At 42.4% G+C, this 120755-nt stretch overlaps 2 protein-coding genes across 2 annotated transcripts; both read right to left on the bottom strand.

Moving 5' to 3' along the window:
* Positions 1-4063: 4063 nt before the first annotated feature.
* TNNI3K (TNNI3 interacting kinase) lies at positions 4064-101922 on the bottom strand. The gene is made up of 25 exons (XM_050901015.1): positions 101883-101922; positions 101136-101244; positions 95318-95403; positions 93664-93761; positions 89988-90098; positions 79172-79270; positions 77535-77673; positions 69576-69720; positions 69380-69484; positions 68624-68718; positions 67250-67399; positions 65996-66082; positions 64707-64763; positions 63571-63663; positions 63428-63485; positions 63117-63311; positions 62652-62756; positions 42409-42461; positions 40958-41010; positions 39611-39743; positions 33815-33924; positions 18949-19008; positions 17144-17313; positions 9401-9480; positions 4064-4770 (listed from the first exon to the last, which is right to left on the bottom strand). The coding sequence occupies exons 1-25, from the start codon at positions 101920-101922 to the stop codon at positions 4694-4696; spliced, it is 2508 nt and encodes an 835-aa protein (XP_050756972.1). The 3' UTR covers positions 4064-4693.
* A 10798-nt stretch (positions 101923-112720) lies between these two features.
* Positions 112721-117713, bottom strand: FPGT (fucose-1-phosphate guanylyltransferase). Its single transcript, XM_050901016.1, has 4 exons — positions 117638-117713; positions 117290-117457; positions 115519-115611; positions 112721-114651 (listed from the first exon to the last, which is right to left on the bottom strand). The coding sequence occupies exons 1-4, from the start codon at positions 117711-117713 to the stop codon at positions 113201-113203; spliced, it is 1788 nt and encodes a 595-aa protein (XP_050756973.1). The 3' UTR covers positions 112721-113200.
* Between the last annotated feature and the right edge of the window lie 3042 nt (positions 117714-120755).

Below are 120755 nucleotides of genomic sequence, written 5' to 3'. Positions count from 1 at the left end.
ATGCGAGCTGGTGATCTTCACAGCCGTTGCCTGGAGAGTTCGCAGTGGGGAGCGCCTTGCAGGTGGTGCATGCATCTGTCTTCAACACGCGCTCGTGCTACAGGGTGGGTTTCTCTGGCTGGGAATTTTCTGTAGCGTTTTGCGGGCTCAGCCGTACAAATCAAGAGCGACCGAGCCCTCTGCCTGCCTGGTGGGGCTGTGCCAGCCCAGGCTCCGAGGTGGCCCCGCCGTGCCGTGGGCTCGCTGAAGCTGCCCGGGGCCACCCTGCAGGAAAACGCCTCCGGCCCCGTGGGCTGCCCCCGGGCCGGGTCTCTGCTGCCGAGACGCCGGACTCACTCCTGGTTGCGGCGCAAGCACTTGTTTGGTTGGACACCAGTGTATTTTAATCTAGATCATCTATAACTGGTATGTTAAGAAATTCAAAATATTGCTACAGCTACCAGGCACTGCCTGGTCTTAAAAGCAGGGTAAGAATCCTTGGAACATTTCATTCTTTATAAATATTTCAGTGTGCTGGTCTCCTCGGGCTTCTCTGGGAATGGCACAAACTAATTTCATTCCCAAAACAACTTTAGAGCATGTTCTATTCAGTAATTTACATTTTTCGGAGTTTTCGTTTGTATTAATAACTGATCGCTCCTATGAAACACGCTTTCCCCCTAAGCCTGATGTTTCTTCTATAGAGACCAATTAACTAAGACATCGTTTTCTTCAAGGAGCCAGTAATTTTAATTACTAGTAAAATTATTTGCAAGCACTTGGCCTTGTAAAGAGCTTTCTAAACTACAAGAGTTTTGCCTTCAAAAGCTTTCTGATTTTTTTTTTTGTTGTTTCCGCATGTCCACTTCTGACACTTTCCAAGGAGTTGCTCAGCGATCATACCAAGCAGCTCAGGTATCAGTGAGTACACAGAGGTATTAATGCAAATGAAGTCTGCTTTCCTTGCTCTATTTTCTGTTCTCTAATCTAGTTTAGTTTCTGGTTTTCAGGTACAGTTGCTGTATTAATGAAGAGTCATTGCATGATTGTTCTAAGCAAGGGAAACAGACATCGTGCAGAGATACTCGTAAGAAAAAATTCCTGTTGAAAAGGAAACTTAAATGCTGGAACTGATTTTTCAGATATGACAGTTGATCCTTTCTGCCCTGTTAGTGTCTCATACACTGGCCAGTGCAAAAACCAAGCAATGAGATCTAATCTCTGTCCACTCCTCCCTTCTTCAGCTTATTCCCTACCTGTGCTTCCGTAGCTCTACCATAGGAAACATCTGGCCAGTTAGATAGTCAGGTAGGGAATTTTCATCAGCATCCCAAATGCACATTCTCGTGTCTGCTCTGCACGTCTTTCCTCAAAGCCTGCCCATTTCCAGTGCTGCTTTTACTTCTGTCGTGGTTTAACCCCAGCCGGCAACCAAGCACCACGCAGCCGCTCGCTCACTCCCCCACCCAGTGGGATGGGGGAAAGGATCGGAACCCCCCCCCAAAACCTCGTGGGTTGAGATAAAGACAGTTTAATAGGACAGAAAAGGAAGAAAATAATAATAATGGTAGTAATAATAATAAAAATGCTAATAATAATACTGAAAGAATTAGAATATACAAAACAAGTGATGCACAATGCAATTGCTTACCACTCACTGACCGATGCCCAACCAGTTCCCAAGCAGCGGCCCCTGACCAGCTTTCCCCCCAGTTTATATACTGGGCATGACATCTTATGGTATGGAACAGCCCTTTGGCCAGTTTGGGTCAGCTGTCCTGGCGGTGTCCCCTCCCAGCTTCTTGTGCCCCTCCAGCCTTCTTGCTGGCTGGGCATGAGAAGCTGAAAAATCCTTGACTTAGTATAAACACTACTTAGCAACAACTAAAAACATCAGTGTGTTATCATCAACAGTATTCTCGCACTAAATCCAAAACACAGCACTATACCAGCTACTAGGAAGAAAATTAACTCTATCCCAGCCGAAACCAGGACAACTTCTAGAAAGAATACGACATATTTCCTCCAGTTGCAAACAAATCTGGATGTTGTTTTTTTGCGGTTTGCAATGCAGACATTGGATTGTTACAGTGGAAGGACAACAGAATGGCTGAGTTCCGTGTGTGTTGGTAACGTCGTGTTTGACCTGGAGGCTGTTAGCACCAAGGTCAGAACTGTTTGTTAGCAATGAACTGGAGTTTGCTCAGGGGACACATCCTTTTTTTTCCCCTGGTGATTTATCCGAGTGGGCAGAATACTAATTTCAGTGTGTTTTACACTCTTTTTCTGCTTTCAGGAACCAAAAATTGGAAATGATCAGGGAGGATGTTTTTAATCTGAACAAATTCTGGCTGTTTGCATTTTGTCATGCAGATGTGCCTGCCCCTCTGCTCGGACGCTGCGGGGTTAGTGGAATCCTTGTGCAGGGGTATCTCCTGTCTTATTGCTAATGCTGTTTCAAGCCATAAGCTCCACAAATTCCATAGCCATGATGGGAAATATTCCTGCCAGACAAGGCATTTGCAAAATAATAAAGTTAATCATTGGTTTGAAAAGTTACCGTGATGATTGATGATCTCCTTTGATCCATGGGAAACACTGAAGCTTCCTCTTGCTCATTTTTATTAATGGTCTTAGTGGTTTGACATAGCATTGCCCATGTCGTGACACTGACTTATTGCTAAAGCTTTGCAAAGATGGGGTGGAGAGTTCTCTGTCGGTTTTTCCAGAGGCATGTCAATGAATGACATGCATGTGTCCTGGTTTCGGCTGGGACAGAGTTAACTTTCTTTTTAGTAGCTGGTACAGTGCTGTGTTTTGGATTTAGTGTGAGAATAGTGTTGATAACACTCTGATGTTTTAGTTGTTGCTAAGTAGCGCTTATCTTCAGCCAAGGACTTTTCAGTTTCCCATGCTCTGCCAGCAAGCAGGTGTGCAAGGAGCTGGGAGGGAGCAGAGCCGGGGCAGCTGACTTGAACTAGCCAAAGGGGTATTCCATACCATGGAACGTCATGCCCAGTATATAAACAGGGGGAGCTGCCCGGAAGGCGCGGATCGCGGTTCGGGAACTAACTGAGCATCGGTCAGCGGGTGGTGAGCAATTGCATTGTGCATCACTGGGTTTTTTTTCCTTCCCCCCCCCCCTTCTTTTGTTGCATTCCTTTTCATTACTATTATTATTATATTTCATTATTACTATTGTTAGTATTATATTTTACTTTAGTTATTAAACTGTTCTTATCTCAACCCACGAGTTTTACTTTTTTTTTTCCTTTGCTTTCCTCCTCCTCACCCCACTGGGAGGGGGAGGGGGAAGCGGCTGCGTGGTGCTGAGTTGCTGACTGGGGTTAAACCACGACAGCATGGAAGATGTGAGTCGGTAGAGCCTACTACGCATTTATAGTTCGTGTGTGTCACACTGCACGATGCCTCATCACAGACCTTGGTTCAGGGATCATAGTCGTAAGAAGCCAACATCCTGAATAATACCCACAGAGCAACACACAGCAATTGTGAACACTGATTTCTACTCAGCCAACAAGACAGTTGTGTCTTTGAATCCAATTAAGGAATAGTATTACGGCAGGATCGTGTGCAGCTAAATTTTGCTAATTTGAAAAAAGACCCCAGAAAGTAACAGCATAATTAACTCTGTAATTGCTTCTAGAAGAAGAGTTAAAGTCTCCTGCCTTACCTCTTTTATTTTTTTTCCCCTTCAATTGCCAATGATCAGTGTTGCTGTTGCAAAGCCCGCTCATGGCACTCACCTAGCTCAGCACGCGCTAGATGGCACTCTGCTGCAGTTTTGCTTCGAGTCAAAAAATGCAACTTTGCACTCTGTTAAGATTGTCATATTTGTGACACAATTTTGTATATTTTCCTTCTGGTTTAAAGTTTGTTTTGGAGTACCTGTGTTGCTTTTTGTAAGCAAATGTCTGAACAAAAGCTTACACTCTTTGGGAAAAACAATCACTCAAACTAAAATAAGAAAGTAGATAAGAAAACACAAACGTCTGGAAGAGTACAATTAAGATGGCCACCCAAATATCTCTTTATTCTCAGCAAGCAGGAAAGCATCCAAAGATCAGGGGTCTGAAGAGCTGCAGCCATGGCGCTGCTGTGCTGGGGACCTGCGTGAGCCCATGGTGCTGAAAATGAGACACGGCACGTGTCTGGGACTGCGGGGAACTCAAAAAAGAAACTAGATCTGGTTCAGAAGCTGGGAGCAGGAACAACTTTGCCTCCACGGTGGCCTGGATGGTGGTGGGGAGCGACAGGCTGCTGCTCCTCTTGATGGGGACTGGGCTGGCAGCTCCCTGGCACCTCCCGGTCAGGGAGGGGCTGATACCCCATGCCTTAGTGCAGTCCAAGCTAAGAACATCTTGCCTTGGAGCTCTGAAACTCTAACAGACGCGTTTTTACTTTCATCTCTTGAAATTATTAATGCTCAAGATGAAAGTGCAGCATTCCTTGTGGACATTCACTTCGTTAAAGAATAGATGCACACCACCAAAAAACCTCAACCCTCAAGCAGGTCAGCAGAGAAAGGTGCTAGAGCAGAACTTATGACAGGGACATTCGCCATCAACAAACGAAGCTGTTCAGTTTAGGGATCTTCAGGGTAACACACGATGCCTGGGAGTTCGGCTGATACGGTGAGAACTGTTGCTGCTGGTTGACGGCGAGCCTCCCTGCAGGCGGACGGTTCATGCTGTCAGCTGCTTTCTTCAAAGCTGCCGCTGCCGCTGCAGGAATGAAACCTCATGGTACTCATGGGATCCGACACGTAGCCTGCAAGATGCAGAGAGGAGTTCACGTGTGGCTCAACATAGCAGCGATTCTCCCCCACCTTTCCCTGCAGTGACAATGTCAACAAAATAACGTGCATATCATTTTGAGATAGATAGGCACAGATCATGCTGATATACCTTTTTGCTGGCTGCAGATCTCCATGCAACATCATCTGCTGAGGAAAAATTTAAGCAGGAAGTAAAGAGACCCTGTCATTCATGCAATGAATTCACAATAATTGAGCACAAAGAATCCTTGGTCACTGACATAAGAACATGAATCTCAATGTTTTGAAAACACAGTGGAAGTTTGCCATTAAAAAAAATACCTTTTGCCCTTTCAACTAGAGCTTCGGAGGGCTCAAAATAAGCATTCTGATGTTTTTAAAATATTTTAATTCTTGACACTACAAAACAGAAAGCAACTGCTCTTGCCAGCACTGTATTTCCAACGAGCTGCTCCAACAATGCCAAAGAAACCGTTTCTCCCTTTCCACAGTGTCATTGGTCAGCTGCTCCCACGCTTCTTGTTTTACTGTACTAACATTAAAAATCCAGTGGAGCCAACCGAAATTTCTTGATAACTAGGCATTGTACAGAGATACTCAGATGCTTGGGAAACGAGAGAGCAGAGAAACCAGAACATGAAGACCTTCTGGGGCGCAGGGTGGGGTGGGAGAAGGGTCAGAGAACATTGCTAAGGCTCCTGCATGCCAAATTCCCATTGCCAAACATAAAAGACACACAGCTGCACAAAACTAAGACTCTGGTAGTTACAACAGTACTGACCGCAGCATCCCTAAGCTGTGATCCATAAGCAACCCTGGTTTATCTCCTAATCATGACACACTATGCTTTGAAAGCTGGCAGCAAAGCTTTTCCTTAAGGGAATCTCACTCGTGTCCTAAATATGCTGGGCCTTAACGCTGCGACTGTTCTTGCGCATGCTGGATGTGCCGTGAACGTCGGGAGGTGAAGGCAGCACGTGTCATCGCTGAAGCCAAAGCCACGGTGCGTCACTGTGTATGTGAGGAACGACAGTCTGCGACAGGGCACGTTACAGCGCAGGACGTGCTTCTGAGGACCTCTCCAGCCATGGTGACAATACTTTGTACTGTGCCGCGGTGCGCTGATCACGCTGGGTGGGAGGCTGTCCGTTGCTCCACCATCACTTCCATTTGCCTTACTGCTGCCACACAGTGGGGAACCTTTGCTTCAATAAAAGCTTTCACATTTCCAACCCCCTCGACCATATCCTATGGGTTTTTTTCCCTTGTAGTGCCTGTGAGTTTCATATCAGTCAGGATCAAGATCACGAGGCTGCTTGGCTTGGTTCACTCCCAGGGGTCCCTTCTTGCCTGCCAGGGATGCATCTCTTCTCGGTTGGACGCTGCCCTTTCCAAGTGCCAAGAGGGATGATGCTACACTACGCCACAGCCCGGGCTTGCGCTGTCGTGTAACTGCTCAGTGAGTGCATGCACTTCCGTGTGTTGCGGGACAGCTTCTGTGCTGCAAGCCTTGGCAGGGCCTTCTCTGCAGTGGGGGAGCTTTGGTGACTGTTGCGGCAGCATCATGAGCTTGTCTGCCAGCGTCTGAGAGCTGCAGTGAGCAAGGAGAAGCCAAAGCCAAAGTTAAACTCCGTGTTTACACCAGTCTTAAATTTTGGAGGATATACAGTTTTCTTTGGGCAGTGTGCATCTGCCTCGTGTGATTTCACTGCTTTCAAGGTGCTGTTTAACTCACAATTTGTGAAACTTCCCGTGAAGAGCAGGTGCTTTGCTTTCACTGAAGAAGTCAGGGCTGTGTTTACTTGTAGAATTTCTATTTTCAAATACACTCAATGAAGAAAACGGTTCACTATCACAAAGGCTCTTGCAGGAATGGGAGCAGGGTGCTTTTGGGGCTTTTATTGAGAAAGGAAAAGAGTGAATGTATTCTCTATTGTTTACAGACTGCAAGCGCAAGTGGGGATAATGGAAAACATTAGGCAAAAAGCAAACAGAAAGAAAAAAGATCAAAATGGACATGAATGGGGAGAGACAGCAGTGAAATTGGTTTATGTGGCATAAATAAAGAGTGCCAATGTTTGCAATCATTAGACCAAGCACTCTAATAAAAAAGGGCTCAGGGCTTTCTGTCTTCCGGTGTGCTGCTATGCATTGCAAGGGCTTCATCGCTCTACCAGGATCTTGAAGCCTGGGATGCAGTCAGAGCAAGTGGTGGCTGGGCTGCGGAGTGCTACGGTGGGGCTCCAGAGCAGCTGGGTTTGGTGCTCTGCAACAAGGGACGGTGATTCTGCTGTTCCATGGGATACGTACCCTGGTGACACAGCAGGACTCAACTTGGAGCTGCGTAAGCCTGCTGAAATGAAGTATGTGGCAAGGAGTAGCTTTTCCAGTCCTGTTGTGTCTAGCAGGGAGGATCTTCGCTTTCCTCTGGACCACCCTGGCTTTGTCCATGGTTACCTGCGTTAGCCAAGGCTCAGCTCGGCCAGCTCGTGGCTGTGATCGGGCTGTGCTGCACCACGGCCCTGGTATCCTGACCGGCAATGTGGAGGTCTGGCTGGGGCCACCTCCCTTCCTGCTCGCATGCTCGGGTTCCCTTCTGTGGAAACTATGATTCAACGAACAAGTATATTTGAGAATATATCTTGAGGTCTCTTGAGTGGAGTCTGAAATCACTCCTTAATCCCACAGCTTAAATGCAGCCATGGAGAGTCTCTTCTCTACCAGCCCTTCACTCTCTTTTTTCCCTTTTTAATACATACTCGAGAAACCCTCTCCAGTCTTGCCTGGATGGTTTGACTCTAGGAGTTCACTAAACATTTCCATTTCATTCTTGTTTTCTTCCTCCTCGAGTTCCAGTTGCCAGGTACCCTATGAAAGCCGTGCCCCGAGGAACTGCTCTCTGCAGCTATGGAATCCACACACAGCAAGTAATAACAAAGTTTTTGTTCTTTTTTCAGTTTCAAAGGTCATTACCTCACTACTCGTTGTGACAGCAACACTGCTGTTTGTTAGTGTTGTACTCAGTAAATATTTATACGACCAGGTTTTCTCTTTTTCTCACCCAGTGTGCTCAGTTCAGGGGAGGGGAGGGAGTGCAAGAGTCATGCTGAGGCCCGAGAAAAACAAAGATGACGAGGTTCTGGTACGTGCTTCGGGCAGAACAAAACACTGAATTCTCCTGGTGACAAAACAGGTTGGAAAATGGCAGAAAAGGGAACAGATGCCAGGAGAGGAGTGAGAAGGCCCCAGGGCAGAGGACAGCAGCAAATTCTGAATGAGGACGGCCACACTGAGAAGTCAATGGATCCACTCAACACAGTTGCCATTTGAACATACAGAAAAATGTATGTAAGCATAGAGCATACAGAAAAACGTAAGTTTTCCTTGTACGTACTCATACAGAAAAACGTAAGTTTTCCTTGTATGTACTCAGCAGGTGTGCCTCAGAGAAACAGAGACTTTAGCAGCACAGAACACCTCTGCTCGCAGCAAACAGAGGGACCGTCCTGCTGGGCACTCCTGGGTGGCAGCGGCCGTGCCATACGTGTCTCCTTAGAAGTCCATGTTGTCCGTCAAAGCCCAGCCCCGCTCCTTGGTGCTGAAGATGTTGCTGTCATTCTCTGCCATGTCAGCCTCACGGCTCCTGCCGTTTCTGTTTTCCTCCCTTGCCCGTCACATCCCAAAGCCTGGTATGAGTATTTATGAAAAAATCCTCTACCCAGCTTTCAGAACAGACGTGGCTGGCACAGGCAGTGCCACAGCCTCCTTTTCTGCCTGCTTTTTGGCGCTTTTGTAAAAGTGTATCAGAGTCTGGTTTTGCATCTGGTATCGCCGGGTGTGCCGCGGTGCTCTGGTGTGGTGATCCCTCTGGCAATGGTTTCAGAAGATGCCTTCCTGCACCGCTCTGTCTCCAGGGCTCCCTGGACTTTCACACTTCTCCAGGGGGTGATGAGATCCAGAATATCTGCGTGGCTCCGGGCAGATGGTGGAAGCAAGGTCTGTGGTGCTGTCGTCGGGCAAAGGTAACCACGGATGCTGTGCTGAGGTTGGCTCAGCAAACACAGCAGGCACGGCGGATGGGCCCTGGCCGTCTGTCGGCGCTGAAACGGGGAAGTGACGTCCCGCTGACATGGCCCTGGAGCCGCTTAGGACGTTCAGGCAAACGGAGCAGCTGGTGCTGGTGGAAGGAGCAGCGCGTGGGACAGCAGCCGGAGGCTTTCCAAGATCCCACTCTCAGTAGGTGTCATCCCCCTTCAGCATTGCTGCACAGAAGGTTACTGAGCTGGGACGTGCTGCTGTTTCACACCGGAGCATAAAGCCCACTTTTTGCAGTAGCAGCCTTGAGGATACGGTGCCACATCTTCTCCTCATTGACAGATCCACGCACGTAGACAGAAAGGACCACCTCAGCTCCGAAGTGCTTGGGCACACAAGCAGTGAAAGCAGCCATGAGCTGCAGGGAGCACAGGGGGAGAGCTCGCCAGCGCTGGCTGACCGTATCCAGCAGCCTGCACGGAACGTTAGTTTTCTCATGGCACTTCTTGGTACCTCAGGAGACTGTAGCTCTGCCCTGGTTAAAGACACCAAGATGCTCAGAGGAGTATTCTGCATTAACTAACTCACCGTTTTTGTCAATTGGTGGGTACTGGAAGTTTCTTCTCATGTCATCCAAAGACAGACCCTGAGAAGGGTGTTGCCCAGTGCTGCAAATTAAATAGGAGGTGTCAGTTTAGATAAGACTGATAAAGTCACATCTCCAGACCATAAGCACTTTTTCTACAGAGTTGGAAGGAAAAGACAGTAACATGAAATACATCAGCCTGATGCCCAGCCACTGGCATCTGCAGTAAACAGAAAGCAAGAAAAAGTTACAAAGCACGAACATGAACCACATGCATGCTCGCATTTCATCCATTCTCACAGTAACTTCCCTCAAATATACTGTTTGGAGCTTCACAATTGTTTGTACGTTGCTGTTTTAGAAACAATTCTAGGCATCAATCCAGGATCACTGTAATGCATTTTATGCGTCACTGCTAACAGATTCCTGCAAATAAGTTTCTCTGGCAAGGAAGACTGCTGAATTATCTTCCAGTCATTGACCAAAACCACTGTCCTGCCAACAGGTTGTTTACCCCTGATCCTAAGGAGCTACCACGTACAGGACTGTCCTCTACCAGCTCTTCTCAGATTACAGGCAGACAGAAACCAAGCGCACAGAAAAACAAGCAGCCCGAACTGTTCCCATTTAGCCCTTAGTTCCTTTATTTCCAAGGAGCTGTCAAAAGAATAAAGCAAGGGATGATGGTTACAGTGATGCAGCCGACGGCACAGGGAAGCAGTGCAACACACAGAGGGCACGGAGGTGCTTCAGAACAGTTCAGATATGATGGAGAGCCCCCGTCTATCAGACGTATCTCATACTTGGTTGGGGGACTAAAGAAAACCTGATGGATTTAAGCGCTCCATGAAAATAACACCTTAGTGTTGTGCTTTAAAAAGAGGCTCTTTCATTCGGCCTGCCTTCACTGACTATGCTTACATAAACCTTGAGAAGCCTTTTAATTGAAAATACCATTAGCCACAGTTCTTGGGCTTTGACACTTCTCATGGTTCAGGTAGAAGGCACAGTACTAAACAGAACTTTATATCAATTTAATTAGACGCTGTGGATATTATCTATGTCACAATACATAAAAAACCAAAGATCTGTCACCACTAGACTATCTAAACTTAACAGGTGTACTCATGGCTTCTGGCTTCTATTGAGGGGTCACTAAGATACTCTTTTTCGTCGTCTTTCTGTGCACTTTTGAGAGGATAATAGGATTAGGTTTACTGAATTCCACTAACTGCAAAGTAACATGCCATCAGTTTCACTTACTCTTCAAGTATTTTCTCTGGCAAAACTGATCAACCTAGCTTTTTCTTTTTTTTTCCTAAAAGGTGAAGTCATGAAATGGAAAGGGCAGCTCAGCGAACCGGCCAAGCGGCAGAACATGAAACCCTGACACCAGCTGGCCTCGGCAGGACCCAGGCTGGCTGCTTCAGGTTTCCTTGGGGCATGTCTGCTTTTCCGCCCCGAACACAACCCTCACTCTACCACTGATGCAAGTGCTGGGAGGCTCAGGACAAGTCCTGCGGCTCTGGCTTTCCCAGCTTCTTTAAGACACATCTTTAAGAAGGACGGACGGATGCAGGTTCCCTATAATGCCACTGCTTGTCGATGCCCCGCGGGAGGAGGCCAGGCAGCTGCCTGGCAGGCTGGAGGTAGTTCAATGAGGACCAGGAGTACCCTGAAGGAGCAGGCAAAGCTCGCTCCAGCTCAGCTGCTACCTCTGGAATATTGTTCCTACCCACTTTTCACCGTCCCGTCCTCCTCCGCACTGCTCCTGGCTTCCCTCTCGCTGGACCATTCACCTCCTTCCCCGCTCTGCTCCCTGCCGTCCCAGAGAGCTGTCCCTCCTCTGCGCCGCACAGCTCCTCCACCACCCGCCGCCTGCCCTGCTGCCCGCACAGCTGCCTGCCCTGCTGCCCGCACAGCCGCCTGCCCTGCTGCCCGCACAGCTGCCTGCCCTGGTGCCCGCACAGCCGCTTGCCCTGCTGCCTGCACGGCCGCCCTCTCCCCCGGCCCCTCGCCTGCCTGCCTGCGCACGGAAAGCCCTTTGAGGGCTGACCCGCAATGGTATGGAACACGTATACGTTTACCGTACCACTTGCATTATGGAAGCTTGTCCATAATTAAGGACAAGAAGCCCGTCTTCAGGTGGAGGAAAACAAGGAGGTCTGTTTTGGGAAAACACTGCCCAGTCAGAGGCTGAAGCAAAAAACCAGTGAATGGCTGGCGGGCAAATCTGCATCTGAAAGGACTGCAGAGAGCTATCGCAGCATCCGCAGGCTGTGGGAAGAGCTGGGATGTCTCCAGGGGAAGAAATAAAACTTACACTTTGCTTGAATTCTTAGCGCAGCATTGATGGGGTAACTCCTGACGTGTTAGCCAAGAGAGACGGGCCTGAGGCCAGCCACGCTGCCGAACAGGAGGCTGGCAGCGCCGGCTGTGCCAGGGACGCCGGCCTGGAGCTACAGAGGAACCACAAGGACACTGGTCTGTCCCACACGAGGATTTCCTCAGAAAGGAGGAACTCTTAAGCAAGTTATTTGACCTCTTTGCCTTTGGAGCAGCTCAGAGCAAAACCAGCAGACAGGAATCCTCTGTTTTTGTAAACATGAAAAAAAAGACGGAGAGAATTGCTGCTAATGAACAGCTGTTGGGGGGAGAACTATAATACAAATCTGTGATAAAGAACACACCCCGCTCTGCCATGACCCTGACTTTAGGAGAAGGCAGAAAATCCTGAAATCTGATGATTCTCAGAACAGCTAACTGAACCCCATTCACTCAGTCACTTTGCTATATGTTTTTTCTTTAAATTTCCTGTCAGTTGGGTGAGGGTTTACGTTAACTAACCAGAAGAGCTGAAACCATCTTCAGTAAATTGTTGAGCAGCCTCTCTAGGCATTAAGTCTGGAAGGGGAAGAAATTGCTGCTTGGAAAGAACCTGAAAAAAGCTTGGAAAGAGTGACCTTTCCCTTGACAACAAATTTAAAACTTTTATCTAAGGGATAACTCAGCTTTGCTCTTCTTGTCCTCTGTTCTGTGAGAAAAGGTGGTTTGTAAGGGACCAGGCACTTGCCATCAGTCCAAGAGGACAGCTGCCCGGCAGAAAGTACACTAGCATGAAAGGTGGAGAGAAACCACACAGGTGATAGTGCCTGCTGCGAGTGTCTGCGGGACTGTTGTTTAGCCTGGAGAAAGGGAGGTGTTAGCAGGGGAGAAGAAAAGGACGTCTTTCTGCTAGAGGAAATAAACCCATCAAAATGCCTTGATTTTCTGCGGCTGCTTCCTGAACAGACCAAGTTTCCCTTGCAAATCTGCGCTAAGGCATTAAAAGCAGGATGCTGCATCCCGTGATCCCACCCATGCATGTACGCACGTCAGTGAAAACTGATCCACGCGTGACACACAAGCTTCTTGGTTCAGCAATGGCAGTGCTGCTTTCGTAGGCTTTGCACCTAAGCCCCAGAGCCCGAGCACAGCAGAGTTCTGCAGCCCTGCCTGTCGCTAATTACAGACCAGCATCTAGCGACAGAGATCTGAGAGTGTCACTCTCTGCAGGACGAGACCCAACACGGGAGTGATCCGAGGCTGGAACCGTCTCTCCTGCTGGCCTGGAGGGATGGTGCCCAGCTCAGGACGGTGCCTTTCCAGGGCAGACCTGCGGCACTGCTCGCGGTTCCAGGCTGAGCTGTGAAATCCCACCCAGCTGCCTGCAGCTTCACAGCCCCTGCCTCAGCCCCGGGGCCCTCCCCCACGCGTGGGTGCTGCTGCCCCGGTCTGCAACCTGCTCGTGGAGAGCGGGAGAAGATGCTGGGTGGCACTGCACCGGGGACTGTCCCCCCGAGGGTCTGCCTGCAAAGAGCCACGGACAGACAGGCTGCCAGCCCGCAGGACGGACGGGCACGCTCCCCGCTCCTCCCTCCTTCGCCGCTCACCCGGGACAGGAGCTGGTGCGCACCGGAGGAAGGGGACCTGAGCTGTCTGCGCGGCGGCGGTCCGTGCAGTGCCGCCAAGCCAGGGCACCTACAGCAAGTGCTGCTCAGCAAGACGTTACTTCTGTGCGCAGGACCGGCGTGCACAGAGCTCCTGAGGTATGTCCAGCTGATGAGCGAGGCTCTGCCTGCACGCACCCAACAACTGTTTTGTGGCAGACACGGCAACGTTTGCTGCATGATTCCTCTGTTCTGCACGGACAAGGAATTCTTTCAGAATATTACAACATACCACATCATGCAGACATATATTTGCTGTTTGAGGCAGCCTGTAGCACAGGCTACAGAGCAGCCCCTGCCAGGCCCATCAGACGTGTTAATATCACTGTGCAAAGATGCAAAGAAAGGACACCCCAAGTATTTCTGACTTGGGTTAATTGGGAGCTACTTAAACAAGAACAGACTATTCTTTTGCAGATGTTGTCCTTGGACTCTGTGGGAAATGCTAAAGGTGTAAAGAAGTAGAAAATCAACAGTTAAAGCTTCTATATGGTGATGAGTTGACATGTTAAGCTGTCCTGTCAGACAATTAAAATGCACTGCTATTGCATCCAATTCATTACGAGACTCCTGCATCCCGCCATGACGGAGAGCGATCCGCTAAACAGACGCTGAAGTTACAGGGCAAGAAACAAACCAATAACTCCAGTGCCATGGCTGTTTAACTCCATGCATGGTACATGGAGATTTCATCGGACGAATTGTTTCTGCCATGGTGTGGGGTTGCACACTGCGGTGTTTCATAGGACATGAAGTCGTCAGAGCAGATGGAAACAGGAGGCAGCCCAGGAAATACAGTCCAGCTGGGGAAAAAACCAACATGACCCCTTCCCTCTGAAAATGCCTATGCTCACAAAAATGAAACCCTAAGAAACAGTTGTCATTAGGAAGTGAAGTCATTAATCATCTCAGTGTGTTGTATAATTGAAAACTACTGAAACTGTGGAAACCATTCCCTTTTTGTCGAGTGTTGTGCCTCTGGGTGAATCTTTCTGGGTGCTATTTATAGATTTGAATGTTGTTAGTTTGTATGGCAGAGCATTTGATAAAAGAATGCACCTTTAAATAACCGCTGGGGTTATAGAGGAGCCCATTTTGGTGGGCTAACGAGCCTCAGTGCTGCACTGGGAACACTGAATTACAGGACAAGAGGGGCACTTGCAAGTGCCCCTTCTCTCTCTCTCTCATGTCTACACTAACCTAGATATGTCACTTTCTGATTCTTTTCATGCAAATTATTACATTCAACAGCAAAATCTGGCCCTTTACGGAAAATAAAAGTCTAGCTCACATTGCCTTCATCCTGACCTCAGTGCCCACCTCCATGTCCTGCTCCAGCAGCATATGACAAAAGCAAAGCCATTTCTAGGATATCGCATTTTGCCAAATGAACGTTTTGGGTCTGATCTATATTTTCATGTAAAAGATTTCAGTGTCTGTCTGCAGGTGTTTGCCTTCTGCCTCTCCATCTGAGCCCCTGAACAGGCAAAGGATTGATTTATTTTGCTCCTCTATTCCAGCTCCCCATTTTAGCTGATTGTATTTCTGAACTCTCCACATCCCGGTTAAGAGGAACGTATCGCGAGGGCATGGCTTGCTCTGCTGTTACGTTTCTGACTGCTAAGTGGTGCTAAAGGGTAAAGTTTAGACTAAGTGCACTGCTCTTCTGGCAGAGATTAAGAGCACCATTTCATTTTCACAGTACTCTCGCTCCCCATGGGATAGAGATGGGAGATTGCTAAATTTGCCCTCAAAACCAGGTCTCCCAAGTGGCAGGGTAAACTGCCTCAGATATTAACTTAATGGTACAATAATATAGAGAACCCACGTGTGACTTTGCCTTAAAAAATATTGGGAGGTCTTCTTATCTGTCTATGGTCGTAAATGGAATGTACATGCAATTTTTAGGATGTACTCCAGTAGGAACAGCCCCAGCAATGCTGACTCCCACAACTCTCTGTCAGGCTGAGATCCTTTTCCTCTTCCTTAAGAAAAAGGGACCTGGCATTTGTACCTCCTGCCTCTGTACCTGCTGGGACAGTCTGGTTTGTGTCTGTCTGTCCCTGCCCTTCTCGGCACGGACACCTTCACGTGCCGCCCTCCCCAGACAGCAGCCTGGGATCTGTGATGAGCGCGGGTGGCAGCCCCAGTCTGGCGGAGCTCTCTCCTGGTACTGCAACACCGTCTTCCCGTGGCACAGCCCACTTCATTCGTTTAATCATATCACAATTTGAGATCAAGATGAAAAAAACGAAAACTAAACCCCAGACCTGAGAAACACAACATCAAAAGATGGCACCTCTTCAATTACTTTGCTTTTCTACCACAGCCGCTCTCTGGGATCACTAGTCTCTCCCCATGTTTTATCTTCATCACAGGCTCTTATGGTCAGGGAGCTGGGTGTTCTTCCTGTCCATAAACCTCCCTCTCATTAAATAAACTCCACTAATACTAAGAATCTAATAGAGGTGAGGGCATGTTAGAAATCAGTTGTCAGACACTTGGTCAGACACAAGCTATGCACTCCCTAAAGGGGACGTATACATACAAATGTAACAGGAAACAAACTTTCTCGTACATAATAATCATAATGGCATTTCAGTGTGACCTTTCTTCCCAAATTTGCTTATTTCTAGGATTTTCAGCTGGGTTTTCCCAAGTGTGCCCTATTCCTCCTAATCAGAAGGACATGTCTGCCGTGTATTTTGGCAGAGATAACAAGCCATGCTTGTGATATGAGTCAGCAAATATACTTATCACATTTCTGCAGGGCTTGGATTTCTGCTGAGAGAGGTGAGCTCACCGGATAGCTCTGGCCCCTTGCGAGGACTAGCGAATCCTGCCCTCCTGTTTTGATGCGGCACACGAACACAGCCTCCTCTATTTTTCAGACAACACGTAGAGGTTATACTGCCTCCAGTACAACAAACTGGTCTGTCAACCACAAAAAATCTCCGGCAGGAGTCAGCTCCCCTAAATGGCACGACTTCGCAGAAGTAACTATATGAGCAGCTCTCCGAAACGTGAACAGTGCCCGCACCGTGCAGGAGGCTTGTCAGGCTCCCTGCCACAGTGCCGCCTGGTGCCTCCAGCCACGTCATTTGGTACTGAAATGCTGTCTAACCTGGGTTTTCCATCTTGTCACTGATGCCACACGCTGGAGTATTTTTTTCTTTATTTTTTTCCAAAGAAAAATGTGTCTTTTAGCTTTTCTTTGGTGAAATTTTTCAAATTGAAGACACATTGTGATGTAAACACTGGCCTTCCCAGACCTGCTGGCAGGTAGTGAAGGTGCATCCATCTAATGACCGCTCGTCTCTGTCCCCTTGGATGGGCAGTCATCGGTCTTTTGTTTCATGTGATAAAGCAGTGGTACTGTGTGTAGAGCCCGTACACGGCAGGACTTGATTTTCTACTATTTTTGTGTTACTCATAGCGAAAAACGCAAATGCTTAGCTGTTGTCTTGGCAGCAGGATGGCTTCCACAGCATTCAGATAACCCAAACACCCTGTGCTACAGCAGTTACAGAAGACAAGACAGCAGAAGTGCTTTCCCCAGCTGGCCCTGGCAGTGGATCAGCCCCGGGGTGTGTTTCTACCGCTGGCTTCCCACGCAGCCGCATCCCCTAGCTGGGCACAATCCCTGCTGCGGGCAACTCCCGTTTTAGGGACGTGAGCCACGCACTCTTGGGGAGGATGCTTTCTGTCCCTTTCAGAGTAAGCGCTCTCCTCAGCCCTGCGGTGACTGGTACGTACCTCTGTGACCAGACAGCGTAAGCTCGTGCATTCAAGGCATATTCCAATTCAAACCGACTACGTAGCGCTGCAACGTGGCTACGGCCAGGACCTCCTCGTGCAACGAGACAGTCCGAAGATGAGGAGGGAGACAGAGAACCGCTGCTGTTGCTGGAGGCTGGAGACATTAACTGGATTTAAAAAAAAAAAAAAGGCGGCACTGTTATTACATATTTACAAGTCTTCCCTCAGCTCTTTCTCATAAGTTGTGTGTCCCGCATTTCCTTTATAGTTTGGATGAAAAAAGCAGTGCCTCCTGACTCTGATCAGCTGAGGAGAACTGGATGCTGCCTGCCAAATAAAGCGGTGAATTCATCATCGCCTGGGGTTTTCAAGCTGGGCTTGGATGGCTTTCCAGAAGACATGCTTTAGTTCAGCCATGAGTTATGTGGCTTGCGAGCATCCTCTGTGCAGCTGGGAGACGTCACTGCCGGCCCGGCGGGAGCCACCGGCTGAGACTCTTCCATCTGCACCAGAACGGTGGCAGTGCTGCCTGATCACAGCGGTCCCGTCCGAGTGTCCCAGGACAGGAATTCAGACTGACGGGGCAATGTAAACGCAGGGCTAGCACATCAATGTATGTGTTTATACATATGGACCAACCATACAACACAGGTACCTGCAGCAGCAGGGACCCAGACTTGCTGGCACAAAAGGTCCCTGCCACTCCGGGTTTCAGAGATACTTAAAAGGAGCACAAATGATTTGCTGAGAGAGGAGAAGAAAAAAGAGATGAAATAGAGGGAGATGGAGAGAGAAAACTCTCCACCTTCATCCTTCATTGGCTGCAGTACTTAACTTACTAGAGATCTTGTTCCTTAAAACTCCTCTCAAACAAGGCTTTGCCCTGGACACAGTGGGGCTTAGGTCTAACTCCCCAGCTAAATAATGCTTTCTTTTTTTTTTTTTTTTTTTTTGTATGTGAGCTCTTGCCCCAGATTTCTTCCTGCAGGCACTGCTGCCTATGTATCATAGAAGTCAGGTCTCCTATGAGATGACACAGTTTCTTGTGATCTAGTGCTTCACTTTTTTTTTACACTTAAAAGCTTCCACCTACGCATAGAGCAACCAGCTGCAGTCAGAGCATGAAGAAATGTAAAAGATTATGGGTGTCTTTTCTGACCCTTAAGCTCAAGAGCAGCGATCCATTTTAAAAGGAAGTTTTTTGTTTTTTTTTTTTTTTTAAACTCTTACATGCATACACACACAAACACAGAAAATAGAATATCAGGAATTGCAGCCCTGAATCATTTACTTTCTGTTTGACCACTTATCTTACAGCAGGCTGAAGGCAGATACATCCATCTGTGTCATAGCCCCAGCCCAAAGCAGGAGTTGCCTTTGCATTTATCCTTCTTATATTTTCTCTTTTTACCTTTCTCCCAAGGGTCTTGGCCAGTTTGTCTTTTTAAACCAAGCAGTCTTGAATGGGATGAATGGGAGTAAAAAATTCTGCCCATGACTACTGTGAAGTGCATCCCCACAGCACTGGTCACGCTCTCTCTTCAGCGTACCTCTCCGAGTAGCTCCTGACACTCACAGCAGTATCTGGTCCCTGCCTCCTCCTCCTGGCACCCTTATAAACCACTGCTGACAATGATGTGCCTCAAAAATACAGTGTGTTGGCTAGCAATAGGACGAAGCAGCTCAAGCAGCTTGCAGGCTCCGAGGCCACCACTTTCCTCAGCTGCTGCTGCTCTCCCCACTTGTACTCCCGACCATGCAGCACACGCACAGACACTCCCCAGTGGAAATAAGGTCCTTACCTCAATATTGCACAGGCATTCTTCTAATTTTGTGACTACTTCTGAAAACTCTGGTCTCCCCTGTGAACACAATAGAAAAAGCAGAGCTGTGTTAAAAATGGAAGGGGGGCACATCTTCCGTGATTAAACTGACTCATAGATACATGATGAATCACAGCTCCCCTCCATTTCCCTTTCTCTGAATTTCATGGCATTGCTTTCAGTCTGCTTGGGAATCTGATGGGAACTGCAAGTTCAGTACTAAGCTACGAAACTAAGAGGTGTGTGTATAACAACTTTAACTGCATTATTCTTCTCTTTTTCTGTAACAATTAGATTTGAGCTAGATCATAAGATTACAAAAATACTAACGATAAATTCTTGGCTCTGCTTGTATATTGGGTATGCTTCCTCTTTGCCCGTAAACAAGACTTGGAAGAGAGCAACAGCTGTGAATAGCAGCGGACAAGCTCCTGACCAATACTGCACTTACGGCCACCCTCTTCCTTCCCTTGTTGGTGTGTTTGCATTGCTCCATGTGCACCATCTCCGCAGCCGCTCCCCACCGCCTGCCCGACCCGCTCCCGGACACGTGTCTCCACCTCTGCGTGCTTTATGTGGCACAAGACTTTGTGGAGGCCGTGCTAGGGACAGGATCAGGCAACTGAGGGGAACGACAAACATACCTCCTTCTTGTTATTGCTGATCAATACCCTGTTCCAGGTTACAGCACAGTCTTCCCAGGGAAGTTCAGGCTTCACTAAAGCATTGCATACAATGGTGTTTGACAGAGGAGGACTGGGAATACCTTAAGTAACTGTTAAACAAGCTCCTCATTCCCATCCACACATCTTCCTCAACAAAATTGCCTGCATAATTTAAGAGCTTTAGGACAAAGTCCTGCAGCCCTCACATCTATGACCGATAGCAGAGGGATAATACACACAAATAAGACTTCAGGTTTTAGCCCTTTGTGAGAAAGTATAGTAACAAAATGGGTGTTAAATGCTTTTCTTTCTCAAAAGGCTAAGAAAGAAAATTACCAGTCCATTTTAAGTTCCATAGACTTGTCCTTGTCTGCAGTTACATAGGAAAGGGAGGGAGAAAAGCGTGTGTATTGGTGTCCACAGCAGTGTCCTGGCTGATATGTGTTCCTTGTGCTAGTGGCTTAAGGCAGCGAGACAGCCCACATCCTTCTCCTGCCTCTGGCCACCAGCCCTCCCCCGGAGCGTGCTGCCTGACGAAGAGGAGCTGTGATGGAGGTCTGCGGAGAGCCGGGGGGCAGACCTCGGCCGATTTCTCCTGACTTCTCCTGCCAGCCTTTCTACGAGGGTGACAAGCTGTGGCAGAGACAGGATTTCTCCACTGACATTTGACAGTGCCCTGGGTGCTTCCTTCCTCAGCCAGTCTTTAAAGCCTTCTGCTCTTCTGACTACTTCGATCGTTCTGCCACATGATGCCAACCACCGCACTGAGATACTCCACTTGAAAAAACACTTTGGAAAGACACTGTTCCCACAGTGAGCCAGATTCTCAGGCTCCAGTAAGCACTGCCGTGAGTAACTCATGCCTAGGAAGGTGTTGGGGAAAACTACCATGGCAAAAACTACCCTCTGAACACAGAGTCCTTCACAGGGACAAGGAGTCCTCGGAGCTGGCTCTTCTTTAGCTGGGTGAAGGCTGGTGGGAAGAAGGGAGATCCCATCCAATGACTGGACAGATTTCAGTGCTTCCTTTTATAAAGGATTCTGTTATAAAGCAGTATATGACAACACTAGAGTATCCCTGAGCTCTAGTCTACAAAGTGTTCAAGAAATACTGCATTTATTGCATGTGATAAGCTCTATCACCTTCAATGGAACTTGATCGGAGCCCATTGGAGCCCATCAGAGCCCATGGAAGAACTGACTGTAGCATTAGAGTTGTACTTAACAAAACTAAAACAATGCTTATTTTCTTTACGGAACTAAGCCTCAGGTACTATGGCAAATACTTTGACTCTAATTAAAGCTTACAAATTAAAATAGCTAATGAAAAATGCTGCTTAAGAGACACTGTCTAATTTTCTAGTCATCGGTTTGCCTTTGGAAACAACTACTGTCAAAAGTTTCCGGAAAACAGATGTTCAAGTACCTGATAAATAGTAACAGTGACATGACACATGGGAACTAGTTTTCAGTTGGGATGAACCTTGAATGAAATTAAAGACAAATAAAAGGATAAATTTTCAAATTTGGAGGCATTTCATAGACATCCAGCAAAATTCATACAGATATACTCAATTTTCTGCCTCTTTTTTTTTTTTTTTTTTTTAAACTGAGCAAACCTCTTGGACGATTCTGACCTGTGAACACATGTTGAGCCCCAAAATTCGCCATTTTCCCCTAATAAAGAACCTCTCTTTTAAGTAAATGTCTTTGTTTATGTGTCTACAGTGAGATGCTGTAAAATGGATATCGATATGGTGATGCTTTTTATCTTTTAGGTATATTGCTCATTCTGTTTGTTATGGTGTTTCACTAATAGCATTCACTCCCTCCTCTTGAGTGGTATGCTCAGCAGACATCACTGTGCCAAGGATTATTATACGTGCTAGATAACTAAGTGAGACACCTTGAAAGGATTGCTTGTTAATCTCTGCAGTGAATCTACAGCAGTATTGTAGACTTGTATTGACTGTTTTAGGGTAGGCTGTTGACTGCACAGCAAACCTTGCAAATGCTAACAAGAGGGTGATAACACTGCTTTATTTTTCTCTGGCCAGTGGCCCCCCTGAATCTATTCCAAGGCCCTCAGAAGTAACTCAAAACCTTTGTTACTGGGAATGGTAGCAAAACACCTTTAATAAAGCTCATTTTAATAAGTTTTTGCCCACATCTTGTGCAAAGTTCAAGCCATCCACTGGCTGATTGAACTATCAATTGCCTTATAATTCTATCACGCAGCTCTCAAACATTAGCAAGATTAAGTGATGTTGGAGTGATACTGGTGAGTAACAAAGTGCATTAGGATGCTGAAAAGATGGTTTCTTTTTATTGGGGCTAAATGAGCTGTGGAAATGCTAACAAGATACAGTGACTATATCCATTACATAGTGCTTGCTTAAGTCAACAATTTAATATGACATCTTATTAATAAATTTAAACAGAATGTGAGTTACATGCTGATGATCATTAGCAGCTACTTTATAGTTACATGGAAAGCAAACCAAATCACCCCCCCCCCCCCCGCCCTAATGTTAGCTCATAAAGTGCAAAGACAAGAGCATATTCAAGAATCCAGGAAACACTAATAACAATAAATAAACTAGTGATGAGCTAAACTAGCTATGCCCTGCACTGCAAATACATTTTATCCGCAATTCTCACACCGATATATTACGCACATAACCAGTAAGGATTACGGTAAGGGGGCAAAGCTCACTGCAGTCAATCGGTTGCCCAAAGTCACACAAACCTCCCTCTTCCCCTGTCTTGGCAGATCACTTCAGCATGTGGTTTAGTTCACTAAACCAGGTAAGAAAACTCTCAAGTATCCAGGACAAGGACAGGTTTAGGCACATGATAACCTGACTTTCTAAGCTAGGCTAACTAGAAAAGGGACTCCAGGGCACAAATCCAGGACTCTGTTTCCAGTAGGAAATTCGAAGTCACAGTATCTGGTTCAGCAATAAGATGCTGTAACATGAAACAAGGTCTCCTGTAACACCAGAAAATTACACAGGTTCCAAAATCCGCTCCCAGTCATCAGAAATGAAACTTCCACGTTGTACAATGAAGACCTCGAATGCCAGAATAGCACCAGAAAACCAACCAACCAACCAACCAACCAACCAAAGTTTCCAAACCCAAAGCCTACCCCTGCAATGTGTTTCCTAAAGCAGCTAACCCACTTTGTGGAACGTTTTCTAAGCAAACTGAATTTCCAGTCTCTGGAGTATATTTCTTGACTTTTCAGACAGTTTAGAGCCATGTGCGAAACTACCCGTGCAATTGCTGCAGCGGCATATGCAAAGATGGCATTATAGTGCACACAAGGTCCCTTGCCTGGCTGGCACACAGAGGCATATAAAGGACCTACCCATCTCCATAGTCCTCTGTGTGAGAAATGCTTCATAGAGGTGACATTCACCTGGCTGCTTTCTGTTTTCCATCACCAAAGAACACTGTCAAAGCCCAGAAGTTGTGAACAAACCCATCATTCTTACGCTCTACAAATGCCGGAACAGTAACACTGTCAGGAAGACAGCCCTGGCTCATCTGAGCCAGCGCAGGTGCCCGCACTCCAATATCTGCATCTGCATTTTCATGTGCAAATACACAGATCTGTGTACAATCCATCCAGTCAGGAAATACAGCTGGGACGTGGCATCAGAAAAGTGCTGGTTATCAACCCCACTTGGGAAGATTTGACCCTCAATATAAGGACAGAGACATAAAGACTAGTTAGGGGAGGGTCACTGGTGTCCCTCTACCATGGATGGTCTCAAGCACCATTAAATCCTGCTCTGGCCCTAAGGGCTAGCAGTTTGAGGATAATGGTGTTTCTGCAGTCTTGCTTTAGTTAGCTGATGTTCCCTTTAGTGCAGAAATAGCAACAGACTGCAAAAGCCAACATAAACCATCTTTCTTTAACCACCATTTTATAATCTCAGAAGGGAACACTTGTGTATTTTATTTTCTTTAATGCTGCTGCTATTGAGTTAACTGGGATAGTCAGACGGACTTCTCCAATCATTAAAAACCAGTCACAATTGCAGCATGTGAGAAAGGTGCCGTAGCAACCACATTACTGCAATAACTCCTTGTGAAATCAGACTCCTATCTTGCAGACGTTGCTGGGCTCCAAAAGACAGTAATTACAGCAGATGCAACACACATTTTTGAAATTCACAGTACGGTTACTTTCTATCCTAAAGAAGAGTTTATTAATTGTAACACATATCTGAGGTTTGTCTCTATCAGCATTAATCAGAGTCCCACATGAAAATTCCCAGGGTATCAGCCGGGGAAAAAATTTTCATTGTGTTTACTATTTTAAGCCTCTGAAAATTAAATTCCATATCATACAGGGGGAAAATTGAAATAATAGGAAGACCCATAAAGAGTTTAGACAGCTGGAATAGGAGAGGCCCGGTTTAGGATTAGCAGTGGTGTAGCTGATGAGAATGAGCCACTCCGGGCGAGCAGTGCGTGTGAAATGCATACATCGTTGGCTTGTACCCTGCCTGGCTCTAAGCGCTGTTGCTTTCTCACTTCCCTGAGCAATGAAGAATGCATCCCAAAACAACAGCAATGATAATGATAAGCAATGTAGGCATTTCGAAATATAATAGAAGAGATGGCTTTCAGTTTTTCAAACAAATATGTCATGTCATGGCGTAGCAAAAAAAAAAAAAAATCTAACCGTTAGATACACAGGAGAATTACACAATGCTTCTGATAAATGATTGAGTGCCTGGATGAAGCGGAAGGCTGGAGGAGGGCTGGGTCCCTCCAATTCAGTCCAGGCAAGACGGAGAATATGGCAGTGAGCTGGGCGATGCAGCTGGACAGACTGACAGAACTGGGCACGGACGGAGAGATTGCAGCTCAGCATGAGGAGAGGGAGCCACTGGGGAACAGGATTAGCTCCTGCATTGCTCCCCCAGCGCCTGTGGTGAACAGCGTTTTCGCCATCTGAGGCTGGCAAAGAAGCATGTGTGTGAACATTGTCACCGCTACTCCTTCTCACCTTCCCACGCTGCAGTGTCCTCTCCACGGCACTGCCCTTACCATTGCTTGGAGTCTTGCCCTGTATTCCTGAAGTCTCAACCTGGGAGCAGGCTACCCCGTTATCAATCACAGCTATCGGTAGGTTTTGGGGGGGGGGAAATGCGAGGAGTTGGTGTAAGCTCTGGAGCTGTTAATGCTTTGACACGTGCTTGTCCGAGAGACCCTCCACATGCTCGTGCGCTGATGTCCCCCGTGCTCCAGGCCACAGCTGAAACGGCCCGGCTACGGAGACGGGTCCTGTAAGTGACCCCTCGTCTGTCCCAGCAGACACTGAACCAGAGAGCACCAGACTGGGACTTCTGCAAGGCACAGCTGTCCCCAGGCCTTTGGGAAAGATTTACAGCTGACTGTATTTGTTCTCTTTTAGTACCCCAAATATATTTGCCACTGGATGTCAACATAGTATGAGTACTCCTTGAATAAAGCAGTGTTAATTAAAGGAACAGACACCTTCCTGGGATTTCAGAAATTAAAAAGCAATGAGTAAATTTTTTTCCCCCCAATAATCCAAAAGAACCACTTTCTTTGCATTGGAACAAGTGAAAAACATGGTTTGCCAGCTCCAAAGATCATAAATATGATCTTTTTAGGATTAAAGCTACAATAGGAAACAGAGATCAAGAACCAGAATATTTCTACAACTTGTAAATCATGTTCCTGTTTCTCTTTTACAGCTGCTCCTGTAAAAACTAACAACGCCTTAAGCATCCCTTATGGGATGCTTACAACAAGTCAAAGGTGTTTCGAGGACGTTTTGTGCCCCAGACAAAAGGAGCAATTCCAGGAAATGGGAGGACCCCGCAGGATGAAGAAAAAGGGCTGGAGTCCTGCAGAGGTGGTTTCCCTGCATGGAGCTCGGTGCGACTGCCCGGTCAGTGCATTGGCCATCTGAGCCACTGGTGAATGTTCAGCGCTGGTTTTGAATGTGACACCCCAGGCAGTGTGCGTAGCTGTCACTGTCACACCTTTTAGCTGCTTGAGGTGGCTGCAGTGTTTTCTCTCCTCAAATCCCATATAACACTTCACACTTGTCACCTACATGTCCCTCTCCCGCTGAAGTGTGGGAACACTTGTTCCTGTGTGCTGACCCTCATTTCTGTACCGCTGCCAAAAGCCATCCTTGAACATACTCTCTTTCACCTTATAGCTTAAAATTTTGCCTGCAGCCATACCACTGCCTGCAGTCAAATCACCTAAGGCTGAAATCTCATGTGAGCTCTCAGGCTCAGAAAGGTTAGCCATAGTCCGTACTTGGACAAAGACTGCTGGGAAGCAAAACAAAACATGACAGCCCATCTTGGAGCCCAATGGGTTTTCTTAGCTTCTTTTAAGTCTTTCTATTGCTTGGGCTAATCATGGCTTTGCATTTGTTCTTGCTGCTCATGCAGCCTTTGACCCCTGAGGCTTGCTCCCTCTCTCCCTACAGACTGCAGGACCTGTTCTGAGTTTCCAAAAGGCACGGTATTTTATCTTTTATCTTCTACACTCATCATGTGTTTCGAGTGAGCTCTGTCTTCTGTAGATGTGGCTTCCCTGTCTTTGGCTAGACCAGTTCTACTAAGCCCTGTGTCAGTAATCAAAACTATCATCTTTCTTTACAAGATAGTGAAGAAATTTTCTGGTGGAGCGATTCTTCAAAACAGCAGGGCAATTCTGGTCCACTGTTATGGCGTCTACATGCTCACAGCCTGGCCGGGAGGCAGAGATGCATTAGTGATAAACTCAGCTCAGCGTAAGCGTGAAGCCTGGTAAAGTCTACATGGCCTGAATTACATGTGAACAGACTTGTTCTCACATGCAGTTACTCAGAATGCATCACCATCTGGAGAAAGTCTGAGGGGTCATCATCAGGTGATTAACTGCAGGGACTAACGGGATCTCTGCACTGCTGCCAAATATGCCTGCAGAGCTGCCACTACTCTGCATCTAACAGGCTGCTCTGCCAAATCTTATCCAGTGTTGCAAGGTATGTATGCATTGTACTACCTGTGAGACGATGTGGCAGAAGACTTTAATTGATCTTATTATTCTCCCTCAATTTCCAACCACTGTAGAGTGCAAGAAAACTACCACAGTATTTTCAAATTTATATTTTCCTAACAATGTGCTTATGTATGCAATTTTGTCTTTTAAATTTGTTATTTGTTACAGGAGTTGTTGGTCTCTCTTGTCTAGTCTTGGCCTTCTTTACCTGGAGACTTGAACAAGGTAGAGCAAATGAACATGCATCAGAAAACTCCAGATGCATCCCAGTGTGAACGTGAGCCAAGAAATTGTCTCACTATGGGATCCTGTAACCACTGCTTAGCTCAGGAAAATGAAATAATAGCCATGTCTATTGTTGGGTCTGACAAAGAAATGTGCCACTTCCTACCTGAAAATAGGCCTCATGCAATGCTAAAGGCAAATAAAATGTCCATATGCCTACAGACATCACTTAGGAGCATGCAGAGGGACACTGATCACAGGAGGAGTGGCTCATTCTCGTGCCCCAAGTGCAGGTTGATGGAGTTGTGCTCTCAAGAGCTTTACAGAAACGAGCCTGTGAATGATGAAGCAGAGGCCCTGAAAGAGGATTTCTGCGGAGCTGTTACTAACCCGAGCAGTCCGGGCCAGTGGGAAGATTTACAGACTACAGCACTGCATGGCCTTTCAAAGATTGGTAAAGGTGGATTTTCTTTTAGAAGAGGACAGAGAAGACTGTAAGGTGAGATCAGAATGAAATTCAAAAACCAGAAGGAATAACAGAGTTTGATTTTCCATCATCATGCATTTAATGAGGACATGTCTGAGTAAATCAGTGGCCATAAGCAAAATTCAGGGACACGTTATACTTCCTGTACACTGGTATACATGGCTGTAAAAAAAACAAAGTAGTGATGAACAGGTCCAAGTAGGAGATTGGCATGGTTTCCTAACCTTGCAGTCAGGTTAAAAGTAAAACCTGTAGAAGATAATATTGGACTAATATGAGGTAGGGACAGGCAAGTAGTATGTTTGGTTTGACTGAAAAGCAGAGGAACAATACAGAACTCCAGATTTTCCTACTCTATCCTTCAGAAAGCTGATGAATATTTTTAATCAGCAACAAAGTTATCTTTAAAAAACCCCTCACACTCACTCAAATTACTTACACATGCACAGTACTCCCGAGTAACAGAATGCCATTGAGGACAGTGGCATTTGAATAACTTTAACACTAGAGGGGTTATCTTTAGAATAATACAATACTATCACAGCATTCTGCAATACTCTCTGTGGAAGGGATCATGAAGGGGATCCTCTACCTTCTTAAGAACAAACGCAAGACAAGTGCCCTGGGTTTGTAACTGGGATGATGGAGTAGATTGGAAACTTCTGCCAGAGAGATGCAATATTTTTTTTTAAAGTGTTTTTAAAAGGAACCCAGATAATACACTGAACACTTTGAATTTGATGGCAGTTTAAAAATCAAGGTTTTATGTTAGTGAAAACTATTTCTGCTAGAGAAAAGAATCTGGTTTGCATCACCATCTCGGAGGCAGGACTGTCTTCCATTCCACATCCCTCTTCCTGTGGTCCTCCTTAGTTCTTCTCTCCTGCTCCCCAGACAGGGTCTGCCTTTTCTGAACAAATCCCCCCTGAAAGTTCCCTTCTCAAGAAAATCGTACTGATGTTAAACCATTCTTAAAAGTTTGTATCTTTCCACCACAGAAAAAGAAGAGCGCTAGACAGACTGTTCTTGCAGCCTTTTCACTGCATTGCACATTTTTTCTGAGTGCCATATAAAGCTGACTGTCATCTGTTATCCTGCAGCACTCCCAGGTTATCCGTTCTGGTTTCACAGAGCAGCACAACAGCATCCAGCCCACGACTGTGACTTCCTCAGCAGCAGCAGCAGCAGCACCACCACCACCACCACCACCACCACCACCACCACCAGCTCTTTCCTCTTGGCACTCCAGTCCGCGCGTAGGCCAGAGGAGGAGGACGGGGCGTCCCTCCCTCCCGGAACTACATCGGCAGAGGGAGAGGGGAAACGTGCCCAGCACTATGTTCTGCCTGAGTCACCAGTGGCCACTCATCTGCCATGAGAGCTGCACTTCCAAAAGCACTTATGCGGCAATATCTTGTCAAAAAGGTCCTTAACATTTACAATGAGGTTTTTAAAAAAGAATGTAAATGCCTTGCTCCATCCTGCTGCAGACTAGAGGTCTTTTACAAATCTGGTGATTATAAGCCCAAGTCCTTTCAATCAGATTATGCTCCCAAATCTTTTTTTTTAATGGTGAGACACAGCCCTTTCTGAAAATGTTGCCCTTGATGTCATTCCCTTTCTTTCCAAAGACCATACCAGGTTGGTCCAATCCATCACCCCAAGACTGTGGGCTGCTGCAAGTAGGAAAAAGTTACAGAGAAAAAACCACAACCCAACCCCCCCAAACCCCCAAAGACAGATGCCAAAGGAGCTATATGGAAGATAGAAGAGCACCTGCTCTGACATAGCTTATCTGTCCTCCATTCAGTCCATCTCATGGATCAAACATTATTATTTGATTTAAATAACTACATAAAGCAAAGATTTAGCCAAAGCTCTCTCATGAGCTTGAATCTTCATAGGTTTCCCTATGCACTACCTTTGGCCAGGACTGTTGGAGAATGCCTAATATTCTCACAGTCACAGCGAGAGCCATTATGAGCCAGCAGAACCACGATGCCTCCTTAGGCAGTCCTCTACGCACTGGGCAGCAATGGGGTTAACATGCTGCATTCCTGTTCCCACCTCACCCCCAGTCCTGGCTCCTGGTGATGTTGATGTCTCTGTATTGCAGGAAAGGCCTTAGAATTCAATCAGTTAATTATATTGGGCATTATAAAATGTGGCCGTAACATGAGAGTGTTGTCTTCATAGTGCTCTAAGGTGATAACTTCTTATCCTTCCTGCATTAAGAGGTTAGCTAAATGGTTGATGTTATGCTGCAACTAGAAAGGCTGTTTTACACTACCTAGATAAGCATCCCAAACAGCTATTTAATTGGTATAGTAGTAGTAGTGGTAGTAATAATAATAATGATAATAATAATAATGCTCCTTGTGCTAAATTCCATTTTATTGTTTAGCAGACATTGGGAATGACACATTTAGCAGAACATGTGAAATCCTGGCAAAGGAGATGATACTTCAAAAGTGTTTAACAACTGAAGCATGGCAGTCTCCATCAAAACCAGAAGACAACTTAAAACTTCACAGGCAGAAGCATTTCATTGCAAGCCACCACCAGTGTCTCTGGTGCAACGGAATCAAAGGAATGTGGTGTGTAAAAGACATTACCAGTTTGCAGACCACAATGTGGCAATCAATGTGGACTGCCAGAAAAAGGCAAAAATGTTTCTTTGCTACTAGGAAACAGTCTTACCGGCAAACACAGGAACCGTGATAAGTTCCAGAGTTATTCTACAGGAAAAAACCGTAAAGGTGGAGAAAGACAAGAACAAAAATCCGTAGCAGAATAACAGAAGAGTACTTAATGATGAAGAGCTACCCTTATCAGCTGGAGTCAAGAGAAGATGAATCCCCCAAAATGGCAGCTTTTATGTACCTAAACTAGCAAAGGGGATGGGTGTCACAACTGGCCCCTATGAGACAGGATCACAGGAAAAGCAACTGCAAAACATTGGCATCAAACCCAAAATGATTCCTTGTGAAACTAGAAGACACAGGAGTTCAGAAACAATAAATGGGAAAGGTAAACGGTCTCCATTCAGGATCTTCCTGGAAATCAAAACTGGGTGAGAGAAGATGAAGCCAAATGGAAAAGTAAAATGAAAATAAGGGGACACGACTTGTTGACTATAAAATTTAATTTGCATCCAAGATGAGAATCCAGCCAGGTGGATTGTCCTGTAGTGAACAGCTGGAATAGAAAATCAGTCACCGGCGCAAGGAATTGCTGAATGAAATCCTGAGAAAGCTGACAGTGGCTTTGAAAATATAACTGATGAAAGCAGAAAGAAAAATAAAGCAGGTATCTTGTGCAATCACCAATAAGCACACTAATGCTCATGAAGAAAAGAGATTTACTCCAAAAGCATTGCTCTGCATGTTGTGACAAGCAGCCATCACCTGGGAGCAAAACCACAGGAAGCGCAGTTATCACCACAAATAGCATTAGATGCTAGAAAATTGTCAGAAGTCTGCAGTGTCTCGGTGGTGGATGTTTATCATCCTTCCCACAATATTGCCGACATAAGGAGGAGGAAGGGTCTGAAGGCAGAAGTCCTAAAGAACAAAACCACCTTACCTCTGTCCTCATCCCCCGAGACTGTAAGAAGTCTCTCTCCTATTTTCAATCCTGAATTGCGGAATTTATTTCCCCCAGAGGGAAATGAAGGTGATGTGATGGAGGCCACAGGATTACATGTGCAGAGACATTTAAAAAAGGAAAGAAATGCCAATTCTTCTTCAGGTCTCACTAATGAGACAGGAGTGGTAAAGAACTCGGAAGAAAAAATCCTAGCATTGAACTGGGTAGAGAGCGGGGATAGTTTTTGAAAATACAGCACAATGCTTCAGCCAAAGCCAGGAATGCAACATCCAGAGAAAAGATGTAACTATAGCAGAAATGTCAAGGATTTGGGAAGCACATGAAAACATTCACAAGGGGGCCTGCCTGTTCTAAATCCGGTAATTCAGCTGCTGTGGCCCAGGTTTCTGCAAAGAATGGTACAATTTCCACACAAATGAACACTGTTCCCTGTTAGAGTTGCCAAGTTTATACTTGAGTATTCTGGTTAACTGGCAGTTAACTAGAAGTAAAAAGGAGACATTGGTATTGCAGACAACCTGAACAGGACTGGTAACACTGGAGAAGATGGAACAAAACTAGAGAAAAGAGGAAATACAATGCCAATTAAGGAATTGAAGTTGAAAACATTATTTTTCAGACACACAAATAATCTCAGATACCAAAACAGAACATATGCAACAAATTTTGGATAATATGAAGAGCAAAACATACTGACACTACAAAAAAAGTGCCAAGTTACACCTAGTACAGCCAGTATCCTCAGTCCTACAGAAAATGGAAATATATTACTGGGCAGTGGTACCAGTCTTCAAATTAACAGTGCTGTGCATACAGAAGACATGCAGGATTTGCAAGACTTTAAAAACAATATCAACCTTATCAAGACAACAATGAACTCGAAGAAGCTGAAATGCCACTGGAAGAACATGAAGAGGCTCTGTTACCAGAATTAGGAGACGGTAGTTTTGGGGCAGAAAATGAGGTGCCTTTGATTCCTTGCAGAATAAATGAAGCTGAAAACTCCACTACAAAAGCTATATTGTACCCACCATCTGTGGAATATGCTAATGCATCACCTTTGGAGGCAAAAGAAAGTGAGGAAAACACCCATCATGCCAGTGCTTTTTTCTTTCTTCAAATCTACAAACTGCCCCAGCTTTCCTCAAAGTTATTAGCATCATTGTGGTGGGAAATTTCAACAAGTCCAAAAACATAAAATAGTTTTTGATTAAAGTATAGGAAAAAATTGAAGGTAATTCAGCTCACATAATTTTACTCAATTAACTGAATAGTGGCTTTGGTAATGGGAAGAATCAGACAGGAACAACATCTGGTTGTGTCAGAGACAAACAGAACAACATAGAATATAAGCGAGAGGAAGATAAACCAGGAAAAGTTCACTGACCGGAGCAGCCAGTGGTGTTTATGACCTGGAACATATAGCATGAATTTAATTTAATGTAAAAATTTACTTTTACAGTTCTCAAAACCATGTGTGCTCTCTGTAATGTACAAGTTGCAGTACTTAAAACATTTCTGTGCTTGGCTTCTTACTGTTTGCTTGATGGAAGGTACAAAAACTTTTTTCATATCTGCATCTATGAAATTCTATCTTAAATTCACATTGCTCGCTAAGTTTTCTGGTCTTCTTTCCCTCATAAAGCACAGGTACCTGCTAAGTTCCTAGTAGTAGGGACTGACGTTTGGCTCTCTCCAGGACAGATGCCCTTCCATTCACAGCCTGGTAGACCGCTTTTAAGATCCCTGGGTGGCAATGCCATAACCAGTCACTGCATGCTCTCCAAACAGTTCGCTAGAGCTGCTGCTCGGAAACCGAATTTTGACACAGAATGAGTTCTGGGCAGAACCAAAATATTCTTAACTCTTGATTTCCTTAACTTCCAAACCTGTGGGTCTGAAAATCTATCACTAAAAGATCACCTTATGAGGACTAGTCTCTTGGACCAGGCAATGTGTCCTCATTGGTCTTATCTACTCTGCGTTTCAGAGGAGGAAAATATATTGCTTTAAAAGCAAGAAACACAGTGATAAGTAAATATATATAAGTGTTTTTTCATGGAACGCAAATATAGAAGATCAGTATGCAGAGTTTAACTTATAGCACCGTAAGAAAAAACCCACAAAACAGTGAGAAGTTTTGGGTATCATGAACTGAGAGCAGCTGCCACGAAGAAGAAAGAGGCCCCAGATTGATCCCTATTTCTCTCAGAAACAGGATTTCTCATAACTTCTGACTGTGTGTCCTGTCTCCAACTGTTCCCAGAACAGGGACTGCAGCATCGTGCCAGAAATGCCAGGGAGAGGACTTCTGATTGTCTTCAGGTCATTCTGTCTTCTACACACCTCCTGTGCTTGTATCCTGTTAGTGGATCAGGGAATAGCCTCAGGACACGGTATAAAAGTAGTCAGAAGTTTATACACTTCCAGGGTAACTTGGCTCCTCTTTGTGATGGTACGGATTTTATTTTTCACATGGAAAAAATCAAGAATTCGTAGAAAATACCTACAAAAGTCTGAGAGTATTTTTCTACTCACTCAATAACTCAAGTCATAATCAAAGTTACATAATTACTTAAAGTTTTGTTGAATGGCTAAATGTTAATTCACCTTCCTCCTCAATTCACCAACTCTTCTGTATTTCTTGACATACACCATTATCTGTCTCAGGGCTTTCTGCAACGGCACTTGCCTCGGAAACTGGGGCTTTTGGGGAAGCCATGTGAAGTCAGACAGCTGGTTGGCCAAAGCAGAAATAAATACCCGTTTTCCTGCTGCCTTTCCGGCTGCACGAGGCGGGGGCACTCACCTCGGGACAGGCGTTCCAGCCCCTCATCAGCAGGGCGGAGATGGGCTTGGGGATGGAGTACCCGATGGGCGGGCGGATGTGGTGGTACGCCATGTCCGCCGCCGCCGCCGCTGCAAGCGAACAGCCCGACAGAAACCCGTTAGCACCCAGGAGTCACACACGTTCCCAGGAAAACACAACCTATTTACTACTGAAATACACCCCGGCAGGTACAGAAATGCTGAACCGTCAAGCCTGTAGATAAAGACTTGTAGCTTACAGAGGCTTTCCAATCCGTACTGTTTGTAAAGACAGCTAAGGCAGTCCATAACCCTGAACGGAAACACATTGCGGTTACGACTGAGCATGGGTGAAGACAACCAAATGTGGCTTAAAGCCTAAAAAAAAAAAAAGGCCTTTGGGGGAAAAAATGAGTTAACCTTCAACTCACTTTTTAAAAAATTTATTGTCTTCACTATTAAGACAGGGTGACAGGTATACTCCAGTTGCAGATAAATTGGTAACAGACTCAGATCCCTTAAAATAACCCATGGCTAGTTCTGTTACAGTCTAAGACAAAAATTAATTCTAAATGTTTCTTTGGTAAAAATCTGGTGAGTGCCTTTTTATAAGTGCAAGCCACTACTGACTGAGACAAAATTGCCAAAATGTTTTCCTAATTGGGTTTACACGTTCAGTGAATCCAAATACACAGTTAATTCCTGTCATTCCTTTTGAGCAAAATTTTTTCAAGTCAAAACAAATGTCTTCTGAACTCATATCAAAAGCTAAGTAAAATCCTTTGTTTGCCCGACACTTTAAAATGATGTGATCAGAGTGCATGGGATATGCAGGGAACTGTAGGATTGCAACCATGAGATTGTAACAAGAATGGTCTAATTTTTTTTAACTGTATCCCATTCTCATCACAGTATTCATCATAATAGATTAATTTCAGTCATTGTCTGTCCTCATTGCAGCTTTTGTCTGCATAATGATGTTTCAGAATGTTAATATCAGATAAATCCTGTGATATTGTAACTACGTGTAGACAGGAGGGGCAAACACAGTTTGCCTAATTTTGATTCCACTCTAACAAGATTTTGAAGGCATGGCTCAGATAATACCGGATTAATCTTTTGCCTGGCAGACACTATGAAAAGAGGGTAAATGCAAATCAGATTAAGATAGCAACGAAAAATGCTCCATTTTTTTCTGCCAAAGGTGAATACAAAGTGATACATTACCTGTTGGCAAAATCTCGTCTTACCAAAGCTAATAGGATTTATTCCATCAGTTTAATGGGGTCAGGATTAGAAAAAGAGAGGGAGAAACACACTGCGTGCCTCTGTATACTTCTGTAATACTCTACAAAGTTTGTTCGTGTCACTATTGTTTGGGCTCTCCTTTCACTGTCAGTGGGCTTTTTCTTCAGCTAAAACCAAATATCTGTTAAAAAGTACTTTAGAATGGCTGAATTAAATGACAAGAATCCATTCTTCTCAAAAATGAGCAAAACAAAAAAGAGTTTGAGTGGTCCCCAAAACGCTGAACTTAGTGATGTTTCCAGCTCTACTATGTGATATCCTTGAGCCTCTTGAGTATTTTCTCGTTTGACTGGTTGGTCAGAGCCTGCCTTTCTTCTGGGTCAGAGCAACTATAAGCCATGACAGGAATCAACGACAACCTACCTACAAAAATGTTATTTCAATTTGTTCTTGTTTATGGATCAGGGGAACAACTGTAGTAGCTGCAGAATGTTAATCAACATCTCCTACATTGGATACCTGTGTGTTTATAATCATAACATGCTGTTTCCTTGTGCAAGTGTCTTCTTTGCATTATTTTTTCTATGTGGGATGCAATGGTTCAGTTCCTGAATCTAGTTTCACACCTATAATTTCCAGACATCTATATCCCTGTGTTTCCCCACAAAACTCTACCCAAAGCTTACATGCTGACAGTTTTAGAGGTGTGAATTGAATGCCATCTATGGAAAACAGCCAAGGAAGAGGATCTTCAGATATCAGAGGGTGTCCTCTTGCCCCCTAGGCCTTCCAAAAAGTCTTTTAGATGGAAGATTGTACACGAGGTAACTGCCAGCATCTAATTCCGCATGCAGACTGTGCCTAGAGCACAGAAGGATGCCTTTGCAGCCATGCCTTGTGCAAGCATACGAGACGTACATAACGCACAAATAGAGAACTGAGCCACCGTTCTCAGGAAAACAGGATGGGATCGGCCTGGGAACCACTGATGGGTTTCTAACTCGATGGCAGACCCAGTCATCTCAACTACAGCTCAAGCAAGTGGGCAACAAACACATCAGCGCATCTGCTGAAGAGCCTGCATCCCAGCCACACAATCCCCAAAAGAAAACAGTGACAAGAAAAACAAAGACCAAACACATCGCCCACCTGCGCTGACCTGCAAACCCACTCTCTGTTTGCTTACGCAAGCACGACCCTGCTGAGGTGATGCAGTGTTTGTGAAATGCAGCTCTTGTGCCTTCTGCGCACTTATGCGCACGTATATCTGTGCTCCGTGCTCACACAGTCTCAGCCCGCTTGTGAGTCCCTACTGTTTTCTAAACTGGCTGCAAAGCTGAACGGCACTCGCAGAGTAGCCTGGGCCTTAGTAATATAATGATCTCATAATGACACAACTAATTATCAACTGGCTGCCTAATTGCTATATTTGAAGTATATGCAAACTCTCAGACTGTAAAAACCTCAGCAAAGAAGTAATCTCTATATTTAATAAATATGGTTTGCATTCTCCTGTTACTTCTCAGAACCATCATTCTTTATGTTTTTTCACCTTGTCTATTTTACAGGTGATTGTTGAGCACATTCAGTAGGTTTCCTTAATAACCAGCAGACATGCTGCAGGCTTGGGTTCCATGGGACTGCATGATGCGGACCTCAACAAGCATTATGTTTGACTTAATGATGAAGTGATTTAATTTGGGAACGCGCCTGTTTTTTGTTCTGTTTGATAAATTAAGTAGTGAATTTGATTCAATACCTATAAAAATGCTTATTCATATTCATCAAATAGAAATCTGATGAATGGATATCTTATTCAGTATAGAGCGTAGCCTTATGTAACTGGATACAGTACTAGATTCAGTAGAGAACAAGGAATTGCTTTTAATGGGGTGACTACTTTTATTTCAATGGGTGACATCTAGTTTTCATTATAATCGAATTTTATAATTGTATATTCTTTTCAACACCTAATTATTTCAATGAACTTCACCCGAATGGCTTCCTGGACGTCTAAGCCTGCACAAAGGTAACTATAAACCAGAAAAAAAGTGAGTGATGCATAATTAGAGTTAGTGTCCTGCAGATAACATACAAAATTTTCATAAAGAAAATCCCTCACCTTGAAATACATGCTTTGAGAAAAATATGGGATTTGTATTTAACTGAATAGTCATTATCTGAACATATATCTTAAATGTGGGACTTTTATATAGACTATAAAACATACAATACCCTCAAAGCTGCTTTTTGCAAAATATATATATAAATCAGATGTGCACCTTCAATATCTTTTTTTGTGCGCAAATATATCTTTCACAAGCAGAACAGTTTGAGGTACCACAGAGGCTAGGAACTAGTTGTAAACCATGACTGTTGCATCTGAAAAATCACCTGCTTTGTGACCTTGTACAAAGTCAGTTGCCTTATCCATGGGAGGGGGAAAATTACACTTAGGCCACTGAGAGGACCAAAATTAGGTGCTAGGTGGGCTCACTTTAAGAGGAACGGACCTGGATCAAACCTGAGTGTTTTGGAAAACTGCATCCCCACGTTTGTGGGCACCAACACGGTCTTTGGAAAATGTGTTTTATAATAGGATTCAAACAAACTGATGGTGGTCTGGAGATAAGGAAGGACTCATCACTACAGTGGAGGACAAGGAAAGAGCCCTTCCCTAGGCAGGGTGTCTCAGCAAAGAAAGAAGGGACAGAAAATGCTTCTCTCTAAAGCTGCAGAAACAAAAACCCAGCAAGCCCATGGAAGTCAGGATAAAGGGACCTCATCATTCAGGAGATGTAATACATTTTTAAAAAAAAGGGGGGGGAGGGGGTGAGAGAAACAGTACTCCTATACCTTTTTTGATGCCTTTTATTTCATTTATGATGCTCCCAGTGAGCTTTAACTCCTCTCGAGTCTTCTAGTCCTATCTAGACCATAATTTGAACAGAGTAAAATGGTTAATTCAGAATTAACTGAGATTAGTGTTAGAAATGGTAACCTTATTGAAGGCTTTGATAATATGGATGATGGTGTACTAGAACTGCACCCAGGAAGGTACGATTTGATCTTCAGTTAAATGGTCGTGAAACAAGGACCAGTGGAAAAGGAACACAAACACGAAAATGATTCTGAACTGAAACTCAGGTTCACAGCTAAAGGTATTTTATTTCTAGAACCTGAAGTGGAATTGAGTCAGATGTTTGGCTTCTGCATCACTTTAGCAGTTAGAAATAAAGAGATATGAAAACCAGCTAATGCAGTGTAGAAGGTCATATACAAAGCTGGCACAATAATTGCCAATGATATTCATGACAGCTGCCTTTTGCGTATGAGAGGCTGACCTTCTGAACATCTCAAAGGCATCCAAAGGAGTTTAAAGGAGGCATAATCTCAAAATAGCAGAAAAGTGAATCTTTATTTAATGATTCCCCCAACAGAAACAAAAAAACAAACCAAGGAAGGAATCAGTAAGTAAAACTTTGCATGTATCAAAAATGACTTTGAAAAGGTAAGAGCAATGCCCTAATGAGAAAAATATATTAGATTTCATTTAGTATTTGAGTAATTTATAAAGCAATTGACCTAATAAGGGAATAGCATATTGATAGGCACCCAGGAACCAGAATTAGACATACAGGTATACACAGACACATACATGTATGAGGACCAACGGACTATACACGGTTATTGATGTTTATGTTTTGCTTGGGCATAACCATTTGTATGAACTAAGAGAAAGTCACCTTTTTCAAGGTCAAGATGCTGCCATAGGCCATGCTTTCTCCAAACATCGGAAAATCTATTTGAAATCCATCTGGCAAAATTTGCACATCTCTTCCCCCCAGCAACGGTTCTCTTTGTACCCCAAAGCCAGTTAAAACACAACAGAAGATCCCCCATGTTTCACAGCCGTTTCAGCTGCCGGAGTGAGATGTCTCAGTGAGGTTCCTGCAGGCCGTCTCTCCTCTGTGCGGAGAGAGCTGCACAACAGCACGGCCACAGATCCACCTCCGACCACAGGAGGACAGGCTGCGGTGGGTGGTGCTGATGGCACGGGGGGTCCACAACCTCTCTCATTACCCATGCTGGCTCTTGCCACAGCCTGCGGCACTCGCAACCTCTAACAATTCCTGGCAGACACCAAGGGGTCAACACCTCAGGGGGTGCAAAGCGGAGTCCTGGAAACGTTGATTTGCTGTTGCTACCCCACCACTGTTTGCAGGGGCTTTCTTTAAGCTACACGAGAATACGCTCAAGGAGGGGAAGTATCAAGGAACGGCTTTACAATCCCAACGCCGATGTGAGACAAAAGGCCTACAATTAGAGTGACTTGTTCATAATCCTAGAACTGGATAAGGAATTTTAAGTTATGTAGATCTGTAGCGAGTAATATATGTGATTATAGTGGGATAGTTCTATGCTTTTCACTGACTGCATAATTTTAGCACTTAATAACAAACCTCAGTAAAGTATTGGTTAATATTATACAGTGTAGCTACTTCTGTAGTTCAGAGAAATTTAAATATGAATTCATTGAGCATCTTACCTGGTTTCAGGTGAGCAAATGGAATTTCACCTGTTAACAGCTCCCAGAGGCACAAAGCATAGCTGAAAACATCGGCTTTTATGGTGTACCTTGTACACTGGGTGAACACCTCAGGGGCCATCCAGCGCAGGTTCTGGGCATCAGGAAACACCAATAATACATTAACAGTGTTTACTTCCTCATATATGCATCTTTTCCTGTATTTGGATGTTTGTTTTCCTTTCCTTTCTTATTTCCTTGCCTCCATTGCTCCATAAAATAACTGGTAAATTTGCCAGGAAAAATTTTCACCTAGCTTGCAAAATCTAGGCAGCGTATTATTGCACATTATATGTGACAGCATTAGTATGGTAGCTGTCTCAAACCCATAAAGCCAGACTGATCAGGCTTTAAACATGAGAGTAGTGCTAGAATAAAAGCAGTACACCCAGCCTCAAAGTCTGGAGACCACATCGTAAGGTCCGAGCATGCCATGCAATACCAATTAACTACTACTCCAGCTGGCAGATGGCAAAACTGACAACAACTGCATTGGGTTGGTGCCTTCTCCCTCGGGACCTCACTGCTTTCTGCAGAAGCCCAATCCTGAGGCTGCTTCACAAGCAGCCAGCCCCTCACTGGAGCGATGAGTTCAGGGTGGTTTTGCAGATTCCTTGCACCTCCGTAACTTAATCTACATTCTTTACAAGCCAGCCCTTCCCAGTGAGACGTCATCAAACCCTGGCAGGACCCGGTCTGCAGCAGCAGTCCTCACTCCGCACACAGTGAGTGCGTATTATGATTTGTTAAAACGATGATTGCCAAACCCTGGTTTTAGCGTCACTCCTCCTATTCCACAGTTAGTCATTAAGATGATGCAAACTTTCATGACCATGGAGTGACACACCGAATGTGTCTGGACTAAAACTTATGAAAACAACAATACTGTCTTGTAAAGCTGACTCTCTGTGAGCAATAGGCTTGTAATGGAGAAAAGAACTCTGAAAGAAAATCAGTGTCGAATAACCAATTCCCTATTAGAAGTAGGAACCACCTGCCAGCAATGTGTGTATGCGAGTGGGGAAGGGTGGATTAGAAAAGCGATGCTTTATTAAGGATTTTGGGGGCAATAGAGCTCCAAAGACAACCTTATAAAGCATTATTTCTCTTGCAGATATTATATATTCACTCATCTCTGCTATCAAAGAGGCTTAAAGGAAAAAAAAACCCACAAAGAAACATTAAGAGAGATAAAATACTACATCAGTTAATCTTTTCCAACAAAACGATTTCTAATGTCATTTTCTCCTAAACTGAGTTTGCCTGTATGTTTTATACTAATTATGTGGAACAAAACAAGACACAAACCCCAGGTTGTTTTGTCATATTGTCTTCATCCAGGGATTGCAAAAATCTAGATTCTGAAACACACAGAACAAAAAAAAATTACTGTCAAGCGAGTACAGATACCTACCTTATTATACAAAAGTCTTAGCAAAAAGTGGTTTTTTTTTAAAAATAACTCTGGGGTTTTGAGAGTCCAGGAGAACTGTGATATAGCTGTTTTTCAACAAGGATGCATACAGACAATGAGGCTTCTGAAACCTGCATGCCAAATTCAGCACTGGCATAAATCTACAAAGCTCCATCGACATTAATAGCAGTTTACAGCAGCTGAGGATCCAGCTCAGAATTTGTGACCTCATGGTTATTTGTACTGGTTAATATAACTGTATCTAGATTTACAACAAACAGTCACTGAGCCCGGCATTAAAATGCAGTCCCACAGAAGCTTGTCAGTCTTATTTAATGTCAGAAAAGCAGCCCACCTAAAAATGACCGGATCTTCCATGAATATAGAGAAGGTGGTATGTGCTACATTTTGTGATACATAAATAAGTCCCCAAGCAGGACTCAGATGCCTTTGACATATCAGAAAAATACACTTAAGCGTGCATCTGTATGAATAAAAGTATTGTGAGCAACGCCCCAGACAAGCAGCTGCTCCCATGTGGTCCAAGCCTTCTGCTATCTCCTTGCTTCAGCAGGCTGGAGAAGAGCAGGTCTGGGTCAGCACTGGGTCCCTCACAGGTATGGTCATGCTGCCACCAGCCTCCTCCGATGCTAAGCTGACGTTCATGCATCTCTGCTGATCACATCTGTGGTGATATTGCACAGTGACAACAGCCATGTCTTAAGTCAAGTAGTTCCTGAGGAGTTAGGGCAAACCCAGCTCCCTAAGCTCCACCCTTGCACCAACAAGAATGCATTCCCATGGAGCTTGACTGATAAACACCAGGCAATGCACGAAATACGGATGCATAAAGTATAGCCTAGTCTAATTTTGAACACAAAGTTACTAAGGTCCATAACCGACATAACGAGCTACATTCTGCTCTTTTCACTAAAATGAAAGAAACCTGTCCTATTGCCATGAGGCTTGGCTGCCAACAGGCAGACTTGAGCAGTAACACCACCCTCAGATCCTGAGCACTTGCCCTGAAAGAGGAGGGCACGTCTTCTATTACAGGCATTTTCACTCAACTTCGTCCTCTCACCTACCGCTAGAACTTACTCAAACGGAGATGCATCCATCTCACTATCATCTGGGCTTCCTTCTCAGATACACAGAGGGGTACTCCACAGCACCTGCTAACTTAGATGAGACACAAAGCAGGGGTATTCTCATCCCTAAAAGCCTTTTCTGTCTTCTCATCGTAACAAAATGAAGAGCAACCTCCTCAGCATTTTCTTAGTCAGCACGTTTAGTTTTAGAGAATTTGAGGTTAATTTATAAACGTTTCATAAAAACTCCTTACCTCCAAAATCAGCCACAACTGCATGACCATCCTCATACAGGAGAATATTGTGACTGGGGAAAAAAAATATTATTATAGGTAATTATTTAATAGTGTCTTAAAGATGGTGAAAATTTTACAGTTTTTGGTTCATAGCTAAACTCTTGAGGAGTTCAAATCACCTGCTTAAGTAGATAAATGTCTATAGATAAACCACTTTTAGCTACATCTTGTATTTATTGTTATAAAGTACACATTATCTCTGAGAAGGCAAACCCAATAGCTTCATAAATGAGAACGTCAGTTTCTAATCAATACTAGAGCAAAACAATTTCTGTAATTAGTTATAGATCAAGTATAACAGCTTTATTCAATATGTGCACTGAATATCAGTGATGAAGTGAAAAAGATGATACTTGAATATAAACACAGTGATGGCCTTTAAATAAAATTACATGGACCGATTCTTTTCTCTTTTAAGGCTTACATAAGTGTAAATTCATAGTGGTAATTCCTAATTTATGCCAATGTATAGCAGGGAAGGAACAGATCTGAAGAGTCCATATAGAATGGATCCCTAGAAGCCATAAGAAATCCATTAAGCTGGGGGGAAAAAAAAAAAAGATGACACAATGGTAAGTCCTATTCAATTTAATAACCACACTTAATAATGCAGATGTTACTTTCATGAGGCGAAGGTAGTTTATTTCTTAAAATACCTCCGTTTGTTTATGAAAAGAAGACACGTCATTCATCCTGCAGCTTATCTCAGCGTCTAGGATGAAAGCTCCTCCCTGCTCACACTAACGGAGATTTGTCAGTCGCCAGAGGTAAGATTTCAGTCCTGCCCTCCATTCGTGTTCCAGTTCTACAGTGTCCCTTTTTATAACGTCTTTGAGAGCTAGCAGAGTACAGCTGATGGTGAGTGCTAAGTTACTTTGGACCTGAACTGCGTCTCAGGTAAAGTGCCAGATTTCCATCTGCTTAATAAGTGGGGAGCACTTAGTGATCTTTTACTGTTTCACCTTATTGTCCGTGAAATGCCTACTCCTTGTCATTGTTTGATGGGCATAATCGCAAGCATAAAGTATTGTTCATTATTGGACATCAAAAGAACCGCATTTTGCATTTATCCTTAAAAATTACACTTGCAAAAATTACAGTGCATTTTGACTGTGGCAGTGGAACCTCTTGGTGGCATCTCCTTCCAAAGCTCCCTAGGCAAACTGGTCCATGCGATGAAATCAGCATCCCTGGAGACTGGTGGTTGCAACTACGAGCGGTAGCAAGGGAGGATTTGGGGCGATGGCTGGTGCCCTGTGGAGAGCGGAGCCCGCGCTGCTCAGGACCGTGGCCGGGGAGCTGTGGTTTAACCAAGCGGGATTTCGCAGACAGGAACGCTGTGCAGCCCAGCGCTCCCGGGAAGTGCCGGAGTTACGGTGCGAGGGCCGCGGAGCTGACCTGTGCCTGTTCCCTGCCTCTGCTCACCCCGGCTCCAGGTGCTACAGCTAGAACTGCCTCTGCACCGTGGAAAATGCCCCGGATTTCGGGTGTACTGCAGCCGGGGTGAGGCTCGTGTTCGTGTCTTCTAACTGAACTGCAGACAGCAAGAAATCCCAGGAAAATGTGATATTCGTGTTAGACGTATAGGTTAGATTTTTATTTCAATATAAAGTCTTATTCTTTGCCCCAGACAGTTTCTGGAGTTAGGAAGAAAGGAATAAATGCAGGAAAATTCTTGTTTGGTCAGCACATGGATGGGGCAGTCTCTGTTAGGACATCCAGAGATCAGAGAAATCATTTATCAAAGATAATTACTTGTACTGACACCTATCAAAGTGTTTTGATTTCTGTGAAATCTTTGAAACCATAGCAACTGCAGGCCTCAATGAATGTAAAGGACTGGATAACCAGAACTTTACCTTAGATTGTCAGCAGAGATATTTGGAGGCTTAAAGTTAAATCTACTGGATTTGTCCTAAAACTACTAGAACCAAAGAGGTGAATTATGAGATTTGTGTGGTGGTTTAAATCAATTTATTGAAGGCAATGTGAAGAAAATTCAGCTTTATTTACATATTATTTGTTCAAAGACAGTGAGGGATGTGGATAATGTCTGGGAGGAAATCTAACCCTATGTGTGCATCCTTTCTATTAATTAGAGGATTAAAAAAAATAAGCTTCCAACTATGAACAAAACAACTACAAAAAGATTTCTACATAAGACTATAAGAATTTCTTATCCATTTTATAAAAGTGTCATCTTGTGAGCAGGTAGGCAGGAGAGCCGCAAATAAAACGAAACCAAAACAGAGTATTTCTAACACTGAAACTGTGAAAAGGAAGATATTCAGATTAGATAAGAACCAAATGGGCATTTATGACACATTTTCACCTTGATAGCTTCAAATAAGAGCAAAAAGTAACATTACTGTTGGAAAACAATGAATTCTCATTTGGGGGCACTTTATTCTTGGACTTGGACTGAACAGATAAAAGACTAGATGATACAAGTGAGAGAAGTATCAACTCCTGAATTCTGGAGATTTAGAGCAGATCAAATGTAAGTGAACAAGACAGAAGTTCCCAGCCTTGCAAGCAGAGTATCTGCTCTGGAGGGATGCTCAGCCTGAACTAATTAGCCCTCCTTAGGGGCAGGGATAAGTCTTCTGCGCAGACTGCCACGACAACGTACCAATGTTTTTAGCTCAGGATTGGTATTCTCACGCAGGAGTATGGGTATGTGTTTGGTGCAGCTGGACCAGCTCACCTGCAACTAGCTCAGGAATCTTTCACATGCGGTTGGCATTTGGAAATGCCTCCTGTTGACTTGGAAATTAATGTTTGAAACCATATGTGCTGATAGAAAATGAAATATTCAGGGTGAGTCTCCATAAACTTTACTGCTTAAGCAGAATGGAAATAAGAAGAAATTCTGGCTGTGTAGGAACTTATGGTGGGAAAACCCCATCCCTATGTATTTGGCATTTCCAGGGAGACTTCAATTCAATTAATATATCAGGGGACTTGGAACCAGTCCCAGGATCAACGGGTCTCTGTCTATACATACATCGACCGTTGGAGAATATCAGCACGTAGAGCTGTGGCGCTATTCCAACCCATGCAGTGGGGAAGTGGATATATGAGCTGTGCTCCAAGGTGGCTGGCATTTACTATGAGTACCCAACTTATGTTTTCGATGAGAAGGGAAGAATTTCTTCCTCAGAGCAATGTACAGAGCTTAAAACAAGGGCTCCTCGAAAGTCACTGCAATTATTGCACCTTGATTGAAACTCATGGCTCAAGACCCTCACTTCCCCAGCATCACCTGGCAGTTGGATGGCCGTTGCCCACAGAAAGGTACTCTGGATTTCTGAGGTTGAGACCTCTGTCGAGAGGAAGGGCTTTGGAGGAAGCGAGAAACATCAGCGCCATCAAAGGAGGAAAAACAGAGTTGGGCTGAATTTTATCCACATTTAAGAGCAGAGCTTCTGAGACCCTGCAGACCACATTCAAGTTAGAAACAGTGTTGTAAAGATGCCCATATGTGCAGTCCACAGCGTACACCAGGGACACTTTGGATTCTCTGCCTGTCGAGGCACTGCTGAACTCTGTTCTCTGAGAATTTAATTTTCTTTTAATTTGGCAATGATGATGTCTAACCCTAAAAGAAGAAGACACTGTATTCTCCCTGATGCTATCAACGTACTATAGATACTTAAGCAAGTGACTTCCAAGCTCTTGGTTCCGTCTCCCTGATGAACGTTGTATAGGAAAAGATTCAGAGCTAGAGGGCAGCTGGACCTTACTTCCCTCCAAAAAGGATACGGTAAAACTCTTGTTCAGACATATCTCATTCCTTAAGTTACTAAAATGATATTGCCAAGAACCCAAATAGCTGTAATCTCTTGTCTCTGCCATACACCATAGTCTGAGAATAAACAAATAGCCATCAAATTAAGCATGCAACATCAGTTTATAACAAATTAAACTTAACCTTTCCAGCTCTGCCTCAGCTCTTAGTTATCATTTTGTGATTTCATTAAGACAAAAACCCCAAGCTGAAAAAAACAGAAATAAGATTTCGTTTCTTAAGCAAGCAGCAATTGATAACTGAAATTTACAGAAGATTTTCAAAGTGAATGTCTAATTACAGTCAGGTTTTTATATCATCTTCATCTCTATAGCTCACCTCATCTCTCACTATTTCTGTTTCTAAGGGAAACGTGAGAATTGCACAGACGATATTCTATAACCACGAGTCAGAACAGACAGCACTTTGCTCCTTGCTGCATCATTTTTTGACAGGAGAGAGCAGACCCAGTTCACACTGCTTTTCCCAGGAGGAGCAACAAACAGTGACCTTCAGACGCCTCTGACCGGCTGCCGGGCTCACCCTGGGCCGTAACCCCCCCGCTGCGGGCGGCAGGGCGCGATGGCCCCCTCCTCTTCCCGCCGCAGCCTTGGGGCTGCCGTGGGCGTGCGGGGCCGTTCTGCCTTTGCCTTCAGGCTCCCGAAGTGCCGGGGCGGGCAGCCCCCAGATGTGCTGGAGTGCTGCCGTCGGCTTTCTAGAGCTAGCCAAGTGTCTTAAAGGCCTGTGGCTCACACGCAGACTCCTTTCCAAAGCTCTGTAAGGTCACGAGGAAAGCCAATCGCAAAAATAGATACATATCTAAAGAAAAGTAATCAAGAAATGAGAACTGAGTGCTTAGCAGCTCTGCAGTACTTTCGCTGAAGACTTGTGTATTTTCAGATGCCTCTTTCTTTCTCTCGACGCGGTGAGACATTCAGGTAAAGTCACCGTGATTCAATGCACCCTGGGTTAAGGCGGCAGTGCCTCTGAACTCAGGAATCCTCAGCCGCCAGTACCTGTCCCCGCAGCCTCGGCTCCGCGTGGCCGGAGTCTGGGTGGGTTCCTGCCTGACTGAAGAAGGAGTCTCAGGAGGGCAAGGGGACAGACAGGGTTTGATGCAGTTCACTTGGGGTGGTGCGGAGCTGCACCGCTTGCCCCTGCAAGCACCGCGCCTCACCGCTGGAGACGATCCCAGGCTGCTGGGATGGGGAGGCAGCACGAACACGTTTCTCACAGCGCAAGAGGCTGCAACAGCACAACCCTCTTTCTGCGTGCTCACCGGTGTGCGTGCATTGGCTTCCAGGGTGGTTGATATATGGGGAAGGAGATGGGCGCCTCTGAAGTGCAGCAATATGTGTTGCTCTAGTTTGAGGAAAGAAGTCTAGAGAGTCTGGCTGGGTCTGCAGCAAACTCTGCTCACCAGTGGAGCAGACTGCAGAAGGGGCATCCTCTGCCATTATTCCAGAGAGTTTTATGTGCCGCTCACCAGTGAAACAAAATTTGCTAAGTGTTAATTTCCTGAAAAATTAAGAAAAGGAACACTAAAATACACAAACATGATTGGCCAAAGTGGGAAGTCTGGGTTTTTTTAGCTGAGGGAGTATTTGTATTGATAATATTTGCACTGCCTACTCTTTGCTTCAACAAGCAATGCAGATCCCACCACCGCTCATCCCGCTCTCTCCTCTACAGCCTTGCCTCAGTCAAGAAACCTGACCACTAATGAGATCTGGAAGCGAGGATCGTGTCTTTCAGCACAGCCACATCTTGCTTTGGCTGCATGTCTATTAGCTTAGGGAACATTTTGACTTTTGAAGGTCAACAGTAGGGCAGGGTAATTCTTGGCAGTGTTTCTGCTTGTTTTTGAGCTCAGATCTAAGGGGCAAATTGCAGCCCATTCACTGCTTTCCCAAATGAGCCTGGAGGGGCTTGTTTGCCAGAGTCCAAATCTCTGGCAAAACAGCTCGATGTAGCACTTAATAACTAACACACAATTTTATTTGGAAGCTTCAGATAGCTTCTTTCCGTGGTAGAAGTGTTAAGAAACAGTTACTGCATTGGTATTCCTCTTTCAGCAGTTCGTAGCTCAGTAGCAAATGTAGATCTGGGCAGAGCTGTGATTTGCCACAGGCCAGCCTCTTGAACAGAAGTTAAAAAAAAAATCTACCACTTCTTATTTGTTCTCCTGGCCTGCCTGTGGTATATATAAATACACCTGTTGGTCATGATGGTGGCATAATCAACGTTAATATGTAACTTCAGAACCACAGAATTATTGATAATTTTAATTAATCAAATGCAACTAACTAATATTAATTATTTACTCAGAGTCAGGGTTTTTCTGTAGAATAAACTCGCCAAGAGAAATGACAGAAGCCGATTTACAATGTGACATTTAAAACAAGACTGGATGAGGATTTAGGAAAAAGACAACAGCGAACAAATCTGCAATGACCTACAGCATTGATCTGATCTGAACTCCCACGTAACACAGGACATTCAACTCCTCCAAATTCTTGCTTCGATGTAAGAATTGTGGCTGAACTGGATCATACATTTTGGAAAAAGAAGACGTGTTCCTCATTGGTGAGACCGTTACTTTGCTCTGATGTTGAAGGAGCCAAAAGGCTGTTTGACTGTACTGGCATAATCTTCTGAACGGTTGTGGCATAACCCACACTACTAATATGTAGCCCTCTCTGGAAGGCTTTTAGCTTGCATGTGCCCAGCACATGCATTAAATTTGTAACTCATAATAAATCTGCAACTGACACGTCACCACAATGATCTACAAACCAAAATTCCTCTAACTGACCATGGTCGGAAAGTCTAAAAAGCTCAGGCAGAATACATACACAGTCTTTCAGGCAACCTTCTGCTTACACCTATTTTATAAATACTCCAGACATTTTGTATCATCTTCTCAAACCCCGTTATCTCAACACAACAGCACAAGAATGACAAGAAGCTCAAGGACTTCTTGCTGATCTTCTGCTGCCCACTCAGATTTATCCATAAGATGCATATGCATAAGTGTTAGAATTATTAACAGAAGGACACTGGGATGGAGGCATTTGCAGAAAATTGATAATACACGAACAGAGACTAGGTTAATGTCCCAAGAAAAATTAAGGCTCAAAGGTCCTGGAAATAAACTCATTTAGGAGAGCAGGTTGGGAAATAAGCCCAGGTAAATCCAGAAATTTTCAAGATTGCAACTTTTGGTTTTATCCTGAATTAAGATGGAAAGCAGACATTTTATAATGTGCTGTGCAAAGAAAATGACATTTTTTTCCCTGTAAGTAACTAAATAACCTGACTGAAGTGTTCCATTCTGAATTTATCCTCTAAGCTGGCCTACATTATAGAAAACAAAACCAAACCATAACTTCTCTGATAGAAAAGACTTCAGATGGGAAGTTTCCAGTCAGCCCTACCAAGGTTTCTATGCAGACTGGTCACTAGAGGGGGATGCAATGCACAATTTGTAAGCATGTCACATTATCTCTGAATTTTCTTTCATTGTGGGTCTCTGTGATATGGATCAATTATACCCTTTGGCAACGCTTGTTTTAGCTTAAATGCACATGTTAATTCTGGAGAGATAATTCAAATTATATTTACTTTGCCAAAAGTAGAGAGAAAAAGAGCAAACAGTTACAAAGCATGGGAAATGTTGGAGTAGCTAATAGTTTCTTTTTGCCAACTCTGTTATCTTACATAGCACTACAAATTAAGATAGTTTTGTATGTTTCTTGTGCTTGTCAATATGTTGTGGAACTACACCATTTGGGAGTAATAGGCTTTATCAGGTATACATCCTTTTTTTAACCTTATTTTATTTTTTATGTGCCCAATCCTTAAGGGACCAAAAAAGGAATAAGAAAGAAAAAAAAAGGAGAGATCCCTTTCCCCTCTCACAGTCTTTTAATCCCCAGTGAATGGCAGTGAGCATTAAATCAAATCAGTTTCTTTGACATTCTTGGTTACATCTCTCGCAGACAGGCACGTTCCCTGGTCATTTAGGAGACACTACTGGTTTTACGAGCACTGTGACACTGCAAATACGGCTTAGTGAATCTTCAAAACCTTAATCTTGAAAATCTGTCTTTCTCCTAATACCAGTCCCCATTTCATGGCTTTTGACTGGACTGTGGAACTTGAAATTAAAGCTGTTGGCAGCAGTCCTTCCTCTTCTGCAGTACTTCTTTATGGAGGGGTAGAGAAGCAAAGGATTGAAGCTCCCTTCATCAAAATGACCAAAGTTGAATCTAGTCCAAAATATCTTCTCTTCTGTGTTTTGTAGAAGGGGCTCAGTCTAATCTACTGGTAGGTTTTGCCATATGAAATGAAATATTCTGCCAGAGAGAAGGTTTGAAGCCAGCTTTGTATACTATTACTAGATTTCATATAGGCATTTCCTTTTGAAGTCAGTCCAACTTTGGGGAAGGTTTTGGACTAGATGATCTTGGAGGTCCCTCCCAACTTAACTATTCTATGATTTTATTAACTGTAGTTTTCCAGTGGCCTCTCTTAATCTCTCAGCATGCAAGCAGCTCTTTATGCAACAAACTACATAGGGATTTGCTAAGAGAATTCATTAATTCCCCAAGCATTGAGTAAACACTTGTATGTGTATTTATACACATTTGTGCTTTTGCTTCTGTGGATCCATAAATGCCTTTCGAATGCACTTGTTTCCTGCTCCTCTTCTTCGTACTATATTGAGTATACAAAATGATGTGTCATTTTACTACAATGCCAACACATTTGACAGCATATAGGTATCAGAACTGAAGTGTTCCCTCCCCATATACAGATGAATTTTAGCTACTTATGCTCAGAACTAGCTATAGAAAGACTCTTCTTTTCATGCCAGTGTAGCAAATATGAGCACTTTTGCAGAAGGTAGCTAACCAACAACAAAGAACCAGTGTGTCTCTCTCAGTTCTGCAGGCTGGAAATGCCAGGCCAGTGAGTTCAGAGGTCTTTCTCAGAACTGAGAGGATGCATTCAGCGTAACAGAATCATGGTGCAGTCTGTGCACTACTGCTTGAGATATCCCATAACCATAGTTTTCTTATGCACCATAAAGACAGACAGTTGCATTCTTAGGATTGCAGTATTTTCACATTGCCATTCACCTGAACTACAGGACTTTCACTTGGGAAAACTCTGGTGTGACTCGTGTTCACAAGGTTTGACAGAGTTGTTTATAAGTTGGAAAGCTGAACACAAACACGTAACATTTATTTAATATAACAAAATTGAGGTCACAAAGGAGTTAGGAACATAAGCCATACTCACAACACTATGTGACTCCAAATTGGAATTAGGGTTTACAGTGACTAAAAACTAAGGTGAGCACCTACACTGTCGTCACTAGGACAAAAACCACAAAGCTTGTCTAAAGAGAGCCAATACAGTGGTTTTGGAAGGCACCTACTTTACATTAAGAGAATAAAAGTCCTATGATAATCCAAGAGAAGGTGAAGAGGCCGGTCAATAGGTGTTGGTAGATCTAGGGCACTTGAGACTTTTAAAGTGAAGGTAAGCTACAAAAAGATTGATAGATTATCTGTTCCTTAAAGTCTTGAATACACAGTGATGTTCCAGCTGAAATGTGTGCATTAGTCAACCAAAGTTAAGGCCCACATTGTACATACCAGACTCTGAAATGGTTGGTTCTAACAGCAGAGGACTGGGTTTGTTGACTCACATAATATCTCAGTCCTAAGCTGAGTGATGACTAAAATGATTTTTTATTATCTACAAAGGAGGATGAACAAAAGACTAAGCACGGTGTTTGAAAAATACCCCCATATGAGAAAAATTATATGCTTTCATTCCTGGCTGTGTAGAAACAGACTATTTTGAATCTAAGTTTGTTTTCCAGTCTTCAGAATTATTTCAGGTTCATTTCTTGTTCAACATGACACTCTCAATTGAAGGTCTTTTAGAAAAGAAGCTGAACTGTAAGATATGAGGGTTTGGGAAACCATAGTTTGAGGTCAGTAAATTGCAAAAAAAAAAAAGGGTAATAGTTTTCAAGTAAGGATAGGTACTAGTTAGACTAAAAGGTGATCTGATTCACTTCACTCTATTTACAGCTTCTGAGATCCTTTATTCTTAACCTCGCAGTGGATCATTGCAACATCAGCACGAAATTATAAATGGCTGTATCCTGCAATGGGCATTGATTCCAGGGGATATTACCCTATACAAACTTCTGACGTGAGCCATAGTACTTATTGATCTCATCAGTCTCCAAATTACTTTTCTTGTAATATTGACTTTTTTCTGCAAAAGCATATACATGTGAGCAGAACAGCCTTCACATTAAAGAGTCTGGCTTTCAAAATGGTTAAAAACATTTCTGTGCTGCCCTTCCAAACCCTGAGCAGTGTTTCTGCATCAAGTGTTACCAGACTGCGTGTAGCAGAGAAAGCTAGCTAAATAAATCATGAGCCAGTGCCTGTCCTTTGACTCATGCACAGAAGTCCCACCGAGCTCCCTGCATATTGAGGTTTTCAACACCTCTCCTAACTGTGGTGCTTGTTCAGGTGTAGAAATACAGATTTAATAGTTTAACACAACACATCCTGACTTAAAACCCTTGCTATGATTCCCTGCTCTCTCTTCTGTTTACGGAAATACAAAAACCAGAAGTTTGACGCACCATAAACATAAATGTAATTTCTCACAACGCTGAGATAAGGCCTGAGCTGAGTGACGATTTCTCAGCTGCATTCAGGACTCAAGACGGAGGATGTGCCTGAACTGGGGACGCCCCGGCAGGGTGGCTCAGGGGGCCCATGGAGGGAAGCCCTTGCCGAGCCCCTCTGTCAGTCTGCTCCGGGGCAGCGCCTTGCTGGGCAGATGCCGGCAGATGTTATTTTCCCCGTGGGAGACGGGCCGGTGCTGGGGCTGCGCGTGTGTCGGTGCCACGCTGTGCTCAACACACTCTGCCCCGTCAGCAAACTGCTTAGCTCAGACACAGCGCCACGGGCATTCGTCATTGCCAGCAACCTCAAGGCAGAGACAGAGAAAGTCCTGCCTGTCTGCCCCTGCGGGGAGGCAGGTCTGACGCATTTCCAGAGCAGCTCTTTGCTTTCCTACCATCCATAACAGGGTCGTATTTTCCTCCGGTCGGGACACTGTCTCTTGACCTTCCCTCTCCCCTTTCCCTCCTGCCGGCTCCCCTCTCTGATCCTGGGATCATAGGCTAGCCAGAAACACAGAGGCTGCTTCTGCTTGGTGTGGCCGTAGGGAATGGGATTGCTCCTCTTCATCCCTTTCTACTTTTCTGACTGCTTCACTGATTTTTATTCCAGGTAGATATGTGGCTGTGACCAAACCTGGAAGGCAGCGTTTTAACGGGTGGTTACAGACCCCTTTTCATGTAAGGAGACACAGCAAAAGGAAGAGGAGCCTGTGGCTGACATGAAGACGCAGGTACTTCGTGGTTGGTTTTTTGTGTGTTTGTTTTTGCTTTAAGAGGAAACGCTGCGAAGAAAACCTCCTCACATGAAGGATGCCCCAGCCGGGACTCCCATTCACACTGTCCTGAAGCTGGAGCGCTCTCTCAAATCTCAGCGTGACACAAGGCAGCATCCTCCCTCCTGGGCCCCCAGCGGGTGCAGCTCACGAGAAGGGTGATCGCCGGGGAAAACCGGTGGCACCGGTGGCACCGGGCACAGCAGAGAGCAGGAAAAGCCTGGTGCTGCCACATCAGTGCCACCGAGTAGGGACCTGAAGTCAAAGGTTCGTACAAGGGGTGCTTTCCCCAGCTGTGCCCTCCCCTGCTGCGAAACCCGGCATCCCCAACACTCCCTTCGTCGGGCGGGGAGACAGAGGGCTGTCTCGCGCGCTGGGGGGAAGGCGCAGGGGTGGCCTGATCAGGCTGCTTGGCTGGAGGGTTCCCCAGGACGGGCAGGGTGCAAGGGACGAGGCGGGTCTTATAAAGGACCTGAAGACAGCCTGAGAACCGATTTCTCCAGACGACGGAGGCTGAAGCACCCTGGTGTTGGTGGGACGTGTGCCTTTCTGAATTGGTGATTTTAAAACAACCATGGCAAAGGCAGAGGCAGGCAGTACTCTGTCAGTCACCGCTAAAAGAGGTAAGCATATGCTCAGTGAAGAGGGAGCGTGATTATAGTTCAGGATGTACAGGGGAGCTAACGTTTATTTCTGGGCTCTCTAAAAGGGCTCAATAAAATCCATTTATTGTGACAAAACAGTAACAATGGATCAAAATTCATCATTATGCTCAAAGGATGGCTGGAGATGTAAGCTTTTCTTTCAAACTTTGAAAAAGCTTTATGGATCTCTGTTTCCTGGGAGAGACTTTGTAGTAAGTACATAAAATGGAAAATGGAAGGCAAACTTGTGAAGAACAGATACCAGGAATTAACAAAACTGAAGCTTTGATTATTTTTCTTTGTTTGTTTCTATGTTTGATCAAGATGAAGCGCAGCCAGCAGCCAAGTGAAAAAGGAACTCAATGTGTGTGTTCTAAACAAAATATTACATTTACCCCAATTTGGAAAGACCAACTCAAGTATGTCAAGATTTTGTGAAGTCAGCAACACTGAGGTAGCGATGCTGTCACACTTGCTAGAGAAAAGAGGAGGTTCTGTACCTGGTACAGAAACTTGATGAGAGAGGAAACGTTGAAAAAGAACTGGGAAAGTGAGCTATTGCCACATTTACAGTCTTTTACAGCTTTATAAACGTTAGACAGAATCAAGGTTAGGGACAAAGACAAAATACTTGCTATTTAAATGTTTGCTAGTGAAAGACATGTACTATATCCAAGATGCAGTACAAGAATATAGATCATGACCATGCAGGCAAAATATCTTTTGCCTAGTGCAAAATGCCATTTAGCAGGAAAAGTGTATATGAAATCTATTGAAAATTGATTTATCAATTCAAAGAAGCTATTGCAATTGATTTACTTTTCAGCAGAGAACACCCAAAAGGAAGCAGAAAAACACCAGTTGCATGCAACAAATAAAGAGCAAGGCTTTTGGAAATTAGCATCACAAACACAGATTTTCAAACAAACTGGGAATGTGGGGAAAGAGTCATAAAATGCTTTAGCTAAGTCAAAAGCTTCCAGTAACTCTGAAGATGAAGATTTTCATACACCAGTCACCATGCCTTCACGGCACATGGCTTTTGAAGGGCTGAGCAAATTGCAGCATAAAAGCGTATGAATGTGGACACAACAATGCTTATGTGATATTTATCACAATGTTGACTGACCTGAGTAAATTCAGGAGAGTGAAAAGTATATGAAAAAAAGAAATGAACAAGTTGGCAATGGTTTACATGATGAAGGGAAAATGAAAGTAATATTGATGGTCTCAACAAAAAAGCATAACTTGCCCATATTAAAGCTGTAGATATGGGCAAGAACAGTCAAGTGAGGAACACAAATTTCACCAGATAATAGTTTTTAGGACAGAAAAGATTTAAGCTCTCCCAACCAGGACTCCCACAAATCACTGTCCTCAAGATTTCTAGCTTCACCTAAACCCAAACCTTGGGATGATAAATTTAATCATAAAAGTGTAGTGGGTTCATACAATGTAGCCATGACTCTTTAGTTTATATTTAATCTGATTTTAGCCCCCATATATACTTTCCATCAAAATATTTAAGTGATTTGAGTATGACATGTGGAATTGTTTTGAGACTCTCACCAGTTGTCAAATGAAAATATTAATCAAATGCAAGGCTAAACTAGAGGGACTCTTGAAGGCTGTACCCTGGGTTGAATGTAGGCACGCGAATCATACAAAACTACAGACTTTTGTGGTCTTGGTTCAAATCTGACCTCTGTTAGTAGGGACAAAAATTATGACCATTTCTCAATGTGAATAAAAATGTATTGAGCCCGAGCTTCAACAAACGCTATCACTGCCTCAATGGCACTTGGAACTTTGAAAACTATGGACGAGAAAGGAACTCTTAAGCCTCTGTTTTGAGAAATACAGAAAGATAAATCTGATCTGATCTGATCTGACAGAAGGTTAATAATGAGTTCAGCGGAATCAGAAATTGTCTTCTGTTAAGGCCACACACAGTTTGAAATGGTGAGACCAAGCATCATTCTCTTCATGAAACCATGGAAGGAAAAAAAAGAGAAAAGAATCAGAAGCGTGTAATCATCCTGGCTTTTACAAAAGCAAGTAGTTCTGCGGGCCTGCCAGATGCAAGGGCTTCTCCCTCTCAGGGCAGGAGACAGGCAAAGCACATTCAGCGCGTGTCCCTTTCCCAGAGAACAGGGCCATGAAAAGATCCTTCTACCTTTAACACGCTGTGGGTTTAATGAAAGGTGACTACTATTTTAAGATTTCATAAGGGATTTTATAACAAAGAGGAGTTGCAGACACCATCCCCATTACCACCAGGCTTCCATCCTCTCTTTCATCTTTCTCACTAAGCCAGCTCTCAGAAACTTTTACAGATAGTTAGAGCCATCAAATGAAGGTTAGTTGCTCAAAGGTTTGGTCCAACCATGTTCAGCTGTTATGACTTAAATTAAATTGATACTAAAATGGTCTCTTTTTTATTAAAATGCTATAATCATTGTGGCTACAATCCCTCACCATGGTATAAGTAGTAATAAGCTGATACGTGTCACCATCGCTGATAGCTGTCAGAACTTCTTTTTCCAGAACTGGAAAGCAAAATAAAACTCCCAATTATTCTCAAAACGGAAGGATAACCCCTTTTCCAGGGTAGAGACATAAAAGATTCATTTTCTTCTCTATTCTGTCAAGCCATATTGCCGATTTGTTTAATGCATTATGTGCATTGCATTGGATTTCAGAACTCACAAAGAGGGTTACAAGCTATGCGAAAATTTAAGGTAAAAAATTGGAGGCTCCTGTGAATCGACTGGCAAAACTTAACACAAGAGGGTCAGAATTTCACTCTTGGTCTTTCTCTTAAGTTGTCATAAAGATTTTCATCTAGTAATTGTGCCTGTGGGCTGACTGGGACTCACGCTGAAAACACGACTTCTGCTCTCACGCTAAAAAGTTTCAGAAGTTAAGCTACTCTCAGCACCACACATCAACCGCACTGATGTCCTTATAGCAAATTATCTTTTGACCCTCACAAATATGATCTGGGAAAAGTTCTGTGAGGCAATGATACGCTTTTCGGCTCTCTATTGAGATACTGTTTTGGGTTTTCTTTTGTGGAAAACATTATTTAAAATCCTTCAGTGCAGAACTATTTTTCTAACAGCCAGTAGTGACAAGGCATAAAGCTGAACCGTAAGGTCTGGATCTTTGCTGTCCTATAAAAGTTACACAGACTGCAGCGTCCAGACACGGGGCTCTTGGCTTGCACCACGGCTGAGGCAAGAACTACAGCTTCAAAAGAAAGCATCTCCTTCTGAGCCCCACAGTTTGGAGGCCGAGAGGAACCTGTGAAGGGATGCAGGTATATGAAGGAGGCTCACTGAGAAAGTGGAGGATGCATGAAGTCAGAGCCAGTGGGGTGAGGAGAAGGGAACCTTGACTGTAAGGAGGAGGACAAGAGGTGGTGGACATGGACGGTATGCAATGGAGAAACGAGGCAAGTACAATCATGGAAAAAGAAGAATGAGGTAGTAAGAAGATGTTCTTCCAGCCTGTCTTTTTTGTAGGTCAATATGCAGGTTGCTATCTGCATGGTAAATCCTAGTCAATCCACCTTATACTTTAAAAAATGGACACTCACTAGGGTCTGGCCTAAACAGCTTTTTTCTGTAACATTTCCAAAAGCCTCTTGGCCTGGTGGCGGCATGTCGCTCTTATCAACAGCTATTTCTTTTTTTTTGGAGAAGGAAAAGTTAATGTAGAAAAGCTCTGTCCAGTGCCAAGCTTTTCCTTACAATTTAATATACTGAAAGTTTGTAATATCAATTGTTTCTCTTTGCTCTTAATCCAGACCTTGCCGTACAAGATGGGTTAAGATCAATTTGCCAAAAGAGTGAAGGTACCTAGTCAGAAACTGTTAGCAATCCTGACTTGGGCCAAAATTGAAGACCTGAATGTCCATCTCAATACTCAGGACTTACAAGGGATGCCTTGTAAAAACGGGAGACATGACAGCCAAAGGCAGAAAGCTGTTTGTTCAAAGCAGTGCATGGCTATGCTGTGTGAGAGGAAAGCCCAACCATCCCCAGGTTCAATGATGTGCCTTTTGCATTAAAGGGCTTGCAGAACCAAGAATCATGTTTTGTCTTTAGCAAAAGGATCATTTTCATCTAAAATCTCCCAATTCAATACAGTTAGGTATTTCACCACCCTTCACTGAAATATGCACATCACGAGACTATCTTCATAGCTAGAACAGCAAGAACAGATTTTTCTCTGCATACACCAAGGACTCAGTGCTTCCACTCAGATATCACCAAAGAAACGGAATGAGTGCACAGACCTGCACTAGATTTAGGCTCTTAGAAGTGATCCAATCAGAGATGCTTTTATCTGTAACAAATGGGCCAAACAAACCAAGAAACAGTCAGATGAACTCAGTGATTATGGGAAAATATTTAAAGTAAAAAAGACAAAACAAAGGAAAGGAGATGAAGTAATGAAAGAAAGTGACAAAGTGTTATTTGAAAGCACAGTGCTATGCTGAAAATAAACTGAGAATTCTCAAATGGAAAGTTAAACAGACTAAACAAGTATTTGTGTCCATCCTTGCAGGACAGCAGAAGAAAGTATTTGCCTGTGTGGGAAATTTGATCAACAAGGACAGAAACCAATGAATTAAGTGTTCAGCATTTCGTCATTTCAGTTATTAAAAAATTATCGAGTCTCGATAATGACAAGATGTCAGGACCAAGCACACTCTGCACTGGGGACAAATAGCGAGACTGGGAGACAGAAACCGAAGAAGCCTTAGCTGACGTTATCAAAAGCTGACTTAATTCAGGACATACCCCTAAAGGCTAGAAAACAACAGTGTAAGGTACCGGTAACACACGAGGAAATCAGAGACCAGAAACCTCGCTGCCGGTCGTGGGGGGAGCACTCGAAGCTGTGAGGGGAGCAAGGGGTGCAACGTCTGCCGCAGCGAAGCACCGCCTGGGCAGGAGCAGCCGAGGGCTGCCGGGGGGACCCCCTGCCCCTCCGACCCGGGGGGTCCCTGGCCGCTGCTGCCAGGGCGGGTGAGGTGCCGCAGAGCGGAGAGCACGGGGCTTTTCGGGGAGCGCTTGCTGCCCGCCTTGGCTCTGTGGGCGAAGGCGAGAGCTGAGACGTCTCTGCCCGCCCGACCGTGCTGGAGGAGGATTCCCGCGGGATGGGTGCTGCGCTGACAGCTTGTGCTGCAGGCAGGCATCACGCACAAGCGTAGTCAAGGGCACGCAGCCTGTGCTTTCCCTTCTAAGAGCTCCCCGAGTTCCTCCTGAGCCGCTCAGAACTGGTTACTGCAAAGCTTTGCAGTCAAATCGCTGGACAATGAATTGTAATTAGCTCAAAATGTATGAGAAGATAATTGGAATGGCGCTTAAGAGTTTGACTGTCCTAATGCCTCCTGCTAATTAATGGAACTGTTTGAATAAGTGATTTTTATGGACTGTTTCATTTTGCATTGACTCAGAACATTTTATGGAGCTTAACATTATTGAATAAAAAGTGGGGAACACACATTTCTTGTCAACAAAATTACTTGTTCATATGAAGGTGAAACATTCAATTTTTCATTTTTATTTTTTGAGATTTACTTGATAAGTAGAATTATATTTTAAAAACTTGGAATTTGGATTAGAATTAAAAAATTAAAAAACTAGGAAGAATAGAAAAAATAATATAAAATGTCAAAATGAAGCATTTCAAAGGCCTCTGAAATGTGGGTTCAAGCTTTCTTAGGCTAAAAGAATTTTGAAAAGTGACATGGTTTTTGAAAGTATTTAGTCAATCCAAAGTGCATTTAAAATACTCTTTGACACACAAATTTTATGTAGCTCTGCTACAGTAAAATTGCAGAATATGGCTTATATGAATATACTTAGATTAAGCCTCCATACAGTCGGTATACATGGATGAATATAACACATCAGCAATATCCTTCTAAACATCATACACTTATCATATCCATACAGAAACACCATATCTGCACATTTAAATAAAGTAATTGGGTAATTGGCAACGGTTAACAGTAGCCATTTTTGAGTGCCTGCAGCAGTTTTAACATGAGCAGATGGATGCACTCATACATTGGAGTAGATGAATAAAGCAAAGTGTGCTAAAATTTGCGGTCAGAGTATAAGGCAGAATTTGTGCCAATACTGCTAACCTAGGGCACATAAATCCCAGAAGACTGGCTTGAAGTGATATGGTTTGTAGACTGCATTTTTCAGACTAAAATAAAGAAATGCGCAGTTTCTTTTGCATTAGTGATCTGATTTTCTTCTTCAGTCTGCAAGGATATTTTTTCTTTTGTAACCACAAATAGAGTTATTCTTTCGTTTAAAAAATGACTTCAAGAGCAGGTACGCATTTTTGAAAGTACCCTTTTGAACCCAAAGTTCTTGGGCACTGAGAGGGAATTCAAGACATCGTCATTACATACATGCCTGGCTCTGAAATTTGTCACTGTGGGCCACTGCCAGAGACAGGACACTGACTTCGGTGGGCTTCAGCTTGTGCCCCTGTGACTGGTCGTATATATACACACACTCTGTCTGCCTGTTAAGCCTCAATTCCGCAGAAACCTCCTGTTTATAAAGGACAAACTCTACGCTGGAAGTCGCTCCCTTCATAGGTGTCCTTTGTAGAGCTGTCAGTGTAGGTACACTTGGAGCAAGAAAAACAGAACCTTTCCCGTGTGCAAGCCATGCTGTCCTCTTGGCGATGCCAACAACAATGTCCAGAAAATTGCTGCTGCCTCATATTTTTTCAGAATTTCGTACCAGAACCCTGAACTGAGCATAGTCTCACAATCAGTTTACTTCTTTGCTCATCAAAGGGAAAAAACCAGCTCCTTTTTCCAAAAGAATGAGTGTCGTTCACAAGGAATCTTTCACTGCAGCTATCAGTGTCACTAGGAAATGAAAACTTACAGCAAGATGCAGGAAAATGTTATTTATTTTATCACCACAACTCTATAGGACTGGTCACTTGAGATGTAAACAAAATGAACATTTCTGTAATTTTTTTTTAAAACAAGTAGTTAAGCCAGTGGAAAACGAAGAGGCGTATCTCTGACACTGACGAAACCCCATTTTGTAACTCACTTCGTCCTACTTTTTGAAAGTCTTTTCTACAGAAGCTTTCTTGTCACAGTGCTCGTACATATGAAGGAGCTGTTTCCAAGCAAACTACTGCGGCTAAAAAGTGCAACAGCTATTCAGCACTAACTTTCTTCGCCTGTTGCTCTTCTTTAAATAAAACTATAGGTAAGTTTGGTTAGTCCACTTCCAAAGCAGAAGTTAGTGCAGAATGGCTAGTCTGGGTGATTTCTGATGTAGACATGACAAAAAAAAATTCCGCTCAGTAGAGGAGATGTTTCCTGCTTCTAACAACGGTTGACCATTGGTGGGCCAGATGTGAGAAAATACTGGGGTTTAGCAGCTGCATCCTTCAATGACAATTACAGTTCCGCAAACGTGACTCGCAGCGGTTTGTATAAAACCTCTGAGTTTTTTTCAATTCAGTTTCATTTCCAGAGGGAAATCTGGATACCCGACTCATGCAGACTCTCTCCTACTTCTTGTCCAGGGGCACTGTCGGCTGACCCCTGGGCTGGGATTTCCCCGCCATACCTCTGTGAGTGCCAGCATCAGGCACTTTTAGTCTAAACTAGATGGCTACTGCCCTCCCTGTAACAAGCACAGGCTCATCCAAGGTTCCTCCCTTTCCAAGACAGGCACCGAAAACAAACGGGAGGGATTGCCTTCTAGCAGTCTTTTCGCATTTCTGCATCGACCTTAGGGGGACTAGTGACTAGTTTAAATCAGGCACTTAATTCTTAGAGGGGCAAAAGTAGGTGAAATGCATTAATTAATGTTTTGGATTAAAAAAATTGTACTGGGGAATATACTAGATAGCATAAATTGTAAAAAGGCTATTCCACAGGACTAATGTATGCAAATGGGGTTATAAATATTTTGTAAATTTCAGGTAAGATATCTGTCAGTGAAATTATTATAAGCATGACGTTGACTACCATCTGTTAAGTCGTTCAACTAAAATGTATTAAAGCCTCCAGTGAATGTGAAAGCATTGTGCCACAATTCCCCAGTCCAACTGATGCAAGCGACCTTCCTCCAAGCTCCATCGGTGTTAATGAGACAGCGCACAGTTACAAGAGTCTGCAAGCACAGGTGAGACTGCAGACCATCCCTGTTGCTTTGAGGGTTCATATTCCCTGAATTTTTAGGATAAAGAAAGAAACTTACCTGTTCAAATCACGATGTATGATTGGTTGTGTGAGATTGTGGAGGTACTCCATGCCTTTGGCCACATCTACAGCAATGATTAATTTAGACTGCAGATCAAGAGTTCTATATTTTGGGGGAAAAAAAAATTACTCAGAGTTAATAAACAGACAAAAATTATCTGTAAATTATTCTTATCTGGAATATGGATACCTATGGAACCTTTAAAATTGTTTTAAATACAAAATAAAGTTATATAATCTATGTAATGTAAATGTATATGATGTAAAATAATGACAATAACAATTTTGTGATTACTTATTAATTTCCCTTGTACGCCCAATAATCTGAATCAAAGCTAAAATTTTTCTAGCGTGTTCCTTTCTCTATTGTTTTGTACTGAAATGAATAACATTTACATCAGCATAGGTTTACTAGTCTTCCAAATTCCGTACCACAAGCCCAAGCAGAGAACGAGTGGAATACCTCTTCTGTTCATGAAGCAGGGAGAAGAGCGATCCTCCAGAAATATACTGAGTGACTATAGCAAACTGACTTGGGTCATCTAAGCAAGCTCCCACAAACTGGATGACACACGGATGATTCAGTCGGCAGAGAATGGAAACTTCACGGCAGAACATGTCCACATCAGATTTGGAGCAGTAGGTATTGGCTCGATAGCTTAGAATTTACACGAGAGAAAACAGTAAGGCAAAAATATCATAAAATACAGTTTTTTTTTAATACTTCAAACTAGGTCATCAACCAAACAAGATGGAAAAGTCTGATAAACTTACCGTTTGATTGCAACAATTTTATTTCTGCATCGTCCCTTATATACTTTTCCAAAAGACCCTAAAATGGTTTAAAATAAATAAGCACAAAGGTATTTATTATGAACATTGGACATTTAAAAGAGATGCATTCTTATTTCTGGTACCTGAGCCGATAATCTCATGGAACTCTATTTCAGAGAGCTGAAGATGGAAATGTGATGGCAAACCAGCACGGAGGAGAAGAACATCTGCCTTTTCTGCAAAAGAAAACACTTATCCTATTTGTAGAATGCGGGGTCATGGGCAGAATATAAGCATTTAACTTCACAAAGCCGTTGCACAGTAAAAGCTGATTTTCCTCCTGTAAATTGGTTGATCGTTAATCCTATTCCCTTTTCTTTCAGTAACCACTGTAAACCCCAATAACAGACAAATACTTGCAATGCTACAGTTGCCTTGGGCTTTCTTGGCTTTGAAATCTTATCGCTGATGAACACTGTTCCATAAGCATACTCTGCCTGTATCATGTGATGGTTGCGTAACATTCTTTATACGGAGAATCAGTTCCTTTTTTTCCATATAGCTAGTGCTCATTACTTATGCAGGGGATGTTATTCCAGATCTGACCGACTCTTTAGTGACATGTGGAATCTAAATTTTGCAACTTAATTTAGTTAGCAAACATCTCTACCTTGTTGATCTTTTTGGTTTATTACTATAAAGTTTATTAGAATATTTCTAAACGGAACATTTGAATGCTGCTATATAAAGGATGTAAGGATTTGATTATATTCAGAGTGAATATTTGAAGTGGAAAATTGAAAGCACCACAAAAAATGAAATATTTTAAAGTACACATATTCATCTGAATGTTTTATCTATGTGTGTTTCAGATTAACACAAATTATTTTTGGACAGAATTTTTATTGTAAAGATAATCCAGGCATTTTACAATAGAATTCAATACGATATTTGTTTGCATTCATGGATATGTGTGTACTTAATTAGTACTAATTCACAATCACATCCTTTTCTCCAAAGAAACAAAAATAAATATATTTTTTAAAGTAAATGAAAATAAGATAAATACAGGAATTATCATGATGCTGAGCAACAGAGCTAAGTATATTGTGTCCTAAAATTATCCTAGGGAAATATAGCTGCTGCTTATGCACATCAGTAAATTTCTGAACAATGAAAATTCCAGGAATAATGAATCTTGCTTAGTATGTTTAGGCTGACAAACACCTTCGGTAAAAAGACCATAAAAGTTCAAGTTTTCCCTTGCCATTGAAAATACCTTTAGTCATGCTTTTAATCTTTCCTAGAGGGGATGGAACTGACACATAGGAACCATCTGAAATAGAAGAACAAAATGAATTTTGTGGAATTCAAAGACAGGATAAGCATCTGTACTAATAAATTAATGAGGCAATGATTGCTTAAAGAATGAATAATAAAGGGGTGACAACACACATAAACACACAAACATATGATTGTGATGTTGTTTTGCTGCATTCTTGAACGTAATTTGTATATAGCTTCACTAAACGCTGTAGAACGATCCTGACTTTCACTCGTGTTAAAGGCGGCCAACGTAGCCTTTTATATCAGCCAGATTTTGTAAAGGAACTCAGATCAGGTTCACCAATTCTGACAGCTGGGCTGTGAACATATTGCACTGTTCAGTTTACCGACTAGATTTTCCAAAAGACCTCAGTTTTCTCCATGTACCAAAAATTTCATCTCTTGTTTTTCTGCTTAAGTGGGAGCTGAGTTCTTTTAACAATCAGCATTAAAAAAATCTGTCTGGGTGTGTTAACTGCTTGCCAAAATAAATTTCCAATACACGCATAAACTTAGTCCCCTGAAGATTTACACACACTTGAGATATACTACACCTAAACCTGGAACAGGTCAAACTATGTGGGAAGCAGACTGATCCTGCTGCTGACTGTAGGGTTCCTCCTGTTTCCATGGCAGGAGGAGTCAACGACCGGGACAAGCCGCAACGTACAACACATTCACCCTCTCTGGAGGCAGCGTTCTCAACACACTGCAAAATGTTTTGTTGATCTGACTGCTTGCGTTCACGTTCTTCTTGGCACTTGTCATTTAGTTGCCAATACAAACGAGTGTTTTTGTAGCAAAAAGGGTAATTCTTCCGAAGGGGAATTAGATATCCAAAGATATTAAAAAATAGGAAGGGGACTGAGTATAGAAATATACCAAATGTCAGCAATCAAAGAAACATCAGCGCTAAACAACACAAAGAGAATGGCTAAACAAGGTATTAAGGATGTAACAAGGTATGAGTAATGATTACTAGGGATTGATCTTCATCTCACAGCTTTTAGCTTTTCTTTCTAGTGAGTAATACGAAGTGACAACTCTATTTTAAGATAAAGGAAGACTTTTGACATAAATAGAGGGTACCTGGCAAATGGCGATTCTCATGACACTAACTTTCTTTGTGCCAGACAGAACTGATCCAAAGCTCCCTGACATCAGTGGAACATTTCCAGAGACTTCAGCGGTCTTTGGATCAGACCCTTCAGTCAGAGAATAAAGTGATTTCTCAGACCATACCTCCTCCAGGTTGTGAGTATTCATTACAGGGTGATTCATCTTGAGGTCTCTTATAATGCTTCAGAAGGGTCACAATGGCATCATGACCTAAGAAAGAAAGAGGAAATACAAGGTTTTGCAGGTAAACTCAATAGTCTTTTTTTTTTTTTTAAATTGATTTATACAAAATCAGGGGATTTTTAAAAAAATGTACGTGTTTATAAAACATGTAAACAAAGATACAGCGGCACTAATCTGAAATGTACTGTGATTCTTAACTACAGAAATATAGGGAAATACCTGCCGATAAAAACAAGCATGTTATTTTCGCGAGTCCACCTAATCCTGAAATGTGATATATGGCAATAGAAAAACCCTGCTACAGAAATCCTAAAATGGAAGTTGACAATAGCCTTCAATAGGCCTGACAAGGAAAACCAGGGCCTGAAAATATTTCAGTTTTGTTGTCCTAAACCAGACAAAATTTGTACACCATCTTGCTGTAGACAGTTGCTCTACTCATCATGCTCCTTTGCAAGGAACAAGAAGAGAGTGGTGTATGCACAACATGCTCGCTCTCTCAGGTGTTTGATACACAAAGTTCTGCTTGGCAATATTAAAAAACTTTTCTAAACCTTTCACAGATGAGTTTTCCCTCAGTAATTTCATACAGAGTATTTTGCCAATATCAGGTTTTTGAAAGGCCTTTGAAATCCGTGGGTTTACTATATTACAGTTATTCTCATAATAAATGGTACTGCAATGCTTTTGGAGGAGGGGGGAATGTCCCAGAAGCCATGGAGTCAAAAACAGGACAGAAAACTGACACATTGCTGTACATGTGGGACGGCATAACGAGAACCATGGAAAATGCCTTGCTTTGATCCGTATTTGCAAGAATTTAAGATTACTCGCTCTGATTCATCGCTCCTTGTAATGCCTCCTTCAGTAATAAAATTAAAACTCATGCACATACCAGAGGGAGAAATAGCCTTTTCTGAGCAGGCTGTATGTTTTCTATTTTAGCAGCACATAAATACTGCTGTCCTTGAGTTTGTGTTGAATTAAACTGATGTTTAACAGAGTATCTGAGAAGATAAATAAAATGGCTGGTTTTTATAACCCTTCTGCCAGGAACTGGAAAGCTGATGGTGAGAGCTCTTAGTCTGCAGGGACTGAGGGGTTATTCTGCAGTGTTATCTCCTTCCTCTGCTGTTCTCTTCTTCCTGTACTGTTCCTGTGGATTTTGTAGCAGAAACTAGAAAATTGAAATACCTTTCTCATAAGCCCACATCAAACAGGTCTGCTCATCCTTTTCTCCACTGGACCTGCTGGGATCACAAGCTACCAGATTCATATCAGCTCCGTTATCCAGTAAGAACTGTACAAGTCGAATATGACCATGGTAACAAGCACAATGTAATCCTAGAACATCAGAGAAGCGTGGTAAGCACAACTGTCAAAACATCATAATAGGACTTGCAGCAAATTGATTTCCTCAATAAAGGAATATATTATCAAAAAAATACCTGAAGCAATAGGCGAAAATAAAATATTAATGCTGCAAGAACCAATCTATTGCCGGCTACACAACATGTCAGCATTTACTTTACCACCTGCAAATCACACTGAACAACTTGGTATGTGAGGAAAAGCAAGTAGTAACAAAGAAGGCTCTTTTTTTTGTTGCCTGTAGTAGGGACATGGAGGTGTGCAGCCCTTCAGACACTATATCCTATATGCCTAGTCTATAGCAGAATAATACTTGGGCCCAATTCTTAAAGCTACTTAGAAGCCTAGCTATGTGAGAATCAGTTTACATCAGTGTCCTGGTTTCGGCTGGGACAGAGTTAATTTTCTTCTTAGTAGCTGGTACAGTGCTGTGTTTTGGATTTAGTGTGAGCATACTGTTGATAACACGCTGATGGTTTAGTTGTTGCTAAGTAGCGCTTATCCTAAGTTAAGGATTTCCAGTTTCCCATGCTCTGCCAGCAAGCAGAGGTACAAGAAGCTGGGAGGGAGCACGGCCAGGGCAGCTGACCCGAACTAGCCAAAGGGATATTCCATACCATGGAATGTCATGCCCAGTATATAAACTGGGGGGAGTTGGCCGGGAGGGGCGGATCGCTGCTGCGGCATCGGTCAGCGGGTGGTGAGCAATTGCATTGTGCATCACTTGTCCTTTCCAATTTCTCTCTTTTTTGTTATATTCTTTTTCATTACAGTTATTATTATATTTCTAGTATTATTAGTTAGTATTATATTTTATTTTACTTTAGTTATTAAACTGTTCTTATCTCAACCCATGAGTTTTACTTTTTATTTTCCCTAATCCTCCCCATCCCACTGGGAGAGGGCAGGGGGGAGCGGCTGCGTGGTGCTGAGTTGCTGGCTGGGGTTAAACCACGACAATCAGGTTTTGTTACTCATATACAAGCTAACGAGCCTGACACATCCTCACTGAACTCTGATCACTTCTATGCCTGCCTGCAAGCATATTTCAAAAAAGTTGTGATCCGTCTGAAATGTAATTGGATGCTGATCATCGAATTACCATGGGAGTTACCCTCGAAATCCTGATTGTGTATGGCTTCCAAATTTTTTGGTGCTGGTATATGCGCTCATACACAATAAGGATAATGATGTTACCTGTGTGTCCATCTCTTCCCTGGTGATTGATGCTTACAACGTTCTGGTCAAGAAGAAATTTCACAAGTTCTATGTTCTTCCCATAGGTGCAAGCACTGCAAAAATACAGGGAAAAGTGAATGCTATAGTCCATAAAAGGGCAAATACTTTGGATAGCCAAAAATTTAAAAAGAATTACACAGAGATAAAAATGTAGTAATAGAATAAAGGATCTTTAGAAATGTGCAAATGCATGGTTAATCCACCAAAGCATGTTCATTTCTGTTGTTTCAGAAACATTCTAATTATTGTTGTATAAATTAATTTTGCACAGCTATGCAAAATTAATACAGTCTATTTTGCAAAGTCCCTCTTAAATAACACTTTACAAACTTATAGCATGATGACCAAACTGTGTTCTGGCACCTCGTTTCTAATTTAGAATATCTGGACTCCAGCAGGTTTCGAGGCAGAAGAGGCTCTAAGCTCAGCTCCCAAACTGCACAGAAAGAGAAACTGTTATTCATCCAGATGCTGACAAACCTGATGCCTCTCTCTCTCTCTCTCTCGCTGTCTCTCTCCCCATTCACTATCTGGTTCTACCTCTCACTTCATGTCCTCTCCCGTATCTCAACATACAAACTTAACATCCATGTCGAGCTCACTGCCTTCTTTGTTCCTCATCTGGCTGTTGGCGAGACATTTGTTATTTCGGGTGTTGTATTGCATGCATGTATAAGTGGAATTCTATTGATAATGGCATTTTAAACATCTCACCTGTGGAAAGCCGTTTCACTGAATATATTTTCTTTAGTGAGACTTTCTGTTCCTGAGAGCTGAATTATTTCCTTGACAACTTCAAACTTTCCGTTGTAACACGCACTGAAGATGAAGTCAGTAAAGAGTTGTTAGCAACACCAGCTTTCTAATTAGGCCCAAACCATGCAAAACAGAGCTTCTCCATGTGACTCACAGATGTAGAGGTGTGTCTCCATAGATATTCACCACATGGGGCTGAACTTCGAAGCTGCTCTGCAGTAAGAACTTCACAATTTCATGGTGTCCAAATCGACAGCAGAAGTGCAGAGGAACGTGATCTTCATTGTCCTGAGCATTCACTGCCATTTGACCCAGAAAGAGACCAAAGAAAGTATTTTATACTTAACATAGCTTGTTTTTGATATTTAGTAATGCTTTACATGTTGTGCCTATATGTTTTGAAACCTCCTGCTAAAATATTTATGGTCCTATTTCTTTAAAATTGAAATTTCTGTGAGCTTTCATATATCAAAACTACATTAGTCAGTGCCATCTGTAGTACATTGTCAAGACGGTTTTTTGGACTTAGAGTATAATTGCTTTCTTCCAGTAGCAGACGTATTGAGTGTTTTGATGTAGCTTTCCATGAATGAATCACGAGTTACAAATGACCTTTAGAAAGAACAATTGCTGTCAATATATTACAATGTGAAGCAAAAGTAAGATATGTAGTTACTATATGTAAGAAAGCAATCCACTGAGTTATTCCAAATGCATGGAACAATAGTTATTAATTACAAATACTAGGAAGAAACATACTTCATTGTTGCTCTTAGGAAAGGAGAATCCAGTTGGTTTTAAGGTTTATGTTAGCTTCCTTGAGTAGCAGGATCAAGGATTCTTGATATAGTTATACAGTAACAAAAAAGAAATAAAAAAAAATAAAGGAGACACAATAAGGATATAATTTTCATAGTCACTATTAAAATATGAATACATAAAAGGCAAGAAAGGAAGAGGAGAATTCATTCAAACATCTGGATTTCCAAAGTTTTCATTTTGCTCGATGTCTCCTTTCACCTGCAAGGATGATTATGTATGTGCTTCACATATTTAAGAGGATGGGAGTATTCTTTGACGTAACATGAAACTGTACAAAAGAATGGGCAAAATTAGAGACATAGTATCCTATTGTTGGGTGGGAACAGCATTTATCTCTGTTGGTTCAATATAATTTCACATGGGAAACAAACAATGTGTGATACAAAGGCCTTGTTCTGTTTAAGAGATTTTCCCTTCCAGTGCTTTATGTCACAAAATCATGCATCATGTATGTTGCAGACAACTTATAAAAATATACACAATAAAAGTATTTTTTTCTAAATTTCTGAAGACCAATTCTTGTATCCTTCTACCTGCAAAAATAGTTGCTTTAATCAACACACAACAGCATAAGATTAAAAGCAAAAGAAAACTGAAACTAATTCATTCTAAATACCTCTCAAATAAGCATATATGCACAACGGATTTGAATTTGATGTGATTTCTTAAACTCCTGGCTAGCTCATAGTCTCAGACATTTTGGGTGAAATAGTAAGGTTGTTGTAGGATAGACAATATTAGCAAGCAATGAGGGAATTTATAAAAATTCATTGGTTCAATTTGCTTTCAGTAAGACCAAGATTCTTTCTTGAAGACTTGCATCCCAGTTCAGCAAAGCACTTGGAAACCTATCGGTAAGTGATCTGTTAGATCAAAATGTTGTTTCAGTTAGCATGCAGAAGCAGATTCACGTTTCTGAAACCATCTAATTTTGACTGCTGTTGTTTCAGTATGGCAAACACTAATACTACACACTTTTTATCATGAACTTCTATTTAAAAATGATTCTGTAATAGAACAACATAAAACCAACAGTTCTTGAGAATAGTTATTATCGAGTGAACAGTGTGAGACTACAGCTGCGTGTGTACTAACGACATAAACATGACCAGGAACCTTCCTGGCATTGAGGCCAAGTATCACAGAACTGCTGGCGTCTACCAATAGTAGCAAACTGTTTTAAGGGCAGTTGCATGCAACCTGTCTACTGGCGAGCCACCCCTGGAATGGGGTGACCTGCAGGCGGGAATTGTTTGAGACTGCCAGTTATCCTGGACCACATCCATGCCAGGGAGCCTTCTGCCTGTTACAGGATAGGCAATTGCATTCCAGCACCTGGGAACCTTCTTAGGTATGCCTGAAATGGGTATGGATATACCTGATATGGCTCGCTCCTCATCTATCTAGTAGGAAGCAAAGAAGAGATTGGACAAGGCTCTAGGCAGAGTTCTCCATTGGTTGAGAGACATACAAATACTGTTTTCATTATCCAAAAAAGGTCTTTATTCAGTTTTAAAAGGCAGCATGGATTTCTGTGGTTCTTAGTATATTTCTTCCTATGTTTAAAGATAGAACAACCATAACTGGTTGATATCATAACTGGTAGAACTGACAAACCCAGTCTACTTTGTGCAACATTTAGTTCTCAATTCAGTCTAGCAGCAGATCTTTGAGACAGTTTACAAGAAATTAACAGACTACTAAGGAATTATCTGTCCATTAGAGGTGTCCAAACTTGTACTATACAGGCTTTTAAGCACAACTTTGACAAACATCTCTCAGGAACAATTCTTTCCTATAGCTAAGCTTCCTTGGGACAAAGGGTAAACTAAACACATTCTGAGGTTCTGTCTTCTCTTGATTTTCTGTGAGTGCAAAGAAAAATAAAAATTAAAATAAATCCCTGTTTTAAAACCTTTCTGAAGTAATGCTGAATGCTTACAGAGATGGACAGTCCTTTAAAATGAGCTGAACTTATAACTTCACTGATGTCTAGTGACAGATAGTCCCAAAGATGAATTCTGTTGCAGGCCAAAAAAAAAGAAAAAAAGGAATTCCTGTAACTTATATTAAGCTTGTGGCCTGCAAATTTCATTAACTGCTCCCACTAACCTTCCTAGCAGTCTTATATTAAAAGGAGTAAAGAAAACTGTTTCATTTCTCTATTCTAAAATAATTCTTCACTTTATAGATTCATGTGACATGTTAGCCTTTATTTTTTATTACGATGCGGTACCAGACACAGATTCATTCTGAAGTGTAATAAATAAGAGGGGAATAAATGTCAAAGTTTTACAATAATAAATGTCAGTGTTCTAGAATATGTACCCACAGAGTGGCCTGAAGGACATCAGGAGTCTGAGGGCCATGAGCTTCTACAACACAACAAGGTGTAAGGTGGAGCAAGGAAGGAAACATGTATCTTCTCCCTTGTTTATGCAACTGCAAATGATGTCAAATACTTGCAAGCCATTTCCTTTGCCTCTGGAAGGACATATAGCTTCAACATGGGATGATAGTTTTTGTTTTAATTGATAGCTTTTTGTTTTCTAAATGGAACACGACAGGTAAACTGGAATATTGTCTTAAAAAGAAGGAGAAGTTCAGAGTCAAAACGAAACAAAATCAGTCAAAAACACTTTAGAAGAGAGTTATGGCAAAAAAGTACATCATATCGATTCAGGAATTACTAAAGAGTAGAGGAGAGTTGTTCAATTGAGATTTCAAAGTATTTTTATATTAAATCGAGGATAGATAGTACAACTGTCATAGCAGTCAGAGACTAAAAATTGAGGTTGCCTTACAAGTAAACAGTAAAAATGAGCAAATGCTAAGTTCTTGTCTGGAACAAAATGGAGTACTGTAGCAATTATTCTTAGGACTGAGACATTATGTAGGTAGAAAGTAACAGGTGAAACCATTACAGTAAGTAAAAGGATGAAAAAAAGATAGTGCAAGTCGGTTTTAAAAAAATAACGGAAATTGCCCAAGTCCCAGTGAGTGATAACTGTTTAATATTCAGAGAAGCATGACTGAATGTGCCTGGATTTTTAATATCAAACTCTGGTTTTAAATTTAAAATGGATTGTGTTTGGCAGAGGTGACAGTGATTTTCAAAGATACTTAAAAAAAAGAGGACCTGCAACTCTAGGTAGCTCAGTAGTCCTGAAAGCAGACAAATTTTATTAAAAGACCATAGGAATTACAAAGACAAAGAATGTATTTTACATCACGTGGTCCCTGAAAGAAACCTCCAGGACCACCAGTTTGAAGAATAATAAAAAATAGCATTTAGCTTATGTGAAGTAAACAAAACGTTTGTTTCCTGGCCACCAACTAGTTCTCTAAGTTTGTAGATATTCTGTTTCTTTGCTACCCCATCAGGCTATAAAACATTTTTATAAATATGAATTTTTTCTTTTATTTTGAAAGGAACAGTTTTTGAAGTCATGCAAACATCTACATTAGAAGTCCTACTTCTACATTCAAGCATTTGAGAAGCAATTATTTCCAGGCCCTCCCTGATTTCAAAGAAATGGAACATAAAAAAAGAGTGGAACGTACAATGTCCATACATGGACAATTCTAAATTACCATTACTTCTTAAAAAAACCCCACCTTTCATTTGCCCCTTCCTTTTTCTGCTGCAGTGTTGGGACACCAGCAGAAGTGCGGCCATGCCGTCGGGCCAGCTGATAACACAACAACAGGTGACAACCACAGCTCTGTATTGCCAATAATCAAGTTTCCCTTCCTTCATGTAAGTGGCAGGTGAGACTGAGCAAATAATTAGATGACTTGGACTTCGGTTCCGAAGTCAGCCCTCCTGAGACCCAAACACGTACCCTCTAATTACCTAAAGGGCTCAGCAGCTCGACAACACACCTCTCGAGGTCAAGACCATAACCAGGCAACTGCTAAACCCAGCAAGTCCTCTGGATCTAACATGTGTTGCTGAATATTCATTCTTAGAAATGATATAGAGAAAAGTCAGGTGTGGACGTGAGTATAGTGAAGCTACAAGAAAAGCAAGGAAGAGGTAAAAGGGGTTCAGTCCGATGAAATGAGGAAAGAGAATGGCTATTTAGGAATACCGATGGTTCCTCATTGTAATGAACATCCTTTTCTACTTTACTTTGAGGAAAAAACCCTTCTCTTGATTTTGTTTATTACAATTATCCTAGAAAAAATCTACCAGATTACACGAATGAATCAAAAATGATGAAGTGATACTTTGCACCCCAGTTATTGCTGTATTCTACCATTTGGATATTCTAGAATATAAGACTGAATTTCCTGACAGAATAAATAATGCAAGTTGGTAGCAATCATATTGACTCAGTAACGCAAAAAAACCTCTAGGAGTTTGGAAGGTGTGAAAAAAGAAAGAAGGAAATAGAAGTTGTTAAAAACAGAAATGAGAAATTCCATGCTAAATCAGTTTGTAAAAATCTCAAGATAGTTAAGGCACTTTAAGTGATAGCAGCTCGTAATGGCATGCTGGTCTTTGAGATATATTAATGGTCTCAAAATGAATTTGGAGCTTAAAGGAATCTGATCAATACCTCAAGAAATGTGCTTGAAAGACCTTATGGGATTTCTGAAAATGCACAGAATTTACTTAGTCCTTCCCTACAGTGTTTATGTTAAAACAAATTATGAGATTAGCATTTGGAGAACCGACTGTACTTGTAACATATTGGTTTTATATACATGCATATGTAAAATATGAACATTTGTGATGATGCATACATGGGCAGTATGTTTCTTTTATATGTTTTTCTTATATATTGTGGTTGGGTTGAAGAAGAACTTTGGCTATTGTTAGACTGCAAATGTTGCTATATTTCAGCAGTATTCTGACCTTTTCAGTCTGATTCAGTGGTCACTGTTTTTCTTCAGTTGCCATGGCCTCAGAGCTGATCAATGAGTCAGTCAGGTTATGTTAAAAGAAATAGTTCAAGTTTATGACACCAATTACTGGTCTGCACAGAATACTGCCAAACTTTCTTCAGGTTATTTCACCAATTTCTCTCATTCCTAGGCATTTAAGAGTTGTTCCTCCGCTGCTGTACTTTTACACCAAGTTTCAAAGTGTGCTACTTTGTGAGTGAAAGACTTCCCGCACCCAGTCTCCTTTTTCTTTTTCCAGTGCTGAAGATTCTGATTTTAAAGAAAAGAGTCTGAAACGGTGTCCCACTTTCTTTTCCTTTTGAGTAAACTATCTAACTGATAGTGAACCTCCCACTGCCTTGTTATGGTGAGTGAATGTCTCTTCTTTTCCCCCTCTTTATTATCATTATATCAGTTCAGTGCACACACATCGAGACTGAAACACCAAGAGCTCACTATTGAAAAAAGTACTTACAAATCTGAGTCATGCTGTTTCCCTCCACACTTTTTTTACTGCGCGAGTAGGATGTGTGTACTGTAGGCAAGACTCACAGAGAATATGGTAAATTTATACTGTTAAAATCTAGCAAAGAAGAGGAAAGTGGGGAGAAACACAGTCCTCGTGCCACTAGCAGAGTAGGAGCAGGAGTACATGGATGCCGTTGCTTTTGGCACTACTGGGCATACTGAGCAAGGAAGAAGCCTCATGGGCTCTTGTCCCTGCTTTTACAGTTGTTAAGGAATGACAGTGCTTTACAGAGTCAGCACGGAAGGCTGTAGGCTTGAGAACACAGAACTTGTGCAAAATGACCACTCGACTGAGGACAGTCAACTAAGAGGTGTCAGTGGGGTATCGGACCAGGCGAGATTAGGAAAGAACTGAGCCTGGCAATTTAACATGCTTTTGAAATGTGGCTATACAGCACCCCTTTTTAACCTTCCCCTGTTATGCTCCATTGTTTTTAATTCATGAATAGTTGTGTGCATAGACTGGAGCCAGACATCAAATAGAATACTAGATCGAGAAGCAGCAACTGAAGAACTTTGATAACTTCTTGTTCTTTCTATAACATGCAGGATTCTTGCAGCAAATGCTTTTTTTGTCTGTTTGTTTGTTTCTTGTTTTTCCAGTTCTGCTTTTCCAAGATCAAATTGTGATATCCCCAGGCAAAATCCTAACCCCACTGAAATCAACGGAAGTTTTGCCATAGCCTTCAAGGGGATTTTACCTTGTATATTGTAGATATAAGTTAACAAGAGTAATGATGTAGTCCGAAGATGTATTAAAGAGTGGTACTTTTGCAAGTAATGTACTGTTCCTTTTCAAAAAACTTTTCTTTCTCTTATTCTGAGGATAAGAAATTAATTGCCAAATAATTGTAATGTTGTTTAGTATTCAATAATCTCTGCATTAATAACCATAGTATGCATAAAATTTGACCTCTAAGTTTTGACATTTATAAGACTTTGTAGGATGTGGCCACAAGTGTGTATGCACATGCCTATGATGCAAATGTCACAGCGATGGAAAAGTAAGGCTGGAGTGTGGTATGTTTTGTGCCTTCTACATTACTGAAACAGCATAAGGAGAGGGACAAAAGAGCAAGCGTGAGAATTCAGCAGTACTACTAGTTGCATGCTAATATTAATTACAATGGAAAATATTTAAAATTGTGGCACATGCAAAATGGACAGCACTGAACTGTAATGTTATAGTCTTACTGGCATCAGTGTGAGGTCACCTGTAAAAAGAATGCACGGATTCCTAACTTTCACAGAATACCAAACGCATGCTAATAGACTGTTGTGTCTGTCCAGCCCACTACGTCTCTCACACACACTTTCTCATAAGGAAAATGTCCCACGGTGAAGCGTATGAAGTTTGTGAAGCATAATAAAGCATGTGCTGTAAAGATTCCATTTTCTGTGGAATTGTCTGTGAACCATTTCAATTTCTCATCTGAATTATTTCAAATTATTTTAAATTATTTGCTGTATAATTTTGACTTAAAATCCTTCATCTGTATCTCATTCACGAGGAGTTCACCATGTATTTAAGTCATTTTGATTGGAGATACATACCACACGGTCACGTGTTCTCTGATGGGATGAGTGTCTCAATAGTAAGCTACCTCTGTATATTAATCTTAATTTTGTTTTCTGCTGCTGTTTTTCACCTCTAACTTATTAATGGAAACAGAATGCATGTGAGATGACAAACCAAGCATACTTAAGAAGTGAAGAAAACTCTCCAACTGCTATTTTTTTGTTTCAGTTGCCCAAAGATGATACACAAACACCACAGAGTATGTGTTAGGAAGCTAAATTCAAGATTCAAGGCTGACTCTGTCTATAAAACACAATGTTAAAGTTGATTTTTTTAACTATCTTGTCTTACCATCAGCTTTGCTTCCCTCTTCCATCAAGAGCTTCGTAATGTTGAGAAAGCCTTTGGCAGAAGCCAAATGGAGAGGTCTGTCTCCAACTTCACCACTTGCATTCACATCAGCTCCGAACTTTAGTAAGAGGTGGGTTACCTAAATATTTCATTAAGGCTAATTAAAATATCACATGAAAATAAATCTTTTGACAAAACCAGATAGAACATTGCATTGGGTAATACTATTTGTGGGCATCTCTTTAAAGTTAAAACAGGGAGAGGAGATTCAACAGAAAACTAATTTTTAAGTTACATCTCTATAAAAATATTAAAATTCTCAAAAGCAAGTGCTCATTCATTCTCTAAAATGTTATGTATGGTAAAAGGCTAGACACAAGACACACGTATTTGTTTAACTGACCAGTCAGCGTAATAAAGCAAATGCCCTCGAAGTCCTTAGCTTCCTTTCTGATCAGTGTCTCTGATCACAAGAGCACCACATCAGCTTTTAGCATAATTTCACAAGACTGTGACTATTTGTTCAGAAGTGGCTTATGGCAAATAAGCAAACTAATCTCTCAGCCCAGCATGCAAGGAGTTTCTTAACGTTACTGGATGATGAGGCGCATATATATGAAAAGAAGCATCTCAGGAACACATCCATAGTTCACACCTTTGCTGTCACTTAGCCACAGAAGTAGAGCATTTTCAATCATCTGTGCATCTGGACTCTGTTCTTTCAAAAGCTTTTCCTACAACAACTCCTCAACGCACTCAAAGTAACGTCACCGGAATGAAAAATACACTCTACCCAGAGGTCATCCTTTGAAACTTGAAAATATCCCAGAATACATGCTTTTAGCCAAAGAAAGGTATAGGGAATGACTTGCATAAGCCAAAATAGACCCATTATGATATTTCACATAAAAGGGCTATTCAGGGCAAATGACTGGACTGCTAGATTAACCATATGTCAATTATACTTTAGTAAAAGAAAGAGAATTGGGACGTTCAATGCCAGCTTTGGTCAGAACTTCAGATTATGTTTCAGTAAGTCCGTGATCTGCGTGAATGAAGCAAGCACAGTTGGACTTGTTGTGTGCACAGTACCTCATGGAAAACCCTGCTCTCTAAATGATCATTTATTCCATTAACATAAAAGTGGCCATAATTTAGTTTGTGAATTCCAAGGAAAACCAATAGAATTTCCATTTAATTATTACTGGGAAGTGATGTTCACTTCCTTGGAGAGGTTTAAGAAAGTATAGTCACATTCCTTATGCAATCTCTGAAATGTGGGATGAATAAACATCAAATGAAATATGTCTCTGGGTCCAAGTCTGTTTATAGGGCTAGCTAGACAATCATTTGTTTCAAGAGGTCTAGACAGGAAGACACCAATTTTTGCTGGGGTCTAGCACAGAGGATTAAAGTGTAGAAATTTCCTCTTGATATTCAGACTCTTAGAGCAACCAGAGATTGACTTAGAAAGGTAACTTCAGTATATGAGGCCTTTTCATGGTAGGACCCTCTGGTTGAGGGGGAAAAGCAAGTAAGAAAGAAAGTTTTGGTTAAAGCAAAAATATCTAACACGAAACCTATAGTTGCCTCCGTGTTCCACTTGTCAGCTTTCTGAAATTCCCCCATTTAGTTACCTGTTCATGGCCATAATATGCAGCAATATGCAATGGGGTGAAAAAAACTGCATCCTGAACATTCACATAAGCTCCATGCTGCAAAAGAATATCGACAGCCTAGAATGAAACAAACAGAAAATTCCAGTTAGAAGTACTATATATATGTGGTCAGCTAGTAAAACAAGAGTTTGAAACCTTACAGCACCAGTTTAAAAAAAAGCCAAAAGCCCCAAACAAGCAAGCTACAAAGGTGAAGAACTGCGTACAACATGTAAAAGTGATTAACTTACAGTACTTTAACTGAACACTGAATGTCACTGATGCTTTATAAATAAGCCTGAAAACCTGTTTGCCAGTAAAAAGACTGATTTATGAAGTAAAAGGCACAGAAATGACTGTCTGGATTTTTTCAGAGTAACCGTTAATTTTCTTTTAACTATTATGAACAAAGAGCAGTAAACATATCAGAGTTTTTAGAAGTAAAAAAAAACAAAACAAAATGAAAGATCCTTTTAAATGTAAATGTGTGAAGGTAAATCCTCAAGCATAATTCCCTCAGTGTGTAAAGATGTCTTTGTATTTTAGAAGATAATAGCCCTTTGACTTCAATAAATAACCCTTAGTGTTTGCTTTCAAATTTCCACTTTTTTGGTCTTTCAGGAGGCCAATGTTTTCCTGGACAGCTATGAATTATCAAACATTGGCTTTCTGAATAACTGTCAAAATAGACGCCTGAATGAAACCACTTTGGATTATATATTGAAGCCTGAGGGCTGCTAATTTTTTTGAAGCACAAGGGAGTCTTTAGGCATGCTAAGGGGCTTGCACCATGGATTACTTGAGTAGTTCTACATATCATTTTGATGAATGTTAATTTCTGAGTGTAATGACGATGAAAGATGCTGGACCGTGAATCACCCACAGCACAGTGAGCAACTGGGAAACACCTCCCTGGCAATCGGAAGGAATGACAAAGAAGGGGAAATGGCCAGCTTCTGTGCTATGCTATTTATACCTGTACCTCGCCATTGAGACTTCCACTGATGACGCCAATTAATGCTAGCTGCGGTGATGCACATTTCTGTCAACTGCTGTCTAAGCTAGGACCACCAAATCATTTCACACATGCAGCAATGGGGCCAGTCATTTAAATCCATGTCATTCTCAAGTACTCAGAGAACGAAAACCTGTTACCAAGCAACATTAGTGTACAGGGATTATTTCTTTACACAATTTAAATTGAAATACATTTTTTCCATGTGACTGCCTGAATATATTTTTGTGTAAGGTCCATTCCCTGACATATTCAAGTGTGTCTGTTTCCCATTAGTTCTAACCATTTCACTACGGTATCAGCTGTAAGCCTCCCCTGGAAGCAGCACTGCAGGGCCAATTCTGTCTCTTCAGAACCCAAGGGCTTCAACAGGTCCAGCACGTTATAAAAGGCACCTAAGTGTTGCAAGGACCAAGCCCTTCTATTGAAAACAGGCTGGAGGAGGTGAGGATTGCTATGTTCCTACGGAATTATTCTTCAGCACCTCTCTGAGTACAAATGATGGGGAATGTTGGCCATCTGTGCCCGATATTATTTTCCAGAAGCTAGAAGTATCCTGGGAGCATACTAGGCAGGGACAGATGCAATTCTGATGTGAATGGGATAAGCAGTGAGCATCACCTGTGAGTTAGATCACAAACAAGCCCCCAAAAGGCTGATGCTTGTGTTTGGCTGCTGTGGTGGTGCTCCAGAGACACGTGAGTTCTGAGCATGTGGCCAGGGAGAAGGTGGGAGCTGGCAGGAGTGAGAGGACTCACGACTAAAGGCAATCCTGGGGATGAACAGCATCCCAAGCAGCCATAGCCAGACTCCGTGGATAATACAGAATCACATAACCTTTGAGGTTGGAAGGGAGCGCTGGACATTGTCCAGTCCAATGCCCCTACATAAAGCAGTGTCTCCTAGAGCAGGTCTCTCAGGGCCATGTCCAGTCAGGTTTTGAACATTGTCCAGTCTCTAAGGACGGAGACTCCACAACCTCCCTGGAAACCTGTTCCAGTGTTTGAGCACCCTCGCAGTAAAAAAGCCCTTTCTTCTGTTTAAATGGAATTTCCTGGATTTCAGTTTGTGCCCATTGCTATCCATCCTGTCACTGGGCACCTCTGAGAAGAGTCTGGCTCCCTCTTCTTTACTCCCCCCCCTCAGGTATTTGTACACATTGATAAGATCCCCCCCCCCCCCCCCCCCCCCCCCCGAGCCTTCTCTGCTGCAGGCTGAACAATCCCAGCTCTGTCAGCTTCTCCTCGTATGTCAGATGCTCCAATCCATGAACTGCCTTCATAGGCCTTTGCTGGACTCACTCCAGTATGTCCAGGTCTCTCTGCTCTGGGAGCCCAGCACTGGGCACAGTGCTCCAGGTGCCGCCTCACCGGTACCAAACAGAGGGGAATAATCACCTCCTTCAAGCTGCTGGCAGCACTTTTCCTAATGCAGCCCGGGATGTCTGTTCCTGCAAGGGCACATTGCTAGTTCATATTCAACTTCTTGTCGACCAGGACTCCCAGGTCCATTTCTGCAAAGCTGCCTTCCAGCTGGTCAGCCCCCAGGGAAAGCACAGTTCACATTTGAAAGAAATAGAGACAATGAATCATAGAATGATTTAGGTCGGAAGGGTCCTCTGGAGGTGTCTAGTCCACCCTCCTGATCAAAGCAAGGACTAATTTCAAAGATCAGGTTGCTCAGGGCTTTGTCCAGTTGAATTTTGATTATTTCCAAGGATGGAGGTTCTGCATCCTCTCTGGAAAGCTTTCAGTGCTGCACCACTCATTGTGATCCCCTCACCCCCTTTATATATAGTCAGAATTTCCCTTGCTAAATCTCACGTGCGTTGACATCCTTTTGCTGTGCATCCTTTTGCTATGGATCTCGAAGAAGAGTTTGACTCCATAAAAAAAAATCTTATGAAAGATCCCCTGAGATCTTTAGAGACGCTGCCTACCCTTATATCAGCTGAAGAACAGCTCAGTAACAGCCTTAGCACATGCACTTACTGGATGAGTGTTAATGTGTTCAGGCAGTAAATAAAGAACACGCTCAGTTACTGGTTGGTTAATACAACCGACTCCCTCCGTTGTGCATCCCATGTCCAGACAATTTTCAGTATACTAGCGGCTTGGTGGACCAGAGGTGGGGAACACAGAGCCAGTTAGTCTGTGATTTAATGGCTTGGTGGCTTGCGAGTGATTCATCTTAGACATTTTTCAGCAAACTACTATCATAAAACTGAAATTGTAGCTGTTGGCTCTGAAAAGAGATGTTTGGACCTGTAGCTTTTACAAGAGTATGGTTGAAACTTCTTTGGATCAGTTTGGTTTTAATTTAGGCATGCAACTGTGAGGCTATACCACACTCAGGGATGTGACCACAACTCCAATTCTCCTTAATCTCTTTGGAAGCTGGAATTAAAAATTTAGATTAATCTACAAGCTTCAAGGTGGATCTTCAAGATGAAAAAACTGTGTTCAGCAACGTGATCCACCTCTGATGATAAACATAAAACTAGATGAATTTTGACACATTTTTCAGGCTGCAGAAATGGCAACCATGCTAGCTACTTTGTGATCTCCTGATAAAAAGAATTTTGTGAGTCATATTAAGCAAACTCCACTCAACTGTAAATGATGAGAGGGGTACAGAGACAATCTTGGTAGTTTCACAGACAAGCTATCTTTCTAAGAAAGAAGAAAGGAATGTTAGAAAACACTGGAAGTTGTCATAGGCATTAGAAGTAGGTGGGTATGCTGGAGTGATGTGTAAGGATAAAATTACTTCAGAAAGTAAGGGGAAAATTTCTGATGCAAAAAGAGAAAGACCAAAAAAAGAATTTTTATCCTCAGGAGACAGACTATGACTAAAGGTGCAGCTCGTAACCTAGGGGAAACTTTCAAGCTGCAGAGAAAGCAGTTGTCAGTGCCTCAGTGTGAGTGGGTACAGTTAGCGCAGATTTACCACGGGCAGGTCTTGCCTGCCCAACCTGATTGTCCTCTGTGATAGAACGGCTGGATTTTTGGGTGAGGGGAGAACAGTGGATGCCATTTACTTTGACTTCAACATGGTCTTCAACACTGTCTCCCAAATATTCTTGTAGCAAAGCTGAGACCTTATGGCCTGGACGGGTGCAAAACTAGGTGGGTGAAAAAGTGGTTAGATGACGGGCCTTGGAGGGTAGCGGTTCAAAAGTCGTACTCCGCCTCGATGCTAATATCAAGTTGAGCACTACAGGGGTCTATTCTGGGACCTGTCCTTTTTAATACCTTTAGCAGCGGTCCTGGAGGCAGCAATGGAGTGCACTCCCGTCATGCCAGCAGAGGACATCAAATTATGTCCTCAGGACACTTGAGTGTGGGGCTGCCGTCCAGAGGGACCAGACAGGCTGGAGGAACCGACCAACGTGGCCCGTAGGAAGTTCAACAACGACAAACACAAAATCCTCTCCCGCGAGAGCACAGGCTGTGGACAGCCCGGCTGGGGAGCAGCTCTGCTGGAAAGGACCTCGGGACCCTGGTCGACAGCAGGCTGAAGGAGAGCCGGCTGGACGGCCTGGCCACAAAGGCGGCCGGCAGCCTCCCCGGCTGGGTTCACAGCGGCGCAGGCAGGGGAACGAGGGCGACAGCTGCTCCCCTTTTCCTCGCATAACCGATTTTTAATTCAAAACGATACTTTGAACACTTTGAACACCACTCTTACTTTGTAATTTTTCTTAAAATTCTCTTATGAAAGGTTTATTCAGCAGCTTTTTGAACATTCAAGTCAATTTCGTTCACTTCAAAGACAATTAATTAAGCTACTCTGAACATCAGAAGGAGTCAACAAAATAAAACGTAAGACGGACTACATAAGGACTTTGTCTTTTGGACAAGGGCAAGGGATAAGAAATCCTCTAAGAAAATAAGATCAATGATTATTGACTTTTTAGCAGGTAAAATTTAAATGAGAAGACAACTTCAACAATTAAGGCCTTTGCCCCAGTGCTAGCCTCTGTACAGCCTTACCCTAAAATATCTAAAGAATCTATCATGGTTATCAGAGTTCCTTTATTAATTAAGCTATTAAAATAAAAATATGATTAGTGGCAAGCATTTGCCTAATTCCCTCCAATTTAGCAAATGTAGATATGATCAGTCATGTCCTGCAAAGTGTCTTTGCATTAAATTATTACAACTCCTAACTCTCTGCGTATCTGTAAGAATTTTAGAACAAACTCTATCAGACTGAATTAAGAAACTGCTAAAGGGCGTTCTGAATGTTTTAGATACAACTTGCTGATGAATGTACAATTGGTTGTCTTTCTTAGGAAAAAGTCTACTGAAATATTTAACATATGCTCTTCTGTAAGACAACAAGGACAGATATCAGACCAGCAATAAGCTTTTGCACGTTCTTTTATCTTAGCTGTTCCAATCAGACGAAACATGGGTCACAGATAAATCATTAATGAAAGATGCAGGTACCGGTGTCTTGAAATATGACGCTCTCCCCAGGATTGCTTTTGCTACAGGGTAGCCAATGAATGGGATTTTTTAATATTTTGCTGGTATTGGTAGATGCTAGACACAGAATATTTTAAATGTTTTTGTGCAATATTACTGAAAGATAACTGTTCTGGGCAAAGAGATTGCTGTAAATTTAACAACACCATAGTTTTAAAATGTGGCATTTACTTTGACTTCTTCTAGCTTAAAAATGGGTCACGCACAAATTTGCTGCACGTTCTTGGGGAGAAAGCACAGCTGGAGAAAAGTGTTGTCAAAGTTTGTCGCTGCTTTCAGACAAGTTAGCATCATCAGGTTAATGTAAGCTCCTTTACTGAACCACAACTCAATGTTTTTTCACTTGTGTTTGCCAAACACCTCGTGCTCCCATTCGTGGGCTGTAAAAGGCTTCCTTCACTTCATTCAATCTGGACAGTTTGTTGGTAGCTACTAAAAATAGCTATGGAATTCAAAATTCGTGAGTTCCAGTCCTCTTTGTCACTGCTTGGATCCTCAGACAGAGGCAAATTCTGAGGATCTTTGATTCCCCATTATCTTGCAGCTTGTGTAGTCATGTATATTGATGCCATGTGAATACCATTTCTGCATTCCTGGTTCTAGAACGATTCTGAAAAGGTCTGAAAAATTGGTGTCAGATAAAACAAAGGGCTGGGAAGATGCAGCACTAGCATAAAATGCAGGGAATGAAAGAAGAAAATGGGGACTTCGTGAACCATTTAAATAGGCTCACATAAATTTAATTTTTCAAGGCTTCTTAAATCATTTGAACATACTCCTATTACTAGTAAAATTCTCATGAAGACAGGAGGTGACAAACATGCCGATGTAACATACGATTTGTAAATGAAAAGGGATTTATTAATGTAGAAAATCTATAAGATGGGACCAACTCGCTTTTCCCCAACAGGTCCTTGCAACAAACACATTCACACTTTAGATTCTCAGGTTTGCAGACTGCAAAAACTAAGTAGCACTGATTCATCCTGCCTGCAACCCTCAGTCCAGTTCACACATCCATAGATGTTGTCATCTCAGAATGACAACTTCAATTTACAAAATGAAATAGGCAATGATACTGCTTTTCCAACACGGTAATACTGGACAACTCATAAATGTGTATGAGGCACATGCGTTATTTATTTAGCAACATTTAATGTTTTCAAAATAGCAGACTTAATGAGAGATTTATTAAACTTATTTGGTGATGTTTCTAATATGGTCATTAGCTTATTTTATAATTTTTCATTAATTTTTCATTCTGCCCCTTGAGAACTGCAATTTCCATTAATAGATAAAATAAGCAAACAGCATAGTTCTGGTGAAGTAAAATATGGCACTAAGTCACAGAGCACATGAAATATTTATACACCACACTGGCTCAAATGAGTTGGAACATCCCATTGACGCTGATGGCCTTCAGTGTCCTCATTTTAGAGAACTGATCACTCTCATGGTTTCACGCGTGGTGATGGAGTGAAAGCCATAGACTGACTCTTCAGGGAAATGGGGAACAAAGCAATTTTTTCCCCAGTTCTCTCTATCTTTCTCTTAAATATAGTCAGTCCTCTTCTGTAGTAAAAGACTATGTTGCGTAGATTGGTGTGTATACCTCTGCTATTTATTTATTTAATGGTATAAATAATTATGTATCTTATTGGAAGTAGGAAGATGACCAAAAATCTATTTTCTCTTTCTTAAATTTATTCTATTTTTTAGGAAGGTTGAAAAAATTATTCCATATTTCCATGAATATTAATGAAATTGTGGAAAAAATAAGCTATTTAATCTAGCAGAGGACCTTCTAAGCTGACTGAAAATTTCAAAGCTATATAAAGAAGGAAGGAAAAAGCTTGCACTTGGGCTATAAATCTTCAGTCCCTAGACCAGCAGATGAACCAAATGAGTTATATAGATATATATAACTAGTTAGGTATAGTGTTTTTTTATATATATATATATACTCTCCATTTATGGAGAATATTTCTGATAAAGATCTGATCATTCCCAAGGAAGAAATAAGGGGCTTTTCAAAACCACTCACAGTAAGTTATTTCTTATCAAGTTAATGGTCTTATCCTTGTTGGATTCTGAGCACCCTTATTTTTCAGTAACCTCAGTAGGAGCTAAAGACATGAGACAAATAGCAGGCCGTCCTTTGACACTTGCAGGACAAGGCCCAGACATTTTAAAAATTACTTGAAACCCCAATGCAGAGAAGAGTACTTTGTATTTCCCACAGAGGAAACATTAAATACACACTCCATAAAAGTGCAAAAGATCATTAAAGAGTTAAGACTCTGGTTAATATCTCCATTATAATTCTTGCACAGAACAATTAGACGTGGTGGTTCCTTATCTGTTTTTTAGTAATAGGATACACAAGGAAGGATTTCCATTAAGCTAATAGAGAGAGCTGTATGTGTACTTGAAGGGAATGACACGATGCCCTGTGAGCTCAGGGACGTAATGCCACGACGCAAACACCCCCGTGCCCGCTCACTCTCAGCCTCGCTTGTGGGCAGACACACCGAGGAGCCTCGTTCTTCTGCCTGGAGAGCTGACCTTCAAAATATAAACGGTGAGCTTGCCCTGCTAGCATGTGTCCTCACTCACCGGCTTAAACAGATGCTACGGATTGATTTGTCCCCTGATCACTGCTGGAGTTGCTGACTGAAACACTGAAGGTTAACAGCTTTTTAATTGAGTTCCTTGGTGTGACCACCCGTAAATTGTTTTAACCTTCTTTCAGCTTAACCTTCTTCACACACACAGACTCTCTAGGTAACGCAAGGGTGTCATCGACTGTGTCTTTATGCATCCTGTCTTTAACAAGAGGCGCAAACATACCTGTTGGATTTACATCACTTTGGAACCATTTTGGAGGCTGCAATGTAAAGCTAAATTCACCAGTATCCTCGGTTGCCCCTGGTGGCCCTCAAGCCGGGAAAGGTCCCCAGCAGACAAAGTATACATACGCGCACACACACACACACATATACACATATACATATACAAAGTCATATGCATACAGGCTACATATATAGCCCTGAAGAGGGTGAAAGAGCATAATGTATATTTCCATTAGAAATGGGGGGAACTTTTCATTGACACAACTTCTCCCCCTCATGGGACCTACCAGGTACTCATTACACCAACTAGTGCGAAAACTGTTGCTCCAGTAAATCTCTGCCTCCTCCACTCACAATCAGGCAGCCTTTTGCAGCCAAGTTATAGTAGAAAATTTACTAAGGGTATACAGTTCTTACCCGCACTTGCAAAAGTGCTGGTATGCAAGCTGTTCAGAGCTGTATTTGCGAAGCGTGGCTTGTTTCTCCCAGTGACTACTTTACTGTCGGTATAATTATTTGCATCAGTGTCCATAGACTCCAGAGAATTTTGAGCCCTGCAATGATGACTGCGACGCTAGGTACTGTCTCTATCTATGTGTACGTGCAGTTAATGCACAAGGTGAAATACTCAGAGGTATGAAGTGCAAAAATTTGCAAAGGGTGCCTGGTGCAATTTTCAAAAGCTTCAAAGTAATTCAGATATGTAATTAACGTAATTGAAAATTAAAATCCTGACTGTGAATTCCAGTAGGGACCTATCGGCATCTTTGAAAGCCTAAATAAAATAGCAAATCTAGCATACTGTTACTGACCCAGAGATCTGATAATTTCTTTGGACTAAACAGAAACAATAAGTGAAAGAAAATCTAAACTGCACAAATGAAGAAATATCACCTTTCCTCAGCTGAACTTCAGTGGCTAGCCTCATAGTTTCTCTGACCAGGTATTTAAATGTTAGCAGATTTCTTGAGATAATATAGAAAATTTCTAAAGGGTTATCAATTCCCGAACAAAAATGCTTATTTGAAAAGAAGTGTCTTTTCTCTCTTTCAACATATAATTATGTAACTATTTCTATATGCATATGTATAGTAAATAGTTTTTGTGTGTGTGTGTATAAGTTGGTTGCCTGAAAATGTAGCAGAAGTGATGGCTTTCTTTCCATCAATAAGCTCAGTGACTGCTGTAACTGGGAGTTTGTAAGATATACGTGCTTTCTTGCCATGTACATATATAGAGGTTCTTCCTTTCTGTTGAAAACTGCGCACATGCTTTGTCCTAGTCATCCAGCCAAACTCTTACACTTGAAGTGAATTCATAAGTCTAAGATGCACAACTACAGTCACAGCATAAAGGCAAGTATTAATATCACCTATATTTCCTTCTTTGTACTTAGTTATTTTTTCTTGCATTTCTTGCTGATTATCTCTCTTTAAAGAATTCTGATGTTTCTGTCTCCATAAATTAGTCCAGCACTCTGTATAAGTTAAAACTTTTACTCAAGCAGAGGACAAAGTCTTTGCTTGCTTAATGGACCCAAAGGAGATAAAAAGCAAAGTACCTGAATTCATGAGTATATTTACAGTCATAAACCCTTCATTACCAAGGTAATTTTGCACACCCAGTACTTTAAGAGATTAAAAAAATAAATAAATTACACTGACTGTGCTGTTGCCAGGGTGACAGAAATGAGATGATGTGTGAAATGACTGAACTGAGGTGGTAAATGATAAGAAAACAGGTTCATGACTGACAGCATGTCTAGAAAGGGACGGGCCTGATTATAGGCATCCAGGGAATCTCGTCCCTCTCTTCATTCCTCTGCTCCCCATAGTGATAAGTCTCCAACCCACAGGAGACTTACCAACATGGATGTTTGAGATTCACACTAGACCTACCCTGAAAACAGTTTTCTCTGCACTAATCCGAAGTATAAAATAGCTCTAAACTGAGAACCTCTGTCCTTTCTGAAGTGAAAATCACAGAGCTGCGAAGCAGAGCCCGTGACACCTAGAAGAGGGAATAAAACTCTTTTACTGTGCTTCCTTCACACTCAGAAAGACGGTATTTGGGAGCCTCACTCCATATTCAGGTTCAGAAATCCTGACACGTATGAGTGAGTGTGTTTCATCATGTATCTATTGGTTAACACTTCTGATATTTAGAAAACAGTGCCATTTATTGCCAAGACTTTAAAGACATTTATGTGAAGGTAAGAGATGTACAAATAGATCTATATGTCCTTCGTGCATGTTTGTTCAATGTAAAAATATATGCACAGATGTGGTTTTCCCAACATGTACAAAAAATTAAATAAGATTCAGCTGTACTTAACCAGTTCTGAGTTTGGTTTTGAATGGCGTCAATCTAAAATAAAATGACCTGCTAATATTAGCATTGACTTACAGAATTTCCTGTACAGAAAAGGAGAAACATACCTTATGATGACCAGCGATTGTGGCAATGTGGAGGGCTGTCAAAGCTCCATACCCGACTTGCTGAATGTCAGCTCCACCATGCAGCAGCGCTGTTAACAGTTCTGCGTCGTCCTAAAAGGCAGGCATTTAAAACATGTTATTTCTGGGACGCAGCTCTAACAATTGCAGGCAGGGAGCCAGAGCGAGCTGTACACGTCTAGGCCTCCCCAGCTATTACACCACTGCATTTCAAGAACAGGGACCGACCACGGCCCCAGGAGCACCGGAGTGCAAGGAAAGGAGTGGAGGGAAAATTCATCCTGGGCCCCAGAAGTCTCTCTTTTGCTATACTAAAGCCTGTATCTTTAAAAAAAGTCTCTATTCTGATTTTATGATGTCTTTAAAGATCTCTCAGTCTCCAAGCCATTATTAAGTGCTCACACAAACTGTTTTACATGTCAAAACATTACAGTACCTAACATAGAAAAAGGGCACCTGAGGAGTTCCCAGGATAAATATACAGCATCTATGCCAAATACTGAACTGGGAGCTTGTTTTTCATATCGGTTCACTTCTTTCCTGTCATGCACACAATTTTTGCTACGACTTCTTCCAGGTATAACAACAGCAATGGGCACTATCAAATGATAGTAACAAAAATAAACTTGAGAAACACATTAAGAGTCATAATGCCCAAGCAATATGACTGTTAATGAATTCTACTTTACAAACAGTGAAATTAAACACAGACAAGTGAAATGATTTGTTTGGGAGCAGTGACAGAACTCGCAGAGAAGAAACCAGGCCATCTTTCCTTTCTCTTCCAGGAGAAACCAGGCCATCTTTCCTTTCTCTTCCAGGAGAAACCAGGCCATCTTTCTCACCATCACTTGTTCTAACTGCACCAACTACAGCTATCATAGTTTTCCCTTCTTGGGGATCTCCCTTCCATCATCATCCAGCCCAGAGATGAGCCTTCTCCAATTAATTTTCATTGTTTCCTAAGAAGAAATGCACAAAACTCAAGGGCAAAAGAGGTGCTAAAAGCTCCAAACTTCCTCATTGTTCTCTACCTCTTCAAAGTAGACGCTAAAAGAAGGGCAAGAATGAATCAATGCAAGAGAAGCAGCAGTTAAAATATGTCTGTGAAAGCATAACATTTGTTCATACTGAAATGGTTTTCCTATTTTCAGGAAATATTAGGAATTTCTCTGATAATAATGGACAGTAGAAGTTTATATCACTTTTCCTATCAAATAGTTTCAGACCTTGAAACATGGTACTTAGTTGCATAATGGATTGAATATTATGCAGCCTGGGAAGACAGGCTGAGTTTGAATTATTTTGAAGTGTTCTGTTCTACTTAGCGACTCAGTCCAGTTTTCCTAGTTCTGTTTTACTCTGATGAAATGCCACAAAAAATTCAGATTACAGATAAGAAGTAGTCAAGGAGTTTCACAAGAAATTGCCCTGTCTCAATATACATTGCTTTATTGTTTCTGAGGTATCTCTAGGCTCCTCTATATTTTACTTAAAAAGAACTATAATACAACAAAAGCTGTCAATGGGTAACTCACAGTAAATCTTTAAGTCTTAAAATGTTACTTATAGGAGAAATGTTATATTGCATTTTATTTTACATCCCAAAATTCACACTAGTTTGTTTAGCTTTGTGCAACCTGAAAAAGATATTGGATATTGTATCACATGAGTGATTAAATAAGTTGCTGATATAGTTTTATGCCTAAGTGGATGCAACACATTTATCAACTTTACAGTGCAGGGAAAACAGACAAAACAAGATTTGATAGCAAACTATTCCCAAGTAATGAAAACAAGCTAGAAATCTGTTGTAAAAGTCCTTTTAAACAAAGGATTTCTTTTTTTTCAGCCAAATTATTAATTGGAAACCGTTCACTGAGATTGACATTAAAGAAAGGCAGAGAAATTCTTCTAGGCAATTGGCTAATTATGCAACATTGCGCATGGGGAAAGTTTCTTTTATGATTGCTGTAAACCATCACTTCATCCCATGATGTATAAGATTTGATTATTGTCATCATTTTATAGCTTGCATAGCTAATGGTACCAGTGGTTGTAAAATTAAACTAACATAGGAATTCCAAGACATAATGTAAGATATAGCAAGTGTTAATATTATAGTACTAGGAGAGGAAGGTAGCTCATGGCGCAAATATACAGAGTTAAGCCACGGAGCTGCAGAGCATAAGGCATCCACAGCATCCACAGCATATCATAACTTTTAGATATTTGGCTCCATGATTGAGTTGTCAGCCCATTTAGTGGCCACCTCTCTAAACACACCTGGGGCAAGTTCAGAGTTCCAGTGATGGGATTCATGAATTCCAGCATTTGGAGCAGGAAATTGGCTTAGCTTGTCCACAGCAAACACTGGAAATAGGGGGGTGTCTTTCTTCCCATCTTCAGACAAAATTACAAAAGCTGCTGCTTGCATCTCTTCTTTCTTTCCACTCCTACCCCCCTCTACAATAGCTAAAACATTGGGGGTTCAGTGTCTTCCTCGCACAAATAATACTCATGATTGTATGCCACATGTCTCGGGCACTACTGTCATTACTCAACCTATGTCAGGCTTTCCCCTCGCTCTGCCTGTTCTAATGACCCCCCTCTTCATTTCCACGGGAAAGCTGGTTGCACGCTCGCTCCAGGACAGCCGTAGCCTGCTGACTGGCAATAGGAGTTTGAATTCTCTCCAAGAGAGACTTTGGTCTTCTCTCTGGACAAACATTCTAATTATCAGATTATTACCTAATAGAAGGCAAACCATCTCCTCTTCCACAGGTGAGCTCTTGGAGGAGAATGACTGTGACTGGGATGGTTCCGGCTGCGTTTAGAACTGGGTATTTGGATTAAAGCCCATCTGCCACATCTGTGCCCTCTTGCAACAGAGTGAGCAACACCACTTACGGATCAAGAGTGGCACACAGGTCCCCACCTACTTAACCTTCTATCAGCTTTGAACATACAGCAAATCAGAATGGTATCTGCCGTGAGAGCTTTGCAGAAGAAAGAGGCTCTTATGACCTTGTGGCACCTATGGGACATATAAGGGTTGAACATTACAGTCTAGAATATAAACTCCTACATTTGATCTGAGTTCCCTCTAAAAAGCTAAGTGCTTTTGGGGCTAGTCTATACATGGATTAAGTTTCTAACATGCTCCGTCTTAAAACAAGAATCATAACAATTCTTTAGGAAAATGCTGTCTTTGTCCACTTTATTCCTTGCTACTGTTATTGTTGAGTCTTAAAAGATAAACACAAGAGTGAAGAAAATTAATATTGAAGCTGAATGTGGAACTTGAGGAGGAACAACAAAAAAGAAGCAAAAAAAGAGAGAAATTGTAAAATAAAATCCTTTGAGATTGTTTCTATTAATAACTATACTAATAAAAAGAACACTCCTCTATCTTGAGTTGCCTTGCATGATTTAATCAATATTTCCAAAGCAATGTCATATCCTCACGGATGACATTGCAAAAGCGCATGCTGATTTCCTGTGCATGGGCTCTTTATAGGTCATTTTCCTAAGCACTGTAAATGTGAAATTGGTATTTTCACCAGAAGTAGCAACTAGAGAGTTCAACTAGATAGTTCAGACAAATAAGCTTCTCAGTTCTGATTTCTTTTCATCAGTTCTCTTCAAAATAATTTACCTTATAAGCTGCCAAGTGCAGAGCTGTAAATCCATTTCTTGTTAATCTGGATGGGCGCAGTCCTTTTAGCATAAGCGTTCTAATATGTGATTTGTTACCTTTAGGATGAAAATTGCAAAACAAAGTCATTTACGGAAAAGAATGTGCAGATGACGTAAGAAACTTCTGTGTGAGTTTGAAAGCAAGAGAAATAGGTAGCTCATCTGCTGACCTGAGGCAAGCCATAAAATATATCTCGTGAAACCTCCAAATGGAATTAGGCGCCATCTCCTTATCCACTGGGACAGTTGCGGATCTGGCCATGTACTGGCTCACTGTTCACACTTTAATAAGGATTTGTTAAGAATTGTTGAACTTCTAAAGAAGCAAACTCCTTTTTTAACATCCAGACCACGCTGCAGAGAACTCCATAAATGAGCAGATGCTTCCAGAATCTCTGGTTTCTCAGACACATAACTTTTTTGTCCTTTCAGAACGGAAGCACTGCTCTCCCCCTCTACACAACATTATTACAGGGACGGTCGTTTTGGGGGATGCTAATGAATGTCAGCATGGGCAAGGAGCTTTACTCCTACCTTTCTGATGCACAGTGATGATCTCAAAAAATGTATCTGCCTTGTGAATACTTATGACAGTAATCAAGGACAATGTCGGATCTAATAGCTTCTCTCCCTCCTTCAAGTGTTCACATACCGTACCTAATTAATTAACATTGTATGTTTCCTTAAACTTTCTCTCAGCAATCCCACCAATCGCTCTAATGTTACCAGGTACTGATGTCATCTTTGGATATGATCTTGCACTCTCTGAAATTAAGAGTAAAGATCCACTTGGTTTTCAGCAGTGCAGGATCAGGTCCTCCTTCATGATAGCATCTAAGATTGAGCAAATCGTTTATGCATGTTATTTGTTAGCACTTTGCAGAGCTGAAACCTTAGGGTAAAATTTTGCCTCTCTCAGCCAATTTCTGCTGAAAATTGTATAACAAGTGCAAAGTGTGTGCATGAACTAGTGACTCACTATGTGGATAACAGAGCAGCAGTGTGGGTCGGAGTGGAAAATTCCACCATTAGTGTGTTTTTATGAACATCCCAGAAGACATTTTGCACTCTTTTCTTGCGTACGCTGATTTGCTCTCTGCAAAAATCCTATCAGCAGATATTTTTCACTAAAGCATTTGAGTTATTCTTCTTTTAATCACCACGAAATAAAATACAGGTATTTTCATTATACTAGAAAAATAGGTGTTGTATGTATGGCAAAGTATTGCTAAAACGAGGTCCCTATCCTGAAGTCCATACCATGTACAGAATACAGAAATGTAGAGCAATACTGTATGATAAGTATGGATTAACTAATGCATATAGCAAATAATTCTGAACTAGTTGAACACCTGTAGTAAAACATGCTACATTATCAACCAAAACTTTTCTTGGACGGAAGAATCAGCTATAATGGGGTTCAGTGTAATTTGATTCAACCCCCTTGGCAATAGAGTTTCAAGTAATGCTTAGAGATGCTTATCCAGCTGTCAAGAAGGACAACACGGAATGAAATTCACTGAAAATACAGTCTTCCTGACAGTTATCAGACAGAACAAATCAGTAGCCATGTACAGAAAATGTTTAAAGAACATCATATTTCAAATACATACCCCCACATATGCAACATAAATGAAGAAGAGAGAGCCCATTTTCTGTGCGGTAATTTAAATTGACTTTGCAGAAGGCTTCATCAGAGCTGAAAAAAAGAGATTTTACAGATGATTACTGTTCTCATCCTTTAGCACATTTTCATTTGGAAAAAATTTAAAAGAGAAATCTCGATGTAATTCTTTTGAGACACAGGGCTAAATTTATACTCAGTTTACACTCTGTAAATGCAGAAATTCTTTACTGATATCAAGTGAGTAGTCCAGATTTATTGTTTTCTGAACAATCCTGCTATTCAGTGAGAGTATATACATTCTAAATTCAGCTAAATTAGAGAAAAAAAGAGGAAAGACTCTTTAGAAATACAAATAATCCATACAAAACCAGTTCCTTTATTGATGCAGTAATAACTAAGAAGTATTTTAAAAATCTGTGTATTCGTTCTAAAACGGTGAGCAGGACGTGCACAGAACTAGAGGCAAACAAGCTAAGTAAAAAGAATAACCAGAAAAAGCCTTTCAGAAAGTAAGTTTATGTTCCCCAGATGAGACCATAGAAACACCATACAATCAATACATGGAAACATTTATATGAAAGCGCTACGGGAGCACATACACGGAAGGAAGGTAACCCAAGCTCAGACAAAAATTTGGCAATGATTAAAGGAAAAATGTTGCTAAAGCATTTTGAGGAATGAAGTCGTCTCTCCAGAAGTTACATTTCTGGCTGAGGATCTGCAGTTCTAATGGCGCGCTAAGTCCTAAGAAGATCTGTGAGCGCGGGCGATCTGAGAGGACAGGAGAGGAGGGGCTGGAGCGAGGCAGGGGCGAAGCCCTGCCAGGACGGGACCCCCGCCTCGCTCAGAACACCAGCGCTGGCCGTCACTTTACGGCACCAGCAGGAACACGGACCCTGTCGTGTTCAGCAGACTGGTGCGATTTTATAGCGCTGTTTTTCTGCTTTGGTTCATTGTACTGGAATGTGATATATTAAAGCAGAATTTTAAAATAATTTATAGATCCTCATTTTCACTTGCCATTAACTTGTAGTCAAGTATTTCTGGTTTTGATATAAACAATTAACATATTACAGTTTGTACTCACATCCTACTAAGGAAAGGCATGTTTGCACTTGAAATTCTCAGGCAACTAAATGTCACTTACATGTTGTGACACTGACAATATGAAGCTCAATTTAATCTTTAATTTTCTTCCACATTTTTGGTACAGTGTTACATTTTTATATAGCTTAATGATGTCATAGTGCTTTCATTAGGTGAAAATGGGTGAAAATTTCACAAGGGTGAAATGAATAATTAAAATGAAGTAATTATTATTACTACATTTCTAATATAATAACTCTTAAATAGGATCCATACCAAGTCTGATTCATTAAAAAAGACATTCAGCCCTTGTATTTGATGCTCTGTTCTTTTTCAGCAAAAAAAAGAGAACATACATAAAAATGTTACAACCCATGCAATTTTATAATTCATTAATTTCCATTCTCCTTTTCCTGTCATACAACACCTGTCAAAGCTCAAAAGCAAAGTACTTCATAAAATAAAGCTAGAAAAGCTGGCAGTAAAGGGAATGGATAGTAACCTAAGTTACCTGAGATGCTTCTAGCTTTGCAAAGAAACATGAATGGTATCTTTGTATAAGATTGTGGACAATGAGACTGGACGTCTTTATTTCACATAGTTAATGCCCATTATATTACGAGAGAGCGGTAACCCCTCCGTAGCTAGAGCTACCCACCTCTGGTTATAAGTCCTATCTAAATATGCATTATAGCTTTACTTGAAAACTCCTGAATTCCTGAAGTGTCACGTTTATTTTTTAAACAGTGAAGAGAGCATCTGAAAAGTGTGAAGGAAAATGATCACTCTATTTTTACTTACAGACTGTTAAATGGTTACCATACTTGAACATTTTAGCTTTTTGTCGTCAAGTCTCGTGGTTTTCTTTAGCACAGATTGACTGCTCTGCCCAAACATTCTAAGTAATTACATTTCTTGAAAACACATAGGAATTAATATTTTTGTGAGGAATGCCGATTTCGGTCTGTCAATAGAAGTTTGGGTTTTTTTCCATTCAGTATCAGTATAACAATGATTATGGTTTAGCAGAACACTTAGATTTGTATATCTATAAATCCATCCTGAGTAGCACTATTAAACATATTTAACACAGTTACAATTAAAAATAAGGTTCTAATACCTCTCTCTCTTTTAAAAATATAAAGCTATGCAAAGCTCCCCTTAGCAAGATGGCCCGTGTTAAGCAAGGTGACACTTAGGCCTTTTCTTTCAAGAAATATTTCAATAATTTATTCTTTAAGTAGAATTTAAAATGGAGACAAAGTCAGAGACTTGTCTTTGCTTCTGTTAAGTCTATCCTAAAAGAACTTCTGCTTGTTCAATGTGTGTTATCATTCTAAACCAGGAATAAAACCTGTGTTTTCAGATTCTTTTTCATGAAGTGTGACAAAGTTAATTTGGAAATGTTAAACCACCCCATTTTTCTGGGTTTTATTTTGAAAGAAACCATTTTAACTTCCAGAATTTGAAAGTTCCCTTTCCAGTTTAGTGGCGTGGTTTGAGAGCTACTACATTGCGCCGTGACCCCTTACAACCCACGGACGCTGTGGTCTGGGCTCTGAGCGTGTTCTGTAGCGGGCAGGCTCGGGGACGGGATCTCCTCCGTGCTGAGGCATCCAGCGCCGTGATCCCTGCAATCCCTCGGGGACCGGGCAGATGAGGAGCACCCATCCTGCCGTACAGGAGGAGCGCGCCTCCAGGAATGTCCGTCCACGGAAGAAAATGGTGGTGTGAATTACAGACGTACAAAGTATTGTGCTGGTAAGTAAATAATTTACCGATTCAAACTAAAATTAAATGAAATTGTAACTAAATATTAAATACATAAAATTTAAGTATTTTCCTTGTGAGAATTTTTGCCAATTTTTTTTCTCATGAAAACTAGCTTTTTGGAAAATACTTTCTCTATCAGAAAGACCACTCTGATGGAAACTCCTGACTGCCCGTTGTCAATACTGAGTGTTTTATAATGTTCAGGAACAGTGTGTCATTTGAAAAGGATATGGGCATGATAAAAATAGATCATAGCATTTATTTATAAATGCAAAAATTGGACTTATTTTGCCAAAACTGTGTGCCTCAGTGAGATTAGCTCTTACATCAGTCTAGATTTTCATATGCATTCCTCAGAAGATGGGTACCACATGTTAAGGAAACTCATTTTTTTGTCCTAAATGTAAACCGCTTTTGTTGGAACATTTTTTCCACACATTATAGTCACATTCACCTTTGTTTGGTGACAGCCCTTCATCTACCACTTCCACTTTACTAATGCGGAAAATGTTTTGCTCAGTAAAAATAAAATCTCATTCTTCAAATATGTTTTATCTTCTTGCAATTCTTCTCTGACATACTGTGATTAATGATAGTGATATAAGGCTCACCTATTCTTCAGGTTTTCCTTCAGGGGCAACTGAGGGAAAAAGAAATTGCACGTTCTGGGAAACAAGTCCTTTTAGTTGACTTGTCTTTGCTGTAACGAGTTGGGTATGCGCGGATGTACAACTACACATATTGACGCACTGCGGTGACTGCATGGGGCAGTGGATTGCTTTGTTTGAAGGATGAATTCTGCAAGTCTCAAAATCACAGAATATTATCGTGCTGTAAAGTCATGTCTCCCGCTTCAATTTTCATCTTTAGAACTACATTAAAAATTCATCTTCCTAGCACTTAATATATGGTTAAGAATCCAGGTTTTACTATTTTAGCTATATACTTAAATTTTCCTCTTCTCCCAGTTTGAAAAATAAAACCAAAAAGTTTCAGTTTTTTTTCTTAATGATATTCATTTTTAATATGATTTGAGTTCTTATAAACCGGCAAAATTTTAATGTTTTTGTGGGAAAATATTGCAAGGAAAGTTTTATATATTAAAAGCTGCGATTAAAAGGCCTATATTGAAAATGAAAGCTAGCTCGAAATGACTACACTCAGGGCCCAGTTTTATCTAGGTGTCCTCCTAATTCCTTTCTGAAGACATAATTGCACGTTTTAGGGAAATGAAATTCTGACTTTTTATTTTTAGGGTGGTCTTTTTAGGAAACCATTGCACTAAGAGCTCTGAGATACAGGAACAGAACAGGGACAACTTTTATCCAAGAAGTGACAGGAGCCGGGCTACTTATAAATTTACTTTTCACTATCGCAGCTGCTGGGTTTTTTCCCCATGGCACTGGACAATTTAGCCCTTGACCTGTGCTTGGGCTCCCTAAGTGTAACATGGGGATGCTGACAGTTCTTTCCTCTGCTAGGCTTTGTGACTTTTGTCCTATTGACGTTCCAAATCTTTCAGAGCAGGGACTTTAACAGCTTCTTATTTCATTTCCATCAGGCAAATTACCTTCTTTGCCTTAGCTTCCGAAAACCACCCAGTTTCTCAGTCCTAACGTTTTTTAATAAATGGTTTTGTTTTAATAATGGGAAAAAACCCTATTAATTCCTCTGCTACTTCAGAGGTGAGAAGTCTTCTGAAAATAGCCACTGCTACTGTAGAAAAGTTTTTCATATAGTCAAGACTGATTTCTTACACAGGCCAGATTCGGATTTGCGATGATACAAAATCTGACTGATTTCATTACTCATGGGTGAAGGCAGCTTTTGGAACTGAAATCACTGGCTGATTCCTCAAGCCTGACTTAAAAAAAAGCCTTTCCAATGCAATGTACCCAGTGTCATTAATTCCCACTCCTTCCGTGGCAAGGAGCAGTGCTCTTTATCGAAGAAGAGTTTGGCTGACATCTTAACGAGACTGACATGGAGCAGTAAGACAGACTGATAAGCTGAACTGCCAAAGGTCAGCCAACCTTGAAGTTAATTGTTTTTTTTTCCTTACGCCTAATGCAGGAATTAAGCACTTTCACCATATACTCAGCTGTCTTGCTTAACTAAAATATAGAGTACTCTGGCTCCAATTTGTTAAGATAATTAGTTTTACCACTAAACAGCCTTAAAATGAGGCAAGTACCGAAGTATTTTACTGGGCCATGGCCGAAGTGGTCAGCACATTGCAGTGAAAGCCCAATGTCGTCTCTCACTTCACAGGCTCAAACAGTGATAATTATGCTAGCTGAAAGTGAGCAAGATGGATAATTTATATGACCAGTTCGGCTTTTTTGAGTTTGTGATTTATTTCTGATTAGAATCCCCTATTTTTTCAAGTGGGGTGAAATTATTTACCTGATCATTTTCTTAACTTACAGTCAATGAGCTGGGTGTTTTTTCTATTTGAGCTTTTCAGATAATGAACACGTAAGTATGTTACTTGGTTGGGTGAACTTGGTTGTTAGCATGTGCCGTCCTGAGAAAGTGATTACAATCATGAATTTGAAATCCACTTTCAGAAGAAAATCTGCTTTTGTGTTTGTCTAAAATTTGTAACTTCAGCAATATGAAAATATCTGAAGAAACACATTAGAAAAACTGAAAAGTACACAACAAAATTAGACATCCAGTTAAAGCTAATTCATTTACAAAAGTATATAGGTGTCTGTTATAAAATATTGGCATCAGTGATTAACAGCCACCAATTTTAGTACTATGCTGTGGGACTCTGGCCCAGAACTGTAATGACATATTCCCAAAAATAGACATTAAAGAACACGCGTTCCATACGTGAGAAACTCCTTCCATAAGAAAACACCTGAAACTGAAAATACTGTTTAATAGCAAATACTCATTTGAAAGAAATTCACAAACAGCTTTCCAGAACATTTTACCTAAAAACATGCTTCAGTTCCGCCAGCTCCTTTTCTTTGATTTGCAGGTCATCTTCTAATCGTTCTATGATTATAGCATACGATTCACTAACTTTCTTCTTCCATTCATCTAACAACAAAAAAACCCCAATTCATGAAACACTTCAAAACATACAAAAACCAGGAACTCGAATCATAATGTCCCAGTAACCAAAGCACTTGATTTTTAAACATCAAATTGTACACTGTTTCATATATTTATCTATGAAAGTATGAAAGTTTAAAATATTACAGCTATTAAACCATTCTTGCTGCAACCAATATAGACACATATATACTGATTTCATAGACAACTAATACATATGAATCTTTATCAGAAATATTTTTAACTTGAACAAGAGAAAACTTAAACCTTAGGTTGCATTTGTTAGCTCTTATTTCCTAAATCTTAGCATAGACACACAGCATAAAAAGGTTGGAATTTTTAAAAGTTTTTCTAATGAAGTACAAATTAGATCAACATAATAATCTAAGTTAATATGATCTTATACGATTGCACAAAGAAATTTAGTTTACTAGCGTTTTGTCTTCTTTTACAGACTACATATGTGATTTGGGTTAAGCCATTCTTCTCGAAAACCAACAACAATACAATACCTTATCCTTGAACTCAAGAGTAAATTAGCAATGAGTTATTTCCTGAAATATAATTTGCTTCTTGTAGATGGATGTATGATATATTGCATTTAAAAAAGCAACATTAATTACCAGTGCAAGTTTGGGTTGGTCTAGATTTATAATTTCCCATTTGTCCAATATATCTTCTTTGTTTCAGCAAAGTTCTCGCAGTAATATGATTCCTTGTTCAAGAGCAGTGACAGTCCTACTGAAAAATACTTTTGATAGTCTCTGGCTAAAAATAAACCCTGTGCCAAATGGAATGTCATGCAACAATGACACGGAGCAAAACAGCCTGTGCTGTCAACTGTAAAAAATAATAAAGGTACCTAATCAGCTTGCTTAAAAATCTGCTGCCTATTTCAACAGAAACATTTGCTTTCATCTGTTGAATACCTAAAAATGGTGGGAAGCGGGTAATTGGGCAGCTTGCTACCAATTTTGTGGAGAAAAAGAAATTTAAGAAGCTGAATCCCAAGCATACTGTCAGGATCCCCAAGGAGTGTTGGGGGTCCCCAGTTTGGAGAGGCCAGAGATGATCTCAGCTCACAACATTAAAATGTTTCCTAACATAGGGGACGGCTTTGGAGCATGCGGGTATTTTAGTTACGAAGCGCAAATTGTGTCGTATCAGAGTATTGACTTTTTGCGGTTTGGTGACATTTGTAGACGTTGTTGTGCCAAGGGAGCCTCGCTGCATCGGACTAGGCAATGAGCTGGCTGTTGGGAGTTCGGTACGTTTACTTCGTGCTCTTCTGTGGGCACATGCAGAACCTCCACAGAGATTTGCCCTCCTCGCACCAACGGGCAGCAGCAGCTCGGCCGGCTAAACCTGCCATCAGACGGCTGATGAAGGACATGACCAGGAGGAAGCTGGGCTGGTCACCACTTACAGACTTGCAAAGAAGGGAGGAGACTCTCGAGGCCGTTTTGCTGCGGCTCCTGCTCTAGGTACAATTTCTCCAGAAATGAACAAGGACACAATCAAGCTGCTTTTGTTCATATTCCAAGCAGACCACGTACAAGACAGCTGAGGACCAGGATCTACATAGACACGTAACTAAATCCTCTGCTCCATCTAATTTGTCCTGTTTGTTAGTATTTTATCTCGGACACAGTGTCACAGTAATGTAGTAAAACCCCACGGTCTGGCTAGCTGGAAGGGTGAACTGAGCAAACTGGGCTCTGTGTGTGTGCACATACATGCAAACAAACTGTGCCAAAATTCATCTAGATTGTGTGCACAGATGCATTCTTGTAAGAGTCTGTGCTTAAGACTGTGAAAGATTGGTTAATAGCAAAATAACACTGCTTTTCACTCGCACAAACTGAACCTCCTCAGTAATCTGGTTAGCACAGATCTGCTCATCTCTTGTCTGCCCTTTTCATCCCTGTGTTTTCTATCGAATGGAACTACTTCACACATTACTCCCAGCCAATTATGGGATTCATGCTGGTTTCTGTATGTGTCTCTTTTCCTCCCTTTATTGTTTTTTTTAATTTATTTGGTATATATATAATTATATGTGTATAAATATATACATATATATTTATATATATTTATATATATATTTATGTATTTAAAGTGTGTTGATTGACCTTGGCAACTGTTCTGTGTATAAGTTCTTAGTTTTCTCAGTTAAGGATTTCAGGCGAGAAGTTATGTAACTATAATACACTTATATAAAATCTTCAACATGCTGCATCCCATTGTAAACAAACTTGCACTCCTGTGATGGTTCCTGACACAGCACGAGCTCGTCCATTTATTTGCACTGATTTGCACATATAAACCAGGGATGTATTTCAGAAGACTTTGAACTGCTTTGACAATATGCCCTGTGATAGTCAACCAAATATTTGCAAAAAGGCACCAGCCTGGTAACTGATCCTCCACATCTAGTTGCCAAGCAACTGGAAGAGCTGGAAATGCAGCGCTGAGACAGGCATCTCCTCTCCCACTGCTTTTATCAGCTGAGCTCTTGTTTGTTTTTCTTTAAATGTCTAAAATGCAGCCGTGGCTGTGCAGCCAAAGACAAGTGTTTTGGCCATCTCTCCCACCCGCTAGAGAGTACTGGGGTCAAAAGGCCTGCCAGGACACGTTCGCTTCAGCACACATCCCCCTCGGCAACCGGGACTACGTCAGGAACTCAGCAATGGACACATTTTGTCTTTTTATAGCAGTGGAGCTTTCTAAACGTTTTCTGATCCATTCATGCAGGAGAGTGTTAATCATATTACCATTTTTACCTTTGATTGTCAAGCAGGATCAATCAGCCTTTTTCTTCATAGCCCGTGCTTTTAGGAGCTGCTCTGAAAGAAGGGCCTGCAGCTGGACCAGCCAGGGCTTCCCGGCTCTGACACAGGGTGTCTCAGCGGCTGTCGCGGCCGCCACGGCAGCGCAGCACTTGTGCAAGTATTTGCACTGCCGCAGCGTTTAGGCAGCCTCTGCTGCAGATGTTGCTAACTCAGTTCCATCGCTCCTCAGGCATCCGAGACTCGGCCTTCTCCTCCTTTCCACCACGCGCGTGCATGCAGGACTGCATTATGCCCTGCTCCACGCCTCCTGCGCCAGCTGCATGGCGGCGGAGCAGCAAGGAAGCTGCACGGGCGCCCGTCACCGGGAACGGCTCTGCCTTCAGCAGCGCTGCGCCTCCCAGCCTCCGGCCACCTCCGCTCGCCGCGTGGCAGCCCTCAGCCTCGCCTCGCGCGCCGGGGACACAGCAGATACCGGGAGCACCGTGCGGTGCCGTTGCCTGCCCTCAGCAAACCTCGTCCGCAGCCGCCGCTGTGAAGGCAGCTCAGGTTGGTTCAGGGGAGCTGGTAGCATGTGCTGGCCGCCGCCGAGGCCAGCCGGCGGGCAGCCGCCTCCTGGGCCAGTTTGCCTTGTGTGGATCATTCGTACGGCATCTCCACAGGCAGGAGATAGATAGAGGATTGACTGTTCACTGTTCCACTGTTGTGTCACACGATCTGGGTAACAGCACTTCAGTTTTCACTGGAGTGACAATAAAAACAGTAATAGTGTTGTCCTTTTTTGTAAAAGTCTTGAGATTTATGAAAGAAACCCTTACGATCAAGGCTGTGAAAATGTAACCCTCTCCCCTCCGAGCCCCTGAACACACCAGGATGGACGCTGTGGCTTGATTTCCACATGCTTCTCTGTCCTCACCGGGCTTATCCCCATGGAGCAGCTAAGGCTGATGGCAACACTGCCCGCTCAGCCTGGGCTAGCTGGAGGGAGAGCCGGGGTACCACGGAGGAGTCGACGGTACCCCAACCGTGGTGGGGGACTCGCCGTGGCGGTGACTTAGCTGCTCCATGCACGTTAGGACTTCAGAAGGGCTTGGCTTCGGCCTGCTGTCACTTAGGGGCTTGGATGCGCCATACAATCCAAACTGGAAGTTTGTCAGTTGAGGTACAAATCTCAAACAGGCCCGGGATAGCTCATCGGCCCCGGGAGCCCCCCTTTTCTGTCTGCCTTTGGTGCTGCAGCTCCCGCTGCCTCCGGAGGGAATCCCAGGGTGGCTGTCAGTGCCCAGCGAGGGGTGTGCCAGCCCCACGTGCCACAGGCAGCGCCACGCCACGGCAGTGCCAGCCCGTGTGCCACGGCAGTGCCAGCCCCACGTGCCATGGACAGTGCCAGCCCCGTGTGCCACGGGCAGTGCCAGCCCCACGTGCCATGGACAGTGCCAGCCCCGTGTGCCACGGGCAGTGCCAGCCCTGCATGACACGGGCAGCGCCAGTCCCGTGTGCCACGGGCAGCGCCTCTGTCCCGCTCCTCAGCTGATGTGGCAGTGCCTGCAGGGAGGCAAGGAGGGAAATGGCTTTCAGCAGCAGCTAAGGGAGAGGCGAGGCGAGGCGAAGCAAGGAGCGTAAAGGTGGGGTGAAGAGTGGCGAGGCGAGGGGTGCTGAGGCGAGGCACAAGAGCACCGCGGCGAGGTGCCGTAAGCTGAGGAGAGGCGCCGTGAGCGGAGGCGAGGCGAGGCGAGGAGCGGTGAGACAAGGTGAGGTGAGGAGAGGCCTGGCGAGAGACAGTGAGGCGAGAAGAGGTGCGTTGAGATGGCGAGAGGCAGGGTGCAGCGCAGCGAGGCACAGCGACAGGAGGAGAGGTGAGGTGCTCACACTGTGACTGCACCTGGAGGTGGGATCCCGGGCAGTTAAAGCTCAGTGGAAAATCGCCTGAAGAAGTGGGATGCTCCAGCAGAGGTGAGGGGCGATGACTCACAGCGGGGAGTGCAATGCTAGGAATAAAAATCTGGAATTGACAAAATAGGTTTTGGCAGTCCCCGTGGCCTGAAGAACAAGCCTTTTCCTCCATCCAGACCAAGCAAACTATGACAGAAACAGGAACAGGACAGCCTCCAAAGCCCAAGAAATGTTCTGCTCACTTCTGCACAGAAAATGCATTTTAATGCAACAGCTTTATAAAGTAAGAGCATTAAATTTCCATGATGAGATAGAGATAAAATTTGCTTTAAAAGAAGAAAGTACCTTGCATATTATTTATATTCTAGTACGATCTAGTTTATGAAAACATATCAAAAAGAAGTCATCAGTTCCTACACCATGTTTTTGTTCACTCTTTGCAAACATGTGCGTGGGTGAAGATTCTTTCATATGGACACTCAGGGAAGACCACTGGAAACTACAGCACAGGAGGATAATCCCGTCAGTCAGCGAAGTCAACGCAAGAGCTTTGTTCACCATGAAAGCAACTTTCACGTGAATTCCTGAAGCATTCACATCATAGGCTATGTGAAGCAGTTGCAGAATAATTGAAACTAGGAGGAAAAATAAGACAAAAATTAATAAGCCTCTTTGCAGACCGTTTGCAAACAGAGGAGAAAGGACTAACTACACTGACTACTATGTTAGGCCAGTTCTAATTGTCATCTATACAAGTAGCACTAAAATGTCAAGAGCAATGTTTTTCAGTGAGTAAAGTCTTCAGATGTAATGTTTACAGAATAGGGAGCTTTACAAATTTCTTCGTTAACTTTTTAGAAGTTTTATTGCAGTTTTATGTTTGGAATGTGCAGCTGTCGTGTCCAATCTTACAAGAGAAATATGTGAAAAATTCTTTTCCCATTTCTGGTTTTAAATGTCCTTCACAGGGAGGCTTTACACAATTAAGTCTTTTGAAATGATCTGTATTTCAAATTAATTAGAACATATCCATATCTATCATTTACTTCCAGAGGCTGTAAGTTGCTCCTATACATTTCAATGTCATTCTGGTGACATTCAGATATGTCACAGAAAATGAAACAGGCATTAAAAGAAAGTGCATTTTTGTAAGAGTAAAGTACAAGGAACTCTGTGGCCCGTATAAGGCAACAGGTGTTTACAATGGCTTCTCTGTGGCAGTGGATTAAAAGAAGTGTACAGAAGAATATTACTGCTATTTTTGTTCTCACAATACTACAGTGGCATTTGCACAGGGATTAATTTTCCACATGTGCAGGGAGCAGAAAATGAAGCTGTTGCATCAGAGATTTAGGAATGAGAAGAGGCTGGAACCGCTGAGCTCCAGCACAGACAAACTCCCTGTCCAAGTCAAGAACATTTCTATGCAGATCCAAATGTTGGAGCTTACTTTCTTTCATCGGTTCCCCAAATCCTTCTGGCACAGGTACCTTTCAGCTGCTCATTTTTGTTTCAGCTGCCTTCCCTTGTGTTCTTTTTTAAGCGCCCAATTTCTCAGATTTCAATTTCCTGCCTAAAAGGTTACTGAAATAATCCTCCTCTCTCAAATTTCATAGTGTAATATATACAGTATGGCTAAATCTCTGTTCATTATAGCATGCTCTCGAAGCATTCAGGGAAATCATTAAGATGATGTTCATTATGAGCCCTATTATTGCACTACACAGCAAAACTAATTAAATGAAGAAAGCTGACATGAATAAAATCATTAAACACTCATCTTGGCTTTATTTGAGGCTGTACCAGCCTGAGTTGCATTTCAGGATAGATGGAGCCAGGCAATGATCTATAGGCCCATACGAAAACTGCATCCATCTAGGAAACGCAGTAAGCCTTAATCAAAATCAAACTCCAGATTTCAATAGATGCCTCCTGTTCTTAGAAGGTCCTAGCTGACTGGCATTTTCAGCATTGCATCCTTTATTACTCAGACTGCAGGAAAATCATCGGCCAGGATGCCATGACGGTCTTGTTTTCAGAATCTGATACAAGAAACCAGCAACCCCATAACTGCTATTATCTTGCTGTTAAGTTTTACTGTGTGGCCTTGCACAAGTCTCTCAGTTTCCTTAGGACAAGTTTATCCCAGCTGGTTGCATGAGAAAGTTGTTGTCATCTACCTTAACAGCAGACTGTGAAAAAGAAAGATTAGCTAACGTTTGTAAAATGCAATACGAATAAAACACATACGCATATTGTGTACGTCAAACTTAGATTATTATTGTCAGGAAGTGTCCAGTCTGAAGTCTTTTTGCTTTTAGTAAGATTTGATCACACTACAACATAGACCTTGTTCTAAGGACTAGAATTTGTTATAGCTAAAAAACCCCCCACGCTTCATAAATAGCTGCAATACATACAGCAAAGAGTTATCTCATGCCTCAATAAGGACATTATTTTTCAAATGTGTCATCAAGGATACATACAAATACTCGCTTATCTGTCATCTCCTCTCTCTCTCTCCTTGACAGAAATATCGTGTTAACTCAAAAATGACGTTACATCCACTACAGACTGACTGTTCTCCTTGCAACTACTTCTGTGCTCTGCAGCTCCAGTGCTTTCTTTGCCTGCTGAACTCCCGCTCACCCAACGCCCAACAGAACTCAACAAGCGGCACAGCAAGGTGCAGTAGATTAGCGAAGGCTTGGCAGGCGTGTGCAGGGTTGTAACACTCACTGTCAGGACACGCAACAAGAGCTCTGCAGTTCTTGTTCTTCTTCAGAGATCCCTATCCCTGGTGGACTCTAGAAACCTTTGCTCCATCGATGTGCTTGCCAGGGGCAAAATCCTGGCCCCTGCTTAAATCAAAAGCAAAACTCCTAGTGACTTCAATCAAATACGGTATTCGTTCCAGGTTTTCAGATTTTATTCTGAAGCCGATACAGGAAAATCAACAAAACTAGCTACTTTCTGTAGCTTGACAGGGTAAAGCCACATTTCAGCATTTAAAACTCACAAAAAAGCCTGCACAAAAATATGCCTTGTGTCTACCAAATCCTTTCAACAAAATTCATCAAAGTGCAATGGATGTGTATTTTAATGTTTGAACTCCACCAGCCCTTGACAGATGGATGCCTGGATTGCCAATACCATTATCGGTCTTCAGGCACTAACATTCTCTACGGCACAGTCCATTTTCTCTGAATATTTCCATAAACTTTCTAATCTCATGCTTCACAATGATAATTTTATTGATAGTAAGAAAGACCACGAAGGATTATGGATGCATTAGAAATTTAATGGGCAAACATATGCTTCCTGTGGCTCAGTACAAATTAGTGGAAACTTATATGTAAAAGTGTTTATTCCTAAGTATGGAGTCCAAGAATGAATTTACAGAATGTGTGTGAGAACATGCACACACATAACCCTATATGATATAAAAACATATGGGAAAATAATTACTAGAGCTCTGTATTAATTTTTAATGTTTTTCATAAATTATTACATTACACTTGACTGTAGTTTAAAAATGAAAAATAGTACAAATCCAGACATTTCAATACCTGTGGAATAAATTCATTAAGCCTGCTGACATTACCTATGGCTAATATTGACCAAAATCTGCTTTCTAAAATTTGAGACAAAAATATTTAGTGTAAAAGGAAAGCGTGGAGTGGCATAAAGACTTAAAGCAGTCTGATGTGTCTTACCTAGTAAATTAAATCTACACTTATTCCATTACAACAGTTTTTTTTTTTTTTTATGAAGTTCTTTGCCTCAAGATCTAAATGTTTTACTTCCTAACAGGGCAATTCACTGATGCGCTGCTTAGAACTGTTACTTGAGACTGGACATTACATACTTCACAGGTTTGCAAAAAAAGGTATCTTAGGCCTTTATGCAAAGGTTAAGAAAATATTTCTGGCTCCTCACTGAAGCATTTAGCCACAAGCTTTTCAACTGCGTCATATATTTTAAGAGCTAGAAATGAAGCGGCGTCTGACCACACATTTGGTGTGTTTAAATGCAGACACCGTTTGTTTAAGCAATAGCGTCACGGGGCTGCGCTCTACAAACTGCATAGCGGAAGAGAAGATCATGGAAAAATTTCATGTTTTGAGGTATGCCAACACCCAGCTCCTTTGTGCGCTGCCCTAGTACAGCCACGCTCTCTGGGGCTGCGGCCAAAGGATACTTTCAGCAAATCTTTACAGAAGTTTTCCTCGTTTAGGTCCTTGACAGCAGGACTAAGCACAGGGAAAGCGTTACTGCCCTCGGTGAGAAAGACACAACGGAGCTTTCCAGCAGTTACCTGTGAATTGTGTAATCCGGGTTTATTATGAGCGTTTACTGTTTGCAAGTGCCAGGCTTCTCTGTGGAGCCTAACGAGCACCCACCAGGCTCACCCCACCTACCCCAAGGCTGTAAGCCTGGGTTTACAGTCAGACCTGCAGGCTGTCGAGCTCAAGGGATTACCAGTGGAGATTACCGCCCTGTCAAACCGACACCGTCACTTGCCAACAGAGTTTGTCAGAATGACAGAATTTCTGTCCCAGTTACCATTTCACAGTAACTTGGGTCATTCTGACACAGAGGCAAGGTTAAGGAATGACAGTAATGGACAGCACATCCCAGAGAATACTACTCTCTGCAGGGGCGTGAGTAGCTACTTCTTACCCATCCCGGTTGCAGCTGGGCCAGTACGTCTGAGCAGTCCAGGGCAGGACAGGCAGGACAGCAGCACACCAGGAAAGGAAATCAGAGAGAGAAATACTCTTAAGTGCCTCTTACCTCTCCTTGTGCACTTGGCGGACTGACAGAGCCTGAGGCAGGCTGCTGACCCAGGTGCCAGGCGTGGTAGTCTAAGACTACGAGCAGGATTCCACTCCTGTTCTTTTTTTCTTGGAAGGAACACTGCTTCCAAGACTGCAGCAGCTGCTACTCGATCAAGTCTACCCCACCACTTTCCAAAAGCTGTTTAGTCAGTACGCTTTTCCTCATTCTTTTTTCCCATTACTTATGTGTCAGAAGCAAATCCATTTTCTATTTATATCCAGATTACTTTCAAGTAATGAAATCAACACATGGTACTTAGGGAATTTAGAATAAATGCAACTGTAACAGTTAAAGTGAATAATCATGTTAAAAGAATGCAACTTCATTCTACTGTTACTAAACATCCAGAAAGCTTGTCTAGCAGTAAAGCAATCATCAGGGAAGTCTTTGCACCACAAAGTTTGGTCTCCGATTGAAGACGCAAAGTCTATGTCAAACATTTGTTTTTCCCAAAACGTTTTGTATACTCTAACAACAGATGAATAGCTTACGCAAATAGGGTGATATACAAACCACAATTTCATGCTCCATGTTCTGTGACTATTTTTACTTTGTGACTTTATGCATTTGTCTTGGACCTTAGTGTTCTCAAATCTATTGCTGTTTCCATTGTTAAACTAATATTTTATAATGACTTTTAAAACCTCTGTTTGCTCAGAAATTCTCCTTATTCCTTTGAAGTCAACCTCAGCAATTCCCAACCTCCATGTCTAGCTCCTTTGTGTTTCTTCTTGCTCAGAAGAGATCCTCAGGAAAAACACTATGCCTCTTGAAAGGTTTCTTTATCAATGAGGAAGAAACTTGGCGAAGGTTAAACCAGCTTGGGTAATATTCAGGAGATATTGCACTACTACCTCGTAGGTGGCATAAGAAAGATGCCCTTAGGGAATTCAGCCAGTAGGGAGATAAACACTGTTATAATGAAACATTAAATAAAACATGAAAACCCCTAGATAAATGCAAGAGAAAAGGATGCATTGTGTTTGCAGTCAAATTACATTGATATAATACACAGCACATTCTTAAAGATAGCATGAAATGGAAAAAATAAAAATGCAGTCATAGAAGCAAAATTAAAAATAAATGATTTGAGGTATCTGAATATAAACTTAGCGTGAACAAGCTTTTTTCCACCTTGTAGCACTAAAGTACACACCGATTGTTTATGTAATGAGCTGTTGAAAACACAGAGGATCACAGAATTGGACAGGCTTGCATGCTCTCCCGCACAACATCTTTGTGGTGCCACAGCCTAAGACAGAATAGGGGGCTAGACGGAGCACTGGCGTGACCTGCTATGACACTGCCTATATTTTTTAAAAAGTGGGGTGCGGAAGAGGGAACAGAGAAAAGTACATTTACAGTTGCACACATAAAAAAGGCACTTTCCTTTCTGATCAGGCCAGAATGGGAAGTATAAAAAGCACACTTATCTATTTGGAGCTGGATCTTTGGCACCTAAACTAGAAACAAAAGGACATCCTTATTAGTAAAGGGTGGAGAAGGGGAAGAGAGAACAGATATTGCGTGTTTCTCTGCAGATGTGCATCGTGGTACCACTCACGACAGTTAACCTCTCTGGTGTCTCCTCCGCTGGTCTGCATGAGGATTAAGCATCACTCCAAGGACTCTGAGAGTTCAGTTTAGAGAAATACGAATTGCAGGTTTTCATGTGGCACATATCGGTAAATCTGTGGATAACAAAAAGTCAGTAGCTGCCCAATCAAACTACCAGCTTCCAAATGACTAACAATAAAAAAAATAAAAATCAGTATGTCCTCATGCCAGGTTTTGACCCCAATATTATTAGCCACAAGGGAAAGAATGATCTCTCATGCAAATCTTTTTCCTTTGCTGAAAAATGAGAAAGTATAAAAAAATTACAAAATAAAAAAAATAAGAGAAAATGATTAATGCTTAAGACAGGATGTCTTGATTTAAAAAGTACTTTTAATAAATTTCTCTCTACCTATTAGAAACACTACTGTAAAAAGGCAGCATGAAAGAGAGAAACATAAGTTATTGCTATATCATTCCATGTTGCTGGAGCTAATGTTCTACTTTGAAAAACTTTTAAAGCAGTTTTCAGCCAAATTTCTAATTAATTTGTTCTGTATCATATTCTTACTGACAAAGACTACAAAACATAATAATACACACCCCAAGAAAAGTCACCAATTAGTGTTTTCAGAGATCTGAAACATTTCATTACTTCTTTCATCAAAAGAATAGTTTATCTGCATTTGCTGCATTATTAATATTATGCTACAACAATGTTGTTAATGCAGTTTCATTATTTCTACTTCAATGAAATCAGAGAAAAGATCTGTGTACTTTTTTCTTATGATTTTTACAAGCTGGGAAGTAATCAATCATCCATAAATGAAAACAGGAAATTTGTTCAAGTACTGTTCATTCTACAAATCAGACTTCTCTTTTTGTCTTTGTAGATGGATTTCATCATAAATTTGCTTCCTAAACTTCAACATGTCTTCTACATCTTTGTAGGTGAGCATTTCTTCAACAGACAAGAGCTGAAAGCCATTCAATTTAAAAGCTGACATGTGCTGCACAGAATTTAACATTTTTAACGACATTCTAACCGATTCACTTAAAGTAGAACAAATGGGAAAAATCCTAGCAGTCCACAAGCCCAAACGTGTGTTCTCACTGGAGAAGAGCTGGTCTGAAACCTTTACACCCCAGAGGTCCAAGCACTCTAGTAAGCTGACTCCAAAAAACTGGAGCAAATGTACATCTGACAACAATCTCACAGTCTTTTTCAAGTCGTCTTCTACACTAAACACCATACTTACATACTTCACTTGATCGTTAATTTTTATACTTAATGAAGTCAGGAAACAGTTTGAAGGTATGTCTACTTTCAGATTTATGTACGATCCACTAATAATGCTGCTCTTCCCTACTGAGACTTCAGGTCCAATTCTAGAGTATTCAATAACGGATCCAGGTGCTATAAAACATCCAGGCTCAAGTATGCTTTGAATGATACTTGCTGATTGATCCAAGGTCTCAGCTTTGTCAGAAAACAGGCTAAAAGCCACAGACAGCAAGCCAAGCTCAAATTTCAGTTTGCTATCAGATGTAAAATGAAACAAATACTCTTGAGTAGTTCCAATGTGATAGAACTTGGAGTTGTTTAAGACTATAACGTTAAGCGTAGTTCCTTTCAGGAGAGAGTATAGCTTCTGCCGTACTTCTACTAACTGTGATTCCTCTTTTGTGATGTTACTTGCGTTTTTCATGTAATCTTGAGTGGCTCCAGGTCCCAGGGCCTGGAGGAAGTCACCATATGCATCTATTTCACAGCAAAGAGCGCCCATCTGCTTATAAAATGTCAGTAATTGTTTTGCAATGCTATGATCAATGTAAAATAAACTGTCTGTATACACACACTCCGAGTCCACTTCTGAGTCACTGCGGTCTCCAGAGGAACTTAGCTGAGAACAATTCCCTCTTACGCATACTGCGCCACACCGGCGCATCGTCTCAATATCAGGCTTGTGCAGGAAATGATGGCAACATGTGTATTCAAGTCCTCCTTTTCCTGAAAAACTGGACGGATCTAAAACAAACACTCCGTGAGTGGTCCCAACTGTCAAATCTGAAGGGTGAGCTAATGCGGTAAACCCAGGTTTATCAAATGTGACGGTTTCTGTAACTCCGGTGCTGTAAAGTTCTATGTCATCCGAACACGTGATGAGAATTCCTGGTTTCATGTGACTGGGGAAATCAATGTACATGGCGAGCTTCAGTTCCAACATCTGGTAAATGGGATCGCCAAAAGGCAAAGCTGTGAAAATCTTTCCCAGGGCACTTGCATGTGGTAAACGTTGACTGTAACCACCTTGATGAAAAAGACATTTTTAATTAGACACTGTACATAAGTAAGCAAAACTAAACCTATGCGGCTATTTTACATACACACAAAGGTATAAACCGCTCTCCCCCCCCCCCCCCCAGCTTGGTCATATACTGAGTATTCCTCAAAAAATGACAGATGTAAAAAAATCATCAATCATTCTTCTTCAAACATTTCCCAAAGCAGGTCTGACCTTATGTCCAAAATTTAGCATGCCTTAAATAGCTTATATTAAAATTGTGGTTGATTTCATTACCTTTAGCTTGCTTCAGGGCTGGAATATGGACCACTTGTCTATAACTAAAGTGAAGAAAGCGAATGATGCCTGCTCTTTGCTTGAAAAAAAGGAGGACCCCCACACCCCTGCTGGGAATTTTAAGTCAGAGATGAGTCAAATAAGCAGCGGTTTGGTCAGGTGACTTGTTATTACCCGTTATATTTCCTTCTCCTCTGCAAAACTGATGCCCCTTTTGGAAGTGTTCCGACTAATTGGATAAGAAGGCAAGTATTCAGTCTGCCTGTAGTTATGAGGACCCCTGGGTCCCCCCCCAGAGAGGGCCATGTTCCTTAAATGGGTATTTCAAGGCAGAAGCTTAATTCAGATACTCTGCATTACACTTTTCTCCACTGTTTGATCAAACAACTTAGAGTGCTGAGAAGAAATGCTTAAGTGACAGCAATATCTCCTAAGTATCAATCTAAATTCAAATGATCATATCAGATACATTTGGGATTACTTTTCTGAGGGAACTGTAATTCAGAACTCTGACAACTCTGCCATCATATCATTTTGGGGGGGGGGGGGGGAAGAGGCGCACAATTTTAGAGTGTGCAATGTAAAACAGAATTTACCAGAATGAATTAGCAGCACAAGAAAAGAAGTCCATTTATCACCATACAGCTCTTCCAAGCACTGAAGAACATGAAGTGTTGAGCCACCATTTCCTAAAGAAAAAATACTTTAGTATCTGCTGAAAAGAGCACCAATAATATCTGCAGTGACATGTGAAGCATACTGGGATCTGGTGCTGTGGTAGGGTGATGAGGAAGCATGTTTTAAATGCTGCCTTTTGCTGTAGAAAATAAGTTGTCATTTATTTTTAAAAAGGCCTTATGACTGCAGAGACGATCTTTTAAACAAACCGAGTGTCAATGGATGCACAGATAGCTATCTGAAGTTTCCTAAACCAGCTCTGACAGAACGGTCTTTCTACTGTTATCGTAGTTGATAAAATCATGCAAAGAACATGATGGACAGTCACTCTGGAAGCCTTGTGCACTCAGAGGGGAGGGCATCCTGAGTAGACAGCTCTTGGGCAAATACCATGTTTTCCCCTCCCAGTCATCTCTGAACGGCCCCACCATTTGAAGCATTTCATCATTTCAACAGGCCGTAACTTAACCATAAAAACTAGCTCCAGTAGGAAACAAGTCACACAGAAGTTCACTACTGACTCGCAGAAAGCGTTCAAAAGTACTTTTGACATTTACGATATGGAAATGAGGAAAAAGGTTTGGGATATGAGGAAATGGTTTGGATATTTTTATGTGCTCCTACAACTTAAAATTGCTGGATTTCTGAAAATTAATCTGTGCCTATTATCCTACACTGCAGATAGACTACTGAGATTAGTTACTTTCTACATCAAAGTGAACAGGAATTAAGAATTATAGGATGATATTATGGACAGTCAGACTACTTTCTTCTAGGTTTTTGCTGCGCATTGGGTAATATATTAAAACATATACAAATTGTTTAAATTTAAACAATCGGGTTAAGGTAAGTAGTACGAATTTATAAAAAACATGAGTTAGTGTTATTCTGTATTCTATACGATACGCTCAGAAGAGTCATATAGTATCATCAACGTGCACTCATTAAAAACCACCACGATGGAGAGCCAGATACTACAATGGGAAGTGTAACGGCCAAAATTAACTTACATTGAGTCCAAAAAGCAGCCAACCCATGATGCTAGCAGTTGCCCAACGGAATCAGAACTACACACTATTTAACGGCACTAGAGCCTACACTTGTGGTTTAATTAATACTTCAGACTGTAGCAGCATTTTGGAGCCCTCTCATTGCAGGAGGCAGCTGCCGCAGCACATAAGCACAAAGCCTGCTTCCACCTGACCGAAAATGAGTGTAATTATATAAGTGTATTATAGGAGTATATATGTGTTAAATGAGCGTATAGTATATCAAGGGAGCGTAACTCGTGCAGGAACACCGCGAGGCGTTGCGCCTGCTCCCCGTGCCGTGTGCCAGTGCCCCCCCGGCAGCGACACCAGCACTCGCCAGGCCAGCAGGACAGGGCCGCACACGCCGCGTCCTGCTCCACATCCGTGCCCGGCACACGTGCTTGCGAGGTGCCGGGCTCCCACCGCACGCCGCGACCCTTCCTTCTCCTTCGGCCTACGCCAAACCCTGCTTGACCTCCAGCAGGAACCGAAGTCCGGCCAGCCCTGGGTGGGCGCGACAGGAGAGGCCCGGCCAGCATCACCGAGCCCCGTCCGCCCTCTGAAGCCAAACCAGCTGCCTGCGGAGCTGACACCGGCTCGTCCTGACGAACCCCGCTTCCCCGCCAGAGCAGGGGGGAAGCCGACGACGGGTGCCCACCGATTTTCGGCCCAGGTGGATCCACAAACACATGGTACCGAGCGCCCAGCGGCAGCTCCTTCCTGCTCAGCTTCTCGGCCAGCTGCCGCCGGTAGGCCAGCGCCTGCTCCGCGTCGGCGGCCGTCACCGCCACGACGTCCCAGAACTCGCCGGGCCGGGCGGCCTTCCCTGTCGGCAGAGCGGCACCCGCGTCAGGCGCGGCGGAACCACCGGAGCCCGAGCCGCCCCGAGGTCAGACCGCGCACACCCGACCCGCAGGACCCCCGCGGGCCGGCCGCTCCACGGCCCCGCGCCGGACGCGGCTCGGCCGGCCCGCCGCCTTCCCGCCCCGCCGTGGGGCCGCCCCACCTCTGAGCGCCGCGAACCGCGCCAGCCGCCGCCCCGTGGCCTCCCGCCGCGCCGCGCTCCGCTCGCCCGCCGCCATGGCCGCGCCGACCTCCGGGGGCCGGGCCCCAGGCTGCTGCCGCCGGCGCCGCCGCGGCCTCGGAGCGCCCGACCCGGAAGAGCCGGGCTGGGAGCCGGGGCGGGGCGGCCGGTGCCGGGGTCGGCCCCGCGGCGCCGGCGCTGAGCTCGGCCCTCGGGTCGGGCCCCGGGGCAGGGCTGGAGGGAGGCGGGCTGGCCGCTCTGCCCCGCTCCGGAGCGGGCGGGAGACTCGCCTCGGGCCGCGGCGGGGGGCCGAGTTCGAGCCCCGGCAGCGGGGCCGGGCGGGCGGCAGCGGGCGGCGCGGGACCCCTCTCGGGGCTGGGCCTGCCCGTTGGTGCGCGGAGAGGGGCCGTGCCGCGCCTCTGCTCGGCGCCGGCTGCCCTGTGAGGTGATGCCCTCGCCGGGTCTCTGTCGGGTCTGGTGGGGAAAGGGGCATGGCGGGCCGGCCCGGGTGAAGGCCCTTTCGGCCCCGCCGCCGCGCTCATTTGCGCTCCGTGCCCCCCCCCCCCCCCCCCCCCCCGCTTTTTTTTTTTTTTAAATAGTACCCATTCACTGAGTTCTTGGCTCTAAAGGTGCTGCCGGTGGCGTTCCGTTCAGAAGGAGAACGCACCGCTGCCGCCGGCCTCCCTCGCTGGAGCCCTGTGCGCGCCCGCGCAGCGTGCGCCTTCATGTGCGCTGTGTCTGCCGTGGCCCTGGGGTTGTTTAACGCGAACGAGGATTTTTAAGGAGAGAAATCTCTTTCCCGCTCTTTTTAGTTATGCAACTCGTAGAAGATACATTCATAGGTACAGGCTCAGATTTGGGAATACTTGGCTGCCTCAAAATGCAGGTCCTGTGTTGAGCTCAGAATTCGAAGGGTTGTGTTTCCCCGGGGCTGATGGCTTTAGGCTGTGTGTTTGTAGAAACAGATCATCGTTTTGGAACCGTGGAAGTCACAGGAGGGAGTAGGATGAGTTAAATTGCTGGTTTGGTAATCTAATTAGGAACAGAATCCTAATTGCACATGAACTAGTCCGCCTAAGTCTTCCTTGTCCGTACCTGACCTGTTTGCATTTGGTGTGGCGCTCCCCCGCCGTACCTGGAGTACGCTTGCTGAGCGCGGAGCAGGGTTTGGATTCGATGCATTGATCCTGCAAGGGCTTACGGCAGGCTCTCTGATTGTGTGTAATTATCTGTTATCTACTGGCAGTGGTCACACAGCTGAAAGTTTTTCCTGCTGCAGTTCTTTGCCCTGGGTATTGTGATTTTTGATCTGTGGACTTCATCTGTCTTCCTGAATTTAGAGTCTGCTGAGACTACAGATACCAAATACAAACAGATGAAAATGAAAGGAGGGTTTGTCTTGATAAGATCTCATTATACATAAATCTTACAATAAAAAGTAGCTGTAAAAGCACTGTAGGAGCTACTGAAAAAAAGAATTTAGGTAGTTAGAAGAAAAGTTACAAAAAATCCATAGTTTTTCATGACTGTAAACTGCTGACAGAGAAGATTAAAGAAAAAAAGTGAACACTGCTGCTTTATCAATTTGAGACTTTTCTGTGATGCATGTGATAACAGCCTTAATCAGAGTAATGTACCCCACAAAGATCTGTTTGATCTTTCCTTATGTTCTCAACTTACTCCAGTAAGGAACACAGTCTATTTTGTTGGAGCTATACTTCTGCTCTTTTCTTTCGCATTGAATTTTCATTGTTGACAACAACTCTGTTGACCTCAATGAGAAAAAGTTCCTGGATCCTAAGTCCAGCTTTAAAGATGTAAGGTTTAGTTACAACAGGTGAAGATTCACTGCTTTTTACAGTTTTTTTTTAATACTGTTTTCCCCTTTCTTACCTTCTGGCTAATGTAGCGTTAGTGATGAATCCTATCAATTGACTGTGTTTCATGAACCCAATTAAAAACTGCATCACCCCGGTTACATTAAAAAGTGCTCTAGACATTAAGCAAACATTTTCAATTTTAAGTCAGAAGAATGAGTGATTCTTAACGAAGCTGGGAACCCTCACGTGTTAACCAGCAAGTTTTCCTGTGTCCTATTCCTTATGAGTAATTTATTTGCCAAGGGAGAATTCCTAGCTTTCTGAATTGGGAAAAAGGAATTGAAGTTAGGAAATCTTTTTATTGTGTTATGGTAGGTTCCCCCTTACTGATTGTGCTCTTCTTAATCTGTCTCTGACTTGTGAGTCATAAGACATTGTATATAATAAATACAGTTTGGGAGAGGTGCCTTTTATAACTCACATATATTTCGCTCAATAGTGACACAGTTTTCACAGTGCAATTAAAAATACATGCTAATTTACAGGTCATTTAGGAAACTACTAGAGATACAAAGTAATTAAGGGTTTACTGACAATAATACTAATTTCTTTTTAACTGCAGCAAGCCTTTGAAGCTATAATTGGGACCCTAATGCTTGCAATGAAATATTGCTGCAGTTCAACAGAGTTTTTGTTTTGAACTTTTCATCATTAGTCAGAGCTCCTAATGCATATGTTTCTGTTTGCACTCTCGAAGCTAATCCAAGTCTAGAATAATTATTGGATCCAACTATTCATGGTAATCATTTCTTTTAAAATTATTTCACTTGGGTGGTTATTCATACTTTTAATAGTAGTATTTTATAATCACTTAACCCAATAGTTGATTCCAGGAAATAACAGCTTTTCATCAATACTGCATTGCTCTGTCCCCCAAAATTTCAAACAATACCTAAAGTAATGTTGGTGATTCATTAGATTCAGTGGCAGAGCCAGTAAACTGCCTCAGGAGATACGTTTTGTCTGAGTGATGAAAGCAGAGGTGTTCACCGTTTGTGCTTAGTGGAGAATCCCAGGAGAGCTTTTGTAAGAGCAAAACTGTTTACACTGGTATTTAACTGACATGTAAGTCCCCAAATGGCATTTTTCTACAGAAATTGTGGTTACAAAACAGCAGAAAACTCCTATGTTGTTGTGTATTGCTGAAAGCTACCTCGCCTCCCATCTGATCATACTGGTCTCCTTTATCCTTCAGTGTTTGGTGTAAACAGCCTTAGATC

Source organism: Gymnogyps californianus, chromosome 8 (genome assembly GCF_018139145.2).
Source record: "Gymnogyps californianus isolate 813 chromosome 8, ASM1813914v2, whole genome shotgun sequence".
NCBI lineage: Eukaryota > Metazoa > Chordata > Aves > Accipitriformes > Cathartidae > Gymnogyps > Gymnogyps californianus.
The sequence above is the reverse complement of the archived record's forward strand: the minus strand, read 5'-3'. Positions and strand labels throughout refer to the sequence as shown.

Excerpts from the sequence above, each read along its gene's own strand:
- TNNI3K (XM_050901015.1), bottom strand. The coding sequence starts at position 101,922 with ATGGGAAATTATAAATCTAGACCAACCCAAACTTGCACTG. Across the intron at positions 67,400-68,623 it reads GGGAAGAGATGGACACACAG|GATTACATTGTGCTTGTTAC; the intron begins GTAACATCATTA and ends CTGATGTTCTAG. Across the intron at positions 41,011-42,408 it reads AGTTGTGGCTGATTTTGGAG|AATCTAGATTTTTGCAATCC; the intron begins GTAAGGAGTTTT and ends TGTGTGTTTCAG.
- FPGT (XM_050901016.1), bottom strand. The coding sequence starts at position 117,713 with ATGGCGGCGGGCGAGCGGAGCGCGGCGCGGCGGGAGGCCACGGGGCGG. Across the intron at positions 115,612-117,289 it reads TCCACCTGGGCCGAAAATCG|GAAATGGTGGCTCAACACTT; the intron begins GTGGGCACCCGT and ends TTTTTTCTTTAG. Across the intron at positions 114,652-115,518 it reads TGTGCTGCTAATTCATTCTG|GTGGTTACAGTCAACGTTTA; the intron begins GTAAATTCTGTT and ends TTTTTCATCAAG.